Source organism: Odontesthes bonariensis, chromosome 6, assembly GCF_027942865.1.
Source record: "Odontesthes bonariensis isolate fOdoBon6 chromosome 6, fOdoBon6.hap1, whole genome shotgun sequence".
Classification (NCBI taxonomy): domain Eukaryota; kingdom Metazoa; phylum Chordata; class Actinopteri; order Atheriniformes; family Atherinopsidae; genus Odontesthes; species Odontesthes bonariensis.
This window is the reverse complement of record NC_134511.1, coordinates 17,980,275-18,102,170: the sequence shown is the minus strand read 5'-3', so window position 1 is coordinate 18,102,170 and position 121,896 is coordinate 17,980,275. Positions and strand designations below refer to the sequence as shown.

Below are 121,896 nucleotides of genomic sequence, written 5' to 3'. Positions count from 1 at the left end.
TTCCAAATATGCTTATCTTCTAATTTAACTGATAAACTTGGGACTGAGAGCAGCTTACTGGTGAAATTGCAAAGTATGGCCCTGGACTCCTATCTTTTATTGAACTGTATATTCTTAAAGATGGAGCTGTATAGTATTTCCTTAACATTTATTTTCATGTTATGTCATAGGATTACTGCAGAATGACAAGTCAGAGGTATAAACAAAGCACACATCGTAGGTTGTGTCATGGAATTAAACTAAATATGACAAATAAAAGCCTTAAAAGCCTCTTTTTCTATCCCCTATTTGAGAAATGGAAAATGCCAGCTAACTGAACGATGTGTGAAAAATCCCACTGCTGCCATAATGACAATAAACAGATGACATTATTAAAAATTGACATTATATGGAGAGCCTCCCAGAGAGGGAGGCCCAAGGTGGATAGCTGAGGGGAACCCAGTTCCAGCCCTCCAGGGCATTCACAGTGGCATCAGTCTGTGGGCTTGATACATTGTTCTCTTGTCACATTCAATACAGCACAAGTCTACAATAATTAAATAACAATGGAACTATTTCGCTGGACGCCCCCACGCTCCTCAAACCAGAGCAGTCACATAACTCACTAATACAGCCACAACATGGGGTCATTTAATGATTGCAGACTGCGTACGAGTGTTTTTCTGTTTTGTAATTAGAGTCACAAAGTGTCTTGTAAAAAGCCAACAAACAAAGAGTGGATTTACTTTTTACCTGCATTTGGAAGAATGTAAAAATAGGTATCATTGAATAAATTTGACGATTGGTGCAAAACAGTTGCAAATCTTAGAGCCTTTTCCTCCTGCACTACAAGGTATAACTTACAGTATTTGTGTTGGGTTGGAGAGGCACTGAAGTCCCATCGCTCTGCAGTTGGACGATTTGGAAAAGCCAAGCCATAACTTGTGGGCCTTGTAAACAAGAGGGAGGCAGGGATATAAAAATACGAGCACGGCTGCGCTCAGTGCAGACAGGCCAATTCCATTTCTTCTCCATCACATCACAAATTATGTCAACACTGCATGAGGTGGGAAAGGGAGGGGGGACGAAACGATGAATCCAAGGACATACACACACTTCACCCTCCTCTGTGTGTCCATCTATAGTTGTCAGTTTGCCTTGCTTCAGTTTTTCCCTCTTCGCTCTCTTTAAATATGTCTCCTACCATGAACACGATGAGGTTGTGTGCTGGTAAACTTGTAGGGAATTTAGAGACCAAGAAGTTTTATATGGTGACATGTGACCTGACTTCACACAATGAGTTTACAGGGTACAGTTCTGCAAAATTATAGACTACTTCAGCTGCTGTGATGAGGCCATTGATTTTGTCCTGGCTGATGGATGTTTACCTTGAAGTAATCGACTGGAAGTTTAATCCAGACAAGAAAAACAATCACAAGGTTCACGCACGCAAACATGTGTAGGCTGTGCAAAGAAAAAAAAATGCTTGGTGCTTAAGAGTGTGTGTTTGTTTGTTTTTTTGCTCACGTGTCAGGGCGGGATGTCCGTCGACGCCGAAGACTCTCGGGTCAGGGGTGGATATTGACAGATGAGAATGTGGGCGAGCCTCTCGTGGCGTCACCTCACTTCTGGACCTTCCACGTGAGTTTGCTGACGAGGCACCCACCAAGTTTTCATTGAATTGCTAAACTGTGCAAATAACAACTAATAAATATATATATATATATATATATATATATATTGTGTATGCCTAAAAGTCCAAAACAACACATGTCTCAGGCATGTTTGCAGGTTGAGTCTTTTAAATCAGTACTAGGTTGCTCTAACAACTGGAGCAAAATAGACAAAATGAAGCGTTACTATTCTCCGAACTTTGGCTTTCTCGACAGCATGGCGGGGTTTTATTTTGGAGGTTTGGCCCCCGTACTCTCTGGCTGTCCCCTCTGTGGTCCTCACAGCAGAGTCGCTTCGTCGGCGGATGAGGGCGCTTTATCGCTGTGAGAACCACGCATACTTTCTCTGCTCCACCAACATAGCGTGTGCGTGCTTGTGTGTGTGTGTGTGTGTGTGTGTGTGTGCATCCCTTCGGGATGGCTACATGATGAGCCGCAAATGAGACAGGAATCTCCAACAGGACAGTTCACACCCGCCTCGGTGACCGGGTGATGTGAAAATTCCGAGCGGAGAGATCCTACGCGGGGCCGAGCGGACTGAAGTGGAGCAGCAGGACTCGTGCCTGTTGGTGCTGGCGCTGACCACCAGATGACTAACTACTGAAAAGTCGACCTGCGCTGTCCTTGCAGTTTTTTCCAGGTCGCGACTTCGTCGTAGGTGAGTTCTTTCATAGCTTTGATAGAGTCTAGTCCAGTGTGTGTATCTGGATCTTCGCGTTTCAAGACGATTGCGCACGACTCGACGCTCGAGCAGCACTTTTTTTTTTTGTTGTTTTGTTTTTGCACATTGCAAAGTTTTTTTTCGACCATTGATATGAACATCTGCATGCTTAGTCTGCAGCATTACTCGCACTATTGGTAAAAAGAAAAAAAAAAGAAAGAAAAGAACGGGCTCTTTTTGTTTAAAATAATTTCAGGGTTTAATGAAAATCGAAAAGGTCCGATACAAGTTGCCGTTGCAAGAGTTGGCCGTTCTGTGATGAAGCGACAACCACTAGTTGGTTCGATGGAGGCAGACTTTCTACATGTTAACGTAAACGTGATCTCTCCCATTAATTAGAGCTCCTAGGGACTATTTCGTGTGCTTCACGTCCTGTCTGACCAACCTAATACCGTTGAGTGCAAACATCTGACTGAAATTAGATTGAAATGATGTCTCCTTTAAAAGTGCATCAACTTTTTAAATGTAGTTTTAACACAGCTGGTGGAATAGTCTTTGCTCGGATAGAAATGGGTTCGTGGGTTTGGTTTATCACCTCAGCAAACACGTTATGCTTATGCCTGCATGCAAAAAAGAAGAAATAGACCATTTAATCTTTTTTTTTTTTTTTTACAAATGCATAAATAATGGAAGGCAGAAGCTGCGAATGAACTGCTCATTTGGTCTCAGCAACACTCCAAAAATCCAATTCAACTCAAATTGTGGTTTTGATACATTAAACACAAAAAGCAGCCGAATAAGATTAACTGGAACCGACTGATTCTTAGCAGATCGAGCTCTTCACTAATTAGAGAAGGGTTATGTAAGAAGGGCCATTTAATTTAGCCTCACTCAAATCACTTCTACACAAAGCCATCTGATTCAGAGAGAGTGATTGCCATCCTGTCGTTTCCAAAACTGAACCTTGTTAACCGCAGCATAGTCTATCAAGTTCTCCATCACTGAATGGTTGATTGTTGCACAATCTATAGCAGAACACCTGTTCTCATCAGCTGTTGGAAGATGGAACACCTGACTTTGTGATGAGCTAAATAAAATGCTTTTTGCGAGACTATCCATCAAGTATTCTGTCAAAGTTTTGCAGTTTTGATGATTTAGACTTTAGTGAAATAAGTTTTTACTGGTTTGTAGTTGTTTCACTGATTAAAAAAGAGAAGGAGATGGCTGCTGCGCTGTTGAGTCTCATATGTTTTGTTATTTGCTCATTTATACAGCAGCATTTTTTCCCCCAGTTCTCTTTGCCATGTTATCTCCGAGTAAAAATCCTAATTGCACATCTGCCTGAAATGCTGCATGCTTATTACATCTACTGTGTGACATTGGTGCAGAGGCTCACTTTAAAAATCACAAATATGAAAAAGACAAGTTGGATGATATTCATTGTAATATAGCTGAATATGATCTTTTATTGCTATATCTGTATTTTTTTGCTGCACCGATACAGAGAAAAACACAAATCATTATTGGCAGCACTTCTACAGCAGCATCGACCAGGTTGCTGATGAGATATTTTTAATAGGTGAGGCGAGGAGTTTTAAGAGATGTTAGCTCCATCAGTCCCACTGTTGCTCCACTTCACAAAAATACATCTGTAATGTTCTAAGCCCTTTGACAGCACCACAGCGCGTTGGAAACCATTACATTTTGCAAACGGCCGTGTGCTCTTGGTCGCCAGGGATGGTTTGTTAGGGTGTGCTTGTGTGTGTCAGTCAAAGAGAGAGAAAGAGCAGATACACGCTGCACATCTGTGTTCAGTCCAAACAACAAGAGGGTTTCAAAAGAGATTTATTTGTTCACTGTTAAAACCAAATATCTCTGTGCATCTTGCAACCGCATGCGTTTGAATCAGGTGCTTCTCAGCTGAAGGACAATCAACTATCAAATAATGAACGAAGACTGGAGCCTGCTATAGTACAACAGACTAATGTTGGAAAGGATCAGTGAGCTCCATGCTTCTTTCACTCTTTGAGATTTATTTGTTCTTTGCGATTGATTTCTGCTTATCCGTGGTGACGGTCGAAAACAAAGTAAATTATTAATAGTTGATTTAGATGACTTGATGGGATTTTTCTGAGTAAATTGATTCCGTCGCTGGAGGAATGAACACTGGTGACAAACAAGAACTTTACTCGTATCAAGTATGTTCAGCAGATGAAACTGATAAATTGTGCTAATTGTTTTGTTCAACATCTGAGACATGTCTGTGCTTGCAAAAATAGAGCTTGGACTCCTGCAAAACAGACTTTTCCCCTCAATTTCCAGATCTACTTAGCACACAGATATCCGTCTGCTGGGCTCAGGCTCTTGCTTGTGCTTTGACTTGAATCTACACAGTGAACACACCCACCCATTCCCTCTCTAGCCTTGCGTACACACAGACGTAAGCAGGGTTTGCAGATGTGTGACCTGATCTGCTTCCAGAAGAGACTCTTCTAATGCCAGTGTGCTGACTCTGAGTTTTCCACACTCTCTTTCCAAATAAGTGTACGAGACATTAAAGCTACTGGATAGTGGCCACATCTGAATGGTTGAGAGTGCACCCAAGCACACATGCACAGGTACCAAATGCATGTATCCTTGCACACAGCCTCTGCTCAAACACATCAAAACGGCCCAAGTTTTTAGGCCCCTGGTCTGTGTGGTTCTCGTGTAATAACCGAGGTCTAACTGCGAGTGGGTTGTTATTTTGTTTGTTTTTTTGGTCCCATGTTTTAAATGTCTTGGTTGGTTTTGAGTCATCTAAAACAGTTCAGCAATGAAAAGAATCACACACAGAAAGTAGACTTGGCTAGTTATTCATTGACTGTTTCCAAAGTGGTTATCAGGGTCAAACTAAATCGATTCACATCTTCCTTTAATTTTCTATAGGGCCTAGGCCATAGTAAGATATGGGCTCTGACCTTTTGCGTCTTGCGATTTGTGTAAAGAAAGGAATAAAAGACAAAGATAATAAAGAATGGGCAGTGAGGAAAGCGCTTCTCTGAGGCTTTCCCAGTAATACATCCAAAGATTTGAGGGGGTTCCTAAAAGACTTTTGAAAATCACAAGCATATTCCACATATGGTTCCACTTTGTCGGTGCAAAAAAAGATGTCTTTGTTAACCTCCGCTTTCCTCTTCGTTTCCTCCTTGTCAATTACCCATGCCAAATAGAGGTGGATCAGCCCTGCATCTCTTTGTCTTAACACGCGTAAAGCTGGCGTCGCATAGTCAGCTGAGTGACAATATCACCTTTGGTTAGAGTGGTGAGTTGATGTGTCTAAGTGCACACAAGGCGGGCCCATTTCCCCTCTGTTACTACCTCTGTAACCAGCCCAGAGGACAGTCAGCAGCTGATTAACTTTGACCCCCGTTCCACCACTGTTCTGTCACACATGCCAAGATGTGCAATGAAGGCACATCAGCCCTGGCTTTGTGAAAGAGGCTACGGAAGGTCTTGTTGCTGTGATTTTGAGAATTTTTTATAGATATTTCCTTGCTCATGTAATGGCATAGGTCAGATTCTGTATTTGTAGGTTGAGCATCACTTAAGTGGTCCCAGTTAAGTGTTTTAACAGTACAACTATGACAAGAAGGAAATTAAGTTCAACAGAACAGGCAGTGTGGGAGTACTGAGATTTAAAATCTTTTAATAGTTTCATCATGTTGATACATTCTTGACGCCAGTGTTTTCAATGAATTAGAACAAAAACAGGTCATAGAATGCAACGCTGTTGGGCAATCTGTGAATAGATCAGCATATTTTATTAAAAGTGCACTGTGAAGCCTTCCAACTGCTAGAAAAAAAGTTTTGTTTCCGTTATTGTTTTCCTGTAGATACTAACTCACTCTGGGGATATAAATGTTGAATGCATGTTCTTCCTCATGTAACATTAATTATATGATTATTATTCATAAGTCATGTGTTTTTCCTTGAATAATGAGAAACTACTAGCAGGACTGTGTGAATTTTCCTTAGAATGGAACAACTTCACTGGACCTCCTTTAATTTCCTCAAATGAGATTCGGTTAAAAGCTAGACCTTTTATCGTTGCCGAGGGTGTTGTTGACAGGTATAAATAAAGACTGGCCTCCAATACATGCAGGGCAGGGAGTGCATGCTAATGTGCATGCCAAATATGAAATATCTGAATTTTTTACCATTTTTGTTTCGTATGTTCAGTAAAATTACTTTGCTGTTTTTCACATTTTTCAGACCTATCAGGAGAGTTTCTATCTAGTCGCATTCAGCAATGATAATAATTTTGCTAGCAATGAGAATTTGAAACAAAAGGCTTACGGCACTGTTGTCATCTCAGAGCAAAATAAACAGCTGTAACGAAAACCAAAGTCCAACTGGAGTCATTACGGAAGAGTATTAGGGCCAGGCATAAGAAAAAATATTTATATTTTTCCTGTCGAGAATAAAGTCGAAATGTCGAGATTAATGTCAACATGTCGAGAATAAAGTCGACATGTTGAGATTAAAGTCGACATGTTGAGATTAAAGTCGAAATCTTTATTCTCGAACTTTTCGACTTTATTCTCGACATTTCGACTTTAATCTCGACAGGCAAAATATTATTATTTTAAACTTATGCCTGGCCCTAATACTCTTCCGTAAGTCATAGGCCTGACTTTGTTGAAGGTCTCTGTTCTCAAAGAAGACCGTCTCCTCTTTGGAGTTAAATCTGGCGGGTTGATTCCGGTTGAATACTTGCACAATGTACTGAACTGATTGCAATTGCAAATTTACCCCTAGATGTCACTAAATACTACAAACTGTTCCTTTAATGTTCAATTACTCCTACCTACAGTAGAAACTTTAAGAGAACCATGTCCAAAAATGACACTAGTCTCCAAAAAGTGTATAACATATATGTATAACACTTTCGTCTGTAATGTGTACACGTATGACTTAGAATAGTGGAACAAAGACAATCTACAGTATCTTGAAACATTTTCAATGCTTTCTCAACTTTTACCTTTGTATATTTTTACAGCTGAGGTAAAGCTTTCTCTGTAACAGCTACACAATGGTATGACATGCTTCGGCTCAATTTCCTGCATCAAAAGTCTCTGCTTTTGTTGTCGCCTCCTCTGTATGGGTTAGGATTTTTACATGAAATAGGTAACTGATGTTGTTTTTTCCTGCCCATTCAGAATTCTTTGAGCCTTTGGTATTGTGGCACTGCGATTGTCATCCGCTGGATATTAACATGTTCAATTTACGTCCTCTGTGGTTATTGGCAGATGTTGTGAGACAGGACATTTCTGGTGTTCCTGAAGTACTCGGCTTTCATTTTGTGAGCCTTGAATGTTAAATCATGCACAGCTCTTTCTTCCCTCTACCATCGCAGAATGCAAAGAGTGCCCAACGTGGAAGCACAACGAGGACAATCAGCTTTTTCAAATGGAAAAAACGATAGTTTTGTGATGTTAGAATCAATTCTGCATCTTGGAAATTAAGGATTGTGGTTCCTTTGTGAATCTTTTTTTTTTTTCAGTTAGCCGCGGAGATGCAAATGTGTAATAAATGGGGAATAGCATCGGGGATGTCTTACGTCATGGTCAATCTGTTCCCTACATTCCCTTTGGAGGAACCTCAAACTAAACTTGGGCTTGCAACATTGCTGTTTGTGTCTGTGCGTACATGCTTTACTTCTGCAATTATAGATGGGACTGACCGATACGATGTGACCTCTCACCCCCAACCCTTTCTTTTTCTCAGCCTTCACCTTTATACCACCATCCCATCTATTCCCAACTTCCTGCACCCTCCCTTGCCAGCTCCATTTGAACAAACACCAATGATTGATAAAGAACTGAGGAAGCATGGGAGAGGCATGTTGCTGGCAGAGAGGTGCTAAGCCAAGATGTGCATCTGTGTGTGTGTGTATGTGTGGGTTTTAGTGATGTGCTCAAGTTGCATGCATGCGTGTGCTTTAGGCCAGAGGTAGAGGGAGGCATGTTGACCACACATGTTTACCAAGGGACTCGAGGAGGCCTGGTCTGAGCCTCCCTCCTCTTCGATTGGCTCTCGGCAGCATTTCCTGTGAGTCTGAGTGCCTGTCATTGGGCAAGCTGGGGTGAGAAATGAGGGGCAAACGTGCATGAGAAGGAGATGAAGCACCAGCCTTAGCCAGAGCTTTCGCAGTTGCTTTCACATGAGAGATAGACTGTAGGATTAACTTGAGGCCACATATTGGAGCGAAGGGGCCTTTTTGGTCCTCTTAAGATTTGGTTCCTCTGCTAATGAATGACAAGACAATGCGAAGACGAAGAATACCATGAACTTTTAGCCTTCCAGAGACATAACAAAATCATTTAAAACGGCTCATTACTATAATAGAGGTCCCTCAGCTCGAAGAGAAAATTGATTAACTGCAGCCTGTTAAAGTTAAATAGAGAGGGAGACAGAGAGAGTGTGATGGGATCTTAGGACGAGGCCAAGTTGACAAATGAGCAATAGTAAGTGGAGCATTTCAGTGAGGCCAGAGGAGCCTGCTGCCTGACAGCTCTCTGCCATGAATTGTTGCATTGTATAACTTGGCCTAGTATATCCTCTGGAATTCATACACTCGCACACACATATAAACTTCTGACTGAATGTTTGCAATAAAAAAATATTGATAATTGGTGCCCTACTTCACAGATTTTTGTTACGTTTTAGTCATCCTTTTCCTAGAAAGTTGGACTCTGTGGCCTTTTTATCTGTATCAGTCGTAAGTCAGAGAAAATAGATAACTCCTCTTTCAAAGCTCTGTCGAAGCTCGTCAGTCTGGAAGTTGTGCCTGAGGAGACACATTGTTGCTCAGTACTTTTTAGTGTAGGCATCTCATTACAAATACTGCAGTAGAATATTTTGGCTTACTATTTCTTGACATGCAGCCCAGACTAATGACTGCTTTGATAGTAAAGTGTTATTGATAAGATTACATTAGATGAAACCAGATTAGAGATAATCAGATAAGTCAGACTCTTTGGTTTTTTGCTTCTAGACTACATCAGCACTGTGGAAATTACTGGCAGAAACATAACCTCCACGTTAGGGGTTGTTGGCTGGCCAAACTTGCGGAGACATAGCTGTAAATAGCCACGGGTGTGGACTAAAGGTTTGGCCTATATTTAGAGGTTGGCTTTAACTTGTAGAACTCGTCCGCCAGCACCATCTTGTTGACCAAGAAGAGGTTGTCCCTGTTTTTCTGAGTTTTTTTTTTTTGTAGAATATTGTTCTCTTTTTTTGCCGTCTGTAAACAGGCTGGCGGAGAGGCTGCATTTTGCTGAACGAGGACACCTAAAAACCAGACCTACTGCCACTTATTTTTGGGGAACTGAATGGTCTGGTATTCGAAAAGCTAACACGATCACAATATTTGCTCAAAGCAATACATCCACAGACTCAAATTAATGTGGAAGAAGTTGCTGAGAGCGGAAAGTCAGGAGAGCATTGTCATGCAAGTCAGCTTTACTTAGTTTACAGGTGCAGCAGGTTTGGACTCTGTCCTGGTCACTCAAGAGCTTTCACGCAGTTTTGCCGAAGCCACTCCCGTTCATTCTTAGAGGTCGTTGCATTGTACTTAATGAAAAACAAATGCAAATCTTTGCCTAGCGAGAGTTTTTGAGAGCTCTGGAAAGCATTTTGTCTCAGAAGAGCTCTTTAATTTTCTGCATTACCTTGACTGTATCCTGACTCGTCTCCCAGACCGTGTTGCAGAACAACATACCCTCTGAATGATGTTGCCGGCGCCATGTTGGATTGTAGGGATGGTATAGTGTGTGAATAATTTCCTCCACAAACTAATTTCAAACTGTGGCCAAATAGTTCAAACTTTCTTTCATCATATCAGAAGTTTCTGCTTGTCATTATTTCACTTTGCGCAGCCTGAATGACTGTGATGGACTGAATGATGAAATGACAAACATGAATGTTGGTTCCCTGTGTGACCTAGACCCCTCATGCAAGATTATTCCTAATCTTATACAACATTACGGGGTAGCACAGTGGACTGGTGGTTAGCATTGTTTCGAAAGTCATCTCGGACCTTTCTGTGTAGAGTTTTCATGTTTTCTCCACGTCTGCATGCATTTTTTACAAGTACTTCACCTTGTTCCCACAATACAAAGACCCGGTTGTCTCTTTTTTTCAAGCATGCATGGTTATTTGCCTCTTTTTACTCTGTATTATCCCTGAGATGGACACGCAATCTCTCAAGGTTGTACCCTGCCTCTTGACCTATGAGAGCTCCAGTTTGCTTAATCTCATGCTGTTGTTGAAGATGAAGTCATCTCAAATAGCGCTGCTAGAATTAGGATGTAACAAAACCTCAGTTGCGAATCTCATAACAAAGAATAATTAATCATTGAACAGTTATGTAGATTTAATATTTCTTTAATTTCCATATTGACAAAACACCTCAAATAGCTCCTTTTGCTTTGTCATTGTGGTGAAATTTGATTACTTTGACAAGTGGATACAATTTTAGATGAAATTGGTTGAATTAGGGGCGGTCGGTGGCGTAGTGGGTTAAGCAGCCGCCCCATGTTCAGAGGCTAAAGTCATCGCTGCAGCCCTTTGCTGCATGTCTTCCCCCTCTCTCTGACCCCTGCTTCCTGTCTCTCTCCAACTGTCCTATCATTAAAGCCCAAAAAAAAAAAAAAAAGAAATTGGTTGAATTAGAACTAGATAAATTAATTTTATTAAGATATGAAATGTGGAAAAGTTGAGGATGGGAAAACGTTTTATTGTCTGCTATTTCATTCAATGATAGCAAATGAAAAAGAAAAGTTGTAACATGATACAGCCCTCATTTAAAGGTGTGCACACAAATTCAAATGAAAGATACACTCAAACAGCCCTCATAGATCAACTTTCAAATGCTGCAGAGGTAGTCTGGCATGATAATTAATTATGCCCCTGTCTCGTGTTAGGTTTCATGTACACCAGCTGAAAATAAATGGCAGCCACAATTTTTGCTCACATGGCAGCTATAAAGAAAGAGAGAACAGGAGAGAGGGAGTGGGAGAAGGAGGGTTTTTCACATGAGCCTGTCATCGTGCAGTTCAACTGATAATTATAATCACAGCGTCTCTGTCCTGCTCTCATTCCCCCCCCCCCCACTGTCCCTCTCTAGCATCATGATGGCCGTCTCACTCTCCTCCTCCAATCTCCTGCTCCTACTCGTGATTTCCTCGCTCGATTGGCTGTCCTTCCCAGGATCTGGATTTCTCATTGACCGGGATCACATGAGTTCATCAGGTGAGTTGCTGATTCTATTCCGTTTTTTTGTTTTTTTTGTCAAGACAAATATGCAAGTGAAAGGCCATGATGTGAGACAAATTGTTCCTCAGACAGTTCATCAGACTCTCTACGTGCACCCCATCAAATATTAACAATTTCAGATTCGGGTTGTGCGCTCAACATGCTGTTGACACTTGTTATCACATCTTATGTCAGACATCAGTTGCAGAATGCTGTGTTTGCTCGGATACATGTGGAAACGTTCTCTACTGAGCGAACACTGCACTTTCCTGATTTGGCTTGTCAATCTTGGGATCAATAGAGCTAGAGTAAACAAATGGCTGGGGCTTTGCTGTCAAAGTCCAGGGACGGAGGGATGCAGGATGTTCAGCCAGCTAATCCAGTTGTCACTGACCATTTGAAATAATTAGGTGAAAGAATGCTGTGGCTTAGAATACACGCCAGATTCTTATATCATTTCTTTACCACTTGAAATCCCGAAAGTCGAAACGATTGCAGAGCTATTAAAGGATAATTATTTTGAATCCAACCATAATCTGTGTCTTATCATGTCATTTCTCCATCCGTTGCTCCAAGGCAGAAAAATGACTGAAAAACTATGGCCTGACATTTTTCTCATCTGGTTGAAGCAACTGCAGCTGGAATTTGGGGAAGATTTAAAAAACTACATGCACAGCCAGGGAAAGTCCAGTTTATTTAAAGTCTTACTTTTGCTAGGACAGCTACTCTCACAGCCAAGGAGCGGCGACTGCAAAGAATAGATCACTTCTGTTGGCGACTTTGTCAAAAGGTGTGTGTTCCTCTATCAGGGGAAAGTGTTGCTTCGTGCTGCAGTGTCAGCATTCCTGGCTTGTGTTTTATAACGGTTACTCTTGAAATGTTGATAAGCAACCATTTGCTGTTCAGATGAGTCATACGCTTATATATCAGCCTAACATCAGTGTCAGCCCACATTCAGCTCAGAGACTGCCTACATCACAAATATGATAAACAATGGCAGTGGCCAATATTTATCGTGTGTGTAAAGAAAAAACAAAGGCAATCAGTATTGGCTATTGGCAAAATTATTCTCTTTGACATCAGTGTTGGTTTCAGCCCAGGATGTCATCTTTGGTGCATCAATAGTTCAGACCTTTATATTATTTGAAAATGGGTCAATTTAGATAAGACTGTCTCTTGTTTAGAGAATGAATTGATAAACTGCAAGTAAAATATCTAGTCGAACAAAACTTTGCTGAAACCCGTTTCTTTCCTTCAGATTGACATGATGGGAAATCAAGCCGCGATTTAAGATTCAAGCTTTTTTGGTTGTGGTGTGGAATTCAATGTAGAAAGAAGAGGAATCAGCCATTTATCTGATGACCAAGGCTAGATACTCAGAATAGTCAGGAAACAGTTTGTCTGTTTTTTTGACTGGGAGATAACCTGCAACTATTATGAAAATAGTTTACACGACTTCATCAGGGATGAATTAGATGCATTGGGCTGAAAACACATGAAAGACTTGACTAGAGCGCATTCACAGCCACTTAGAATTCATCTCACTGTTGGATACACAGCCAAAGTCATCACATTTGCATTAGATTAATACCAATGAACATATCTAACAACAGAAAAAAAGTTTTTTCTTGAATGTACATTTTTGCAGGTAACTGTTCTGCAAGTGCATTCTTCGGTGCATCTTCTCATTTTCTTTGAGAAGAGTTTAGACCGTCAGCATTAGACCTGCAAAATTCCCAGGCCTTTCTCTTGGCAGACTTTTTGCTTGCTGAGAGGCACATTTCCAGAGTGGAAAGCAGGTTACCTGGAGAAACAGTGGGGGAATTTTGGCTGGGTGGTATAGGCTCTGTTTAAAACCCTATATCTTTACATGCACTCACCACATCTACAGTTAGGTCCATATATATATTTGGACGCTGACATAAGTTTTGTTTTTTACCTGTTTACTGAAACATATTTCAATTATAGTTATATAATGACATAATGGACATAATGTGTAGACTCTCAGCTTTCATTTGAGGGTATCCACATTCAAATTGGATGAAGGGTTAAGGAGTTTCAGCATATTTATGGACCTAACTGCAAACGATTTGTCATTATCTTCCATTTTGCAGTGTTAACATCCTTCTGGTGTTCCCTTTCAAAGGTGCCTGGGCACATCATGACTATAAGGTTATAAGAAGCTTTGGCGTGCCTTAAATGTTGTTATAGTTATTAATAGTGCACTTGTCGGCACAACACAATTTACGTCCTTTGCTTTTTTCTGCTTAATCTTCCACAGCCGACGGACTCTGATGCAGCTGACATTTGATAATTTGCAGGGTCAGAAAAAAGAATATGCATGTCTTTATGTGAAGAAAAAAAAAAGCACATTTTAATTTACATATTAATTGGTATAATGCTCTTCTGATCAGAGGCTAGTGCTGGTGGAAGTAAGCAGACTCATTTTCTTTTTTGCAATATTTTCATCCAGCACTCCTTTTTTTCTTTGCGTTGGTTTAGTGAAAAACAGCTGCAGACATACCGCTGGATTCCACTGAAGAATGCCAGCTCATCTTGTCTTTTTTTGCCAAGTTAAAAGCACGCCGTAGGGCGGCCGTGGCTCAGCTGGTGGAGTGGTCGGCAAATGTCCAGCGCTTTGTAGAGGCTGGACAAGGTTAAGAAGGTGCCATGTGGGTGTGGACCGTTTACCATTGTCGTTTTTTCTGTTTCCTAGGAGCCACTCACAGGAGCTTTGTGTCTTTAACACCACTTTCTTGACTGATTAAATTGACAGATATGTCTAAAGATTTTTTTCCCCTTTGTTTTGCTAAATGTTTTCAATCGTCCAAAGCAGCTTTCTGAAAATGCAACAAACTCAGAATGCTGACATCACAGCTTCAGCAGATGATTGAATTTTAAACGTAAAAAAAGGGAACAGATTGGGTTTAATGTTCCTACAAGATGCATTCAGACCAAATAGTTCAAGAGGTTCTTTTATGGCTGCCTTCCGTTAATCCATGATAAGAAATCTGTGAAAACCTTCAGAGTAGGTAAGACTATACTTGAAGGTTTGATTTGTTTAAGTTTTAACGGAATGGAAATTATGGAATGGAAGTTATAAAAGATTTAATTCTCAGTAAATTGAGTTTAAAAATGTGGATTGTAGAAGACTCTTACTGGAGAGCCCTATCTATTGGTAAGAACCTTTCTCAAAAAGATAACACCCCAAAACTTACCTCGTACATTTCCTACGAGACACTTAATATTTCTTTGTGTATCAGAAATTCTTTTTAAGAAATTTGTTTCTCTACCAAGCTGAGAGCTGGGGCCATATGTAAGTTTGTTGGGAAGATTACGAGTACTCTCTACCGAGGTGAATATGTGATAATGTGACAAGTTAGAGGAAGGGCAGAGGAAGAACCCATTTAACTTTGGTCCAGAATAGGATCCCTTTCATTAAGATTGTGAAATATGAAATTGGCCTCAACGGAGAAAGTGTTCTTTAAATGCTCTTCTTGTTTGACCGTGTAAATGAGCAGCCTAATCTCACCACAAAACATGAAGTGTTTGTCTGCTTGTCAAATAAATAGTAGTTTCACAAGCCATGGTTGTAAATTGTGAGATGTTATCATATCCCTACGCTGTTGTTTTCTGTCTGGCAGCATTCGCATGAAATGACACGACATGACGTATGGATATCAAAACATGTAAGCCATTACCATCTTGGATGTTTGGAGCTCAAACATTTTCTTTTTATCATTACATGGACCGTGCACAAACCTCTTATGCAATAAAAAACTTAAATCTGTGATTTTGACATTCATTTAAACATGAACGTAACAGAGGCAAGTACAAAGAAATTATTTTCAGCATCTTAATTGGCCAACTTAATTAACAGACTTTGAATTTGATGCCACCAACACACATTAGGAGAGAGGCAAAGAAAGACAGAAATGTTTATAGAATATGCAAGTAAACAGCTCTGGAAGGTTCTGAAATCAGCAGATTAACAGGTGAGCATGTCAGTATTAGGTAGAAAAGGTGCATCCTCCAAAGGTTTAGTCTTTTCCAAGCAAGGTTGGGTTGTGGCTCACCACTTTGTGCCAAACTCTGTCATAGAATCGTCAGTAAGTTAATGTGTGTAACATTTGAGCCCTCAGTTGTCACAGTGTGAGAAACTATCATACCACCATGATCAATAAAGCCACATGGGTCCAGAAGTACTTTGGAAAGCAGTTTTCACTTAGCACACTCCGGTTCTGCATCCGCTACCTAACTGTGTGGGCACAAGCTCATCTCAAATGAACAGAAAGGCAGTGGACATGTGTTCTGTAGTCAGATCAGGCCACATTTCAACTGCAATCTGGCTATATGTGCCAAAGATGAGAAAGACACTCGACACTTTAAGAATGCAAACACCAGCATTTGTAATGGTATGGGGGTGCATCAGTGCTCATGGCGTGGACGATTTATATATGTGTGAAGGTACCACTGGTGCAGAGATTAATGTTGGAATTTTAGGGAGACACGCTACTAACAAGTTGATGTATTTCCCCAGGAAGTAAGTGATTATTTCTGCAGGACAAAGCCAGATCTCATTTCACAACTTATAACTGCTAGGCTTCATACACACAGTGTGTGTGCGCCTTAAATGGCCTTCCTGCAGTCCAGATCTGTCTCGTCTTTAAAATTTATGGAGCATTATCAGAAGCAGAATTAGTAGACAACAACCGTGGACTGTCGAGCAGCTGAAATCTCATCTCACCAAGCATGAACACGGATTCTTCTTGCAAAAGTCCCAGCAGTTTGTATCCTTAGTTCCCTAATGATCGATTAAAAAGTGTAATTAAAAGGCGTAACACAATGATGAACTCCCCTCTCTCCCAACTTTTTTATTTTTTCTGAGTGCGTTGCTGGTAAGTTTGTTTATATTTGAATATAATTTCTTCTGCGTACTTATATTTGTTAAATGAAGGCTTAAATGTGTAAACAGATTATAGATTTAAGGTTTTATTGCATTGATTTTTTCTGCAGTTGAGCTTGGTACTTCCATTCTAACCCCCATCATCTTCTTTCAGGCCTGAACGTAACCATTCATGGGTGAGAGCGTAGTACAAAATTAAAGTGAGAGGAAGCCACGAAAATACAAAGATTGTTGAAAAACATCAGGCAGGACGAGTCACAAACCTCCAATCTCTTTGACCGACAGTGTTCGGTCCGTTTCCATGATAGATGCCGGATGCCACTAAAACCTCACGTGTCAAACGGATCGATGTGCCCGCACTGTGCTGACCAACGCAGTTTTGCCCTGAGGCTTTTGGCTTGCACTTTTTATAAGACCCCATACAAGTATAACATCAAATGTGGCCGTCACCTTTCTGATGAGCTGCGAAGTGAACCGCTGGCAACTGGGTGACTCAGGCCATCAAACATTGCGACTGCCCCACTTTCTTTAAGTCTAGAAATGGTTTCCAGAGGGAACAGTGGTCATGCAGCCGTGGTCTTCCTCAACAACCATTAAAGCATTTGCAAACACAAAGCGGTTAGTGATATCAAGAGCAAACACACACAGCCTGAGCCTTTCTCAAGCTTACAGCTGTACAGCCTCCAATCCTGCCGCCAACTTTGTCCGCCTGGATTTTACGCCGAAAATATTCTGTTCCAGAGTAACTCCCAACATTGTGCTTTCTGTCTTGCTTTAAAAAAAAAAATAGATAAATAGGTAAAGCGTTTCTGTTCCACTCAGTCACCTAAAAGAGTTGACTGGGATGTCGTGTCTCTGTAGCAGTTGTATGTCTGTTGTCATGCTAGCCACATAACAAGCCAAGAGTATATGTTTGGAGTTGCTTCTATATAGTTAAAGGCTTACCAGAGTGATTATAGGCAATGTTTGATTCTATGTGTCCTCTCACACTCCCTTTCTTTAACCTTATCCCTGAGTGTCTTGTCTGGGTGTCTCCGGAGGACTCACTCCTCAAGCTCATAGATTGATCTCGTCGAGCACGGCTGTGTTCTTGGCCACAGAGGTGGTAACTAGTGGAAACCATGCAGAGGTTTGGTGTGTCTAGCCTGAACACACAGCCTTCAATTACATCTGCTTCAAAGACGAGAAGTGGGTGTGAGCAGCAAAGTTTGGACTTGCTGCGGGATATAGTGCCTGAAATCAAAAACAAAGTTAGGAACATGAAAAGCAAGAAATGCAGACTGTCGATGTTGGGAGTTGGAGGGAATTCACAGTTGATGAAGTGGTGTCTGAAGGGAAGGATTCCTGAAGCCCTTCCCATTTTTTATCAATCTGGCAGCAACTGAAAACTCACTTCTGTAAATACTTAAAAAGAACAATCATAGATCAGGGACAGGTGATACATCGATTGTCGTGCTTCCTTCAGCATTTCTTGAAGCATGTTTGGAACAAAATAGTAAAAGAGTTGGTGCACATGTGGGCATATATATATATATATACAGTATATATATATATATATATATATATATATATATATGTATATATATATATATACAGTATATAGACACTGAACCCCACATGGCCTATATAGATATATCTATATAGGTCATGTGGGGTTCAGTGTCTTGCCAACGGATATTTCATCACGTGGACATGCTGGACTCTACCAGCTGAGCCGCCACATGTTTTTCCCATAAATGATCACACAAAGGATCAGCTGTTCCGGCATCTTGCAAATAATAAAAGGTCAATATGCACTGACAGGACAGGATTAATCATAACATACCCCCTTGAACAGAATTCCCCAAAATCTCTCTCCATTTTTCCCTTGTATATGGCAACTGGTTTGTTTGCGTCTTCCTCCTTGAAGTTAGCATGTTTATTACAGCCATGCACAGCACATACTTTACTGCAATCTTCCGATGATAACGCACTGCCCAACTAAATGCAACTCTCACTTATCTTTAAAAAAAAAAAAAAAGAAGGACATGATGCTCTTCCATCATTTGTAGAAAAGTAATTGGACAACATTAATTCTTGGCGGCTATATCACAGGTAGACTTTGTCACAGGGGGGTCAGGTTTTTAGTTCAATATATTTTTCTTAATATTCTCCCAAAAACTGAATGAACTGACTGATTTGGCCATTTCTTAAAAATGTCAACAACTAATTCAGAATAATTGCACTCATTATATATCATTCTGTTGTCATATTTCAATTATATTATATTTCTGCATACACTGCACTCAAAATGCTTTAACCAGGTGAGAGCAGAAGCAACGTGGTGAGATTGTTGCTCTTTTTCTTTTTATGACCGTCAACCAGATTACACAAAAGCTACCTGGCAGAACTCCATGAAACTTGGTAAAGGCCCTGTCACACTGTTGCGTATGAGAGAAGCGTATGAGTTGCGTATGAAAATTAATGATATAATTTTCATACGCACGAAAAGCCCTTGAAAATAAAAAATGACTAGCGTATGAGTAGCATATGAACTGCGCATGCCCAGCGTACGTTTCAACGCGCCTATATCAGCAGCCTTTCCACATTGCTCCATTATTGCAGTAGACGACGCGCTATCAACATCTCTCGAGACATTCATCTCCATCATGCCTCCCAAGAAGCAATCGTCGTTTGCCCGGGCCCTGGGCCGAAGAAAAGGCAAAAAAAACACAAGAATCATTCTCACCCAAACCTGCTGAAATGCCTGATGCACCTGCTGCTGATGAGTTACATGCTTCTGAGCGATCAAGATCCCCAACTCCTCCTCCTGACCTCCTGACCGGAGGCGGCAGACAGGCAGAGGCTATAAATACGCTAGCTGTACGGTACACCTTCATGCCAACATATGGCAATTTATGTCCAGCGTTCTCGACCTATCAGTAACGTACCTATATCGTACCTCTAGCGTATTCAGCGTATGCCTAGCGTATGCTTAGCGTATTAACCATACGCACAAAAGTTTTGAGCATGTTCAAAAATTTATTTCTGCCTCAGCGTATGCCAACGTATGCCAACGTATGCCAACGTATGCCAGCGTGCTTGAAACGTATACAACCTATGCCTAACGTTCCCCTGGCGTATGTCAGCGTAATTTTCATACGCAACTCATATGCTTCTCTCATACGCAACAGTGTGACAGGGCCATTAACAAGTGGAGGACAGACAAAAGAGAAACCAGTGGAATAAGTAAGGGCTGGTTTCTACAATGAACAGTACTGTTGCTGAGGAAATATGTTTAAACTCTTGACTTTAGCCTGACATTAGATAAATTGTAGAGGGTTCATGAATAATCTAGTTTGGGTGCCGCTTTTAACAAACAACTATGAAGTCATTTTGACTTATTTCTGAACCATGGATCTCACACCTGGGTGTGAGACCACATGTGTTGAGTCCCCCATGTATGTGGCAAGTATATCGGAATAAGACACGATAGAATAAAATGTATATATTTAAAAAAGTGTTTCTGTCCAGATGGCTACTCCATGCCGTGAGCCTGACACCCCCTGCTCATATACATTAGCTCTCACTTTGGCATAATATGACATAACAATGAGCTTTGTGTGAGCTTTGATGGCATTAGTGGAGATTAGTGTAATTAGTGCAAGCTTATAAATCACTGGGACCCGAATAAGCTGACTGTATCGTTGTACGGTTAAACAGACCATGCATGAGTTTGACCTCAAGGCTGGGAACAGGGTCGGGAATCACGCGGATCAGACGCAGCAGCAACTCGACGTCCTGTAGTCTTGTTTCATTATAGTGGCAGGAAAAGCCCGGATGCATTCAAGGAATCAAACAATGGCACTTTGAAATACTTTGCCTGCTTTTGTTTCGAAGGTGTAAGTTGAGTGCATTTGTGTGCGTCTGTGCACCTCTGTGCACAGCTCCGTGTGCATGTTGTCAGTTATTTATATCGCCTGTTTACATTTCACTGTTCGGATCATGTTGCAATCTCTCTTCCACCCTTTTCTGACACACTTGTCCTAACTGAATATCTAACTCGCTCTTTCAAGCTCTCTCCGTCTCGTTTTCTGTTCTTCCAAATATCTCCACATATTTGTGAGTGAAATAAATGAAGGCTCGTTTGTTGTTCCTGATGAAAGTGAAGTGACGAATGCACTGTAACATGTCTTTCATTGTGTTTCGCACTGTGTATGGGCTGTGGTGCTGGGATAATGTAGGACTTGGCATGTGCAGACTGACAGGCACTTTACTCTTAGCACAGCGTCGATTTGTGCTGCCAATTTCTCCATCTGGTTTGTTAAATACAGACACACACACACACACACACACACACACACACACACACACACACACACACACACACACACACACAGAGAGACTGAAGGTGCTGCTGTATGCAAACAACAAGCGATGCGGCGGCAGTCTAAAGTCGACGCTGAGCAGCAGCACCAAATAGGTCAGAAGTTTACAGAAATATTTGAAGCCTGAAATCAAGACAAATGAAGCAAACATCACTGGGTTTTGAGCAATAAAAGCATGAAAAACAGCTACACGCTGACATAGTAGAATGGGAAATCTAGCTAGCTTCCATGTGTTGTTTGATATATCGTGCTAGCTTTTAGCAGGCGTTGACTGACACGGCATCGCTGGTTTGTTTTCAGACCTTTCACTGCGCTTATGCAAGCTCTTGCTCTCCGGAGACTCACTTGGTGCTTGACGCTTCTGGTTTCTTTTATCATTATTGGACAGTGTTTGACTTCTGAATTTACGATGTACAAATTCGAGCTTGCAGAGCACACTTTGAATCTCAGATTTTAAGGGAGTGCACATCTCCCTGTCAAAAGAAGAATGTGAAAATACCTTTCGAAAGAAACTTTGTGCGGTTGGGAGTCAGAGTAGTCAGTGTCAGATATTTTGGGGGAAATAAACGTTGAAAAAAAATCTTTTTTAGAGACACACAATGAAGGGAACTATTAAAGCCCCAAAATGTTTATTTCAATATGCTCAAGTCAGAGTCTGTGATTTTTCATATTGTGCCAATTAGTCGTGTTTCTTGAGGAACGTCACTTTGACTGTGGTAAATAATTATTCATATACAGTGATTGTAATTCGAATTGGGCTACATACATTCAATTTTAACTCCACTCTACTGTGAAACCTTTTAAGAAGATCCGGTTTTGGTTGCACTGCAAGATGTATTCAGTACCCTGCAACAACAAATTGGATTTTCATTTCCAGAGGTGAGATGAAAGCTGAAAATGGGATTTGCTCCTCTGATTTTCAGATTTACAAATTTGGAACCTCATGCTTGCTCTCATTTGTTGCTCTTCATGACCAACACATGATCCTCACTTGTTCAAACGTTTGCTACCTGTTTGTCTCTCCCTCGTCCACTTTCCCTCGGCGTCCCCGGCTCTCCTTTTAGCAGCCATGTGAAGCGTGACAAACTATCACCATTACCTTAATCAGGCAAATGAGCTGGAAAGGCTGGTAATTCATAACGCCATTGCCTGATTTGGCTTCTCATTACAGTCGAGCATTTCACAATGAGGTCACTGATAAGTCCTGGTCACACCTTTTTGTCACCACCTTTTTACTGCTCTTTCCCTGCTGAGCACTTGATTTAGGCTTTTTTGTGAATTTCAAACGCTAACTGCTGAAGCTGACACGGACAGGGGGGGGGTTGGTAGATGGTTTCCTAGCTCCTCTACATCGCCTGCTGAAGGCAGGATGTGAATCTAAGAGGTGTTTATCAGTTTCAGCTGCACACAAAGCCCACACAGACAGCTAGATACATATGGACGGAGAGGATGAGAGAGCACACTCACACTCAAACGCACACACCGATCAGTTTTTATGTGCGTGTCAGTTTTCTTTCTCCAGCTGAAGGCTTTCAGCTGCAGATCATTTAATGGCTACCGGCAGATGCAGGCACGGCTTAGCTTTCCATCACTGAAACACAGTGACAGTCGTATATTACTAAATGTGGAAAAAGTAACTACAGCCTTGGCAAAAGCAAACAGAAAATAAGAAAGGGAAAATAAGTTAAAAGCTTTTGCATGGCAAGTAATCAGCATTTGTCTGTCGAAACATTGCTCCCTACTTTTGGGCTGGTTGCCGTTTGAATGACTGCTAAAAGATTTTCTCTTTATATATCTCAATAAGCTCTGTAATATATAAAAGAAGAACAGTTAGCAATGCAGTGAGAAAGAGAGGCACTGGAATTTACAGAATACAAGTCTCTCCAGGTGTCACCGGGTGAACTTTCACCTCTGACATACTTTAGATTTGACTAACTTCCAACTGAGCTGAAAAATGCAAACAGGATTTTTTTTTTTAAAAGACTACCTTTTGACCTTTCAGCCGCAGGGTAAGTTTTAAAACAGTCTGTTTGCCACAAAGTCTTCCCCACCCAGACTAAAAAAGCAGCTCTATTATTGAAGTCACACAACAGCTTCTCTTATTATTCAAATGTTCATTATGATCGCTGCGGAAAACGAGGATAGCATCCACATGTGGAAGCACGGCCGTGTATGAGAAACTTTATGGAAAAGTTTGATTCGGTCGTCTGATCCTGAAGCTGCAAGTGTAATACAAAGATTTTTCTTCCCTCTTTGTTTCATATGACCTGTCGTTTCAGCTCTAAGTCCTCCATTGCAGTCAGTGCCTGCAAAAAGCTCTTTGATGGTGGCAGCTGGAATTTGTAGAGTGGGGGAGGGTGGCTGATTGAAATAGCAAGCCTTTAGGAGCCATGATATTGTGCAGAAGATGAAGGGAGGTAAGGTGGAAAGGCACAACTGTGTAGGAATGGAGTGAATTATGAGGTTGCACTGGCATTAAATTGAAAGAAAGAAAAGTAATCAAAGTGACGGTGTATATTCTGTGGTAATAAATCATTAGTGCGTGCAGTGTGACCCGCCTGGGTGTTTGAATGTGGTGACCGTGTATTGAAATGTGTTAACTAAGGTCACATATTACATAGGCGTGTGTTTTTTTGTGTGAAGCTTGTTTGCACTATGCACATGCTGACAGAATACAAACACGTTTTTTTTTTTAATCATACTTACGGCCTTAATCATGTCTATGTGGAGATAATAAACTTGAAAACAATTTGGAGATGGGCTCTGCTCTAGTATGTCTTTAATTTTGTAGCCATGATCTGGGTCTGTGTTTGATTTATAATGCTGCCAGCAGAGAAATGAAATAAGGAGGGGGGGGGGGGGGGGGGGGGGGGGGGGGGGAGGCAGAGATCAATGACACCTTCATTTGATTATTGATGGTTGCACTAAACTGTGGAACTCTGCTCTCTGGCAGCAGTGGGGTGGGGGCAGGTGATTGTTGATAAGGAGCGATGGATTGCCAAAGGAAAGATGGAAAGGGCTGAGTCAGGACCTCAAGGTCTCTGTGGATAGATCTAAAGGTCGGTGATTGACTCATTTGTGCTTGCGCAGAGATTCATAGTTAGCACAAGTAAACAAACCCAGCTACTTAGTCTTATCATCTGCCAGCAAGTGTTACACCTGCTGCCAATGTCATGGCTTTTATCAGACACAGGTGGGCATAACTTCCATCACTGTAAAGGTGTGATGTAATGTTTTTTTTTCAGTGACTGTAGGTGTTTTATCAAAGCTTCTGGAGATAACATCATCTTTGCTGTTTTCTCATTTATGATTCATAACTATTTAGAGCAGTGGTTTCCAACCTTTTTTGTCTTGTGTACCCCCTGAGCCTTTTGTCATACCATGAGGACCCCCTCACTCACACGTGTTGATGATTCTCCGAAAGTAGAACGTAACACAAATGATAATTAAATGAAAATCATTTTATTTCATCTCCTTAATTTGAACATTTAATTCTCAGTCATTTTCTTTTTTTTTAAACTCAAATTAAACATTAAAATGAAAAATATGTTGCCTTAAAAATAAATAATAAACCTGCCTTTGTTATATATAGCTCTTGTAACATTTACCACAAAAAAACTGGAGTTCCTTTGAATAAGTCCCCTTTAAACAGGCACTTAAACTTTAAAAATCAGGAACGACACACCAAACAAATGGCCAACTGCAGGCAAATATGGATAAATGGCTGAAACGTCCACTTCTGTCAGAACCACTCTCGTCAAAATGAGACGAGAAACAGAGATAAATTTCAGAAGCTTATTCTGAATGCATACAATTTGTGTTTGGCGGTATGGCTCTGTTCGGAGGAAGTTCCCGACTTTTCTATGAGCTCCATGGAAGCCAAGACAGGGAACAGCAGCATCCTCAGGTGGAGTGCCTTTCATTTGCTGTAAAGGCAACAAACCCCCTAGAACAGAGCAAGCAACAATGACAACAGTATGACATTGTTTGGCAATGAAAAGTCGGTGGAGCAGGGGAGATGGTGGGTGCAAGCAGGAAGCAAAAAGAGCAGTGACAGCAAACCAAGTTTAAATGAAGTGCCCCAAATGCCAGCATCCAATTGCGAGCAGCAGCTGATTACCCATAAGCGCAGTTGGTTTGTGGACAGCCATAAGGGTTGGGTCGGCGTCAAACCCCCTAGAACAGAGGAAGCAACAATGACAGCCAATAGGCAAAGGGCGCGTTGACTACGTGGTCTGCCAGAACTATCACGATGCTACATTTGCTGGATTCAGGAGAGGGTTCAGAGGAGCCCGCCGAGAAATGCAAGAAAGAGGCCAAACCTAAACCAAGGCAGTACTGTGAAAAACTATATTTCATATGGATTCACTTCTACGTCTGCGGACCCAAGTCCTGGCAAATAACTCAATGAAACCAGCCCATGTACAGCAACAGCAGAGCACCAAACACTCGGGAAGTGTCGGTAAAACTGAGGAATTTTACGAACGAAAGCTGTCGGAAATTGAAGTGAAATGACTGAGAATATTTACTCATCATCCTGGAAATAAATTGTTAAATGTTTCCACGTACCCCCTGCAATGTGGTTGGGAATCACTGATTGAGGCTATGTACACACGTAGCTGGGTATTTTTAAAACCGAATGTTTCCCCCCCTCCGTTTATAAAATAATTTGTATCCACATTACCTCGTTTTCGAAAAAAACACCTTCCACACGTAACCGAACATCTGCGTTTTCACCTGTCTTGACAACCCAAATGCATTTGCTGTTTTGCGCAATCTGCCCTCGTCAGCTAAATAATAAAGTGTGCACGCAACTTTTTTGAGCACACTGACAGGTGATCGCATGACAGTGGACTGCCCCTCGATATGAGGACGTAATAATTCCGACAGCGAGAGGAGTGAGGACCGGGACATGCGAAATTGTCACGCCATTCCTCTGGGAGTACGACTTGGGCGTGTAAAATCAAGGCAGTAAACAGCGCCTGCACAATAATAACCACCACAGTTCTCAAGACATCCATGCTTCTTCAGTAAACAAAGGTCGCACTTTAGACTTTAAAGCAGATTAGTTGTTGTTTTGGCGCATATTGTGACGTTCGAAAATGCAAAACTCCGGTTATCTCTGTCTACACGCAGCTGCATAAACGGAGTTTTCAAAAATCTTCACTTTGCCCGGAGTTTTTAAAAACATTCGTTTACGATGCGTTTTTATGCGTTTTCATGTGGATGACAGGTCCAAACGTAGAAAAATATATTCGTTTTAGCAGATACCCGGCTACGTGTGGATGGGGCCTTAGAGTACAGAAAGAGCTCTTGGTATAGTGACTAACGACCTATTGAGAGCAGATTGAGGTGATACCTCGATTTTAGATCTTTTAGTGCTGATTTTGATACTGTCAGTCACACAATCCAAACACAATTTTCTGGATTTTCAGAGGTCATTGTGTTTGGTCCCCCAAATTCTTTCAATATCATTGGTTAAAATTCTGTCACTCTTTCAAATATTATAACCAAGGCGACTTGGAATCTACAAGGGATCTTTGATTCTTACCACAGTTTTTATGATTGTGTCAAACATGTCACATAGTCTTGTTTTTTTTTACAGCCAAATATAATCTTAAAAAATAGCTAATGTTATTTTTGTTCCACTGTTGCTTTCATAAACATTAGGCGTACTTTGTTTGAATTTATATACAGGTATCAATGAGGACTCCCTCTGTTGTCTCCAGTTGGTTTAATATTCAACGAGACTCGTTGCTGGGACTGAAAAGCACAAACCCATCATCTCTTTGCTTGCCTCCCCGCACTGGCTCCATGTTAGATTTAGTATTTGTTTAAAAATCTCACAGATCACCTTCAAAGCCTGAGATGGCATTGCCCTAAATTACATCTCAGACTTGACCTGTTGTGGTCCCTCCCAATCATTAAGATCTTTGAGGTAATGCCCCGCTCACTATTCCCAGCTCACAGGTTGTGACAAATGGTGATCAAGCCTTTTCCATTACAGCTCCCCTCTTGTGGAACTCTCTACTCTCTGAACTCAAGCATGCTAAAGTCTCTTAGTGGTCTTGAGTTCAGGTCCCTCCTTTAAACTTTCATCCTTGTGAAAACCTTTGGCAATATATATTGCAGATAGTTTTATTACTGTAGCCTTGTGAACAGTCTCTATCTGCTGACTTGTCTTATTCCTTCTTGGAAAGTACTTTGTAGCTTTTTATTTAAAAAAGCTCTACACAAATTATATTTTATTGTTATTATTGTAATGTAAAGTGTGTGAGTATGTTCAGAGAATAGCCCAATAAATATTGGCTCAAATGCCAGCTTTGAGTCGTGAAATACTTCAAATATAATGTGACGTCCAGCAGAATAAAATGTTTGGACTTTGTTTGTTGTTTGTATCACACAGGATTACAAATATTTACATATTTGCTGTCTTTTTATCCTTCAGGGGTGAAAGGTATTTAATGTTTTCTCACTCTCTGAATGGCAGCATGGTTGCTCTACTGTAAAATGTGCAGATTAATATAATTACACTGAACAATCTGAACCCCTACAGGGATTGACTGTCGTTAGGGTTGATTGATCAGCCAAATGTTGCCTGAGTTCACTTTGCTACATTCCTAATATTTCCATTTGTCTTCTTATCTGTCTTTCAGGTTCCCGTGAACCTCATTTCACAGAATGCATGTCAAGGGACCAGGTGACATTCAGCTGTTGGTGGAATCCAGGCACCTTCCACAACCTGTCTGCACCCGGAGCACTCAGAGCCTTCTACCTTAAGAAAGACAGAGTGTAATTTCAGCTCTTCATTAAGTGCATATTTGTTGAACCTAACGGGGACCTTCATTTCACAATGAATTTTCTCTTTTTCTTCCATCTCCACTCATTCAGCTCTCCCACCAGCGAATGGAAGGAATGTCCTGAGTATATCCATTCAAACAGGGAGTGCTTCTTTGACGCAAACCACACAGCCATTTGGATCCCCTACTGCGTGCAGCTTCGTAGCCAAAACAACGTAACATATTTCAATGAAGATGACTGTTTCACTGTGGAGAATATTGGTTAGTATGAGATTTATGCATGTATCTGCACTTCATAATCATGTCTAAAGGTCTTTTTACACACTTTTTTTGCACTTTTTAGCACAAAAGGAGGCTTGCTTTTGGTCTGTGTGAATTCCTGTTGGGTAATTCACACAGACCAAAAGGGAAGTCTCTTAGCACCTCATTGGGATACTTCCACACAGCAGGCCGAACACAGTGTCAGCTGAGTGACGACTGAGTTGTAGGTTAGTGTGGTGTGTTCTGCCATCCTGGCTCTCATTTGCACACACAGACCTTGCAGCCCTCTTGTTACCTTTGCTGGCAGTTCAGAGGCATATCAGATAAACTTCAGCTTCACATTCAGCCTCTGTACTTTCACACATGACACCAATGTGCAATGAATGCGTGTTAGTCCTGCCTTGAAACACATTTGAGCAAGCAAACCCTTTGGTCTCTTTTAAACAGGCCCAGGGATAATAACAGAAATCACATTAGATTGATGTTTTAAGATAATTCAAAAAGATTAAAAAGCACAAATAAGTCTCACAGCAGTGTACATAACAGCATCCATTACCTCATTAATCCATCAAATTAGTAACCATTTCTGGTGCCAATGTTTAGAGCTTTCTTAGGGAGTGTCTTACGTAAACCTCTGACATTGCAGACCTGTTGACTTATGTGATGTCAAGTCTAAACAGCTTTGTAAGAACTTTAGAATAACATTGGAGTGTGCAGCAAGGTATTTGAAATGTGCAAACAATGGCTCTACTGTAAAGACAAGCCTCTAAAAGACATGGAGAAGCTGCATTCAGCTTCTATGCTCCACATCTCTGGAACAAACTCCCAGAAAACTGAAACACTCAGTGTATTTGTCCAGGTTGAAGACACAGCTCCAAATCTGAAGCTTGAGTTTCAAAACTTAATCATATTTTAACTACTGATTTTATCTATTGTTCTTATTTATTTATTTTTTTGTTTAAAATTTAAATCATGGTTTTTATTTCTACTATTTTGATGTATCTGTAAAGCACTTTGAATCACCTTGTTGTTGAATTGTGCTATACAAATAAACTTGCCTTAAAAGTGGATTGTAGATTCCAAACTACTGCCCAAATAGCAATAACCAGCATCTCCAGCAAAATCAGCCAAAAAGCAGAATGCTTGATACAAAGCAAAGTTCCAAAACCCCTAAATTTCCGTCAAAGGATCAGCAGGTAATCAGCAGGTAACAGAAATCTGCATCTACAGAAAATGCAGATTTTGCCTGCACAGGAGGCATGCCGGGAAAAAAAAGGCTCTGCCCCTATAGAGCAAACTCTTGTTTGCCAGCCAGTGAACACAATGGGAAAAGAACAGAGGTCTTAGAATAATGTGCTCTGGACAGACAAATCAAAAGCAGTTGTTTGGCGTGAGGGATTGTAGACACCCTTAGCTGATGTCTGACAGTCTTTATCGGAGCTTCGTGTTTTTGATAACTTACTTTGCTGTTTTACTAGTGCCGCCACCAGGCCAAAGTTTGCATTCATAACCAAGAAGTAACAGTTTGATTTATCCAATCGATAGCCTTGCAGTTTTTGATTTTTAATGAGTTTTTGCTAGTTTGTTCTTAAATCCATTTTAGGCCTAAATGTAAATACAGTCCACAAAATGTGTTGTAATGTAATTAACACTTTTACACATCCACATCTTTAAAGATTGTGAACATGTGTGTTGTGGGTTACACTGAACATCAAATCCCATACTTTTTATTCTGTGAAATCATTTGTAGACCAGAGTGCTGAGAGGTAATTCACTAAGTCAAAGGGTGAAAATAGCTGTATTTGTTCATTCTGTTCAAACTTGAACTTTTGCCTTTTTCCTCACAGTTCGTCCTGACCCACCCGTGTCCTTAAACTGGACTGTGCTGAATATAAGCCCCTCAGGACTAAGTTACGATGTCATGGTCACCTGGGAGCCCCCTCCCTCCGCAGACGTCAGGGTGGGCTGGATGCGCATTGAGTACGAAATCCAGTACAGAGAGAGAAATGCCACAAACTGGGAAGCAGTGAGTCCTCCCTCCAAACACTTTCTTTTGGAGAAATACACACACTTACTTTTGCTGAATGGTTGTTAAAACTTGCTTGAAACTGCGCAAAATGGACCTTTGCAAATGCATAAACCTACATAAACAAAAGCAGCCATGCATCTTCTTAAATAAATTGTGGGTAGTTCAAACTGGCAAAGTGTCAGTTTTCCTTTCCCCGCCCTCTGAACTCTTGTGGCTGAAATGCAATGTAGCTTTGTTGGCAAGGCTGTGGAAGCCGGAGCAAGGCCCTCTGAAATAACAGAGTCTCTCTGAAGGAAGTGAAGAGGGGGGGTCTGTAGGTCAGAGGCCATGGGACCTTGTACAGACTCGCATTCATTTCTGCCTGGCTTGCCAACTTGACAAATGCAGCCTTGTAAACTGTATAGGTCCCTCTATTGTCACAGCCTGTCTTCTATCCACTATATCTGAATGCCTCAACAGATGTACCTTTGAAAAGGTCATATTTAAAGGTACCAAAAATAAACACAGACATCTTGAAACCGTGTTTAGCTGCCGTCAGCTTCGATGGAATGTTTGTAGTTGTTTCTGTCAGAGCAGCTGCGTCAGTTAAAAGGCAGCAACATTACATTCTTTCCATTTTGATGTTATTGTTATTTTGTAAATCTGCAATTTTCAGTTGGAGATGCAGCCGCACACTCAGCAGACGATCTACGGTCTGCACATAGAAAAAGAGTATGAAGTGCACATCCACTGCAGGATGCAGGGGTTCGTTAAGTTTGGCGAATTCAGTGACTCCATCTTCATTCAGCTGACAGAGATTCCTACCAAAGGTAAGATAGAGTTTGAGCTGGATTGAAACAAAAAGAAAAAAGAAAAGAATCTCCCTTTTGTGAAATGTAATAATCTGTGATTGGCCCGTTCAGCTCAGACCATGAGAATGCACAGATTTAGAAGAATGTAGATTTGATCGTGGTGATAGTTTCAGTTTTGTTTTGTTTTTTTGTTTTTTTTAGAATCTACTGTCCCATTTACTCTGGTTCTTATTTTTGGCGTTGCGGGCATCCTCATACTCATCATGCTGATAGTCATCTCTCAGCAGCACAGGTAGGAACAGTGACCTTTTGTCTGTTCTGGGCATTAACCTTAGAGGTGTTCAAAACGTATGTTTCATGCAGCAGTGAGAAGTTTGCTTATTCAGCAAAGACTGTTTTCTCAAAATTTCTATGAGTAGTAAAGTTGAGTAGAAGATGAGATTGAGCAAAAACTAAGGAATTCAACTAAAGGTGTAGCATTCATTTTCTGTCCGTTATTTTAGTTTCGAAACAATATCGAAGTGAAAACCAGAAAGGGACCCAATATGTAAAGTGTTTGGCACAAAGAATTTTGAAACTTCAATCAACTTTACCTTTTGAAAACCTCAAAGCTTGAAAACTACTTTGACTCCCCCCTAAAATCACAGACCATGGCCTCCTCCAATCATCTGCCTGCACTATAGAAATCAAAACTATTGCTGCTCACGAAACAGGAGAAGACTATGACACAATAGTAAAGTCTGTTTGGGTAGCCATTTGCTCAGTTTGTGCTGCTGTTAAGAAAAGGCAAGCACAACATGTGGCAGGCCAAGAAAACTTTCAGAGAAAACTGTGTATAGCATTACTAGAAAAGGAATTCCAAACCCCCACTTGATTTTAAAATGCCTTCAGGGAATTTTTTGCAAACTCTGGAGCAGTAGTACATTGTGTAGCAACACTTGCACAAATATGACCTGCGTGGAAGAGTCATCAGAAGACATCTACTGTGTCCTCACCACCAAAATTAGCTTCAGACACTTGGAAATGGAAACCTAAACAAGGGAAGCATTTTGGAAACGAGTCATGTTGGCAGATAAAGTCAGTTCTAAAGTTGTTTGGGGGCGTTAAGAAACGTCACATTCAGATGTTACACTGTCTTTAGGAGAAGCTGAAAATGTAAAGATAACGGCATCTACATCAGAACAATGATCAGAAATACAATCCACAATAGACTACATCAACAATCACAAGCTGAAATTTCTGTTCCTTAAACTAATCTCTATGAAAAAATCTGTGAACAAATCTTAAAGTTGCAGCGTATGACGACTTGAGCCTCTCACAGACAGATCCCTGCAACAAAACCTGACTCTTAGCTGGCGACAAAAAGCATTTATCAGGTGTAAAATTAAAAAAAAAAAAAACATGAGGCCAGCCCAAACTTTTGCTGGGAGACATTTTAATTTTTTTGTTGTCAAATAAGGTAATTTTGGATGTTTAAAATAACTCCATCATCTTCAGTTTATGCCTTTGGGAAATCAGATCATCTACTACTGTCTTGTATAAACAGCTCTTTAAACAGGGATGCCCATAGCATGGCATGGTATTTTTAAAGACTAATACTGACAACTGTGAACACATTAACTGCATCGCATCCTCCTACCATTGCAGATTGATGATGGTTCTTTTGCCACCTGTTCCCGCACCCAAAATTAAAGGCATCGATTCGGAGTTGTTAAAGGTAAAGGTACATTTATGTCCATGTGTTTTTTCTGTCTTGTCTGTCATTTTATTCACGTGCACATTCATACTAGACCCACAGTGATTAATTTGCATGGCAGTTTTTAGCAAGCTCATCACAAATATATATATCTATATATATATATATAGATATATATATATAGATATATATAGATAGATATATATTTATATATGATAGTGAAAATACTGGTAATATTCTATCAGTATTTCAGTCATTTAGTGTCCCTCCTGACATTATTTATCCACTAGAGAAGCTAAGTTTATTTTGCAACCGTTACATGTCAAACTTTGTCAGTGTTCCTTGACAACCACTTTGAATGGTTTTACACAATTTTAGCCAGTGTCAGTGAAGCTGTAAACAATAATAGTTCAGACACAGACGACACAAGATTACTTAGTAAAGTGATTACATAAAAGGTCTTATACCCAGTGTAATTCTGATCAAAAACAGACTTTACTGTACTTGTGGCTCATTTGACTCAGGCAGGTTAGACCACATAACCATCGCACCACCCTCTGTTCCTTTCCCAATCACTGCCTGTAAATAGAAAGCAGAGAGGAAATGAGGCGCTCTGCAGGAAAACATGCGAACACGAAGAGGGTCACAGTTCAGCATCAGTGTAGGGTGTGCGATGAGGTTGCATGCATGGCAAAGCCTTAAAGCAACCCCTATACACTAAAAAAATAAATAATAATGTTGCTAATGTATCAACTATACAAAACTGGAACGCAGTGTTGGGTTTATGGCAAATATTTTTAAATAGTTACAAGCCAGTCCATAAGTAAAAATGTTCTAAAGAAACAGGTAAGATTTTTATTCATTGCATGTTTTGTGTCCATGCAGAAGGGAAAACTGGAGGAGCTGAATTTTATGCTGAATGGTGGAGGTATAGGTGGCCTACCAACGTATGCACCAGGTTTCTACCAAGACGAGCCATGGGTGGAGTTTATCGAGGTTGATGAGGAGGATGCAGATAGTGAAGAGAAGGAGGACAACCAGGGCTCAGACACCCAGAGGCTCCTGGGTCTTCCCCAACCCGGGAGCAACCACAGAAATATCGGATGCTCCAACAGCATCAGGTAGGGGAGAGATTCTCTGCTAAATTCATTTGGCTCTACCAGGTGACCACAAATATAAATTCTTCCTCCTTTCTTTTGGTTCTTATTTTCTCCTCCAGCCAACCTGATGATGATTCAGGGCAGGCCAGCTGTTACGACGCAGATCTGTCTGATCAGGATACCCAAATGCTGATGGCCGCTCTTCTGCCGGGCCAACCCGAGGACGAAGAGGACGAAGAGACCTCATTGGGCTTTGCGGAAAGAGCCCCGGCTTTGGAGAGAGGTGAAACGGTTGTTGTCCAGTCCCAAACTGGAGGACCCCAGACTTGGATCAACACAGACTTCTACGCCCAGGTCAGCAATGTTATGCCCTCTGGGGGGGTGGTGCTTTCTCCTGGCCAGCAACACAGAATCCAGGAGAGCACCTCATTCTCAGAGAAGGAAACGCAAAAGAAGGATAAACAAAGTCATGACAGTGAGAACACTGAAGAACAGAAAGCAAAAGAGCCTCAGTTTCAGCTCGTGGAAGTGGATCCAGAAGGAAGTGGCTACACCACCGAGAGCAATGCCCAGCAGATCAGCTCTCCCCCTTCCTCTCCCATGACTGGGGAGGGGTACCAAACCATACTCCCTCAGTCAACAGAGACCAAACCTGCAGTCACAACAGATGCTAATCAGTCACCTTACATTCTTCCCGAATCTCCCCAATCCCAGTTCTTTGCCCCTGTTGCAGACTACACAGTGGTACAAGAGTTGGACACTCATCATAGTCTGCTCCTCAACCCACCTCCCCGCCAGTCTACCCCTCCATGCTTGCCACAGCACCCCTCCAAAGCCCCTATGCCTGTAGGGTACATTACCCCAGATCTGCTGGGGAACCTCTCACCCTGAAATGACAGTGCCATCAGATGTCCTCTGTATGTGTAAGACTCATCAGCCAGGAGGTCCCTTGCAGCCGAGCTACCCGGCTCCTGTCGGAAGCTAAAAAAAACTTGCAGCACACTGAAAGGATGAGCGTGCACAGGTTTTCAGAGGATGCTCAGAGGGACATGTAAGGCTGCACATTATATTCTTAACTCTCTTGCATCTGTTAAAAAATACAGAAAAGGGGAAAAAGGCAAAGTCATAAACCAAATGCACAGTTTGCTCTTTTTGTTAACATCCTTGCATGATGGTTAAACTGCCTTCAATTGCATTAGATCTCTGGCTAATTGTGCATAGAGCAATGACATTGTTGAAGTCTTAAACAGCGATATCCGAGTATTGATGTCAAGAAGAAAAGCACATTTTAGTCACCACTACACAGAGAGGCGCCCCACAGAGGTGTATTGCCACTTACATTTAAATGTTTCCTATTTTATCATGTCATCTTACTAGTACCTCACAAGAGATATATTTTTATACAATAAAACCCAACACTGTTGAACACAGCTATGCAGATTTGCATACCTGGCTTTATGCTAGCTGCAAATGTAATCGAATAGATTATATCAACGAGTAAAAATCAGACAAATAAACTACACTCTTGCAGTCGGGAGATGTCAGTGCAACAGGTGACCACAATAAACCAAAGAAGAGTCTCTTAATTCGTAATATATGATCGCTGTTATATCTCTTACTGTCATTAGGGAATAATGAAAGGCAGTCTGGGAAATTAAGGAAATCCTTTACAGTGGTCGAAACAGAAGAGTCAGATAAAAAGGGAGATTAAACACTTGATCAACTAATTCCTGGAATGATTACAAGATTGCAGGTCCGACTCTATATGTCCCAGTGTGGATTTAAGCTTTTACCCTGAGGTTCATTATTTTGACTTTATTTTCACATTTACAAGCGAACCTTTGTCACTGATGTTACTGAAGTGCAAGGACACCCACAGCTCTGGAGCCACTTAGTGCAAACTGTGCAGTAGAATATGTAGCACCACCAAGTGTGCCTTGCTCAAGGGCACGCTGATTTAGCTATTTAGAAAAACAAAAGGGATGCACATTGCTGGTATTCCCCCTCATAATCTTTTAGTGGTCAAGTTCTCTGTAAGGGAGACGTATACTTCTCATGTTGTATTGTTACTCCAGGGAGAGCAACTGGATAGTTGGAAGACTGTGAAAATGTGTAGTACATGTAATTAGCCAACACTATACTTAGTATCTGCCACGTATACCAATTAACAACCTGTGCCTATTATAGTGGTATTGGCTTGCCGTTTCAGTGTTATGGTACTATTCTTATGTGATTTGGATTTGTGCATTTATGCATTGCTGTGTACAGACGAGCACTGCTATGTATAGATGAATTGATGTAAATCCTATCTGTGCACAGATACTCTTCTAAAAATCTGCACACACGCTGACGCAGAGACATGCATGCATGTACTCATACCATATATAAAAAAGAAAAGCTGCCTTAATTATAAACTGTACTTAACGTTGCCTTTCTGACACAGTCCCAAATCTTGGGAAATGAAAATTGGCACTAAACAACTATTATCAAGCCAAAAAATAATCCTCTAAAGTTTATCCTGAAAAACTTTTGTACAAGTTTTGATCTGAAAGCCCTAAAAAGATAGCCTGATAAACCAGCCTAAATGGATTGGATGTCTAATTTAGTCTGGCACCGATCAATGGATACAACGGAACATTGTTGATGAGCACAACCCGTTGTCTTTCAAACCGCGTCTGTGCCTATAGGCCAACGCTCTGACCAATCAGCGCAACTGACTGTGACGTAGTAAGCGCGACAGAAAGCTTTGGTGGGAGGGGACTCTTCCAAAACTGATGCCAAGCACAGATTCTATAATAGGACAGATACGCCACTCACGGTGCATTTCCGGTTTCCAACGAGGCGATTTTGGTTGCAGTTCCACCCTCTTTCCACGTGGGGCGCCCAATTTTGGAGACCAGAATGAATGGAGTCCTATGGAGCTATACGCCCTTTCGTGCCCTTATCTCAAGATATAATTTTTTCTCTAGTAATTCGAATGTTGTTTTCGAAAGAGGGTGTTTAGAAAATACCCATGGCTGAGTTTTAGATTTTTAGAGCCACTCATTTGCTTAAAAAAAGGATTTGAAGTGTATATGACGTCATACATAGCTGGTCGACCAGCTGTCATTAGCACAATGCTAGCGCGTTGTGGACAACAAGAAGCCAACCAGTAAGAAATCAAAGGGATATATGTACTCGTTCAGTTGATTTTTTACTTGAAACCCATGTTGAGCTCTCAGAAACTACATTCAAATCTGAGCGCTCTTGAGGAGACTTAGGTGAAACTGACCATTTGTAGCATCTAGCTCCATTGGGCCCCATTCATTCTGGTCTCCACCGACGCTCCCAGTGGAATTCTGGTGGAACTGCAGCCAAAAAGCCGGTACAATGGGGCTTAATAGAGAGTGGCAAGGCTGTTCGTTATAATGGCTGTGTGCCAAGGCTGAATCAAACGAGCACTGTTCCATTGCCGCCGCCATCTTTCTTGTTGTGCTTTCGCTTGTCTATGTTCGCTTCCACTGCCCAACGTCGCACTGCTCTGTCGTCACTCCCTCAGAACCCTCTGGCCCGCCCGCGTTGATTCAAAACACATCTCTGCGTTGTGATTGGTTTAGTTGCCATCTGCCAGATTCAGGGCAGTATTTTCAAAATGACAAGTGGATCGAGGCCAGACCCAACCGCAGGCAAAACATTTTGCCGTCCAGCAGTTGGCGCTGGTTTTCCAGGCTACTAAAAAGATATAGTTAGCAACAATTGTCTAACAAGGTGTGATTCTCTAATTAGCTTTCCCCTCATGATTTTCTTAGATTAACCTAAATTAGGACATTGTTTATGCGGACCCCGTTGTTGGTTCTTTACAAATGTAAGCCTGTTTAAGTGAGAGGACAGCAGAGGAGATCTTTTCCAAAGGTTTTCAGCTCTTCGTGTTTTCATTCTCACAATTCTGTCATAAAACTTGACACTATGACTCATAGACAGCATAGTTTGTTTGCGTATGATAGGTTGTCTGAACCAATAGAGCTTGCCTTACAGTATATGCAGGGTTTCATGATGCAACACAATGAATTTCCATATCAACAAGTCCACAGCTGAATCGGAGCAGCTTGGTATTGTATAGCATGGAGGAAGCCTTTATATGAACTTCTCGCCGTGAACAAAACATACTTAACAGCTCGAAAGAAACACATCCAGCCTATCAATTATGCTGTTTTGGACTCTTTCTGGAGATAAATAGGCTGATGGCGTGGATGGAATAGGTCTTTTGTATGAGACAATCCCGTAACAAAGAGAGACAAAGCAAGAGCCATGACATAACAGTGTTAAAATGTGAATCTGATAAATATGTGCCATTATTTTCTATTTCTGCCTCTCTCATGTCTTTGAAACAAACTCTTCTGCTGCTGCTGCCTAGTTGCGGATGATGCCAGCAAAAAGATAATGCTGTTGCATAAATGTCTTAATATATTCACTATTGCTGTAAAATTACAAGTATATATTTTGAAGTCATGTTACTTGTTACAATGTATTGCTGCTTGGTACATGTGTTTCTTCTACAGTCAGCCTTGCCGTAGTGAGCAGGGTTCGGACGAGGGTGCAGCGGTCGCTGCGTTTTCCACAATGCTTCAACGCTGTGAGAATGTCTTGTGATAAAAACCTGCCTAGAGGTTGAGACTGACGACCTGCAAATATTCTGAGCGAAAGCAGAGAGACGTGCCTCGTTGACTTTAATGTAGTTGTGAACGTGTAACGCGAGTAAATGCTGTCAGAATACTGAGAGTAGGTATTTTAAACAGTGTTTGCGTCACTGAGAGTCATGTCATTAAATTGTGCGCCCCCCTTTCGAGCTTACTGTCAGGCGTTTACTTCTGCCTGTTCACTGCGCTTAGTCGTAATGTCGTGTCAAAATTTGCAAGCGTTATTTGGAGCTTACAAATGTCAAAGACACTTTAGAGGAAGCACTTTGTACACATACAGTTTATATCAAATGTTTAAAACACTAGTAAGGTTTTTGTATCTCGGGCCGAAACAAAGTATGTAATTTACATGTTACTATTAAACAGCGTTACGTTTTTCTAAGACAGCACAAAAATCAGACCGTGAGGAACCGTCAATATGAATAAGCTTTAGTTTTTGTTTGTAGAACGTATTTTACACAGATTGCCAGAATGATGTACTGTTATGGAGTATTTAATGTTTGTTATAGAATTTATTGATAGACCAGATATCTTTTATGAAGTCGTATCAACATTTAGGTGGAGTGGAATGGTTATATTATAACTCTGTGTTCCTATTTCTCTCTCATTGTGTAATTTCGTTATGGAGAAGTGCATTTTGACGGGGTAGAGTATTTTATAATGATGGGCTTTGGCCCGCAGCCTCTGTTTTCGAAAGGGTGGCTTTTGTCGCTCGCTTGAGTCTGGAAGTGATTTTGCTGGAATTTGTGCTGGTTGTTTCTGTTTATCAAACAAAGAACACTGAACCGCACATTTTTTCAGCTTGTTAAGGAAATTGTTTAATTCTTGACTTAAGTACTGCGGTATACGGTCTTTTTTTTTTTTTTTTTAATTTTAATAACGTTCAGTGGCTCCACTCTCTCTTTCTTTCCATGTGTTAATGTGTGGGAAGAAAGAGACCATGTGTCATCAAGGCTCATAAAACTGGAAATATTCCTTATGCCAGACTTAGAAACATCTGCATTGCAGTCTCAAGTGTGAAAAATGCCAGAATTTGTCAGTCTGCAGTGGCTGCAGTAATTAATATGGCTTCAGACCCCATCCCCCCTTCTGCTCTTCCTTGGAGCACCTGTCCTTGTTTAATGGCTGCTGCTTTTCCTTCGGGCCACAAAATATGTTGATCCTCAATATTTTGTTAATGTACTTTTACAATGGAGCCTTTGTGATGTTGTATGTGTACACAATAAATATGCAGCATCTTGTGCGTTGTTTTTGTCTACTTTGTAAATAAAACGCAACTTGCTTTGAAAGCAGCTTCATGGGCTTCATCTTACCCAAATACTCCCAACTGTAAATTAAATCTAATAAGTGTTTTGAAATGCAAACGTAAGCTTAACAAATTAGATTTCACTTGATTATCAAGATCCTGCTACCGATTATTGACAATTTAATCCATTTAGGATGCAACTCACTGAACTCTTCACAATGCCTCTTTAAGTCACTAAAAGAACTTAGGCACCACAGTGCACAAAGGGTCAGCTAAGATCAGCCCTCGACTACAGAAAAGGATGAAGAAAATGTACACTTCACAGTGGTTTCAGTGTTCGAATGTAAACAGATTAATATGGATTGCATGTGTGTGTGAGAGTGAGGAAAATGAGAATTGCTTGCCTGTGTGTATGGTGATCGGAGGGTGGAGAATGCACACTTGTTTGTGAGCAGAATAGAGGAACTTGTGTGTGAATGAGTTCACAAGTGTGTGATTCTCTCTGCTGCTGCTGCTGCTGGAGTAAGTGGAGCGGAGGAAACGGCTACTGAAACAGTCATGCATCGAGGGGAAAGCATATCGGACAATTAAGACACAGGCTGTGTACTCTGTTGCTCTGTGTGGGGCTGATTGAATCAGAGAGACAGCCACTCACAGCTCTTTGTCTCAGGACATTGCAGGTAATTACCCATAAGTCACTGTTCTCCTGTATTGGATCTTCAGCCCAATTACGCCCACACAAGCTGTCCACCTCGGCCACATTTATTACCTCCGGTTGCTTGTTGACCTTTTCAGGCACACAGTCCAACAGGCAATTCAGCTACAGAACACAGATCAGAGGGTGTTGCACTTTGAGTCTTGAAAACACTTAGCTCTGCACACTTGCATCACTACGTTTTTGTTTGCATGGAAAAATGATTTCTATGATGCTTCTCTTTTCAGTGGCACATACGATCATGCTGTCTACATCCAAAGCCATGCCAAATACAAATAGAAGATGAAAAACATTGCTGTAAGGAATACAGAAAATATGTGAAATATCAAATGTTTATTCATATGTGTTCAAAAAAATCCACCCGTGATGTTGTTACTGGTCAAATGTGATGCCTTTTTCTTTTTACATAATGAGTTGAGAATTTTCTAAAGCTAAAAGCATTGACATTCCTCCCTTCCAAATAACTCCTGCAAATGTTTCTGTTTCTCGTTTGCATGAAAAGCCAGAAGGATTTGAAAATGACATTTGTGAACAGGTAACAAGAGAAGGTGAAAAACCAGAAGCACGACACCTTTAAACGCAAGATTTAGCAATGTGATGGTGGTGTTTTTGTGTGGACTGTCATTGCCATCTGTTGACACACCGGGGGAAAAGCATTGCATTTTACGCATTTTTTATTTCTTTGTATTGGGAGGAGGGGGTTTGGAGGGTGGGGGAGTTACAAATTCATCATAAAATCCCCCCCCCCCCAAAAAAAAAAACACAACCTATGTCAAACCCTCAAATCTTCTAACGTATATGAATGTTTTTAAACTTATATTCAACTAGAAGAATCACACACACGAATAGAGTATGCAAACCCTCTTTATTCAACTCCCAGTTTCCATGTTTAACAGCCTTAACACAATACAGTGCTCTGTGCAAGCATCAGGTTTTCAGGGTGACTGATGCCTTCCCACAGAAACCATCATTAAGTACAGAGTGTATTCCAACAGTCTTTTATCACATCTCTTTTCACTTCCCTTTGACTCTTCTCAAATAACAAAACTTTGTAAAAGTTTTTTTTAATCAAGCCTTGGATAAATCCTTTTTTAGTAAAAGCAATACGCAACATCTAAAGTGTGTCTGCAGCAAAAGATGGACACACCTGAAACACGTTAAATGCTTGTAATGTATCTCTCGGTAAAATGCAAAAAGAAAGCAATTCATGGTAGTTACTTTTGTTAAATGAGTGCAGATCAATAACGCAGCGTACAAACAATTCAAAGATATGAAGTTTTTTAGGTTCACCAAACGGTCTGTGCTGCTTGGTTTTTCCAAACACAAAGTTGCATTACATTTCCTGATTGATTTTGTTGTTGTTTGTTTTGTTTTTTTGTCTAATTCTATTCAAAATAGTTTTCAGGTCATGCTCTAATTCATAACATCTTCTTAATAGTGCTCATCTTCTCTTCTGATGTTTTTTTTTTTTTATCTGAAATGTTTAAAGAGTTTATCATGTTCTTGAACTTCCTTCTCCTCTCTCTCCTGCCTGACATCATACAGACGCCACTAGAGCATAGTTTCTGCGTCTGGTTTCATAAAGGATGGTGAGAACAAAATGGAGGAGGCAGCTTATGACCATGACAACTACATACACTCCTGAGACAGGAGGAGGACAAGCAACAGACATAAAAAATTGAGACAGGTGACAGTTTTTTAAAGTGCAATCTGCCGTTTGAATGATAAACTGGCATTACATGCATTACAGTTGGCTTCTGTGCTTATTTTGTCTAATTTGATCATTATTTGTGTAAGGTTGGATTCCTCCTGCTCAACTTTCCTGTCAGGATTGCTCATCCCCCTCGCCCAGGGTAATACTTGTTGGTAAAACGAACACTTGCCACCAGTGTTGCTGGCTGAAATCAGTAACAGCTTACAGCTGCTCTCATCCTCAGCTAGCAACACCAGGGGGTCATGCTCATTGGGCTGGCTGAGGCTGCTGTCAGGCAGCAGGAGGCAGGCGTCACTGTCAGGTCTCCCTAACATCAACTGCAGCGCTGTCCAGCCCCTGTCACTGTCAGGAGGCGGGCAACGCCTCGTCACAGTGTCAGTGAGCGAGCGGTTGCTCACTCCCTGCATCGCCAAACAGCCTACGTCAGTGTCAGCATCAGCTGACCTTAGGAGAGGCTTCGTTTTCAGAGCCTGCTTTCCTCTGTCAGCTGTACTTTGACTTTCACCTGCCCTTCCCTGATACTCATGGGGCTACTTGGGCCTCCTGTGACACATGCTGTATTTGCACTGCTTGTTGCATGTCGTCTGAGTTTAAATGATGCTGATTTTGAGACAACCCACCATCATGGTGACCATGCCCCTGTGGTCTAACACCTTGCTGACTTTGACTTTGTCCGTGGTCAGAACCGTCATGGTTTCCATGGTGATGACCATGGTTGTGATTATGCCCATGACCAAAGCCACGAGGATGGATACCACGATTATCCCCATGCTGGCCATGGCCATGATTGCCATGATGACCACGGCCATGATGACTGTGACCTTGTTCGGTGTCACCCCCTCCAGCTGAGGTTCTGTCTGCATCAGGCTGTGCATCTGCTTTCCCTTTGCACTCCTCTGGGGTCTCAGCACTCTGTGAAAAAACAGAGACGGAGCAAGAAGTTGAACTTTCCCTTTAAATGTATTTGCAACGTATTATCCAATAATATTTGATCAATTCATGTTATCACAGTGTTGTTAAGTCTATACCTCATGTGAGCACTCTCCACATATGCGATTGCAATATGTGTCTTTAATTGCACCCTCAATATGGCCCTGTCCGATGATGGAGTATGGAAGTGAAATGTGGTGGGTGAGACGGCCGCACCTGATAGCAAAGGACGTTACTGTTGAGTTGAAAACGGCTTCTTCATTTCGACTGCAAAATGTGAAACATGTAACAAACCTGTCATAAATGAGGAAGTCGTCTTTCTCTCCTCTCAGTGTCTGCCAAACATCAGGCTGCTGCTCATCCTGTTTGTAGAGTGTGACGCTCTCTGAGAGTCTTTCACCAAGCAATGGGTGCAGGCGCTGTGCTTGCTCCCCCTGGTGGTTGATGACCATGTAAACCACATCCCTCAGGCCCTGACTCTCCATCGTCTGGCGCAGGCCATCAATTCTGCTCAGTCAATGTACACCAGAGGGCATGAGTTTAAAATCCATTAAAAAAAATGCAGATTTTATAAATAATACATCAATTATACTTGATATCTGACTGACAAATAAGTATGTATTGGATGTACTACTTTGACAGTGAACTGAAAAACTAAATGACAGCAGAATCTTAGAATAATCAAAAATGCAGGACAAGAGGTCATAGTAAAGTATGGCCGCCCCATACCTGGAGGCCTGCACCAAGCAGAACAGTCAGCTGGCCTGTAAGAGGGCCACCACCGTCACCCGGCCCTCTGACCCCTTCATAGGTTCCACTTCCCCAATCTTCCAGGGTGGCGGCTGCTGACAGCGAGGTCCACCCCCTTCACTCTCTGCACCGCCCCCGTGGAGCAGGCAGAGAGTGAGGAACAGACTGAGGCACGCCCACATCCTGTGGCACCTCCTCCCTGCTCCAAACTGCAAAGCACAGAGAGGGAGGGGGGAGAGTTTGGAGATGGGAAAACATGAGGTGAAAGAGGAGTAAGAACATGCTCAAACTCAGCAAACAAAAGTGCGACTGTTGCACGAAAAAAGGTTTTCATTTAAACCTCCTCCTGTGTGTGCCACCAAACTGTTACAAGTTTTCATTTCCGCACAAACATGACTTGATATTGGCGAATATGGAAAACTGAGCGAGTGAGTGAAGGTAGCAGTTGAAGTTGCTAAATCTAAGCTAGTGTTTTTTCTTTTTTTTTTTAAGCCTAGTGACATCTTAAATACAAAAAAAGCATACAGTTGAACAGGAGGCATGCTTGAGTATGCCTACACTTTACACAACTTACTGTATCACCACATGCATGACATCCAGAAAAGGTTAATAATGTAGAAAATGGTTCAGTGGCTGACTGAAGGTGGATAAACTGATACATTGCGTATGCAATGAAAATGTTTGCATTGCATATTTGTCCATTTGTTCATCATTAAATGCATATTAAAAGTTGTAATATGTGCATTTTCCCAATTTTGAGTAGCTTTATATGGTAAGAATAATTCTGCCACTCACCTTCTGCTTAAAAGTTTCTGTCCCCCTGTTAAGCTCTGCTTCGAATAGCTCCTTGAACAAAAACAAGCCTCCTCCTCCACTACTCCCCCCTTTTATACTCTGCCTGTTGTTTTTCTGTCTGGTAGGAGGACAAAGTTCAGTGGAAGCTGTATGCTGATGCTTACACTTTTCTCAAGTTAAAAAACACAAAGTGCATGAAATTGTCTCGTTGACAGGACACAAACATCCTTTGTAGGAAATGTTTGTGACAACTGGTCATTTAAAAACTTCCTTCATGTGTAGTATGATAGTGACTGGAGAAAAAGTAGCTTCAGCACTGACCTTGGGTGGATAAGCTTTAGGAAAAGTCCAAGCAATCTAAATTAAATAGGTTTAAATTACAGTTTTGTCATTTCAGTGCATATAAGAAAATGTCTAAGAACAAGGAGGGATATTGTGCAATTCTGTTTCATACTTTCTGCAAAGGGAGGGGAGGTGAAAAGGATAGAAGGCCGGACTTTGGAGGGGTTCCAGCGTGTCTCTGCAAATTCCATTTAAACACATCCTGTGCACTTTGGCAATCCCTGAGAATAAAACCTCGAACGAGTTCTCAAATTTAAAACAGTTGGAAATGAAGAGTACAGATCAATGTTAACAGGATGTGATATATTACTAAGAACATAGGCAAGCAAATTATATTCTCATTCAGTCCAGGGCAGGCCAAAGTTTTTCATCACTTAAGTAATTTAGTAGGGACTAAGAACCCCCCAAAAAGGAGCTCTGTCTGTTATAGCTACTGATGCTACAGTACAGTTTCAGATGCTTTACAGAATTATTCTGAAACACATTTTAATTCTATTCAAGACTGATGACCCCAGCTTGGGTAAGAGTTCATTTAGTATGTGGCATAGCTTTAAATTGACAATAAAGCTGTAATTCTTGTGACATAGATGGGTCAGATTATGTAAACCAGCTGTAAAGAGCATCATTGTACAGTAAAGATAAGTTATCTGTCTGGAGATGACAAGTCAGCTCGGAGTAATGAGAGCACATTTAGGGGGGGTTGTAAGGTCAAAGGTCAGCGTATGGTGAGGGTAGCGAATATAAATGAGATTGTGATTTAAGAATGCATTTCTGCATTCACAGTAATGTTAAGTTAATGAGCAGTACAGGGAATGGTCAAACCGCAGCACATAGTCGAGTTTTAGCTTTGGAGATATGATGATAAGAAAACACGGACCACACCACCAGCACTGGATGATGTATAAAATGAGGGCTGCACAGCAACTACTCCCTCTAAAAGAAATCGAGTGATAACTAAATAGATACTGAAATGACAGAACTGAACCAAAGCAGGTGGAGGCTGTGTTGCAAGTATTGCAAACTTATAGTACACATAATGAATGTGGCTACCAATGTCTATGAACGTTATCTGAGCTGTTTAGTGAGATGTAGCAACTTCACTTAAGCTGTTAGCTGACACAGCAGAGCAAGACAGGGGATTTATTTTTATGACTTGGCGTGTCCCACTGCACATAGATTATTCTGTGACCCAGTGGTACTCATTTACAGAATGTGGCACTGTGACAAATATCTCAGGGCACATTAACCTACATTGAACAATGCTTTTCAGTAAACTAATAATATTACAATGAATCAAACAAGTCAAGGATTGAAAAGATGACAGTGACAGTGGTGCAGTACTAAAATATCTCACAGAATATTGCTAAAAATTATTTGAACCAGACCTTACAGACCTATGCGTGACACTTCTCACTTTGGTGCAGCCGACAGGAATAATAATTATGCAACATACACTTGGGTTATTCAAATTAAATATATATTCAACATTCAAACTGAATATGTTGTATATGACATGGCATGGTTCCTCCTTTAATCGTTCTTATTGACTCATAATACCAAATAGGTAAAGTTGTAGAGAAGAACTTCTGAAATGAGATTTTCTGAAAAACAAAACCCAAAAACTACCGCAATTAAACTTTCTAAATAATGTAGAATTTGCATTGCAACCTAATTTCCAATATTACTTATATTTACTACTTTATGTAAATGAATGTATTCAATTCTAAACTGAATATCCATATCATCAAAAAAAGTCCTGCAAAATAATTGTTTGTTGTGAAAGATTTATGGGAGGATTTTTTAAAAGCAATTTATGCCCCAAAGAGAGCAACAAGTGTTTTGATAGTCAACACGTTTGCACATCTTACTGTCTGTTAATTGGATCTGAATAAAGTCTTTGTTAAACGTCTTTATTCCTGCATTTTATTAACATGTGTTAGAATATTCCAAATAGCCTATTTCAATTTAACAGTCCTTATAAAAGAGGAAGCAATGGTTCTATCCACCTTTGGGAGTTGAAAAACTACTCCAAATATTAGTTCCTGTTCAGAGCATATATATCCATCTCCATTTATCTGTTTGGGCTAGGGTTAGCCATTGTGTGGCCATTTACGAGCTACTAGCTAATAATATATAGAGACGCTGTGTTCGAAACGCCTACTTCTCTATTCCTACTAGTCCTACTTTTTTAAGTTCCCGGATGTACACTAGATGCATACTAGATTCGCCGAAATGTTGAGTTTTCATCATGAGGTTACTTGTCACACTCAAACTACCCAAGACGCAACGTAACGTGACGTTGCCCATCGCCATTTGAACGGTCAAATTCCGTTAACGGGACGAGAGCAGTCAAAACGGCATAACCGGAAGTGCGTTGCTCACTGCGGCTAGCTTTAGCAGCGCCGAATTCGTGGGAACAAAATTGTAAATAGCCGGTATTTTGTCAGATTTTCAACATCTTGGGGGTCTAAATGACTACTTTCTCGCCTGAAAATGTTTCAAATGTTGCTAAAGTTATATATTTACATAGTTTATAGCTTAAGCGAAATCAGCTTTTCAGGCCGGCTGATTTCGGCTCGGGCAGGAGTGAAGTGCACTGTGTGTAAACGCTCTGCATACTGTTTGATCGATCAGTATGCCGTTTTCAAGTATGTAGAATGTAGTAGGCGGTTTCGAACACAGTCACTAAGCAACGGCCCTCGGCGTCCTCTAGTTTGCAAGGGATTATGGGAATCGGAGGCCTGTAGGTTGAGCGACCGCCCTTTTTGGAACAACGAGAGTAGAACAGCGTTTCATGCGTCGTGGGAAATACTATCGTAAAACAACTTAGTGAAACATCGTAGCCAAACTTGAGGTATGTATGCCGATGGTTTTAAACCCACATTCTGACCCTCAACGATTGTAATCAGAAAATTTTGCCTGGGAAAAGTGTATTTTAATGCGCGGTTTGATGACGTAATGTTGATAGTCAAATGCGAAATGGCGAGCATGTCTAGAGGCCCGTTACCTGTCTGGGCTTGTATAATGTCTGTTTCCTTGATATTTCAGTGTCCAAAAGATTTCACTCCTATATCTTCTCTTGGTAAGTTGGGCACTGGTTAAATGTACTCCCCGAGTATGTGCAATGGCACACTTGCTGCTCGGCTGGGGACATGTTGTCTGTTTGCCAGTTAAGCTAACACGGTGCTGAGCTAGCAAAGCTCAGCTTCTTGTATCTCACTACAAGGCTCACAGCTGCTATTTTGTAAACTCTGAGGTAAAGCCAGTTCTGTCTAGGACACAAATTATTTTGTAAGTCTAAGCTCTTATGATCCTAAGGTTCTTTTTTTAGTTTGATCTAAAGGGCTGTTTATTACCTTGTTTATTTTTGAGGTATCAGTTTGTTGTGCTGTTGCATAACTTTTGTGTTTATGTGACTATCTGACAGTGACACATCACAGTGGCTAGGCTACATAACACGAATTCTTTTAACATTAATTTGAAATGGAAGTCTTGTAGGTTAGTTACATTACACTACATAGGTCCTCACTCCGTGTATCTAATAAACTGGTGTATATCAAGTGTCTCCTTGTGTGACACTTGGGGATCCTTCCTTCAAATGTAGTGATTATAAGATGGCATTTCTGTCATTGTCTTTTAACTTTATGACCTCAAATTCTCCTCACACGGTGCTTCTTCTTTGTGTGCCAACTGTTCAACAATATATAGGGCTGGAGTGTTTTACCCTCATCACCTGTGAAGTTGGAAAAGGACTAAAACTGTTTAAAAAGTTAAAAATCAGATCGTAGGAAATTATTTAGAATTGTGCAAATGCAGTTTCTGGGTAGAGCAGTTGTAGTTCATCTTTCTCACTGTGTCATCTTGACATTGGGAACTTTAGTCAAACTGCTTAGTTGTGGTTTATTAATTAAACACTATATATGGCTTTTTCTCCTCAACAACAAAAGGCATCTTTTTGTTACAGCTAAATGATTGATGGTCTGGGCTAGTAGTTGTTTTTGAAAGGATGGCTGCTTTATTATTTGTAATTTTCTTCCCCTTGATATTCCCACAGCTAAACTGACTAGCTTTTCTGCCCTTTCATATTGCAGAAGGTGCTTAAAATTACGCAGAACAAGTGTAGCTAGAGGCCAGGCTAGGACTGCAATATTTAAAATGAATGCACATGGATGGGCAATCCTTGGAATAGCTTTTATCAAATATTCCACATATCGCATCTCTCTCTTTCTCCGTTTCTTCAGAAGAGGATCAGATGAACTGTGGCGATGGATGTGGAGGTGAATGGCAGCAGCGAGTATCCAGCGCTCTACAAAGTCATGATGGAAAAACTTAACGAACAGAGACAGTTGGACCAGTTTACAGACATTACCCTGATTGTGGATGGTAAGAACAGCATTGGCCACTTTGATAATCTTGATCTCTTTTCACACAAATGTCCAATTCAGGCAGGTAGGACACTATGCAGGCTTAGTCCTCCTGTCACCCCGCTAGTACAATGTCCATTTGAACGCATATGATATTTGAGGAGGTAACTTTGAGATGGTAAATTCATCATTCACAAGTGTGTATGTATGTTAAAGTGTACTGATTCTTGCTGTTTTCTGCCCATTTTTTTACATATTGCAAGTACATGCAAATATATGTTGTGTTGATTTCAAAGAGATCGAAGTATTGATCGTGGACATGTTAGCAAAAAATATGGTATTTGGATGTTTATCCTCTGTATCAGGAAAATGTTGGAAAGACAGCGTGTCAATACTGACAGTTAATGCCAGTTAATGTCAGTTAATGTATTCCCCCTCGGAAAAGTGCTGTGACATTAAAGTGGATGTAAAAAAGAAGATGCATCGGCAGAGGGTGGCTGCTGTTCTGCAAGTAGAAATCCAGTTTCTGCACACAATTTAATGATAATTGTTGACGGACTGTGAAACTAAAACTGTGAAATGCAGTACCAGGCAACACTACCCTGAGCCCATCCAAATGAAGTAGACTAGGAGAAAAGAGGAGAGGGCCGCCATCAGAGTGCACCCAGCATCTCCATGTCAGCTGTTGCACTCATACTGGGTCCCACTGAGACAGTAGAAAGCGGGGCAATGTGGTCGAGACCTCACAAAGGCTGGGCTGGGGTCCCAGATCGAAATGATTAACGCTATGAAAGATATTTTAAAGATGATGAATAATTGGTGACTTGAGCTGTTCATCAAAATAAATGAATGCATGCCAAATCTAAACTACTAGTTTGATTTTTCCTTCAAATTATAGAGAGCAGAACATAAACTACAAGGCTCTCCCAACAGTTTATCTGCAATTACACTGTACTTGTAACAGGATATTTTCGCTGGCACCTACTAAATTTCTTTGAAAAAGAAACTTAGGGGTCAGTCAGTTCCAAAAAATGTCCGTCTGTTGTCAGATCACAGTTTGAAATACCTAGTTGTGTTTGGGGCCATCAAAATCCCGTGAGACCAAACAAACTATATCAAAGATAACAGTCAGTCCCCCTTACCTAGTTTCAGACGGGGGAATCCAAAAGTTGTTTAGAATTCATGTTTGGAAAGGGGCTTTGGTGAAATTTCTGAACTATACCATTTACTTCTACATTTCTTTTTTTTTTTTAATTGCAGGACACCAATTCAGAGCCCATAAAGCTGTTTTGGCAGCATGCAGTCAGTTTTTCCACAAGTTCTTCCAGGATTTTACCCAGGAGCCTCTGGTTGAGATAGAAGGTATTGTACTTTTCAGTCAAACCCAGGAAAAGGAAGGTTATAGCACACTTTCTTATGTAACCACATGTAAATCCTTATTTTGGAAGTCAAACTAGTATGGCTGTCGAGGTTAAAGTTGGAGTTAAAAATGATGCTCTCTGGTGGACAAACTAGGTACTGGTGTCATGATGTAAAAGTTGATCCATAACTCCATAACATGAAGTCATTGCTGGATCTATTTGTAAGATTTCACAATACTGGCTTTTTATTTAGCATATCTTGGATTCAGTTGTAAATTAACATAATGAAGGGAGTGTATGGTGGTACCAATGTCCCAGCATCCACAGGGGTGATAGCGTTCCGGCGCTGCGCCGGAAATCCGGCGTAGCATGGCTCTGTTAAAAAAAAATATATATATATATATATATATATATATATATATTTTTTTTTTTTTTTTTTTTTTTTTTTTTTTTTTTAAAAACCCAAAAACTTTCATTTAATTCTGAATTAACGTCTGGAGATGAGAAAGCATTTCGATTGGACAGAGGATGCACGTGCTGGGCGAACGAAATTTGACGTAGGGGCGTGGTCGCCAAGCTCCAGGAGCTCCCTGTACTACCAGGACAGCTGGTAATCTTCAGCCCCAATTTAGTGTCCCCAGCCGGGGTAAGTACCCTGGACCAACCTCCCTGGTCTGGAAGTAAACATGCTAACCCGGTTAGCTTACCTGGCTAGCTTAGAAAATCGAGTGGTCAAATGATAATTTGGAGTAACTTTTTTGTGCTACATCAGTTCGTGGTGCATTTTTACATCAATATATGGTATTCACAACATTTATAGTCACTTAGGCTCTTTAAATTAAGCAAAAACTATCATGTAAGAAATGGCACTGAGGTCCACCATGTTTTTTGAATTAAAGTTTAATTCCGAATAAACTTAATTCCATGGAGATTTGATAAAGGATTATCAGGATGGTGGTTTAAAAGCAATTGATTTTGAAATTATGAATGGTATATTGAAGATCAAATGGCTTCGTTTTTTTTTTAAGAAATAATGATGAGATATGGTTCTCGTTACCTTCTCTTGTTTTTAAGAAAGTTGGAGGCATTGATTTTCTCTTAGTCTGTGATTTTGAAATCTCAAAACTGGCCATAAAATTATCCAAATTTCATCAACAGCTTTTGTTAAATTGGAAACTGATGTTCAAGCATAATTCCAGCCCTCATAATGTACCATTGTGGAATAATCGGGTAATATTGAGTGGAAGGAAGTCTGTGTTTATGGAAGACTGGATGACTAAACAAATTTGGTCTGTTAGACACATAATGGATGATAATGGAAACATTATTGAACTGAATTATTTTAATGCTAAATATAGCATGAGTTGTTCCAGTGAGAATTATAGGAAAGTTATACATAATATCCCACAAGTCCTTATCCAATCAATAAAGAACAATATCTTGATCATTCCAACTCCAAATTTACATAAAATAAAATTAGATGATTTGGACCTAGTAAGTGATAAATGTAACAATAAATTTTTAAGACAGTATTCAGTAAACACCTTATACCCAGGTATAGCAAGAAGCTCATTCATTCTTAGAAATTATAACAAATGTGAAAAATCAAATATTTGGACAAAATACTTAAAATTCCCAGTTCCCCCAAAATGTAAAGAAGTTCATTTAAAAAATATAAACAACATCTGTCCCTCAAATGAATTTTTAAAAAGAAGATTTAAATTTGTTGTAGAAAACTGTTATAACTGCAAAACAAATTTGGAAACAACAGTACACCTATTTTATGAATGTGAGACTGTCCAAAATTTGAGGAAATCTCTACATGACTTATTATCGTCCAGTTCCATAAGTACAGATTTTTGGTCTTTTGAAAATATCCAAGTAGGCGTAATCCTCAAAGATAAGAAAACAGAGTTCTTGATAAATAACCTCATCATCATCACTAAATTTTATATTCACAAGTGTCGATATGCCAATTCCCCACCTTCATGGCTTGCATTAAAAAATAATATATCCTCATTACAAAAATGTCTGAAACATATAAATAATCCCCATGCAAATAAATTATACACACTCATAGAAAATCTTAACCTGTCCTAACCTCTTGTAACTGTTTAGAAGTTATTTATTTTATTTTATTCATTTATTCTTATTCTTATTATTTATTATCCCCCTTTTTTATTTTTTTTTATCTTGGGCATTTAAGATCCTTCAATTTTTTTTTCTATATGTGGAGGTGTGAATATGTAAAGTTAAAAAAAATAATAATTGTTTACTTCTGAGTATGTCATTGTTTTGTCTATGTGACATGTTTGAATAAAAGAAAAAAGAAAATAAACTTAATTCCGGTTCTGAAAGTGTTTACATGAACGGTAATTCCGAATTAAAAATTAGCATATAATTCTGAATTAAAAATTAGCATATAATTCTGAATTAACACCATCTTGTAAACACAGCCACTGTGTAATATTTGTTACACAATAGTCGTCTATAAACAAAGGTATGTTATTTCATTAAAAAGTGTTTCTTAATTAATTGGTAATCACCTCCTCTATTTTAGACAGAGTGTAGTTACTGTACTTTGGACCAGTATTGCCCCATACTGACCTGTCTTGGTATGGCTGCTGGGTATGCAGCTTTGAGTTAAATCAAGTTCAACATGCACCATGTTTTCAGAAATGCATTCTGGTGTTGAAATGTTGCATTGTGGTTCAATACCCACCTCAATTTCTAGCTATACTGCAACATCACAAGCCAAAAATGCCTTTTTTAACCGCATACGCTGGTATTCGTTTTTACAGCTAGAATCAAACATGGCTAGTTTCTTTCAATCTTAAGTGCTATACCAAGATGGAAATTATCTGTGTTTTCGTGAATAACACTATAGACATAAGGCAAAAATGAAAACATTATCTAAAATTTGTCACTTGACAATAATGGTCATACACAGACTATGAAATGTTTGAATAATGTGTCAAAATTAGGCCTACGTTACGTCACATATGCAGTATGTTGTGCGCCCCCCACCCCGTTGGAACAGGAATAAAAAAGTTCAGGCTCAGGATTTTTTTTCACTATCACCCCTGCATCCAACGCGCTGTGATGTATTTTCACATTCTCTGAGTCTTGCTGACCGACATTTCCAATGCTACTTGTCGATGCATTTAGCTCGCATTGGCTGCTATTTCAGCTCAACTGGTCTCTGTCCAGCCCCAAACTTTCTTTTAGAACATGTCTCGTTGTCTGAACACATACTCTTCCAGATGGGATTTGCATGCGTTATTGGTGAATCATCACATTTCCAACTCTTAACCCTCAACAATGAAACCACTTAATTTGATTTAAAAGGGGGGGGGGTATTGTTTAAATTGGCTGTTTTTGTGTGTACGTTTCATAGAGCTGCATGTACTCACCACTGCTACTCTGTGACATTTTAACAGGAGTGAGCAACACAGCCTTTCGCCAGCTGATGGAGTTCACTTACACCGCAACGCTAGCTATCTCTGGGGAGGAGGAGGCCAATGATGTGTGGAAGGCTGCTGAATACCTGCAAATGCAGGAGGCCATCAATGCACTCGACAATAAGTAAGATTAAAGTACATTAACCAGTCATCTTTTGCTGTCGAAGAACCTTAACTTTACCGGTGAACTTTGCATAACTTTACACAACTTTACATAATGAAGAATGATCAATGATTTTCAACTTTTCGACTTGTCATTGATCTATAAGCAATCAGATTAGATTTTCTACGTCTATCATATTGGAACAGAGCTATTCAGATTTAACCGGCGGGTGGTGGTGGTGACGTATTACCACGCAGTAGAAAAAATGCTGAAAGCCAGAAAATGGTAGAGTAATTCCCCTGTGGTTTTGACAAGTATTTTTTTCATTTGAGATGGACATTGCTCATAAAAGACCTAATTAATTAATGTACCGTTGAAGTGTTAATGACCTGGGGCAAATTTGTTTTTCTTGGGAATCTGATGTATGAACAATTTTCACTTCTCAACAATGGCTCATCCTCTTATGCAGGATAAACGAGAAATCCCCACTGACTGCGAGGAGCAAAGGTAAAAAGAGGAAGATTGCTGAGACATCTAATGTGATCACAGAAACCATACCAACAGTGGAGGGAGAACAGGTCAGTATGCTGACAATATTTCTGTTTTTTCTGCCAATAAAAGCTATCTCTGTTTAGAGACTTTTCCCTCGTCTACATTTTGAGGTCAAAATTTATTTATTTTTTTCCTGCCTTTTTAGGTGGAGATTGAGGTGATGGGAGAGGGGTCTATTGATGTGGAGGAGTCCGGACTGGAGGAGGTGGTGGACGCAGCTAAGATGGCTCAAGCGGCATCAGATGACTCCGCTTTGGCTCTCCTTGCTGACATAACTAGCAAATACCAGCAAGGGGAACCAACAATACAGGTGATCCAGAAGAAAGGAATAGAAGAGGTGCAACGACTGTTTTTATTATGTTTTGTTCTTCGGTTACGTGTGGTTATGATCTATCTAACCTCCTTTTTTTTTGCTCATCAGGAGGTCGTGTATCAGGAGGAAACTGTAATGGCATCCAAGGTCCTGGAGAACGTTGAGGTTGTTGAGGTCCAGATCTCTCAAGTAGACAACCTGTTTCGCTGCAACAAGTGTGACCGCAGCTTCAAGCTGTACTACCACCTCAAACAGCATTTAAAAACTCACCTGGGCTCACTGGAGAAGCCCCACGTGTGCAGCCATTGTGGTAAAGCGTACACGCGGGAGGGAGCCCTGAAGCAGCACATCAGCACGTTTCATTTTGATGCAGAGGAACTGTCTCGAAACCAGAAACCCCAAAAGAAAGTGCATGTTTGTGAATACTGTAAGAAGCACTTTGACCACTTTGGCCACTTTAAGGAGCACCTGCGAAAGCACACCGGTGAGAATATGAAAAAAAACAAAAAAAAACAAGCCGAACTCAGTTTATATATGTGAAAAGTACATAACATGGGTTCTTTACCTAATTTCTCATGTTTTTTTGGCAGATTTGTTTTTATACATCTGTGTCTGTCTTTTTTTTAATTTTTTTTTTTATATGCTTTCAGGTGAAAAACCTTATGAGTGTCCAGATTGTCATGAGCGATTTGCAAGGAACAGCACACTGAAATGCCATATGGCGGCCTGTCAAAATGGGGCTGGAGCCAAGAAAGGACGCAAGAAACTCTATGAATGCCAGGTACAGTTTGTTCAGAGTTGAGACCATCAAGGGCTCTCCTGCCAGTTTGGTGTCAATAGAAAAAGAGGCTTTCATTTTTGTTCTCTTTTGTCTCAAAATAGGATTTAGATATTTGTTCATTTAATTCTGAAGAAATCAGGTTCATCTCACTTTCCTGTCATTTAATGTTTTAATATCTCGTGTGTGTGTGTGTGTGTGTGTGTGTGTGTGTGTGTGTGTGTGTGTGTGTGTGTGTGTGTGCTGCCTAATGAGTCACATAGAGTTGAATTCAGTCTCATCTTTCAGCTAGAGAATATAAACAGTACTTTTAGCTGCATCTGTAAACATTGTGAGGTATTTTTTATATCAGCAGCTGGTGTTTACATCCTGCCTCGAAAACACTGTTCATCAATCCCGTTTGCACAGTTGTGTGTAATTCTGCATCGCTGCAAAGAGCGTTCACAAACACAGACTGCAGTAGTGTTTACAAATGCAGGCTGGTGGTACTAACACATTGGATTGCAGGATAAATTAGTCGGATGTCTGAAATGATCTGTGAAATAAACTGTCTCCCTTCTCTGTGGGCCTCCTATAGATATTCGAGGTACACCAGAGGGAGGTTCCGTCTTCATATGGGAACCTACCCCTTTATTTTGACCTAATGATGTAACTGCAGTGGAAAAGCAAACTGTAATTTTTGAAGGTTCTAAAGTTGAATCAGAAAGTGGTCTAAGTTGGTCGAAAAGAGCAATCAGGGCCTAGATATTAACGTAATAGCAATGCTGTGGATGACTTCAATACGTAAGGGGCAGTTTTGTTGGGAATGTTGATGAAAAATGTTACATTTTGACTGCCAAAGGAGATTCTTGGTAATAAATCCATGGGCTCACTTTTTTTTGTTTGTTTTTTTTTTTGTTTGTTTTTTGTCAGAAATCGTTACTCTTAGCCAAGCATTAGGTTTGTATTGGCATAAGACAATGAATTACCTTGCTATGGACCACAATCTCTGAGGTTTAAGAATTTTCATGGTTCATCATTTCATTTTCGAATGATCCCACGCTTTGTTGGGATATAAAATCAGTTGGCTTCCTGTGATCGTTAAAAAAAGTGCTGAGTATTCTTTGTGATTGTGACCCGTTACTGTTTTCTCCACCTTCTCCATCAGGTGTGCAGCAGTGTATTCAACAGCTGGGACCAGTTCAAAGATCATCTTGTGAGCCACACCGGGGACAAGCCCAACCATTGCACTGTGTGTGACATGTGGTTCACGCATGCCAAAGAGCTGAAGGCCCACCTCAAAGATGTACATTCAATTGAGGAGAAGTCATCTGAAGAACTGGTCCTCCCTGATTCTGCTGCAACTGCCGCTCTCACTATAGCTACGCAGAGCATAGAAGGAACTGAAACGGTCCTGCTGGACGATGGCATTCAGGTCGAACACGTCACAGTCGAGCCTATAGATATGATGGCAATGGAAGAGACGGCAACTGTTGTGGTGGAGGATGGAGGAGTGGGAGAGATGTGCGAAGAGGATGTGGAGAGATTGAAACAGGCGGGGCTTCAGATCCAGGTGGTGCATGTGACCACGGCGGAAGTTGACGGGCAGCAGGCGATTACCCCTCAGGTGGAAGTAGAGCTGGAGGAAGAGACGGTGAACGTTGAGGAAGCAGAACAAGCGGTGCTTGTATGAAAATGTGAGAATTGTCGTAAATGACCAGCGGGACACTCTTCCAGCACCAAGCAGCTGCAATATACTGGAGCAGACGTCTTGTCTCTCACACACAGCCCTGCATGTGGGCATACATCGGATCGCCTCAATGTGTCCACCTGTCGTGTTGAATGTCAAAGTTCCCACTTCGCTCACTTTTTGAACTCTTGAGTTATTGACAGATGTAACATATTTGTAATGCCTTTTTTTGTGTTTTTTTTCCCCCATTTATTTCCATCATATCACATATTCTTGTCGTTTTCAGTGCTTCATTCATCCATTTTCATGTTTTTCTTTGTGCCAGTTTTATTGCATATTTTGTTCTATGAACTCCAATCATTTATCATGACAATTTGACGAGGAACTAAGTGTTGCAGAATCTAATATGACATCTGTTTTATGATTCCGATGTTGGCTTGTTTTCATGCTGTCTTGTTTGTTTGTTGTTTTTTTTTTTTTTTTTTTTAATTTTATTGGTAGGGGAAATAAAATTGGCTTTGAGGAAAGGGGACTCTTGCATCTTTAATGTGAGATCAGGTGGTTTTAAAGTCAACATAGCGGGGTGGATTTGCTAGAAATGTTGCAGGTGAATTTATTGTGACTTCAGAATTCTTTTTTTTTTTTTTTTTTTGCTAGCTGACCAGTGAGTTTTGCATAATTTTGGAAGTTATTGTTGATAAACCGAAACTCAAAATGGTCGATCAATATTTGCGGCTACATCTTGCTGCTTTCAAATATGTTGGAAATCAGAATTTGGCTTATGCATGCATCTTTTTGGGTTTAGTACACATGAAAACTACAACCTCGCTACTTCCATTCTGGCAAATGTGAAACATTCACAACCCCTGACATAAATGTTACACTCATTTGCATATATATGATGTTCATTCAGCAGTTTAAAAGAAAATTGGTGACAAAATAATGGACTATATAGTCTCTATAGAGAACAAGTACAGCTGATACAGTAACTCCATTGTCCTTAAGAAAAAAATGTGAGCGCTGCACATGCACAGCAATACAGACATTTGTTGTTATGTTGGAGAGGCCACAAAGTGACCATATGTCAAGCGACCATAAAGCAAAAGGCTGTGGTGAACAACTGCAAACCAAAGTCGCGAACTGCGGTATCTGCTCCAGTTTCCAGCCTAGAAATGTGAATAACAAAATGTCAGTGGACTTCAAAACAAGTCGGAAGCATATATTTCTAATGGTCTTGCTTACATAATTGCATAAAAGTATGTTTTTTCAGATGAAGTAAAGGAAAAAAGATACTTATTCACAAGGGAAAAATTAAATAATGTTGAGGGAGGGGGGGGGGGGGGCAGTCTTTGATAGTAACTATTTGAGACCTTCACTTATGAAAAACGCTTTTCTTCGGTTCCAGCTTTCTGGTATAGCTGTTAATGGATCCGCTTTGCAGTAAAGACCTTGTCATGGTTTCTCAATTTCCACCGCAAATTTCCGATTGGATCGGTCACTTCATTGAGCTGATGCCTCTTTCCTGCAGAAAGGTTTCAGAGCTCTCTGGTAAGACGTCTCACCATCCCGAAAAAAAAATCAACCACTCATCACCAAACCTGCGCAATGAAAAAAGTGTCAAAAACTTCACTGCAGCTATGCATTTACTGTAGATGAACGACTGCCATCAACCCCATGTCAGCAGTGGATGAATCATTCATCTACGCGCCTCAGCTTTCATAGCCCCACGCTGCTCCCCTGACCCCACCTTGAACCTCTTGCTGCCCTCGTGGCCGGTTCAAGCAGCACGGTGCGTGACACGGGCAGGTTGGGTTACCTTTTGAGTCGCCCCGCCAGCACACAGAGCTTAGGACAGCTCTTGTGGTACTGAAATAAATTGGCTCTAATTCTCGCTTCTGATTGGACACACGACGCGCGGTGGTCTCCTCGCGCCGCCGTTGATTCGCCCATCCTTCTGCTCGTTAAGCGGATTTTCCTTCACAACAGACTGTACCGGGGAGCAGCTGCAGCAGAGCCAGGGCTCCCAATGTCACCGGGCATCAGAGAGATGGACTTGACTGCAAGGTCGGTAAACACACTCGCCAGGGGCCCGTGAAGATACCGTACACACCCAAGTAAGATTAATTCTCACGTCTCACATATGTGTTTTTTTTTTTGTTTGTTTTCGTACCGTATGGTTATATTAAGGAATGGCTTGTCTCACAGATAATGGCCTGCTGCAGGGGATATTAACTGTTGACTATCCTTGGTTGCAGGTTAAGTACTCAACCGCCTCCACTTGTGGAGTCATTTCCTTGGACGAACGCTTTTATTTAGTAATTTGCATGATGCTGAGAAAATACATCTTTTTAATTCGTGGCAGGCTCGCGAACCGCCTGTATGCCTGGTAGAGCTAATCACGGTAGAGCTCGGACATTTAAACTAAAAGAAAACGAGGAGCACACTTGATTAATTTTATTTTCTCGTCGATTGTTTTGTGGTGTTGTAGTCCTGTGAGGCGGTTGATTTGGTCATAACAAGTGACCAGGTTGTCATGCACACGCGCGGCAGACACGCGCACAGTGTAACTTTGGGATCTACCATGACTCCACATAACTTCTCTCCCTGTTTTGAACAGGTTTGATGGCAGCAAAACGTGCCGTCTATAGCACCTGTTGCACTCTGACAATGCTTTTTTTTTTTTTTTTTTTTTTAACTGAGACAATGCCAAACATTGACACTGACTTGAATCGCATGTTGCAGGAAAAATGCAAAGATGAGCAACCCTTAGGAATATGATCAAGTGCATAGTCTGAAACTTGAACTGCTGACTCAGTGATGGATTATTTATGCTTTGTGAGAGAGGGATGACTTGTGTCAGTAGGAAACAGATGTTCGCATCACAGTTATTTTACCATAAATTCGTAATACTTCATTTAGTGTCTTTAACAACCCAGTACGCAGACGTTTGACCCCTTTGAGAAGTAAATAGCTTGAAAATGTTAACAATTAAGCAGATGATCCTTAAGTGCATCAGAAAGGATTCTTAATGATTCTTCTCAATTAAGGACTGGTGAATATATTTCCATATATTTTAAAGCACAATCATCCTTTTTTGGGGGGTTCTTTTTATGTGCACCTGAGTGAAATCTGTTCTTAATTGTATTCTTTTGATGATCAATTGGTCAGAGAACATGAAACATTGCGCTTCGTGTGATTTCACTTTCATGCAAGCCTCTTTGATGTGTTGATTTGGAATGACATGCAAACTCAGACAGCTCTTTAAAGCCGGAAGAAATAAACGGATCTAGATTGGAACCACCAGATGCAGGCTTTGCAGTGTCTACAGCATTGTTATGTTATTGTGCTCCCTGCCGACAGTGTCATGGTAACTTTGTTGAGGCCTCAGAGACATCGCTTTTTGTGCTGCTCACAGAGATGTCGCTGCTTATATAGCAGTGTGTGTTCCATATTGCCAAATACAGGGAAAACAGTGTTTTTTTGTTGTTGTTGTTGTTTTTACATAAGCAGGGAAACTGCATTAAAAGACCAAACTCTAGTGTCCTTTATGTGGGTTTAAAGAGAAGGATCAAGTCTTTGGTCAAGCTTTACTTGACCTGCATGTTTCATGTAGTAAAACATTTAAGCTTTTTAGATTTTTAATAATGTTGCTGACCCACAGAAAAACCCATGGCTGAGTTGTCACAAAAATTTCTCGTAGAGTGTTTGTCCTGCTTGTGTATTTTGCATTGATGTCAACGGGCTGTTTCATAAGACAGCTATTCTGTACGAGTCTTTTTAATGCACTATCTTCAGTTTCCCCAAAAGTTCTGTACAGCTTTGTTTTTGGAGGGAAGGGATTTAGAGGTCAGTCTCTTTTTTTTTTTTCTGAGGGGGGGTGTGAAATATTTGCTCCATAGATTCCAGAGAGGCCCACCTCTGTGTTCCTAAGGCCCATAGTCTTCATTGTTGTAGCTCTTCCACTGCTAAGCTTTTTATTCTTCTCAGTTGCGCATCTCCATTAGCACACAGGCATGCTTTGTGCAAACCGGTGTGTCTGTTTTTACACAAATATGATTCCGTCTGTGGGTTGTATGAATGTGTGCTTATTTTTTCTGCCTGAGTGCGTCCAAGCACAGGCAGATGGAGGGAATAGATGTGAAGTGAGCTGGAGGCAAAATAAGGGGTTTTCAGAGAGGGGGAACTCGCTGGTGACGTAAGGAGCAGCCTCTCTCTGCTCTCACCTTGTGTGTTTGAGTGCACGAAATGGGTTTTGGTGAAGGGAGGCACGTAACAGGTGGCAAGAGCAATTAATTGATCTGCAGCTGCTGTGGAAGGGCTCTTGAGTTTTCCGTTGTTGGAAGGTGTGAAGAGGTTGCTTATGCCAGCAGTGCATCAGGCAAACTCCACGTTTTGTCTTCAGGGACTCTCACACAAATGACTGATGGTGAGGTGAGTAAGCAGGAGCCAAGCTGATTGTGTTTGCTGATGAGGGGCTGTCTGTCTGTATATGTGGAGTCAAAGCTTATTTGTGATAAACAGCGATTTCATTTGCAGTTTTTTACTTCAAAGATTTGTTTTTAATTCTGTCCTTAGCACATAACACGCATGGAGGTGAAATGGTTATTTAATTTTTTAGTCAGAATTGTGTTTTTGTGTCAGCTGACGCATTTGCATTGTTTTCATACTATCTCTGTGCATGGTGAGAAAGAGTATAGGTTGTATAAGAGGCGGAGACCCACACAAAGCACAGTGTCACAATAACTCCGCCTTGTTTGGATTTGAGAAATGAAAAAAACATCTTTGTAATACAGCTTTGTTTATACTCTGCAACGGTATTGCAACTTAATAGATAAAGTTGCTTCGCTTGGCCTGTCTAGCAGGCAAAAAAGTGTATGCACTTATAAAGAAAGTCGAGAAACTCAAGCTTGAATACATACGGTAATCGGACAAACTTTGCAGTATGTTTGCAAGGTCTCTAATTCTTCCACTGGGACACTGTTTCTGTTTGTATCCGTGTGCTTTCAGTCCATTCGTGCACTGTTTACCTGTAAATATAACCATGTGTTGTCTCCATTTGTTCTCAGTTCTTGTTAATGCATAATCCTTAGCCTGACATGAAGACAAACAAATGCATTTGATTGGTTTCCATTACCAAGCAACCGGGTCGACATGTTATCCAGTGCAAACAAAGTACAAAGCGAATCTCAGCAACAATAGCGATCAGACCCCTTCTGAAGATAGAAGTAGGTCCAGGCAGGTAGTTTCCCTCACTGTCAGATCAATTTTAATTATACATTCTAATATTCTATTAAGAAGTTTTATATTTTGATTAAATATTTTAATAAATTAAGTAATTATTTTTCTGCAGTGAAAAATATACATTCTTGATGGTGACTATGTTCCAGAACTCTTGCTCAAGTCATTTTAATGATCTATTTATCTAATGCATGGTTGTCCTTTAGTCTTTTTATTTACACACATAAAAGGCAGCGCATGTTGCTTTGTGCTGTAAAGGGGAGATTTTTCCTCTCTTAGCTACTCCTGTTAGGCTTGCTGAGATCAATGCACAAATATTCATGGTGAAATGGCAGGAAGTTGTTTGAAGGCTGGAAGACTCGAGGCGAATTGCTTTGATTTCCATGCAAGGCTTCAAGATTGATTTGTTCATCTTAATGCAGAGGCCTTGAAACCACTAATACTGAATTATACTCTGCGGTACATCGTGTTAAAGTAACCTTTAATGGAAACATTTTTGTCACATTTTCTCATATCAGGTCAAACCTAATTCATGGTTAAATGTTCTCACCTTACAGCATAGAAAACAGTGGCTTTGAAAATTGCATTGCCATTATCAGCATTTTATTCTATTTCAGCCTGGTGTAGTCCACTGCACGAATGGAGTATCGTTTGTTCTTTTTTTGGGGTCAGGTAGATATTTCAGAGGTAAAAGCTAGTTTTAACAGAAACAAATCACATGGAAACCACATAAACCTGTAAAAATGTATTTATCCGCCTTTTACTGACTCAAAGTTCTCAAAGTTGCACTCAGTGCAACGTCTGTCCGTCCATAACAGAGATGTAGGTCTATAAATATGGGGCGCAAATATGTTGTTACGTTGTATAATACAGCTAAGCACTGTAATATTTTGACAACAGTGAAAATTTTGGCAGAGACTCATTTTTTTTAAGTTTATATATGACTGTCAAGTCATTGAACCATGCCGCCAGACCATCCAGTTTTTAACACTCATGAGGCTGTACTGGCTGGCAGGTAGTGAATAGACCAACAATAACATGACAGTTTGTTTCAGTTGGCAACCCAATGTTGTACTCAGTTAGGGCCCAGACAGCTATTTACAATTTCACAGACATATGCCAAACCTGTAGATTTATTATATCCCTCTCTTAGCTTTTTAGGATTTATCCTAATTAATTTTTTGAAGTTATTACAAATCACTGACTTTCTCCAGACAATATTTTCTTAATCTCACCAGTGGTGTTATAACCAGTAAGCATGTTGGTTTGTGTCACTGTCCCACTGTCGGTGGTATTAATGCTGGATGAGCGCTGTTATTTAATCGGATTAAGTGTCCCTATCGGAAAGTAACTGCTAATGATTATTTCTGGTGCATAATGAATTATGCTGGATTACTGTTTTTTTTTTCTGATTCTTTTGCGCAGCTGAAAGCTCATTGACTATTGTGTTAAATCTTTGAATGGGCAACTCTATGTAACTCTGCGCATTTACCTCCTGGGGTGTATTTTGTAGTTTTGGTAATGAGTACCATTCACTTTATTATATTTTATTATATTTTCAGTTCTGATGTCAATCCAAACAGTCAACTTTTAAGCTTGGTTGATGTATTTAGTGTGCACACTATCATTCTGTTAAGAAACAGTAACAGCAGATATTGAGATTCAGTTCACCAAAGATAAATTGGGCTCCTTCAGAGCAATCCTGTTGAATTGGTTTCACGCATGCCTCACTTACAAATCAGAGACTAAGCCATCAGATGGCATCTGAATTAAATCCCTTTACAATGTAATTCTGAGAAAACCTGTTTAAAATAATTGAATGCAATAATTAATGTATTTTCGCTGACAAGTTACCACCATTGGGAAAAAAATATCAGTTTGCGTAATCATGGCTCATTTTCATCTGTGATTCACCCTTTCTATTCCCTGTCATGGGACTTTGTTAGGGCTTTGTTCTCAGAGCAGCATATCACCTAATTACAATCTTATACAACCTCAAAAACAAACAGGAGCGAGCGAGAGTCGTCGCATTGCATTTTAGATGGTGACGATTAGTCATGCAGGTTTTTGAAGTTGTGTCTTCTCTGATTTGTTTACTCTGGCTCTCATGGCGACCGCAGCCTGCATCCTGTGAGCAGGACTGATTGCTAAAAAATTAAGAAATGCAATGCATTGTAGCAGACATTCAAGCAGATACTGCATAGGCAGTAGGCACACGCCAAGTTGTGCACACATACTTTACCATATAGAGGGTGGAAAAACATGTTTGCTGCTAGGATTGCAGAGATGCTTGACCGATAGTAAATCCACAAAATTACCAAAAGGAAGTTCTGACATACATCAATGTAAGAAACATGCATTGCAAAACCTACAAGAAATAAGTTGCTAAAAAGGAGACGCTATTGTGGCCCCAATGTAACTGTAAAAGACATTATTAAAATTTCTTCATCTCTTGTGCTTCATTCCAGGTTGTTTTGCTACCCCCCGCCCCCATGGCTTCACCCTGACACTATCATCTGTTCAACATCTTTAACTTCAACCTCCCACATCCACCTCTTCCTCCCTCCTCCTCACCCCGTGGCCTATTTATACTCTGAAGACTCAACAGAGTCCATATAAGCACCCGCAGACAACAGTGAGCCTGAATCCCATAACACAATGTTTATTGGATCTCTGACCCCGTCACCTTTTCTTCAACAGCCTGAAGTGAGGAGTAGTACAGTACAAACCAGATGAAATGTATTGAATGATGACAGCCACTTCCAGCACAACTTCAGCTGCAACGCATTTGGGATGTTTTGGATAAAGCATGCACCTGGACTCCTGGTGTCGTCCTGTTCATTTGTCATACAGAGAGAAAGGAGCCCTTTCTAACATGTGTTTATCGGCACATTTGTCTAATTATCATTGATTTGGTCGAGGATTGACCTTGTAAATGGCTCACATATCCAAAGGTAAGTCAAGGTTTTTGTCTTTAAGAAATTTACTTAATATCAGCCATTACATTGGATCTGTCTTATTATAGTTGAATCAGTATATTACCTACATGGGTACATAACGGCTATGTTTTGGCTACCTGCTTATGTTATGTAGTTTCTTGATACATCCTGTGAATAATGCTGCTGTCTGTTATACCATTGCTGTTGTGTACACATTGTAAAATGAGGAACACTACTACTGTAGCCAATAACAGTCTTATAACTAACAGCGTATATCAAAACCATATGTTGTTATACTTATTTGATATTTTAGTGGGCTGCAAGCAGTCTGTCACAGGTAGCACAAAATATATCATCAGAACAATTTTATCCAGACTTTCCTTTCTATAATAGGAAATTAAGTCAAAGAATGGCTTTCTCTTACAGCGCATCCAGTCTTCTGTCACTCTCAGTTATGAGCTAAGCCTGTCCACACTGGGCATCCCTTGCAGGATGACTGCTGTCTGCCCCTCTGAAAGCAGTCCAGAGGGGACAGGGGCTGGGACAGCAGGCACCGCTGGGAACAGCTCAGTTTCTGGGACCGATTCCAGGGAGTCTAACAGAGACTCTGGAGGTTCTGCTGGAGGCACTGTTGTGGTCACTAGTGGCCAAAGGTACAGCCGCTGGAGCCGCCATGACAGCTCTGACATCAACACAGATGATGAAGGGGCCACCGTCCGTCGCCTCACTCCCCTGGAAAGGCTTAACCTGGATATGTGCCAGGATGAAAGGTAGGGTTTGAGAGATGAGGCAGAAAACCTTTCCGTCCTTTGTGGTCAGAAAGGATTTTAGATAGGAGTATTCTTTCTGAGTGGTCTGACTTCCGAGGGAGTACGATTCTTTCTTTGGTGGTTTCACCAGTAAATCATAAGATATTGGTGTTATATCTTTTGCTATGTCATTTTTTTTCAGAGTGGTCCGTGAATTGACTGTAGGCAGAAGAATTGCTTTCTACAAGATTCGTGGAGAGATTGGATGTGGAAATTTCTCCCATGTCAAGCTTGGAATTCATGCTCTCACAAAAGGTAAAACCCTTCCATCCATCAACGCCATGCAACTGTACTTATGACTCCTGAATGGGGCAAATGAAAACATAAGCAAAATGTTATATTGACATGACTCATTTATTAGACTCTAACACGAGCCAAAGCATTTTGATTTAATAGTTGATGTTGAAAGGAAGTGAGAGAAAACTTTTCGGTAAGCACACATTCACTTTGGCTGTGTATTAGATTTAAGTAATAAGTTGGCTGATAAACTGTTTCCGTCAACAGACTGAGACACTAAAAGAGTGTGCCGTTTTATAGAAATTCACCAACAAAGCGATGTGGGCCTGGCCAGGGGGCTGAATCAGCCACAAAGAGACAGTCTGTCTGCTGCCTTTGAGCAGATGGATTGATTAGACATCTCCAGTTTCCTTAGCGACGGCTAAAATTGCTGCATGCCTCATCAAAGGGTACAGAGGGAGATGTAAATTAGCGTGTAGCTCTGTGTTTTAAGGGTTACGTCTTTTTTACTGTTTGCTTGGCTTATCTGTATTATATAAGTTTGTGTGTGTGTGTGTGCATGTAAGTGATTTCATTTAGTCAAAAACGATATGAACAGCAATAGACTTTGAATGCTCCTATTGACAGCGATGTTGAAATGATGCTGAAATGTCTGAAATGGAGCCTAATGCCAGCCTTAATGATGCATACTGAAACACCATTTGTTTACACATGTTTACACATCTATATGACTCATTTACAGCCATTCAGCCAATATCTCATGTGTTCAAGTTTGAAATATGTTAAACATTAATATCATTGTAAAACTGCATTTGTAGTTTTTTTTCATGACAATTGTACAATATTTTCTTCACACTTTTAAAGGTGGTAAATTTAATTAGATCACAAAACAACGCACCTGCTTAGCACTCTGTTTTTTTTGTCATTTTTAATCATCACTGGGTCTCTTAACCCTCTGTATCTCTGTACCTGGAGTCACTGCATAATGACAGAAAAAGAGCACTTTCCCCTGGTCAACAAAAGACAGAAGGAGAGTGCTAAAAGGGGGTATTGAGCCCCTGAAGAGAACATAATCAAGAAAATTGGATTCTGAGGGCAGCTAATCCTCCATCAAATTAACTAGAGCAGAGCATCAGTTTTGGTCGCTTTAGGGGCAATTTCTTGTTTGCAAAGTGGTACCAGGCTCCAGCTTCATCAAGATTTAGATACTAGTTCTTGTGTCATTTATTTGAAAAGAATATCTTATTTATGTGGGAACTTGTATCCCAAGTTTTTAAAAGATCTGCTTTTTTTTCCGTAAAGTGAAATGAAATGACATTTTAAACTATTTCTGTCATTTTGTCATGTCACATATCACTGACCATAAACGTGTCTCTTGGTATCATTAGACAAAGTGGCCATCAAGATCTTAGACAAAACCAAGCTTGATCAGAAGACTCAGAGGCTGCTGTCCAGAGAGATCTCCAGCATGGAGAAACTACACCACCCCAACATTATACGCCTCTACGAGGTTTGCCTCAAACTTCTCTTTAAGCAGTACATTAACATTCAGTCTTTTTCTTTCTGAGATGCATGATTAACCCTGTGCTTTAATCCTCTTTAGGTGGTTGAGACTCTGTCACGGTTACACCTGGTGATGGAGCATGCAGGTGGAGGGGAGCTCTACACCAAGATCACTACAGAGGGGAAACTTTCTGACACTGATAGCAAGATTGTCTTTGCTCAGATCCTCTCTGCTGTTAAACACATGGTATCTACATGTGAGCTTGTATTGAATCCACAAAAAACAAAATGTGATTGTGAACACCAGTGAACACTAGTTTCCATTCAGTTATATGACAATATCCTGATATTGACCATGAAAATGACAACCGAGAGTACAACAGGAGAGTAACATGAGACCTCAGTTTAACTGTTATAACAAATGAAGCGCTATTTCCTAACTACTAAAATAGTAATGAATTTCATGTAAAACATTTGTGAAGCCCTTATGATAATTAGAAAATTAACGGTTGTTGCTGACTGTGTGACAGCAAGGAAATGAATAGAAATAAATTTTTCTTAAATGATAACCTCCACTTGTTCCACTTTCTGGTAGCCAAATTTAGAATATGTGACAAAATTCTCGTGGTTATTAGCAAAACATTTTCTTACATATAGTAGTACTTATAATTTGTGTTTGATATGATAAAGCATCCAAAGGAAGTAATGACAAGCAAAACATTTTTTTTTTTTTTTTACCAAAATAGATCATTTGGATTAAAAAAAGATAAGAACTCATACATCTGATTACGGTAAATTGCAAAGTCTTCTATGTGTTATCATTAAACCTTGATGGTGATATATCTGCGTGCTATTGTTAAAATAATTGTACTCTCGTTACATAATCATGGTTTTAGATGGCTTTTTCTCCAAGTAAGGATTTCTTGCATAACGGCACTTTCTTGATCTCTTACAGCATGAAAATGACATTATCCACCGTGACTTGAAGGCAGAAAATGTCTTCTATGCCAACAGCTCTTGTGTCAAAGTGGGGGACTTTGGATTTAGCACTCTTAGCCGTCGTGATGAGACACTGAACACATTTTGTGGCTCTCCACCGTATGCCGCGCCGGAACTCTTTCGGGACGAGCATTATGTCGGCGTTTTTGTAGACATCTGGGCCCTCGGGGTGATGCTGTTCTTTATGGTGACGTGCACCATGCCATTCAGAGCAGACACTGTGCCCAAACTGAAGAGATGCATCATGGATGGGGCCTATATCCTGCCCACTTGGGTGCCTGAGGCATGCCAGAGGCTGATCAGAGGAATCCTGCAGCCGGTACCATCTGACCGCTGTACAGTGGAGCAGATGATGGGCTGTGAGTGGCTGCTCCCAGTGGACTTTCCGTGTGCCATGGAACCCTTTAAACTTGAGCCATCCTATCTAGCTGAGAGTGATCCATCTGAACTCCTGGAGGAAGAGTTTGAGGTGAAGGGAGCTCTGGAGAGTCTTGGAATCACTTCAGAACACATCCTCAACAATCAGGGCAAAGACTGCAGGAGCTCCATCACCGGCGTCTACAGGATCCTGCTACATCGTGCTCACAAGAGACGGGTTGTGGAGAACACTCCTGCGGTCACACAAAAGGTCGTACCAACTGCAACAAGTAAAAAGGAACGGTTAAAAGTGTACAGAAACTTAAGGCACACATCCAAACTTTGTGTGGTTCTGTGACAAAAATGTTGTGCTACTGATTGGAAATTCATTGACTTTATAGTTTGGGATGAAATTGCATGGATTTCGGTAGAAATAAAAAAGTGTGTTTCAGTCCAGTAATACAAATTAAACTCGTGGAAAATGAACCCCATTTAGCTCCTGGATCCTGGGATATCTTACTTAAGTATCTCTCTTCTTGTAAGTAAAATTAGTCTCTGTGAGAATGCTGCTGCAAGTGAATTATTGTCTTTTTTTCTGACAGAAACCTGAATTTCTCTTATGACATGATTTATTTAAGTAAACATAATGTTTTGGGATTTTTTTGTGTGTGTCTGTGTGTATCTTGTAGGCTAAATGTTTTTAGCTCACACCCATTTTATGCTTAGTACAAGAACAATCCCCAAAATAATCAGTGAGGCGGAACAAATGGAAAAGGGTTAAAGATTGCCAACATGATATGACCAAAATGTGGGAAAACATGCATTCAGTGAATAAAATGTGGTGTCACTAAAGTTTGTCTACAATGCCTTAGTTTTTTTTTTTTCTAATGAGATATAAAATGAGTTGGATTAGTTTCGTAAATGTTTGTGATCATAGAAATGGAGAATTTCAGATCCTATGTGATGTATCTCTATGAGATGTTCCTGCTGTTTGGTTGGACATCACCGACCTCAATGTTTTCCCCTGGAAAAAAAAAGAAAAAGACAATAAATTACATTAAGTTAAATACCAATTTACTTGCCACCAGAGTTATTGCTTCACCTGGAAAAATCTTTTTTTTTTTTAAGTGTCTTTTTTTTCTCACATGACTGAGAAAAATCCTGTATGGGTTTCAAGTGTCAGGTTTTAGTCGTATGATGCTATGTCCTTGCTAATACGCTGACTGAAATAAAAGTGAAACTAATTGCATTCGTTTCTTTGAATGTATTACTATTTCATCTTTTTTTAGGTCATCTTGCTGAGATGCATTATCAAGAGGGACTTGTTTCAAACAAACACAATATTACAGACAGTCACAATTATCAATACAGTACACACAACATTTAAGTAAAAATAAAGCAGAATAAAATGCTATAATCCCGACGTTAAATATATTGTTTAAGCCATGTGATGCTTTAGTATTTGTTAATGGCAATAACACATATCACTTCATGAAATGCTCACTGTCTAATTTGACTCTAAATGCGCTAGAAAATTATCCTCAATGTGCATTCACTTAAACTGTAAAGTCAAATTGAGTTGTATAGCACATTTCATGTACAAAACAATTCAAAGTGCTTTACATAAAATAAAAGCATTGCAGCAGGGAGTCTAAGAAGCATTAAAAATACATAAAAGAATATAAAGAGTAACAAATAAAATAATTAAAAACAATTTTAAAACAATTTATGATTTAGATAACGCACTTTTATTCACTGTATCATACTTAGATCTGCAGGCTGCAGCACTAACTTAAAGGATAAGACCGGTTTTTTGACATTGGGCCCTTGATTTCACATTATAACATGATGTTCTACTCACCCCTGCTTGTTGTTGGACATTTGGAGCTGTTCCGAAGATATTCGCGAGGCGTCTGGCTGCTCTCTTGAGATATTCGGCCATGAAACGGTTTCCTATGGGCAAGCTTATACAGGCACAAACTATGCTGTTTATAATTTATTAATTACTCTACACTAGCACTGATAACGTGGAGGTGCGTCGCTTACTTAAAAAAATCCGGGTTAATAATTTTGAATTTTAGCCGAATGAATAAATAGGCAGCAGGTCTGTGGGCTGTCTGTGGCAGTAGCACGAGGAGGACGTCAGTAACACCCACTTTACGACAAAAAAATCTAAATTACAATAACCCGGATTTTTTTAAGTAAGCGACGCACCTCCACGTTATCAGTGCTAGTGTACAGTAATTAATAAATTATAAACAGCATAGTTTGTGCCTGTATAAACTTGCCCATAGGAAACCGTTTCATGGCCGAATATCTCAAGAGAGCAGCCAGACGCCTCGCGAATATCTTCGGAACAGCTCCAAATGTTCAACAACAAGCAGGGGTGAGTAGAACATCATGTTATAATGTGAAATCAAGGGCCCAATGTCAAAAAACCGGTCTTATCCTTTAAGAGCTCTACTCAGAACTCAGAAAGCATTTTACTACATTTCCCAGACATACCAAGGAAGACTACGTCTGAACTCACATCCGCCTTTGCGTGATGACGCATTTTTTGCCTCGTTGGAAGGTGGTTTCGGAAGTAAGCACTGTGACTGTAGACGATAGCAGAAGAGAGAAGCTGAGTAGAGACCAAAAGAATTTCGGACACACTCACTCGAATTCAATTTTGGCTCCTGTCATCAAGCGGTAAGAAAATGCACATGTAGACATAATTCTTCGTGAATGCTTGTCCGTATGTGTGATGGCACGAGGGACTACGCCCTCAGTAGATTGTTATAATGATAGGATTATTGGACGAACGTTAAGAGCAGACAAGTCGATGTTGGCCTTTAAGACGTCTCCTGCCTCCTGCAATATTAGACTTGCTCACGTTGCAGCATCTTTTAAGACTACGAAATTAAAGGCTTACGAACATTTTTTTCCTCATGCCTTAAGGATTATTATTATTTTTCGTTTAATTCTAACGCCACACTGCAATACAATATTCACATTAAAAAAAACAACAACAACAACAAAAAAAATCCAACCGTATCGACTGGTCAGCATATATGTGTGTGCTTTTTTTGACATTTTCAATTTTAGCTTCCTTTTGCGAGCCCATGGTTATACAGTACATCGTATTTGTTTTGACACTTGATACTGCATTCAGAACCCGTGACAAGGATGTGGGGGCGGGGCTCGTTAAAGGATGAGGTCATGATGGACTGTAGACGTGACGCAACACCGTGGGCGTTTATGGATTTGCAGTACGTGTTATCAGTCGCTGTAGTGGACGTGATATCAGTTCTGTTTCATCCCATTAAAACGGATAAATTAATAGAAATGTTTGCAGCTAATCGATCGGGATTTTCTGCACATGCCCCTGAAGCCTCCACGTGGAGCCAAAGACAACCGTTGCAGTATCTCGTGAAAGGGACCGTTTACCCGGCATCCTTTTGCCACATGGTAGTAGTAGAAAAACTAGAAATGCTTGTTTTGTCCAATCATCACTCCCAAAACCCAAAGATACTGCTTTTAATCTACAGCTATGTAGGCTATGTAATGTATAAATACATATATATAAATGTTTTTTTTTTTTTTTAATGCCTTATACCTGAACATTCAATTGATTGCTAAATCTTCAATTACGTTTTCAAACTGCTGCCACCACCACAACACCCAACACTCCTCCAACAATGTTGTTTTGCTTGCATGATATCAGCATTGTAGGCAAAAGTGTGACGTTCTGTGGTCTATCTGCTGCTTTGCGTAGATGTCAGTCGCCGCGGACCTTCCAGACATGGATGGAGCAGAACTGTTAGGGCTGCTGTTCCAGGATGGAGAAGATGGATCCACTGAGCCCTTTTTCCCTGAAGCCAATGGGCTCATCGAATCCTGGCTGTCTGAACAAGATGTAAGGCTTATTCACAGAACAGGAAAATCATTCTTGAATGAAGCTGCTTAGAATGCTGGCCATCACCCCATCTAACCACATTCTTCATTTATAAAAGTATCAAAGTGTAGCTATTGGGATTTACTTTTTGTAATATCCATTCTTATTTGGCCTTAGTGTTTTCTTGTGGTTTTCAGAACCTAACCGTGTATTTCTGTCTCTCAGATGCTGGCAGGTATGGATACGGAAGATTTTCTGTCCAGCTTGCTAGATGGTGAGGACAACATGGAAGCAATCTATCCCTCTCATTCTCCATTGGGGAGCGACAGCGGCATTTCTGACGACAGCAGCACAGGGGCTGGAAACGGAAATCTTCCAGGATGCCCGAGTCCTGAGGGCAGTGACAGCGAGGTTGTGCCCAGTCCCTGCTATTCTCAGGCCAGCCCGGGGCACTCTGATCCTGCTCTGACCTTTGGAGAGCTGCAAATGGAGAACCTCGAGGCCTTAACCGTCCAAGCAGATCACAGCTACTCTCTGCTGCAGAGCGTAGCCAGAGACATGGACATGCTGCAGAGCGTGAGGGCAGAGAAGCCAGACACGGATGTCTTCATTGATCTGGGTATTTGTTGCCAAAGAGCTCTAAAATATGTAAATCAATCATTTTAAAATGTAAAATGTTTTAATGAGTCATTTTCTTGTGACAGATGATCTAGTGAGTGACGCAATGGAGGAGGACATCACCAGTGAGGTGCCATGTACTTTGGCGATAGAGGATTCAACACAGCCAAACAAAGCGGATGAGGTCAGTTTTTCTTGCTACCGTAACCAAACCAAGTAGACTGCAAGTGGCTGTATTGTCTGGCGTGTATTATTCGCAAGATGGTTTCTGATGCACGATATTGACGTTATTTTGAAAACGCAGAAAAGTTAACCTTTTCTTTTTTTTGCCTCGTTCTTGCTCCATGTAGTTCCAGTTTAAAGAGATTGTTCTCTCTGACGAGGAAAAGCGGCTTTTGGCAAAAGAGGGAGTTACCATTCCTACACAAATGCCTCTCACAAAGGTAACGTTCAGGTTATATCTGTATTTACTTAAGCTGAGGGGGTTCATTACTAACACACTAAGCAGTTTAAAAGTGTTTTTTTTTTGCAGTTTAAAAACACTGGAATGTCCTTGTTATATGGCTTCGTGATATTGGACAAAAAAATTGAACTAACTCTGCTTTCTTTGGATGAACAAAACTTTTTTTTTTAAGACTGTTTCCTATACTTCTGTCAACAATCTGGTGAAAGCCTACTCTACTCTGTGTAACAGGCTGAGGAGAGGACTTTGAAGAGGGTCAGGAGGAAGATCCGCAACAAGCAGTCTGCTCAGGAGAGCCGCAAGAAGAAGAAAGTGTATGTCGATGGACTAGAAAACAGGTGAGAATTAGGCAGTTTATACAAAAAAGAGACAACTATTTCCTAATTGATGTTTACGTATGCAGAAATTGTGATTTGTTATATTTGTAGTTTGAATAACAATGTAGAGCAAATAGTAGCAACCGGCTTTTCTTTCTGGAAGTAGGCAAGGATTGACATTATCAAGGATTGACATTATCAAGGATTGACGTTATTTATCAGAATAGTAGCTGGTTGGTTCTCTTACAACTGAACTGTTGCAGCTTGAGTCTCCTGATGTGTTTTTAGCAGCGTAGTCATTTATACTTGAGAGGTTGTGGTTAATCAATCAAAGGGAAAAAGCAAAAAGAGAAACAGAAACCTGAAAGGAGATCTTGAAGAGCTGGGCGATAATGGTGCCTGTGCAGCGCCTGCTTTGGACTTACTGATTGTCTTAAAATGATTTGATTCGTTAGATATGTGCGAGTCTGAATAAACGCGCTAATTGTTCAATGTCTTTGCCAGGGTGGCCATCTGCACCGCACACAACCTGGAACTCCAGAAGAAAGTCCAGATGCTTCAGAAACAGAACATGTAAGAGGTCCAAAATAAGATTGTTTAAACATTTTTTTTTGCTTTTAAACCTGGGTACACCATCTAAAATAAGCCAATTGAAGCCCTTCCCGTTGAATGCAGTAGTGGGTTTGCTGTCATTACGACAACGTAAGGGAAGACGTTACACTGCATCCTGCAGACTGTGTTTCTGATGACCACAACTCTGAAATATTCGGGTTAGTTTCTACTTTTGACTGGAGCGCGGACGTCAGCACCACACAGCAGAGCTTTATAAGGTCTGTGCTCAGGGAGACCGAGACAATAGAGAGGTGCATCAGCCATGGTGGCTGAGTTGTGTGGTCGCTAGCCCTGCGTTTCTGTCCAGAAAATGTGAGAAAATCGGTGTGTGCACTAAGATATTGTGTTTCAACTGATGTTGAGCCGAGCTAGAGATGATTATATTTCACATGTAATGCAGAGTCAGATGTTGACAGGTGTTGGTGGGTTTATTAACTATTGTAAAAAGGACTTTAGCATTCTACTGTCTTTATGTGTAATAACACTTAAAGGGGAACTCCGGGGCATTTGAAGCGCGTTTCCATTGCTAGAGGTTATCAAATACTGATAGTAGGACACAGAGAGGTGCAAATCTGCGCTCCCTGTGTGGAGATCGCGCTGTTCGCACAGCATGTCATGCGAGGCCAATACGTGGTGGCTAAGGGGCAAGCGCTAACCCTTCCACGTAAAACAACAACTTGCACACTGCAGAAACGTCACACCACTTTATAAACCATCCGACAATAAAGTCACAAGCCTTACCATCAAAACCATATGCATGGTTCTCACATTACTGGCATGGGGACGTTACAAAACAACTTTATAAACAGCATGTAACTCACCGGCTGGTTGTAGGCTCGCGCATGTGAAAGCCCAAAAGAGTCGATGGAGGATAATCCCATATACAAAACAATTATCTTCTCTAGAAAAACTGCGTTCAAGTATTTAAAACATTACAACAATACATGCCCAGTAATATTGTTGTAATGTTTTAAATACTTGAACGCAGTTTTTCTAGAGAATATAATTGTTTTGTAAATGGGATTATTCTCCATCGACTCTTTTGGGCTTTCACATGCGCGAGCCTACAACCAGCCGGTGAGTTACATGCTGTTTATAAAGTTGTTTTGTAACGTCCCCATGCCAGTAATGTGAGAACCATGCATTTGGTTTTGATGGTAAGGCTTGTGACTTTATTGTCGGATGGTTTATAAAGTGGTGTGACTTTTCTGCAGTGTGCAAGTTGTTGTTTTACGTGGAAGGGTTAGCGCTTGCCCCTTAGCCACCACGTATTAGCCTCGCATGACAGGCTGAGCGGACAGAGCGATCTCCACACAGGGAGCGCAGATACGCACCTCTCTGCGTCCTACTATCAGTATTTGACAACCTCTAGCAATGGAAACGCACTTCAAATGCCCCGGAGTTCCCCTTTAAGGTAAAGTTAAAAAATTTGAATTTGTCCTCCTGGTTCTTACAGATCCTTGATAGAGCAACTGAGGAAACTTCAGGCTATAGTGAAGATGTCGACTTTGAAGGCCAGCACAACCAGCACTTGTGTCATGGTAAATATTTTTAGCTTCTTTGTGTTTTCTCGTTGTGCTTGTTTTGAATGTCAAGCTCTTTTTTTTTCCCACGGTATTTTTCCTCATTTTTTTTCTTTGGTTTTGGCTTCCAGGTGTTCTTGCTGTCTTTCTGTCTCATCATCTTCCCATCGGTCAATCCATTTGGTCGAAACGCCGAACAAAAAGAGGTCTACACACCTACCTCCAGTAAGTTTTGTCAGACCAGAAAAGGTTTGCCTTCTTAGATTGCCTACAGAGCTGTTTTATTGTGCCTGTTGTTTTCTAATAATGTCGTTCACCTGTGCACATGCAGTCATCTCCCGGACTTTGCGCTCAGTGCCACCAGAAAGTACAGATGTCGTATCTTACCTCCAGCCTGAGGAGGAGGAGGACCTCGTCTTAGTGCCCCTACCAGTGGAGAACACCAAAGCCATATTTGTGGGCGGTCAGAAAAATCACACCCCTGACTACGAGAGGGTGGAACAACCTGACTCGGAAACAGGCATCAACAGCAACTCCTCGGCAGATTTCCCCATTCCTGCTCAGGCAGCAGAGCTGAAGCCGGGAGCAGCAGGCGCCGTAGGGCCCTTACAGGAAGGATCCATTGATGCTGTAGTAGCATCCGCTGTGGCATACGAAGTCCCAGGATCCAAGGATAACTGGATAGATCGAAGCGCGCCATCAGTCATTTTACAACAGCACCGCTCTGATGAGATGTAGTTGGGACGTTTTGATCAAAATAACCAGCAGAGGGAGCCATATTTCTAATGGTATCAGAGGGAACTTGAAACTTAGGAGAAAATAAAAAATAAAAAAAGAGGAAGGGAAATATAAACATTATTTATCCACATATAGGATCCACCAGTTTTCCACTGCTTTTCCTAAATAAGAACAGTCTTCTTATTTAGTTCGGTTACTTTATTTGCACTTTGCGCTAACTCCATTGCTCCAGAGGGAAGAAAAAACTGGAGAGAGATTAACATGTCTGCAGTGTAAACTACTGTACTTAAAGATCAGGCCAGTACAACCTTAAAGTATGCGTCTGCTTTGCTGTAGGGCACATGCCGCTGATGTAGTTGGGTTCTTGCCTTGTCGTACAACATGGTCCAGATGACCAAAACTAGTAGATTTGATTTTTGCCAGAACGGGAAAATTTACAATGAACTGGTAGAAGTTTACTCCAAGAATACAACTTGATAGTATTCTGAATGAATCCTCTGATTTTGGGGGGAGATTTATTTCACTGATTGCCTCCGGCGGACGTTGACATGCTCCCCAAAATCTTGATTTACACAGCCATAGTAAATTATTATGAAAAACAAGAAGCGACAGTGGTTTGTGCTGCAAACTTGTCAGCAGCGTATATTGTATTGTAGAAGGTAGGCTGCTTGACTCTCATTAAGCTTGAACAAAGTGGTTGTTTGACCCTTGTATGTAACGCTTAAGCCATTGCAGGACATTTGGCCACATAGAAGACTTGTAAAGTTTGTTAGTATTTCCCTTGTAACAAGGGTATCCATGCTCCTTTTTTAATTTTGGAATGCTTTGTTTTTATGTTGTACAGTAAAGCAAGACACAAGAATAGATCAAGAAAAACCTGCCGAGCCCTTGACTTTATTATTGTCAGCTAACTCCAGTCTACTTTTACAAAGCTTTTCCACGTCATGGGATTGCTCTCTCCTTTATAAATGTCTAAAAAATATCTTAGCACCCGTGTGTTAAGAATAAGGGGTTTGGTATATTTGCTCTGTAAATTGTTTTGCAAAAAGTATACCCAAAAATGTAATGACCTGTTTTGCCAGTGAAGCATTTTGTTATATTTTTTTTGTGTATTCCTTTTGTTACTGTCAGTAATAAATGATATCCAAATTGTATTGAAACTACTTTGTAATACTTGACAGGCAGTGAGAGTTTAGGTGTTAATCATGTCAAACAAATGCAATCTCATTTGAAATAGTCCATAAATAAAATGTAAATACATTGAATGATTGCTACTCTTTGTGTACATATGAACTCTTTATGTATAAGACATGTCTGGATATATATAATAAACCTTTTTTATATATACAAAAACAAAACGTTTGTTTTGCATATCTAATTTACTGCACCTGCACTGGGTAAGTGTAAAAATTCCCACCTTAAGTCATTCCTGGTAGCTAACCGGACAAAATCCTCATCAAATCCTTAGCAACATTTCACTGCTACTCTAGTAGTAACTCTTTTGCAGATCCATGACTTAGCTTACCTAAGCTTACCAGTAAGAAACGTCTCGAACTGTGTGTGCTGCACCTTTCATCATTACAATGTGAGTCATGTGCTTAACTCAAACTCAGAGCTATTTCTAAATTAGGCTGTTCTCCAATGGGATTTTCACTGCCTGTCTGGGATTTCCCCAAAGCCAAACCACTTACAGCTGCCAGACCTGTTTTGATTATCTGACCAGTGTAAAGAACACAGCGATGGAGGTCAACGTGTACGTGTAAATCTGTTTGTGTGACTAATTCTGCAAGTCTTACTAAAAAGTTAAAGAGGGCAGGGATTTTCATTTGTTTTTGTTATTCTTCTTCTTTTCTTTTTGTGGGGGGGAGGATGTGGGGGAGTAAGCTTTCGCTTGTTCTCATTTCCCCTCAGTGACTCGACAGCAACAGATCTATTTGTCTGACCTTTGCAGTCACCTCAGCGGTGGAGGGGACGGAATACAGGCTGGGGAAGTGAATCACTAGTGTGAGGTTGGAGTCATGAGTCATGAGCTCAACAACGTGTTGAGACTAGTCTCTCAGTGGGGGAAAGTTCGCGCTCGGAATGACCACCTGATGGCGCTGTCAGTCCGGAGTAGAACTTCAGCTGTGCTCAGCGCAGCTCCGGAGATGTTGTGGATCAGGGGGAAAGTCATTCAATTGTTATGCAGGCGCGCTCATTTGCATTCAAATAAATGTCAAACTGTACGGCTCGTTGTTTGACTCATCATTTAACAAGAAAAACCTTTAATGTGAGGGCAACATTCCTATAATTCCGTAGGGGCGAGGTGGAGGTACCAATATTCATCATGACTTATTTTTTTTTAAAGTTTTAATTAGTCATACAGTGGCATACTTTATATATTTGCTCATTCTGCGATAGATGCCATTTTCAAGTTTGGACACCCGATGCATAAACACAGCCTCCATCTGTCTGAAAAAGCGAAAGATGTCGAATATAAACATATAGCCTACTATAGCATAGGATAATAAATTGGTCTGAAAAGGACACTGTCCGCGGCACGTGTCACTTTTTCGGGAGGGACTCGCGCACGGGCGGCCGTGGCACAGTGGTTGGAGTGCGTCGTCCAATAACCGGAAGGTCGGCGGTTTGATTCCCACTCTCGCCACTCAAAAATATATTGGTGGTGGACTGACAGCTGGAGGGGTTACAGTCCACCTCCTTGCCACGGCTGAGGTGCCCTTGAGCAAGGCACCCTTACCACCATGCCTCCAGTGAATGACATCTGTCTCCATGAGTGTGTGACCGTGTGCATGTGTGTGTTCTACAGGTGCCAACCTGGATGGGTCAAATGCGGAGAATTTCGTGTTAACATTCGTGTGTACATGACAATAAAGTAATCTTAAACATCTGTGGAGCATCTGCCGGGGGGTACTGAATGTAGGCTATTGTGGTAATGAAGAGTGTGGGGCGCACAAAGGGCGCATGCACGCACGCACGCAACACTCGTGTCTCTTTGCGCAGTGGAAGGACTGGGGGCAGGTGGAGGACGCACTGATGTGAAGCAGAAGTTGCCTTTGTGTCGAGGGGGGACACGACACGCGCCGAACCAGGGCGGCAATTAAGCACTCCTCTTCAATGAGTGGAAAAAAAAAAAGTGACGTGTGCCCGGTCACAAGCTGTTTGGTCACTCCTCCATAACATGTCGAGAACTCCTGCCTTATTCGGGTCAGGACAGGCTTGTCGTTTTCTCTCGCGGGACAGTTCTGTAACTGCCTGGTAGAGTGTAAACACAGCAGCAGGTTGGGTAACGGGATAGAGAGCACGCGCGGGCGCACGCACCAAGCTGTTTATTGAGGCCAAAGGAAGGCTGGACAGGGAAAGTTCGCGATGTAAAACCTTCCAGCGTTTCCCCGCGCTGGGAAAGTCCAAAACTTGAAAGACTGTTCCAGTGTTTATCGTGGAGGAGATCAATTTTCGTTACTGATTCCACTCTCGGCTATTCCCCCGCAATAAAGATCCGTCAGTTTCCCTGTAGTTAATCTGCATCTGATATGTGTTGAATGTCCTGAAATGTATTGTGCTATGACCCATTGTCTTGTGTCTCTCATGGCAAAACATCATCTGGTGCATAACAATTATATAACCCACAAACAGCAGGGATCCGAGGAGATAGGCTACATAAGCTGGGTTTTCTAACAACAATCAATATGATTGTTCCAATATGATATTCCAACACGATCATACTAAGGGAACATCTTGGATAACTGCAATATTATGTTTGGTCTTCATATTAGGCAAATAACAGCTTGGGGGTTAATGAAGTCACATTGATTCATGCCTCACCGTAACAGTAATTTGACAAGTATTTGCAATGACTGTGAAGTCCACCGTAAACAGGACGTTTCTGCACATTGAGGTGATGTTGGATGTTGACAAGATAAGGGAGAAAGAAACTGGAGGTGGGTGGGGGGGATTTCTTGAAATTTCGCCCCACGTGGGGTTGTCACAACAGTTCACACTAAACCGTCCGGGGACTTTTGCTTTCCTTAGCCCGGCTGCTCGGAGCCAATGGTAGAAGGCAGGCGCGGAAAAGACCGCCCCTTGCCGAGAAACGACGCAAGCTGGCTATAAAGCCACCCACCGCCTGTTCCGAGCTCAGAATAACACAGGAGACTACACTGAGATCTACACAACCTTTTTCTCGTTCGCTGCAAAATCCCGACCGTGCTTGGATTATAACTATGACTCTGGAAGAGATCTGTGGACAAAATAACACAATGGAAAACACTGATAGGTAAATATCTCATGCATCAATGCAACACTGTTTAGGCTCTTGGGCTACTGCTTTATTGCTCTTCCTTTGAAAACGTACTCAGCGTCCTGATCATATGTGTTTTTCTTTGTTAAGGGTGCAAAGTGCAGGCACAGCCCTGGAGGAGCTGCTGGTCGCTGCTAAGAAGCAGGACTATCTGACAGTTGGAGTTTACGAGTCCGCTAAAGTCATGAATGTGTAAGTATTCAGTTCACGAACTGCTGAATTACATTTGATCGTTGAGACATGTCGGGCAAGCGCATGGAAGGATATCCACTGATCAGCTTTCTCGTCTTTCCCCACAGTGACCCAGACAGCGTGGCTTTCTGCGTCCTCGCCACCGATGAGGAGTACGAGTGTGACATTGCGCTTCAGATTCACTTCACCCTCATCCAGGCTTTCTGCTTCGACAACGATATCAACGTGGTGCGCGTAAATGACATCGAGCGCCTGGCCGACCTCGTGGGTGCAGACGAGACCGGCGAGCCCAAGGACGCGCATTGCATTCTTGTCACGGTACGTTCCTAGGAGCTGGCAGCCAGTGAATCATGCATGCATCACTCTTTGATCCTCTACACATCCTGCCAATTGTTACCTCATGTGTGCACGACTCTAAATATCTCTCTCGTTTGTATTGCAGAGCCCCAGTGCAACCCCCTGGAAAGACCCTGCTCTAGACAAACTGAGCCTGTTCTGCGAGGAAAGACGCAGTGCATATGACTGGGTGCCCACCATCACACTCCCAGAGCGCTGAGGTGACATTCCCCTGAAGATACTTCACATGATGATGATGAAGATGACAAAAGAAAGACAAGGAGCTGAGCTTCAGCTGGGGAGGTCAAGCCTCTCTGCTTCACTTGTCTGGATTAAGAGGCTGTGACTGCAACCCCTCCTGCAAGAGCACACCCTTCCAGTGCATTCTGGGTCGGCATGTTGGTTTTGGATGACCCTGTGGAAGGGTTGAAGTTCAGAGGTCAAGTGTTGCTTGGGTCAAGTAGACACAAAATGTGTTGGACACTGAGAAGGAGTTGGACGGTGCTGCATGGTGAATTAAGTAGTGACCCTGTGATTGCCTCAGATAACAGGCACATGGGGAGCTGAGCACTCAAGGGCACAGAGAAAGATACAGTGGACTTGTGAAAGTGTGGAGGCTGGACTGAATCTCGTCACAGGGGAACAAGTCAAAGGGTGGTTGTAAAGGGAGCATCTGAAAGGGTCTAAATGGACTTTGCTTTTTGCTTTTTGAGCGCAGCCATCAGGAAGTTCTTGGGATAAGCAGACACCCTGCTTACAAATCCTGATTTGAGCTGCAACTATACCTGTGACACTTTTTTCATGGACTATTATTTTTACTTTGAAAAATGCAGACAGGATAATGCAATATACATTTGAATTGTACCAATTTGAAATCTTTTGTGAATAAAACATTTGGAATCAAACTCTTCCTCTCTTCTCAGAAGTTTGTTTTCTTGCGTGCATTAACCTCCTTCACATACCATTTGCATGATCTTATCCTAATGTGAGCTCAGATGCAGCAGAATGTGGGAACCAGTAGATGTCACAGATTGTAGAAGAATCAGGAAGTGTTGCACAATTGGTTACTACACAACGAAGTAAAAAAAAAAAAAAAGTAAAGGGTAAAATGTGGGTGGCAGGAAAGCAAAGATAAAATGATTGGGCTACTTAGAAAGAGTTAATGAAGAAAACAGAGCACAAGAGCTACAGCACAGTTGAAACTTGCATTTTTTTCCCCGAGACAATAACCTTTTAGCATTCATAGAACAGCTGCCCTGTGTGCAATGTTGCTGAGGCTAGAGTAGAGACTGCAACTTGGGGTTGGGTGGGTGGGGGGTCTTTTGTTTGTACAATGGCAGCTGGATCTAATAGTTCAGTGTGTCAGTGGGCACAACCAAGTGGAAACGAAAGAGTGTAATTTATTAGAGCCCGGATTCTTCCTTTGGCTGTGTACAATGTTCATATCAAAATAATAATAAAAACTAGTTAACCAAGAGAAAGAAAAACATGGTTACATGGTTAAATTGCTTACATTCTTGCAGACACGGCCACATACACATCATAGAAAAGGAACAGGAATTGGTGTAAAGTTTTTAAAGAACATGAGGGTCATCAGTGGCAGGTAAAGGGAAGTGTGTGAGTGTTGCGGTTGGCTCAGAGCTGAAAGGCTGTCAGTAATGGGTGGCCCACATCAAAGAGAGAGCACACTTCAGAGGAACTCGTCAAGATTTTCTTGGCAAGGCACCTCAAGTCGTCCTCTGGTCAAAAACTTTGTCTGTTCTCCCAAGAGCACACAGGTGCATATAAGTATGAATCAACACCTATTAGTGCACACACTTGCACATGTAAGGGCTCACAGTCATGCACAGCACACGCAGCCAAAGGGGGGGCGTTGCTCTGCTAAGACTGATGGCGGGTAATTACACGGTGTTCTAAGAACAGAGGAAGCTTCAGTTTGGCAGAATTACATAAAAATGCAACCTGTAGACTTGCAATAAAGGGAATTTCCACTTGCTGCACTTGACTGTTGGGAAAACTCAATAAAATACCAGAAATGCTGACAAAACTTATAGTTTTTATTACATGTGCTGTCAAAAGGGGAGATTGGGATTTAACAGTTTTGTGGCACTCCGATAAGACAAACAGATAATCTGTCTTTACTAGTCACCTATGGTGACACATTCTGATCTCTGCCATGACTGAACATGAAACATGCCTGTGAGTGAAAGCTGAAACACAAAGTGCAAAGTACCTGCAAAAGTCCCAGGTAATCAACAGCATAGATTATGATGAATTCAAAAAATGGAAACTGAAACAGAATATTTTCATTTAGCATGTTTCCAAAAGCATTCAGGAATATTTGGGAGAACAGGTCAGTGTCCTTTAGACAGCCTCCTTTGTTTTCTGCATTAAAAAAAAGAAAAAAACAAAGAAGAAGAAGCAGCCATGGCAACTGCTTTTCTCTTGACCTGATTTAGGGCGGGGGAAAAGAAAGTAACATTTAATGCCCCAGATAACACCCATTTTGTCAAGAATGTAACTGTTGACAGTGGAGCAAGTAAACACAGAACTGGGTTAATATAACACAGTTAGAATTTAGTATTGAGTTTGTAACTGGCTAAACCATTGACCTAGTTTAAATAAATGTCACATAGATTTTCTTTTTGTGATGGGTCAGATTTTCCTTTGTGTTCTCCAAAACCTTTCTGTGTCTCTCAGGCCAACATTATTTGCCATCACAACCTCTATGAAAGGCCGAATGAAAACAACAGGCAGTTTTTATGTTGCGTAAGTATTGGTTACAGGTGTACACAGAGGAGGAGAAGTAGGAGAAGAAAAAAACACGGGCTGTTGGAAAGGAACCCTTCCTCTCTGCTGTTGGTGCTGTTCGTATTGAGTTAACAAACATCTTCTCCCTCTGTTTGCTGTGGTGCCAAGGCCTGCAGCAACAGTCCAGACTGCTGAGGCAGCTGACTGTCTGCACGAAGTCTGAGCCAGAGATTTAGAGCTATGATAGACTGAAAGTGAAGGAGGGAGACGAGACAGATGTGTGCTGTGACTTAGAAACATTAGTGTTTTCAACTTTGGCACAGAAGAGTGGTAAACAACTTGTAGTACTTTCATGAGGTATCATTTTCTTTTTCTTCCAATGGAACAGAAAAATGGCTTTTCATTAATTTTCATGGGTCACAAAAGAAGATCATTTTCACTGTTTACCCCTGACAAGTGGGAAACACAAACACTGTTTGAACTGACAAAGGATATTTAAAAGGTCATTTATCTTGTCAATAATTATTTTTACCTGTGAAAATACACTTGTTGACCTCCTTGTTGTGCCAGTGCAGCGTCACCAATGTGTGAAAGGGGATTGTGATAACTGCTTTGCAACCCCACAACTAGCACAGCACTCAAGATGCTGATTCCAGCATCAAACTGAAAGACAGATGCGCCAGTATTGATCTTCTTACCTAACTGACGTTGACAGAGAGTGTTTCCCAAAATAGAAAGCCATCCCTTGAAAGGTGTAGATTTGCATAGTATCTACAACACTGTGCCAGGACTTTCTGGCTATCTTGCTTTAACGTTCTGGGATGGAGGAAGATAATGCACTGAGTTGCTTAGATTTCTGTGAACCAATTACACTAATTTTGTGTAGCCCAAAGTCCAGGTGGCTGAGGTTCTGCAATAAAATGGTGTTGAGTTGGAACGTGCTTTGGTGGAACCACTGGGCAAACATGCATGTCCTTGCAAATGTTGGAAACGTATTCCGCTAACATAAATCTTTTAATGACTCACTGAAAGAAAAAGGTGGGCTTACCTTGTTGCACGATCCAAATCTTCATCAACACCTCTCATTTTCAAGATGTACTGCCCATCCGTTGTTGCTGTTTTTTTTAAAAATGTAACATGCAGACAACGAAAGGCTATGTGAATGCCACTCGAAATGAGGAGCCATCTCAAAATAGTATGAAAAACATTGACCCTGGACTTATCCCTCTCTTTGTGGGAGGCCTTGTTGGCCGACTAATGTGAATTCTTTCAATGAGGAAAATTTGGAGGGTGGCAAACTGCACAAGAGAAAATCATAGGCTCTAAACTGCACACACAGGTGACCCGGGGGCTGCAACACAGGAGACAGAAGCCTGGGTTACAAAACACAGAAAGGGAGTGCGACTCTGTTTCCCAGAATGGAAGCCACAATGCTGCCATAGCTTAAATATCCAACAGTACTTTGTTTCTTTTCTGTTTTTTCTCATATATTGAATAGACAACAGCTGATGCATGATAATTAAGAGCAGCAATAATTGGAAGTTTTTTTTTTTTTTTAAAAGCTCAAATTTAGATCAGTAGCCAACTTAAAATGCACTTGACTCTCAAATTGTTTGACTTCTTTTATTTTGAAAGGCACACAGCATACTATAATGTTTCTGTCAATGAGAAACAAATAAATTTGATAAATATATACGTGAAACTACCAGGCAACATTGTTGGCTGTTAATAATGTACCTTTTGTGAACAGTAACAAATTGATGACTGCTGAACACATGATGTAGGCAGTGCTGATATTGAATGCATTGGTTTACATCCCAATGAAAGAGGAGACTGTGCACTCTAAAACTGACATTTTGTTTATTTGTCAAGTGCAATCAAAAAACCCCACTGTGCTCTTTTCTCATTTACGCTTGGTGAAATGTTACAGTAGATGTTTCCATATTTGGATGCTGAAATATTCCCAGACTCATGGTTTAACTGTAAATGCTTAATGCCTTATAGAGATACTCTGCCCTTCCCAGAGCCATTACGTTCTTGGCTAAGTGTGGCTCCTTCTTCCCATTCCTGCTTCATTTCACTTACTGTAACCAGAGCAGGATGAGATTACATGATGAGCTGGCAGGCAGCATCCCCTCGCTCTCACCCCACCCAGCTCCTGTTCTCGCGTGGCCAGACTGTCACCATGAGATCATGGCCCAGCTGCCACTTGCAGGCAGTTGGGAGAGATAGCTGGATTTGACGGCTGGTGTTGGGTGTCTTTCATCGAACTACAGGGTATGTGTCACACACTGGAGAGACAAGCTGCACCCTCGCTGCCTCTGCTGCTGCTCACTGTGAGCTCACTCCTCAGAGACAATGCGGTGAGCCAGCACAATATGCAGCTTTCAGATGTTCTTAGAGTCACGGCACAGGGAATTTCTCACTGCTGCGGTGGTTAAGGTGATTCTTTTATCAACAAGTATACACACACACACACACACACACACACACCTAGGCCCCTGTTTATGAGGAAATAGCATCAGTCTGTCAGCATGACTTCATCTAGGCAGTTTTGAGATTTATGGTTTTGAGTAAGGCTGAGGTAGTGGTAAAGTTTGAAGCTCACGTATGTCCACACACCTGTGCTCCAGGGATGACCACACCGCACCGATGAGATCACATGATCCAGACCTTTCAGATCAGAAGTAAAGGTCATAGTTGTCTTTCTGCAGAGCCTATAATCAAACTGAGCAAAACAGGTGTTTGTAAGCCAAGGGGAGGGTGACCAGGTTACAGACACACATATTAGCACACAAACCTGACCCACACAGTAGAGATTCAGCGTGTCTCTTTGGGGGATAGAGTGACACACACACAGCAGGTCACTGCAGTTGAGGTGACACAAACATAACTGCTTTTAATACCAAGTGGTATTCTACAGGTTCTGACAAAAACAGTAAATCAACTGTGATAGATATATCAACTGGGCTGAGATATTTATATTTAGAATCCCTCCACTATTTGTGTGGGATATAGTCATTTGGATGTTTGTTTTCAAATAGGCATGTCTGTAATTGCCATGGGATTGCATCAGGCTGTTTGTTCAGCACCAGCTCAATGAGTCGACTGCTTGAAAGGTGACATTTCTTAGTGCAGAGTATATAATATCATAGAAAAAGATTATCTGTGCACACCCATTGCCTTTTTCTTCTAAAACTGTGGACACTTTTGGTCTTTGGCTTTTTGGTTGGCCTCTTTATGTAAGTTGCAATGAGAGATATAATTATGCCAGTCTACTTCAGGGCAAGTTTCACTCCCTTTGCTCAAGCAGAGGACAAAAGAGGAGGGAGGAGAATAGAAAATGAAAGCGGAAAAAAAAATCAAATATAGACCTCCAAGTTTGTTATCACCAACTAAAGAGAATGGCATTTGATGAATGTAAGAATGCACCTAATTTTTCCCTCACATGTTTTCCCTTATCCCCTGTTTGCCTCTGGATTCTATTCATGCTTTACTTGGGCTGCCAGTCTGGCCGAGATGGGGCAATGCTAAGTGGTTTGCTAAATATGGGGAGCAGACTGTAACCTCGCTGGGGCTGACACATTACTGACATAGCTGAGCTTATCCTTCCAGAACCACATGTACTCTGAGCCATGCCAGGAATCCCCTCTCATAACTTGCAGTGGGTAAGTAGTGCAGCAGGCCGGAAGGCACAGCCATAGAAGTCCAGGCAGGAGGAGTAGGAACAAACCAACGCCGCTGTTTGTGCTGATACGAACAGACAATTAGACATTCAAATGAAATGTGGAGAAGATAGTAGAATTGTTGCTCTGCCCTGGCACACAGACAAAGAGGGCAATCAGGCTGATAGTGTCGATTCAAGGAAAGATAAAACAGAGTGAGACAGATGCATAGCATGGAGGGTCTAAATTCCAAATTCCATTGCACTGATGCTGATGAACAGTAACACTTATTCTTACCCATGGGGATTATCTAATTCAGTGGCAAATGTGTAGCAAGCGTGATAGTAAAAAGCAGGCAGGCAATGGAAGGTGCAGAAATGGCGAGTGAGTGGAGACAGTGGGCAGTCCCCAGTTTTCAGAGCACATGTGTAAGAAAACTTCAGAGAACTTGAGCAGCCACAAAACGTTGCACGCTTTCACACGGAGCGCAAGAGTAAAAGATTGGAAAAAAGAGGGCAGTAAAGACGACAGGATATTTAGGGAATAGGAGAGAGGGAGCAGAGTGAGGAGTACAGAAAAGAGCAAAGGAGGATCCCTGATGAAAGCCTTGTTTGCTTGTGCTATGTCGTCACTCGATTACAGTTCAGGGCTATAAGGGGAATGATGATGCAGCAGCTCACCACGATGGCCTCATGCTCATGCACAAACAAGTTGACTTTCTTTGAAATGGTGTCTCCACCTGACTGTGTGTAAATCAGTAATGATAGATTATAAGTACTCTCAAACTGTGCACATACATATTAACACAAAGAGAAATGCACAACAAGAAAAGCACGTGATTCAGTCTTTCATCTTGTTCAAACCTCAGTCAAATACATAAACATGAAACTGACCACAACATGTTTTCAGTTTTGAATGCATGTGGTACTCACATGCTTTCTTAGGAGTTGAAAAAAACACACTCCTTGAACTACCAAGTTATTACATAATAACGGCAAGTTTGGACTGACTGACCATGCTCTTGGCAACATGTCTTATCTGATGGTGCCTCCACTCCAACAACAGCCTCTGAACACTGACTGACAGATCAAAACAAACATTATGTTCACACACTTTGCCTCTCGTGCCAGCAGCAAAGAGGAACACTGAGACTTTGTGCAGCCGATAAAAACAGATCATGAATGTTTTTTTACAATAATAAAAAAAGTACAAAAAAAAAAAAAAAAACAAGACGAAAAACTAAAATCCAACTGAGAGCAGTTGGAGCCTCTTTGATGCAAAAGAGAACATTTACAGGTTTGCATTGTGTAACTTCATGTGCTTCATTTCATTTAAAATTTTTCCCAGCGGATAGCTAGAGAGTACAATCAAATTTTGCAAGGCTCTTGAAGGACAGAGAAGAGTTTTTCAAGGACTTTTCAAGAGAGTGATGCAATTGCCCCTCATCCTTACAGTAGGTTTTTTTTCATAGCAACATACCATACTTAACCCAGTAACACAGTCTAGTAGGGGTGCATGGCAACAGTGCTGCACTTTACCCCTCCTCCCCTCTCACACACTCATGTCTTTGTACCTCCTCATTTCTATGTGCAATTATGAAACAGATACCTTTACATCCAAACAAGTGCTGTGTTTGTGTGGGTGTTCTGTGAATGATGAAAAACAAAAATAAGCTTTTTGTTTTGCCGGTGTCACTTAATCTGTAGTGATGGAGGGGTGCGCAGAGGGAAAACAGGAAAGGGGAGTGGGGGGGGGGTGCTCCAGAACCCATGTGGCAGCCAATCAGAAGGCAGGATTAGCCAGGGGCAGGCGTAAACATGAAGTGTTGCTGTTGGTAACAGAAATCTGATTGGTTGTTGGGAGCTCTTGCTCAATCGGATAGGTGTCTCAGTGTGTAGTTTCATCACTGCTGCGAATGTGTTCATCTGCTGTTTTGTACTTAAATAACCTTGTTATTCTCCCCCTTCTGTTTTCACTTATAGAGATAGACTTTATGGTCCACTGAGACCATGCCATTGTTATATCTATGAGCTGTTATGCGCATCCGGTTGGAACTTTGGTTACCTTTAGTCTCTGCCCTGCAAAGAAAATACCATATTGCATTAACTGGGCAGCATAAGTAAACACAAATTGTAAAATTACAAGTGGAGTAGATGTGACATCAGGTCGGCGGGGCTACGGCATGATGCATCTGCTTTTCCACCCTCACATAGGACTGCATTGGACACTGTGGGACACAAATCTATCAAGTTTTCTTTCATGTTTTCTGACATGTTTTTCTACTTGAAATTTTTCCCATTCAGACCAGCAAATATCCAAAGTGGTCAAAGCCAGCAAAATAACATGTAATCCTAGAGGTCAGCCACAGTCAGCCAGCTCGCAGAGTCACACTCTGTTTACTACGGAGTCAGATGAGGCATACAATGCGGCACATGTCAGGCTTGTTTACACGAGGTTCCTTCCTGAAAGGGGAGGCTCCACACAAACGGCATTCCTGTGTTGCTTTGGAAACAGGGCTCCTACGGCAGCCAATAGCAAGAGAGGGATTATGCCATGTGTGTTTGTGTGTGTGAATTAATCAAACAGTTTCATTCTATCTGATAGCATGTTGACGGGGAGATTTTTTAATCAGCTCACTTGAGGAAGAAAAAACACGGCATGGCAATAATGTCAGGATCAAACAAACGCACCTCTAAGCCAATTAGAAATCCCCAAATGTTATTAGAAGTGTACTTGTGGGTGTGGGTGTACGCGTGCGTGCCTGTGTTTTGGTGGTAGTGCTGATGATACTCCTAATGACTGATTTCAATTAATTGTTGTTCCAGAGAAATTTGAAGGATTTTCATCTCTTGATCTTATTGTCATACACAGATTGTGCGGTCATGAGCAGCTGCGACACTCAAAGAGGAATCCCCAGTGTGTCGTCCTTTTTGTTTGTGTACATGTACGAGTGTGCATGTGGTCATGTGTATCTTATACAGCTGTTATTGTTATGACAGAGGATAGTTGCTGGTTCTGGCACCTGTTTTAGGTTCCTTTACCGACAGGATCTTTCTATTTTCCAGTTAACACTCACTTTATCAGTGTGAACATAAAAAACAGAAGCTATCTCTCTGCACTCTACTCAGGTATTATGGATTGTAAACTCACATTTATGAACACAAACAAAGATCAAGGTACACGTGGGATTGGTGTGCAAACTTAAAGACTCATAAATACAAGAATGTCTACTCATATCTCATTATCATTAGTCATGAATTATGATATGCATATACATGTAAAATACTTATTATCGATATCTTACTTTTTAAATTTGTAACTGGTGTATTTGTTGTAATTGTGTAGAGTACCACTGATCTGCAAACATTTTTTTAAGCATTGACAGAGCTGTAAAGCCAAAGACTGCAAGGGAGGGCTAGGTTTTTGCTGTCTTTTGTGTGCATATGTGTTTATGTATGTGAGTGAAAACCAATCCAAAGTAGGAGCCATGTGTTACCTGCCACACAGGATGCAGCTGCAGCTAGTAAACAATAGCTGCTCAATAGTGCGTTACCGTGCATGTCTGGTTTTGTGTCTATGCGTATCTGTATGCAAGTGTGCGTTTTGCTGATGGTTTCCTTCAAACAGTTTCTTTGTCATTTCTGTCTATCCTCTTTTCCTTCTGTCTTAAATCCACCAGCTCTTCAGATCAGTGTGCCCCTAGGGATGAAGAGAAGTAATCTAATCAGTAATCCACTGAGTCACTAATTCCACCCCCCCTTATTCTTTTTTATAGCCTTTTTTTTTTTAAATTGAACTGCTAGCTACAGAGCATGTGAGTGCAATCGTATTTGACTAATCACTGGAAAACAGGGATGTGGTAAATGAGTGCTAGTTCATCCAGCACAGGCAAAGTAATCCTCGATTGATCTCTACACTGAGAGTTGAAATGAATTTGAGAAGAGCACCCTGGGGCTGCAGTGTGTTGCTTAAGGCCACTTCAGGAGTCTGAATGGTGGCTGTCAGGAAGGATTGAACCCAGGTCCAGCTGCTTTGCCACATTTGTAAGAGAAAGGCATAATGCGGTGCAAGAAGAAAAATAAAACATGAAGGAAGTTGCCCAAACCAGAAAACCTATTTTTCCTCATATAAACCTTCTCTTTCTTTAATCCAATATGAATCTAGAGTGCCTCTTTGTCCTGGTCTTACAGCAGAGTGTCAAAGAGGCAGTTGCATGAAACAATGAAAGGGGGTGGACAGCCACAGCAGACTCCTCCACAGCAGACTCCTCAGCCGTGTCCTCAACTCTACCCAGCAACTATTGCACACTTACCCAATTTGTTTCTGTTGCAAACAAACGCAGACATGGATATGAGCTCACAGACATGTAGTCAGCCACAGACAAGAGATCTCACTCAGCTACTGAGTCAAAGGCAATCTGTAGGTTTGTGAGTTGTGCATGAATGTGTGTGTCTGTGAATGTGTGCATGCTCTATGCAAAGAGGTATAACTAGGAAATTCTGCACTTGCTGTTTGTCTTCACTGAATAATCATTTCTTGTACAGTATCTAGTACTGTCTGCTGTATGGGTGTAGGTCACTAATATGCAGATACACTGTACTCGGGGACTCCATGTTGGCAAGCTTTATCCACAGTCGCAGAGCAATGCGTGTCTATGACGTCTGATGTGGAAAGTGACAAAGACGGTCTTTGTTGCCTTTGTGGGTGAACCGAAAGAACCAAGCATTTGAGCGTCCTCCTTTGGTTGCGTATTTGTGCTCAGGTGGGTGTGTGGAACTTTCTTTCCAGAATCAAATAAAAGGGTATCTCCAGTCTTTAAAAAAAAGTCACACTGAGAAAAATCCATTCCCAAATTTAAAGCTATGATAAACTCTGAATCCGTCATTCACAATGTCTTACTACACTTTTTTATCAACAATTCTCCCTCACTTCTTACACTGAACTGTGCAATTTCACTCCCATCCCCATCCTCCCTCCCATCCTCCTCCTTTTCTTTTCAGGCTAAATGTGCCATGTGAGTGTGAATTTGGTGTGTGTTTGTGTATGTATATTCTGCAGTGTGGAGTATTCGTGCCATATTACTGTATGCCCTTTGAAAGTTCTCTCAGCTTTATCTCTTGGCAAAGCCAGACATGAGTCTTTCATTCAAATACAACTCTCTTTGTTGGAATATATTCAGAAGCAGTGAAGGTGTTTAAACAGACACAAGCAAACACACATAAATGCACGCACACATAAGGCCCCGAGGGCTTGTTTCTTTTGATCTAGATCTTACTCAACCATAGTCAGTGCAGCAGGTGTGAGGCAGCCGTCAGGTGTGCTTATGTGTGTGTGTGTGTGTGTACAAGACACATGTGTATGTGTCATCAGCCATATGGCCCTTAACTTGCTAACTACACATCTATCCCTCCTCATTCACCCACTCAAGTAAATCAGTCTCCACATAAACACATTGCCTCCCAAACAGCTGGGGTTTATCGAAAACACCAACGAATGCACAACAAGGGCAAATCAGACCAATTGCCTCAGTAATACTCCACCAATCAGCCAGCTGAGGCTGAATGCAATAAGCAGCTGAGCCAATCCATGGTACAAAGTCAGGGGTAACCAATAGCAGCTGGAGCCAGAAACCGAAGCAGTTGGAGATAGAGATAAACCAATCAGAGGCTGGATTTGAATCCATTGATGTATTGTTTTTGAAGCTCTACTAAGAACTTTTTCTTTATGGTCAAATATACCAAATCTAAATGCCCTTGCTTGCTAATCCTAACTTTATTGCTGTTACTATGCAGAGCAATCTAAATTTACACAAGATTTGTGTGTTACAGAACAAAGCCTTCCATGTTTTTTTTAAGGATGTCAAAAGACTGGAAACTGACATGGGTCTGTAGCTGATGTCGCAACATGATGAAATCACAAAACTAAGCAGTGCAAACAGTGTGCACGTGTTTTTCTGCTTTGGATGAGTTTTAGACTTCATCATACTGTTTCACTGCACCTCACCTTTGGGTGCTTGCAGACAACTCTATACGTTGCTGTTAAGTGTGTCAGTGTTTTTGTCCCAGGTCACCCTAAACCCTCTTCTTCATGGATGATAAAGCGGAGAGGCGTGACATTGACACACGTGCTGCCAACTGTTGCTGAGACACAAAGCGAACATAAAAAACACTTTACAGACTGTGAAGCCCCCCCTGCTTATGACCATGGCACACTCCACAATCATGAGCCACACACACTCCTATTGTGGATCCATTGTCCGAGATGAATGAGTGGAAGCGTGTGTGTGTGTGTGTGTGTGTGTGTGTGTGTGTGTGTGTGTGTGAGTGTGTATATGTCTAAGGACAGCTGGCTCTCTGGCTCCATCAGTAGCAGCTGCCCCAGCTTCAGGCCCTCAGGGTGGAACAGTGCAGATTAGAGACAGGGTGGAGTGTGTTGTGTGTGTGTATGTGTGTGTGTGTGTGCCAAGAGGATGTGTGGCCCCGTCTTTTGCCTTAGTGAATGAATGGCCTGCTCCTCTCCTTTATCCCACCTCCTGGGTCATTTTCATTTTCCTTGTGCATCTCTTTCCAAAATCAAAAGGAAGAACCTTTTTTTTTCTTCCTAAATGCAAAATTAGAAGCAGTATAATTAGTGGAAACAAAGGGTAAAGGGTAAACAGATAGATGAACAGGAAGAGAAAGACAGATGGGGAAAGTAGCCAGCGACAACCACTCGAAGGGCTAGACAGTGAGATGGAGACAGTGATGGACACAGAGTTTTGGGTCCCCACATGGCGCAGAGTAGGGGCCAGCGATGGCGCTTAGTGACAGCTGTTACTCCTGTCTAGATATCTGAGCCAGGCCCTTTCAAACATGTAAGACTGTGATGAAGAATGGATGGGGCCGCTTTTGTGGAGACAAAAAATAAGAAGCTTTTGAACTAGACGGGTGTGGATTTTTGCCAAGACATAAAGAGTGACACACTTCACCCAAATGTCTCTGCTCATAAAAAGAGCATTCTGGGTGGACTGATACGTCCGAGGGAGGCAAACAGATTTTTCACCACCTAAAGAGCCATTTATAGGCCTGTTTTCATCCATGCTGATTTATTACAACAAAAAGGCCTCTCCAGGAAAGGGCTGCAGTTTGTTGACACAGAGGAGTCATTCAGAGCTGAACAACAGCATGATATTTACACAGGGCTATTGGAGACTTATGCAAATCTGCTCATTCTGGTGTGATGAAGCCTCAGCCTTGAAAATATCATGGAAAGTACACAGATCAAGCGGTTAAAAGCTTTAAAGAGTTGAGTCATATGTTTGCAAAATCCAGGTAATGGAGATAAATTAGGATAAATGAAGTCTTACCAGAGGGGTGGATTAAGATACATGGCAAATAGCATTTTTAAGCATCCTTAATGCAACAAGGACCTTCAGAGAAGAAGTCCTTTTTTTAATCTAAACTCTTTTCATAAAATACTCTTGCAAGCCTGACTCCCAGCTTGTATCTCTTTACAACCGCCACACACCCCACAAACCCACTGACCCCTGTTACCAAGGCAACATGTCAGGTTGATCCAGAGTGACAGCTCTGATCAGGTTGTCATTGTCTCCTATCACAACCAGTGAACAATCCCTAATTAGTGTGAGGGGTGCTCCAGAAATGAGAATGACGATTAATTTAATTCTGAATCCTTTTGTTTGCTCTTTGTTTATTGCAGACACAGTTATTAGCTGTAATGAAAAAGTTGTTTGTTGCTAAATGTAATGATGTCAAGAAATGCAAAAAGACAACAATAATATTATTCTTTCATTCTGAAAATGTCAACAGCATTTGAGCCCTTTAGCAAGCGTAGGATAATGTTGAATGGCTCATTCAGAAAATGCAGATGAATGTGCTTTATGTTAAATTACCCACAGCAACTGCCTGCAGTGTCTGGGCAGATTTTGGAGCCTCCCTGAAAGCTGCAGGGCAATTGGATGAAAGGAAACTTCCAGCAGAGAGGAAAAGAGATGAAAATACAAGAGTGGTTGTCAAACTGGACTAACCATTATAGCGATTTTCCCTAAATACAGATATATTTTATGAATATTGTATCTTGTGTCATACCAATTATACCCTGGACATCCCAATGCCAAAAAAGAAAATATAAAACAGTCAAGAGACTATTTTCACTTCCTTGGTGAAAATGTCATGCCATAATAGTTTAGTAAAGTACGTGAGAAAAGTTTTTTATATAGTGCCTTTGTCCCACTCAAGTTTGCCTCGGTCTTCAATGTCAACGTATTACGATCAGACTCAAGGCAATGTTTGCAAAAGCTAGTTTTAATGATTTGTTTTTTTCTTCTGGAGGTTATTCTCAGAAAACTCATAAGCAAGTCCACGCTAATTCCACACGTCACAGATATGACAGCATCGGGCATGGGCTTGGATTTAAATACATTTCAGTTTGAATGGATAGTTGGATGCTGGGAGTTCCTTATTTATTGCAGCAAAACAACAACTTGAATTCAACTTTTAATACGATCTCACAATTCTGCTGCATTTTCACCATTTACGTTATTCATTTGACCCAATCAAAGGGAATAGGACAGATATTTTTTGGTACTGGTTGTGCATTTTCATTCTCTATGCTAACGGTAAGTTATACTACTTGATACCACTGTTTATTAAATATGAATTCATTGCTTTTCTGACAAAACATGAAAACAGAATAAGTCTTCAGTACACAAGTAGTTTGGTGGTGAAATGGTCAGACAACATAAAAAAATTAGCAAAGAAAAAATTAAGTCCCTTAAAATCATAATCAGGTAAATGAAATGTCCAACAGCTTTAAGGATAGTAAACCAATGCGAACCATTGCTTGCTTGCACAGTGGATGTACATCCATCAATATTCTACACCAAATGAAGCCAACGGTAATTTCCCATTTACCACCAAATGACGACCAACAAAAAAGAACAATCAATTGCCCCACTGCTGCCATCACAAATTTACTGGTACCCTCTTAGAATGACTAAGTTGCAAAAGTACTGCAAATATATACGTGTACACAAACGCACACACACACCTGTTCATGTCAAATAAAGGACACACTTGTGCTTTTGTACAAACATACATGTGGATGCAGAATCTTGAATGTGTTTAAACAAAAACAGAACTTGCTTTCAGCAGTAGGTCTATTCATTTCCTGCCCTATCTTGACTGTTTGCACTTGCAACACACATTAGTGTATAGCTGATAACAATCCATCTACCTTGCTATCTGACAGTCTACCTGCATATACCTGCCGAACCCCCTGGTTTAATGCAGGTATCATCAGTCGTCCTGTCTGCAGTCCCTGAAGCCATGATTTAACCACATCCTCATATTTGTGCCAACAGAATAAAAGCAGCTGGAGTGACAACTTATCTACTTACATGATACACATTGCATTGTGTACAGCAGCAGCATCAGGCTTTCTGACACTTTGAACATGTGGTCAATGACTACTATGAAGGTATAAGTGTTTATATAAGTGTGTGAGCTTGTGATGGCATAAATGTAAAATGTATGTAAAATTAATAGCTGATTCTATTCTGTTTTACAAACTTAAGCGCACAAAAATCTATAAAATAAAAATGGAATCCTTCCCAAAGTCCTTTAAAGGTCCCATGGCCTTTAAGGTTGTTTAACATTAATATGAGTTCTTCTAGCCTGCCTGCGGTCCCCCAGTGGCTAAAAATGACGATAGACCTAAACCATGCACTGGAAAATCAGGGGCGTCGAGAGACCTGGTCATTCGAGGCTTCAGCCCCGAATATCTCTGGACTGACATAAATAAAATATGTATAATAATAAGAAGAAGAAGAAGAAGAAAAAGAAGAGCTCCGTGGACCACACTTTGAGCGGTGATAGACTACCGCTGCTGTCATCATGCAACTTTGTAACCAGCTCAGACCGCAGGATTCTGACATTCCCAAATATGCACTCCTACAATGCCCGGCCCTAACTCACCTCACGCCCGCTGACTGTCTTCACCGCCGGCAGCTCTAAACAGCTACGAACGGCACCCACCACCCCAACCGTGAGTGCAACTCGACGTGAAGCGTCCGGCTCCTTCCCATGTACTCTGAACCTCTATTTCTCTCCTCTCGCTCCCAAACGCCGTAATCACCTGCAATCAGCAACAGCGTGTTCCCAATCAGTGCCGGGGTGAAGCCACTAACCCACCCGCTATCTTTGATCCCTCCCCGCTCCACAACCAAAAAGCACACACATAAACATAACAGACAATCATTAAACTCCCCCCATCCATCAGGGAGATTCGCCCCGAGTTGAAGTCACGTTTTATAGTGCCAAACATCGTCAATCATAATTCACACATGTGATGGAAAACGGTTATAATGTTAATTCACTCGGAATTTATGGTGATGGGCAAAGTTCTGTCGCTACAAGAAAAGGTTTAATGCGATAGGCTACTGGCCCTTGCACGAGAGCTCCAACACTTGCTCCAACACCTGGTGATCATGGCTCTGTTGATTAGCCAATGGCTTTGAGTCTCGTGCAGGATGTTCTCCCTTTCCTACGTTCCAAGCACAAACTATGTGTTATATTCCTCAGAAAACTTGATTGGAAAATCATCTGGCGAGTCAAAAGACAATACCGTTTTATTTCGCTATAATCGTCCTGTTGATTAAAAGCCAACAAGGCGCACCTTACTTCGCTACAAAACAAAGCTAATTCGCTTTAGAATCTGTCGGATAAGGGCTATAGCTAAAAGAAACTCGCCTAAAACACATCAGAAATGTCCAGCCTGACACTACATAAAATACCTAGTAGAGACAAGGATATGAATATACACAGCGTTATCTATGCACACCGCAAAGACATAGATAGTATAGCCTACTACTAAATTAAAGGCATAATATCAGTTTCTTAATTGTGTAGCAGCTGGTCATGAAGTGTGTTAAATTTTCATTTTAACACCCCCTTTTTTAAAAAAATTTTCCCGGGGGAGAAACCCCCGGACCCACGTTAAAAATTATTTTCATGTCTGGGCTACAGCCCCGAATGTTTGCTCAAGCTACAGACGCCCCTGCTGGAAATTATTCTCTGCCTTTGGAAATGTGACCATGCAGATGGCCTGATCGGGAAAGCCGCCGCTTATGACGTTTGCCCGCTTATGTGGAGATTGTTTCCACCCAGCCAATAAACTGCCTTTCCCCGCCCACAGCTCTTTGGCCAGCTCATATTGCTGTATATCTATGTAAAAAATCTGTTTAGAGCTCCTGCATCAGAACCTCTAAAGAGCCAGTGGACAGATTTTGTTTTTTTCTGGGAAAGTGACTACAGAACCGAAGAGATTTGTCTATGTGTGCGCCAAACATTTCACAGATGAATGTTTCCAGAACTTGGGCCAATACCGAGCCCAAGGGAGAGCCCAGACACCCTGCCGAGGAAACTCATTTCAGCCGCTTGTATTCGCGATCTCGTTCTCTCTGTCACTACCCACAGCTCGTGACCATAGGTGAGGGTAGGAATATAGATTGACCGGTAAATCGAGAGCTTCGCCTTCTGGCTCAGCTGATTTTTCACTACTGGCCGGTGCAGAGACCACTGCAGACACCGCACCGATCCGCCTGTCAATCTCCTGCTCCATTCGTCTCTCACTTGGGGAAGGATCTCATTCCCGAGTAAGTAATTTAACGCTCTATTATTGTGTTGCTTTCCTGTATGTACAGTATAGTTACATAGCTTGTTACCACAGGAAAGGGTTTGTATCGTTAGCAGCTAACGTTAGCTAACGGTTAGCTATGCAGCTAATAGCATCTGCAAGCTCTTATCTCTGCCAACTGGGCTGTTGGAGGTGTTTGCATGCCCATGAGATGGTTAAAGCTCGCTCATTTTAGACCAAAACCCCCTACTTCAAGCTTCCTGAAGAAGAATGAATCCGCAAATTCAGTGCATTTCATCAGGATAATGATTCATTCATGGTTCCAGAGTCAAAATGGTCAGTCTGTCTGTGTTGTTAGCTCTAATGTAACAGTAAATAGCATGAGGTATGCAAGTGGACACCTCATTTACTGAAATGCGAGTGTTGTGTACTTATTTATTGTTTTGATAGCCGTCCTGCTGTTGGTGTTATGGCGCGCACGATATCTGCCTTTCCCCTGATTGAAATGACTCGCGCTACGTGCATCTTTGCAAACCAGAGCAATCAGCTGAGAATGTCAAAATCCTCACTCCTGCTTTCCCCTTCACGCACGCCTTTTTTGCTGTGTCTTGTGTAGCACTTGCTTGATGTTTGACTGTGTTAGGAGAGTTGTTCAGTAACTAGTTCGTCATATTGTCAAAGTAAGCTCATTTCAACAGGTTTCGCTAGTTTTACGGCATAGGGCTGCCGTGCCATCTACGTGCCATAGCGATTCACAAAACATTTGCGCAAGGTACCACGGGCGTAAGTAAGGCCACACCCCCACTAAACAGCTCATTCTGAGGATCCTAAGGAAAGCTCATTTTTGGGACCGTAATTCTGCACCAAGGCAGAATTTTGGGGAAAAAAACTATACAGTATTAGGGGACCACTAAAGCCTATAAAAATACATAAAAGCCTTCATTTATTTTAATGCCATAGGATCTTTAAGTATTCTAGTGTTACCATGCTGCTTGTTTGTGTTCAAAATTCGCCAATCTTGAAAATTTTGCAGCAAAATCTTACCGTACAGTTTCCGAGATAGTATCTAGCTGTGGGTGGCATACTGAATTTGTATTTTCAAAACAGGTGTTCTCAGTCTATAGAGCTCATCTTTTAAGCTTTCATGCATCACAAAATGAGGCAGGTTGCACAGAGCAAACATACATACACACACACGCATGCACAAACACGAACCTAAGAGGCCAGCAAGTTTACAGCTGCTTGACTCATGGCAATATAACACTTTACCAGAGACTGTAGCAACACAGACAGGTGTGTGTTTGTTTAGAGCAAAGTCTAAGCTCTGGAGCAGATCCAGCTGTGCATATACAGAACTCTGTTCTAGAATCAATATAGTGCTGCATTTGATATCCACTGCGTAAACAGGCCTTGTGTACAGTGTCAGTGTAGTAAAAATGAAAGTCATAATTAAGCTATAGGTTGCTGGGATATGATGATTTTGAAAGTAAAGCATTGATCACAACCGATGCCTCACCTTCATTCTGACTGCAAGTTTGACCTCTCTGACTCCCCCCTGTATAATCAGATAAACAATTTCCATTTCTTACAAGTGCAATGAAAAGCACCACTTCGCCAAGCACTTGAATACAAATTTAATTTTAAAACATCCTTTGCAGTTACAGTTAAATATAAAACATCTTTCAATGTACAACAAATGTAAATGGGATATATCATTAAAAAACATCTTAAAACACTTGGTTGTGTTTCTGTTTTTGGTTTTCTAAATCTATACAACCGTTTTTTTGGTTTATTCAATCTGTTTTAGCTCTGCATGTGTGTGCTATAGTGTGTGGCAAACACAGTTGTGCATCAACACCATTGCCCCGACCAAAAGAGTTGCATACTCAGGTCAAGAGTGCTTTGTTTGTCTTGCCATATCTGAGAAACAGTCAGTATTTCTCAGGTAGGGTTCAGGTTAGGGTGTGATACTAGACTCTGTACTGGCACACGCTCACACCCAGGTAACAGTACACTTAACTTGTCCTCTCTAGATCCTGAGCCCCACAGCAGAAACTGAGAAAGAGGGGAGAAAGGTGAAAGATCGGCCTCTCACTCCTCTGAGACATGAGGTTGTACAGGAGGCACCTTAATCCTCTGACTGATGGGGGATTCCAGCGGTCTTCACCTTTTTAGATGGGTTAGCACGTCCTGTTTCGAGGAAGAAGTCAAGCATAGAGGAGAAGAGAGAAGGTTAGATGTTAAATGCCTATGTGAATTTTGGTCTTTTACCAGATGTGTGTGTGTGTTTTCAGCAGATACCAGGAAAAGCATCGTGAGGTGCATTTCAGAGAGATCAGAGAAGGAGCTGGAAAGTCCAGGCTGACTCACTACGCTATTACCTTCAGAAATGCAGCAGGTGTGAAGGGGGGGGGGGGGGGGGGGGGGGGGGGTAGAAGGGAAAAGGGGGCAGGGAGAGGCTGCAAACATATAGCCTGACTGTCTGGTCGAGGTATTATTAGCTGTGTGCATGTTTGCTGCCAGCTTTCACCATTCTGACGGCTGCTCGCTGGGAGCAGCCACGCATTCTTTTCTTCTTCTTTTTTTTTTCTTTCTTTCCTTTTTTCTTTGTTAAGCAGAAAAGTGTAAGATGTTTCAAGGCTTTGATGTCTGAAAGACAGAGAAAAAAGGATCTTAAGATGAACAAGTCCTTTGATCATGTGTCAGGGAGTTTTAGTCTTTGTTGAGGTGATGAGTGAGTTAAAATAGCCTTAGTGATCTAATGCCATGTAAGTCCACACACCAATGGAATAGAGTGTTTTTGCCACTGAATCTTCTGATGCATTTTGGCTTTGGGATATTGTCCTTGATTAAAAAGACGACAAAGGGACAGAGAATAATCCTTAATCAAATGATACATTTACTGGAAGATTAATCACCTTTAAGGGGCAGGAATACTTAACCCTCCCTAAATACCCTTTCACCACACAAAGAAAAATAATCTCGAGGTACAGTTTCTGGATCATCATCACACATTAATCACCTTCTTTGAGCGGAATACAGTTTGAGCCTTGGCACGGCCGTTCATCTTATTTTTCATGTTGCCTCAGCTTAAACCAAAGAAACTTAACATCCTAATATAAACATATTTAAGCCAGACTACCCACTGAAGTGGGCTTTTTATTGCTCAGGCAAATGCAAAGCCACTTTGATGTGATCATCTGCAGTGAACTCAAAAACCGTCTAATGTGAGCCAGACATCCCCTTTCTCAGCAGAGCAGAACTTACCTACATCCTGTTCTCCATCACTGGCCAGCTCTGTGAACATAGAACAAACGTTTTGCTACAGCCAACCACAAAATGACTTTTCTAAAAGCACAGAAATATGGCTATATAGCTCCCTTAAACTATAGGCTGTTAAAGAGAAAAATATCCTCTCTTGGGTTTATGTAATTTCAGATTATAAAAAAAACATTAAATCCCTCATTTTGTTGGAGACATTTTCTATGGATAGAAACTGCAAAGTGTGAAATTTCTGGCCTAACAAGACTTTGTGAAAATGTAGTTCATGGATCTATTGCATATGGTCATACAAAAGCGTTGCTATCTAAAGCATACTTACACATGTTCAGTGTTATGTCTGCAATGTTTAGTTTAGCATTGTAAGATTATTGTTTTTTTTTCTTTTTCTTAGGCCATGCTCTCATTTCTGGCCTATACTGCTCATTAGTTTGGTTGTATGGCTCAGTTATTGTTATTGTTATTATTCAAGAGGGAAAAAAACAACTCAACAAAGGAAGTACAGCAGGAACATTATGTTGAAAAATGTGAAAATGATGGTCTTTGTTGATAGAAATGGTGCTGTGGTGCAAGATCATTGCAACAGAGCAGGATTACCTATGCAGCAACACATCATCAGTAGGATCAAACTAACCTGTGTCACATCAGTCTAACCCCTTAGCTCACGTTCCAGTAGATCCAGAGTTCCACTGAATGATTGAGTAGTTATATTAAACAGCTCATAAACAACTTAATTTGACAGCATGATATAAATCGTTCTTTGAGCAAATATAGCACACAAAGACACACATTTACACTCCAGGAGCAGGTATATCAACTTTCTATTTGAAAGATTAAAAAAAAAAAGTTTAACAATCGTGTATTTAGATATCAACCAAATAACTAGACAAGTGACAAGTGGGGTAGGTAGAGAAACCTTTTCTTCAGCAGGAAAAAATAATATATCCCAAGCTGTCAGTAACTCACTGGCACACTGCATGGGATGCTCGTTTGAAGTGGCAGCCAGAGACCAGGCTGTAAACTGGGCTGAAGAAAGCCTGAATCCAGCTGTGTACATAAATGTAGCCTGCTGAACCAGCTGCATAGTGCACAATCTGCTGAGTAAAAGAGACAGGAAGGCAGAATTGCACAATAAGTTCACGCTGTTACTCTGCAGTTTATAGCTCCTGATTTGAACTTTACATGCTCCTTAACAAATGCATGATAAGTAGTCTCCCACAAAGATGCCAATGTTGTTGTTTTTATCTCTGAAACTGAGGTGAGAATTAAGAGGTGATTGCATTGTTAATGTTCCTGAAAAAGAACCTCCGGTGCCGCAGAGCTGTGCTCATTCCTGTAAACAGAAGCAGAGTCACTGCCCAGCAATGCCCCAAAGAGGATATGGTTACTTTCTCAGCAGTGCTCTTGCTTTCTAAGTACCTCTTGTCTTGCTGCTTCAGAGGGAGAACAAAACTAACAACATGTTCTTGTCTGTCTAATAAAAACCTGGTAAATTCAGTTGTTTTTTTGTGTTTTGCAAAGCTGATTAGCTCTGTTAAAGGTCTAACTAACCCATTCCATGGTGTGTAAATGATTTTTAACTTGACTTTCTGCACTCTGTTTCTCATGGACACCTGAATGTTTCTTTCTTTCTTTCTTTTCTGATTCAAACAGTGGGGTGCTGAATTAAAGCCTGATGCTTCAGCTTTTGCATTCAACAACTTCCAAATATGAACAGATGGTTGAAAACCACAGCTACTGTAAATAGATTTATGGACACACTGACCCAATTTTATTATCTTAGCAGTTTACCAAGATATATCTAAACTAAAATTACGTAATGAATACGGGTTTAAAGTGCAAAATCACAGCTTAATTTTTAGGGGTATTCGCATCAAAATCCCAGCAGGGGGGCTTGTAATTTCATCTCATTAGTGAGTATCGCAGTCTTTTTTAGGGGCGTAAACTAGATACAGTTAAGCAGGCGTGTGCCATCCCTTCATTATTTATTCATCAGTTTAGCAGGTAAAAGGTTTCGAGTTTATTCAGAGTGTGGTTTTTACCTTCGGCAGCTGTTGCTGTGAGTCTGCAATCAGAGGAGCTTTCATTCTGAGACATTAAAAAAATTAACAGATGGACAATAACATAAAACGGTTTGGACTGCAACAGAGGGTAACATAGCGATGGGATTATAGGATCATTGATTCCATTGTAAAAAAAAGACATCACTATCTAAGACTCCACAGAAGTAGATGCTGAGGGTTCAGTACAAGGTGCAAAGTCTCAAGAACCAAAAGGCAAGATCAAACCTTTAAAAAGATCTTAAAAAGGCTGATCAGCTTTTGCAAGAAATATTTGAATAGATGAAATGTCTAAAGATCTCAACATTCATGGAGCCTCCGTCTTTACCAAAGTTTTGTACAAATTTTTCAATAAACCATTCATTCTCACTTTATTTGCAAAGTCTCTTCGAGCTGAACTGCAGACGGCAACACAAGCCTTAAAGACCTTGCCAAGCATCACGAATCATATAACCCATTCTTTTTGAACTCCAGAAAAAGAGGTTTTCATAAATCTTGTACTACCAAAAAGTATATCAGTGTTTATCAAGATTTTCATATATTTTGACACCACACAAAGCAGCCTATTGGACAATGATGCAACTCATTCAGTCCATGCACAAATGTTTTAAGCCATTAGACTTTATAGCATCAACATGCAATACATCCTGATTAAATAGACTAGTCAAAGCATTCAGAACAAAATCTCCTGACTGCAAAATAAGAGAGGCTCTGGCCAGGAAATCTCAGAGAACACCTCTGATTCATAGCTGAAAGAACGTCTGAACAGCAAGGCTGGCACCTCAGCGAGGTGAAAGAGCACAGGATCAGAAATGAGCCAAGTGCAATAGTTTTCATGTGAGAATGAACTCATATATAAGAAAAACATTAACATTGTAAATCAAGAAAGTAAACTTAACTGTTCTTTTCGATATTTCATCACATATCTTAAGCATCATGCCATCCCCTCCTCTCTGTCATCCTTCCACACACCCATCAGCTCACTAAGCCCTTTGTGCATTGTCTCTGGAGGACCTACTGTGTGGCAGCATTCAGAGGTAAAATTTCATAAACACAGACTCACACAGGGGGACACACATTTACACTTTTTTTTGCTGACATGTCCTGACACATGGAGCTAATCACCAGGGATGGATAGAGGGATAAATGATTGGGTATAGTTAATGGATAAATAAGTTCAAGGTTTAGAAGAGGCACTTTTATAGTCTGACCCTCCTACTCCCCCTCCTAATCAGGCTTTTGGGCCTCAGCAGCTGCCCCACACACATAAAATCTTCAAATCGACACCGGACAGGTAGTGCCACATGTGTGGAATTAAAAGCCTCTTGGAGAAGCCAGTTTCGAGTTACCAGCTGCACGCGACAGCTGCCTGAAAAAGGATCTGGTTTCTGGTGTTTTTTGTACAGTTGATGATAGATGTGCAGCAAAATGCTGCAATTGTTATCCCCCACCCCACCTCGCTCCACCTCCACAGCCCTACCAGTGAGTAAGGCGCAGCTTGACTGTCAGGGACAGAAGGGACATTATCTTAGCTACATGAACTAATGAGTTCATGTGTTATGGAAGAGAGTGTTATGGAATTGAAACACATTTAAGATACTTCAGTGCAACATATATGCAATGCATATCAGAAAGCTCAATTGCATTGTTTTCACAGTGGACTTAAAAGATTGAAAGCTCTTGGAAAAAGACATCTAAATGCTGTGGAGAAGACAAGTTGTCCTGACAACGCATCATACTGTGCTGAAGCCATTCTCATCTGATATAAACATACACAACTTAATCTCTTCTCCTTGCAAGACAGACTGTCTGTAGAAACTATGACTGCCTGGGCTTTTCTGTTACAGCAAGGGAGATGCATGGTGAATAGGCTCTTGTCTAAGACTGCTGTGGGATGGTGAGATAATAGCTGATTCATATGGAGAGATGACGAGCTCTGAGGGTTTATGTAGGGACAACTCAGATATGCGATGTGCTCTCTGACTGCAGTATTGTACTATCCGTCCATGCTGATACAAACTTTATCTCCTGTTTGTGTAGGGAGATTACGGATATTGCCAACACAAGATGATGTCACATTTCCCTGTTTTCCCCTGTTTCTCTCTCCACTTATGAATCGGTTACTATTCATCTGAGGGTTCAGTATTGCCAAGAAAAAAGCAAACGCTTGACTCCAGGATAGCAACTCAGATAAAGACTGACGAACGCATCACACACATGTCGACTTGTTTACGAAATAAAAATGAATGTGTGAAGATTAGGATCATCTGTTGGGAGAGCCTTTTTTATTGTATGAATCAGAGGAAAAGCTACAGGTTGGCTTTATCCTCCATACGTGTTGCATAGTCATCGTTCAGGAATGTTTTTTTTCTTAGTGTGAATCACTCCTTATCCGCTTGTCTGTTGGGGACACGAAGAGCAATTATAGGCATAGTGTCATATCTTTTAGGATGTGCCAAATAATGATACCACTTACAATCACAATGAACGTACAGTGCATTGCAAAGTATTGTGCATTAGATAAACGCTCTTTTTGGTAGTTTGTTTTTCTACCTTCAACACCTGTTAGATTAACTGCACTTTTTCATTTGTAACAGCAGGCCACAAGGGACAATTACAAAATTGTGCCATGTTAAATTATGTCTTAATTTACTTTAAAATGATATCATTGGATAAAAAAGAGAGGAATGAAGATATGGATTATGCATTGAGACAGTTGACTCAGTATGGGAAGTCAGTCTCACTGCCAGTGCAAGTAGTAAGTTTTTATATGAAAGTCATTATATCAAAACAAAATGGTCCTCTGTCAATGCCAACGCCCTTATACACAGTTTTAATAGGCGGAATCTGAGACTAAGCAAACTTTTAAAGGGCTTTTAAAATGTTTTAATGTGTCCTAACTCAACACCAAATTTCATTAGATGTGTGTTGGTGTCCGAATGCAGAGGGTAAAGCTTTTAGTTAGGGATAGCACAGGTGACCCTGCAAAAAATCACTTAGTTATGCCACTACAGACCAAGACTGCTGGGGGACCTCCCATGATGCATCTTTCCTGACTCTGCTCTCTTTACTTTCCATGTACATATGAAATCATATTCATGTTTAACTTGTGATTCTCTTTCTCTGCATGTATCGTTGGTCTGGTTTAATGGTGCTTATTGACCCCTCCCTCTTTCCTGTCCTCTCCACCCCCCAATGGGTTGAGGTATATTGCTTTTCTTCCTGAGTCTGGTTCTACTGGCGGTTTCTTCCAATAAAAAGGGAGTTTTTTTCTTTCCTCCACTGCCTTCAGCATGCTCATGGACTGTTTCTTTGATGTGCTTGATTGCCCTGTGTCATACATTGTAGCTGTTTAGTGGTGGTCAATCATGTCTAATTATAAAGTTCTTTATGACTGTCAGCATTTTACAGTCAGATGCATTAGAAAAAAAAGTGGTCGAGTTTGAAATATCATACAATGTTCCGTCAACAAGTACTTTCAAATCAACTGGAATCTCTTCTTTTATGGTCAGGGCAAAGAGGTTCAACTTGTGACTACAGTTTGAAGCAATAAAACCATAAGAAAGTCATTATAATTCTAAACCAGTGAGGCAGGTGTATATGGTTCTTTATGAGCGGCTTGAAGACAGCAGTGTATGTAATGTCCATGAATGTTTGCACTTTTCAAGACATTTTATCCAAGAAGCAGTGAACAAAACCTTCAACAACATGAAAAAGCAGGTTAAACCTTATTTGAGATTATAATTGACTTTCCTCAGTTCTCACTGAAACACTACCTAACCATGACCCTAAACCAGCTGCATGCATGCATTACAGAGTACTACTTTGTGTTCCGGCTGTCTAATCATGTTGTGATTTACAACTGGAATAGCAGGTGAATGCAATCAGCTAACTGAATGATGACAAAGCACCAGCTATAAAGATCTGATGGCCTTGCTGTAGAGCACATGTTTTCCTGTAAACTGTTCGCAGTATACTGTTTGACTGTGGGATCCAGGATTGTGTAACTCTATGAAAGCACGGGGACTCACCATGCTGCTTGTTTGGCAGAGTGTGTTTTCTCTGTCTGTGCATGCTCTCATACAGAGGCACAGAAAGGAAAACTGAGCTGTCACATGGCGTTTGCTTTGGGCGGCACTGCTTCATTGTTACACGTAACAACTTCCCTGCTGTGGGCATTCTTATATCAAATAGAGGTGAGAGGGAGAAATACAGAGTTTGCATGTTCACTCGTGTTGTTTGTGTTCTCTTTGAGCCAACAGTATGTTTCAAATTGAGAATAACCACCCTCAGGCTCAGCCTGAATCCCACAGGTTTGAAATTGGCAACAACATCATGAAGGGTTCAAAATGTTCATGATAAAACTGCATGAAAACTGCTGGAAAAACAATCCAAGAAAATAACTAAAAGCTTTTGCTGACTCTCCTGTCTGGACCACGTGAAGATAGACCCCCTTGAGATGAATATCTGCATCAGCTGTTCATGGAGTGAGCAGTTTTTTTTATCCTCATGACGGCCTTAGTTTGACTGTATCATTCTATATTTCTTTGTTTTATAATGCATTACTCAAAACTTCTGTGGGAGACATATGATACCCTTTTTTTACAAGTTGACATCATTTCCTGAGCTCTGGTTAGAAACCATATTTACAACATAGATTTACTTGCTTTTCATAGTGGCCATTCTGAAGACATTTAGCCACTCGACTCCTCTCCTCACCTCTCTTCGACAAAGTCTGCCTCTTTTGTGATCGATAGTGCCCAACAACCATTGTTCCTCATTATTACCATATGATAGAGCCATATGATTGATTTAGGATTACTTATTTTTATTATCGTATAATTAATAGCCTGATAACTCTTTTCACATTTTTTCAACATTTCTTTTAATTGTTTAACGCTTTCATGATTTAGAATAAACTTAGATATTAACTTGATGTATCCTTGTGTCTGTTTTAACAATGCTTGCTTCTTGGCTTCGACTGTATGTTTATTATTGTATCCTAACTATTACATTAAAGGACTTAAAGTTTTAGGTTGGCTACTAATAAAAAAAGACTACGATCTTTACCATAATGTAAGTAAGATTTCTCATGCCTCAATGTTACCAAAGCTTTGCAAGTAGATATCAATCAATAACATGTTCATCGATAGGCAAGTTATTTACCCCCTTGCTTTGTATTGATGCACAACTAATGTCAAAAATATGCTCTTGCCAGAGGCTGGTGATGGACCACCTTTGCTGTTGTTTCGGTTTGAGGACTCAGGCTAATTTGTTTGCTCGGCTGTGTGCAGTGTTTTTTGCACTGGATGTGGAAATAGAATGTGGGCAAAACAATCTATCTAACAAACTTTTTCCAAATCCAGGCCAGTTGGGAAATAAACAAAGAAAAAAACAAAGAGAGAAGAAAAACAAACACGGAAAAATAAGCAGGTCCATACGACCCAACATTGGGCTTTATATATATTATACAATTTCCAAAAAGGATTATTAATTTTTTTAAATTAATAACATTTTTAAAATTTTAAAATTCCCCCCATTGGGGGATAAATAAGGCAAGGCAAGGCAAGGCAAGGCATCTTTATTTATATAGCGCATTTCATACCACAGGCAACTCAATGTGCTTTACATAAAGACAAGGCATTTAAAAGAACAGCATAAAGCAGCATAAAAACAAGTAATTTAAAGAGAAAAAAAAATAGAATAAAAATTAAAGCAATCAAAGAAGAGGGGAAAAAGAAAAATATAAACTCAACCATAAGCACACCGAAAGAGAAATGTTTTTAACCTGGATTTAAAAGTGCTTACAGTTGGGGCTGATTTCAGGTCTGCTGGTAGTTTGTTCCAGTTGTGTGCAGCATAACAGCTAAAAGCTGCTTCACCGTGTCTAGTTTGAACTCTGGGCTCCACTATCTGACCTGAGTCAGCAGATCTCAGAGCTCTACTGGGTTTATACTCTGCTACCATGTCATTCATGTATTCTGGACCTAAACCATTCTGTGATTTGTAGACGAGTTGCAGAACTTTAAAATCTATTCTGTATCTGACCGGGAGCCAATGTAAAGACTTGAGAACTGGGGTGATGTGATGTGATCTCTTTGTTCTGGTTAAAACTCGGGCTGCAGCGTTCTGAATGAGCTGCAGCTGTTTGAGACTCTAAAGTATTTTTCTATTCTATTCTATTTAATGTAATGTCATTTTAGCTTATATATGAATCAGGCTAAGTCATCTAAATTTCTACATTTTTAGATGACTAGAACAAGCATGGAGAAAGGTTAGCCTTTTTTTTTTGACGGACTCACACTCTGCTCTTTCGTATAATTTTTCAGTCTGCACAGTCTCTTCGTGAACTTAATAGAAATATTCAAAACGCAGACTCAAGATGTGACTTCTTTGTGTTGTTATTGATCTAGTTATAAATAAATCCCTATTCCACTATTCAATTTCCACTGTATTTGTAGTAGCTGTTTTCCAGTGGTTCCCTGCTTCATAAACACCTGCTTGCGTTTGTTTGGAGTTTGATAAATCACTTACGAGGGCCTCATAATGAACTTTTATCACACAACTTTGTCCTCCTCAAAAAGCTAACAAAACAAACAAAAAAAAACAGTATACCAAACTAAACAGACTCATGAACAAAACAGAATTGATTTGATTTTAGATTCCAGAGGGAACAAGCAAGGACATGCAACAGATAGCCGACATGTGAAATTCCAGTGACTCATCAGCATTTTCAAGGCTCTGTCTATTTTCAAACGTTTTTGCTATGAATAGTGTGTTGCTTCTTGATATTTTGTGTGATTTTTGCCTCATAGGAAACAAATGCATGTAATAAAAGAAAAGCTCGGTTTTGGGGACTTTTGTTATTTTTCCTATTTGTGACACACGATCATGGAGTCATTTCTGCCTCTTGGCAGGAAAAAAAAGGAAGGTAGGTTGGACTGACATCTGGCAGAACCAGAAAGAGGAGATAGATCAAACATATATTTGATGTAAGAACATTTTACTTCAAAATTGCCTTGAAATAATTCTCCCCACAGTTTTTCAAGGTACCTTCATTCTGTGGATTTTGTCCAAGGTCCTGACGTTGAGATCAAGGAATTGTGAGGCTCATGTGATCTAATATTTTTATTCTGTTTGATAATGATATTCCTTTGGACTTTGACTGCATTTTATACCTGTTTTTATGACCATTAACTTTCTGACTGATTGTCTGATTTTCAACTTCACATAAAAACATGAAATGTTGTGCTGCTACTCCTCTACAAACCTCCCACTTCCCTCCTCTGTACAGTTCTTTGTTGTGGACCACAGCCCACCTCATGCTGCCTCATCTTGCTGTCACACTGCTGAACCACAGAGTCAATACCACTGGACAGCTCAGGATCTATCAATATCCACCTGTATAACATGACTCATGCTGCTCTAAGTCTTGTTGTCCTATATGACAGCAATTCATCAATTCATGGACTTCACTGTAAACCCTGTTGTCTTCTGAGTCACTCAGACGATGGTATTACTATTTACTATTTATCATCATAGTTTTTGTGAGCTATACGATTCTTGTGATCTCTTCTTTAAACAGTCCTTTGCTCAATGTTTAGACACAGAATATTGTGAAAGAGGAAGGGGAGTGAGAGGAGGGAAAAAAACCTGGCAGGACTGTGAACACATTGAAAACAAACAATCTCTGTGTGGGTATAATATTTCTCTTCCCTTCGTTGGAGGGTGATGATTTGTACTCCCTCCAAACTTGAACCTGTCAAAAAAGGCCCACTCCTCGCTCTCAACCTCCTCTAAGCAGCTTTGCAATCAGAACAGTTCTGGGTCCAAAGTATCTGCTCTCTGACGTAGACGAGGCCATGATGAGGCTGCTGTAGCTGGGCAAAGTTTATCCTGTTCCACTGCTAATCGAGACCTTCAACAGATGATTATCCAGAGGGAACAGCCAACCCATCTGTGGGGCCCACACATGGACCCTGGATCTGGCAGAATATATGCACCCATGAACAGATACAGTACACAGAGGGGAATTTGCCTCTGGCTTCAAGTGGGGGTGTTCCTTTTACAAATGTGTTTGATGTTCTCTATTGCCTTTTGTTGCATCAGCACAAGACTGTCTTTGTACAAGTGGTGTACAGTGCTGCACAGTACCAGCAAAGCGTGAACTGTAGGATCAGCAGTGTATTTCACCATGGACTGATATAGGGCCCTGTGATCTGGGTCGATTGTGGAGATTACTGTAGGTGAGCCCAGGATGCAGGCAAGAGTTGCTTCTGCCACTGCTTCCTGTATAGCATGGCTGTCTACCCCAACCCCAGAGGTAAATAAATACATAAAGTTTTAATAGGTTATACCTTCCAATGTTTGAAAAGGAATATAAGATGTGATGCACATTCTGATATTTTTCCTCAAAATTGTACTTTATGGTTGTATCATAGTTTTCCCTCTCGTCTTAGTCATGGTCACGGTCATGGTACGAAAGGATTGTGGGCAAGGCACCACAAATGATCCTATAGACCAATTAGTTGGTTGGATGAACAAAGCCAAATAACCATCTTATAAGTATGCAGCTGATATCAAAGTGAAGAGATGGAAGAAGAGGGAGCAGAAGAAGGAGTCTCACTAAGCCCGGCAAGCTTGAGGGACTCCAGACACAACTGACAGATTACGGCAGGTCAAACAGTCCACAAATGTATTAGTTGCAGAAGTAAAACTGGGGTGTAGAAGAAATTTCATTCAAGCCGTGGAACATGAGTTTTTACCAACAAAGTTGGGGTGGATTGTTGCTGACTTGACAATAAAAGGAATACGTAAATGTTGTCCTTAATCTGACCGTGACATGACCTCTGTTGGTGAAAGCCTGGAGACTTTGGGGAACTTCCCTATTTGCTGCTGTGTTTAGGTTAGTGGTTGATATGACATGTGTGTGTGAGATGATTGGACAAAGAGAGAGAATTGTGTGTTTGGAGGGTTTAGTTCTAGCACAATTAATAAGTTTGAGTGAGGTTGTTTTTGTTAATCAAGTGTGCTTCTTTGTAATGTCTTTGTAAACAGTCTGAAAACAGACTTGTTAGGTTAACAGGTAATTCTAAATGACTGTAAAGTGTGCTCGTTGCATTTGTCTGTGACATGGACAGATTGTACACTGCCTCTCGCTGGGACAGGCTTCAGACTCCGAACAACCCTGAATTGGACAAACACATAGACTGTTCTTTTGTTCTTCCTTATGTCACATGTAAGATAAAAAACTGATTGTAAGTCAGTTTATTAATGATGTTCTGGGACTGGCTTGTGATGTTTAAAACGTAAGACTTAAAGTTTCATTTTAGGTGAGCTCAGCAAAATATTTTCATTTTGGAGATTAAATTGAAAACTGTGATGTCAAATATCAGTCTGTACTGTGAAGACCAAGCATCCAGTACAAGCAACAGTGTGGAGGGGCACGTCAACATTGTTGACCAGATGACCAGTTTTTGTTTTCCCTCTTGTGATAGAATGATTTCAATTACTGCGCACCTTAAATAAAAACAATAGCTAGCGTATCTTGTGAAAAACAAGTACACTTGATATACAACACACTTCAGAGAAAACATTATGTAAACATCACACAGTTATAATAGTATTCTTTGGAACACTATTGGACTTCATTAAAATCCTGAACTTCACTGCATAGTCAAACAATCCTTTAATTAATTCAGCCTCTGAAAGGGCACAGTGTAACCACAGTACAAGGATGTCAACAACACACGCACCACATCAAAAGCCACATGTTACAAAAACAGAACATCCCTGAAAACAAAAATGCTAGCAAGGAATCCAGATACACATGTTTACATATTGTCGTGTATGCAATCTCAAAGGATCAGTGCTGTCTAAAATCCCCCGGGGATGTTTTTCACAACCAGAGCCGGTGAATGACTGGCTCAGTGGCTGATGTGTGTGGGTGTGTGAGATAATGTGACAAAGAGAGACAATTGTGTGTTTGGAGGGTTTAGTTTTAGCACAATTAATAAGGGTGAGTGAGGTTGTTTTTGACTTTCTTTCAGTTGTGAGGCACGAGTTTACTTTTCCTATATGTTATACATTTTTTTTGTTTCCTTTATCCTCATTCAAACAGAAATCGTGCTGCTCATCTATACTCATGTATCATACATGTGTTTTTTTTTATTGTATAACAGGCTCCTCTTTACATGCATTAAACATCACACTCAAACATGTTTTGTATTTACCTCCTGTTTATTAATCTTCATTCCATTTCTGTGCCACACTTCTATTTCTTTTTCTCCCCTTGGTTTTATTTGACCTTGCACCCCCTCCCCCCCTTTTTTTTTTTATTTGCATAGAAACTGGCAATAACATATAGCAGAGGGACTTTAGGCAGTCACTAATCTCACATTGAAGGATTACAATTACTACCGTTTAGGTATAGCCATTATTTATAAATAACCATATGGGAGAATCAAATCGTGTGATGGTAAACATGAAAAAACAATAGAATTGCTGAGCTCTGTTAATGGTGCTTAAACATTCAGGAAAACAAACTAAAAACCAATTAATCACATCATAGTGGAATAAGGATATTGGCATTGGAGAGATGTTGTTTTATGGTCAAGATTTTACTTTGTCCTCAAACCCCATAAATTGGGAACAAAGCTGGGCTGCAAAACAAGCTGAGCACCCCCATTGTTTTTTGAGTGGTAATCTCTTGCTCAACCAAAGAGGACAAGATAATGGATATACGGAGATTAACACATGCAGGAGCTTTGAGTTAACAGTAAGTTTCTTTCTTTCATTTTGTTCAGAGTAACACGCAGAAGTGCATGATGAAGGTCTGATTGTGGCCTGAAAAGAAAACTTGTAGGCCTACATTTGAATTTGAATCCATCTGTTGGTAAGGAGAGAATGTACATTAATCAAGATATGAACAAGTTTAATGTACATGTTCCCAAGAAAGCAAAATAATGGTTAATTTCATTCCCTTTTGCCAGATATCTGTGGGCATCTAAAATGAAAAAATAACATGAATAAAAAGTTGTATACAATGAACACTGCCTGACTGATAGCGGTATACTATTTCTCTGATATGTTGCTTTAAAGGAAGAAAAAGTACAGCTTGACTAAATGTAGTCTTTATGCACGAGATTGTACACTCAGATTTAAATATTTAAATAAAAGTAAAAGACAACAAGCAAAGGCAACTTGCCCTAAAATATTGACAGCATTCATTCCTCCTCCTGACCTAATGGAGTTTTCGGGCGGTTTGATGTCCAAGAGCAGGTTTCCCCAACATTACACACTTGTGTCCGCAGCTGCTGCTGTAAGCTGTCAGGGCACACCAAAAGAAGAGGAGGCCCCATTGGGATTTAGTCCAGTCCCCCTCTGGCCATGTGTGCAGTGTGAAATGAATGGAATCAGTGGTATGCATCCTAAACCCAAAAGTCTTGCGTCTGCAATGCAGAGTTTAGCATCGCATTCCTGTAGAGATTCCTCCATAATCACAAAGCTTGTGGAGTGTTTAACAGAAGAAATATGTACACTGCACAAAGCATAATGGCCATCTGAGGTATTTGAAATACACCAGATTCATATATAGACAAAGATTTTCTTAAAGAGATCGTTGCCGACTAACTACAGTGACAGCTGTGTATCAGACTGGATAAAGTCGCAGAGTTGTGAGCTGTGAGTCTGTGTCTGCTTGTGTGTGCATTTATTAATAAAATAGGAGAAAAGAGCCTTGAGCTGCAGTTTGAGCACTTACCACTCCTGGAATGTCACAGTCTAGGATAATTCCAGCTACATTTCTCCTATTTGAAGTCATAGCAGTAAAATCCCTCTTACAGTAAATCTCCTTCACAATGAGGACTGAAACATTTCAGAGTAATACAGGCTCAGTGTGCGTGTGTGTGTGTGTGTGTGTGTGCATGCTCCATCCCTGTGCTCCCACTCACCATAATTGCTACCTAACAGCTTGTTCTGCATTACAGATGACTGAGCTGTGCAGCCAACCCTCAGGGTGTCGTCAGACTGTTGTTTATAGATAACACTGATCAGGCTATTAAACCCAAAATTAGCCTCCTGATAAGCATGTAATTATCAGTTTTAACAAATGGTCAACAGTGTTAAAGTTTGATACAATTGGGAGTATATTAGTAGATATATCTAAGAAAACTTTATTGGTTTTGATAATTTACACAGACATTTTGTCGTTTTCTTTTAAATTCTGTCACTAGACAGAAAGAGCACTTTGATGGATCCCCTCTTAAACCAGGTTATTTATCGCTCTTACATCTGATTATTGTTAGTCATGAAGAATAAGCAGTTAACTCAGTCTCACCCTTAGTATTGTTAACAGTTTAGGAAAAGCTGTCATATAGAGACTCTGAAACTGCCATCAAAAGCTCATGTTTTCAGTTGGTCAAAGGTCTGGACTGCAGGCAGGTCAGTCCAGCACCCGGATTCTTCTTCCATGTTGCCGTGCTGTTGTAATAGATGCAGTATGCAATTTATTGTCATCTCGCTGAAAAATGCAAGCCCTTCGCTCAAAGAGATGTCATCTGGATGGGAGTATATGTTGCTCTAAAACCTGAATATACCTTTCGGCATTGATAGTGCCTTTCCAGATTTGAAAATGGCCAGTTACACAGGTACTAATGCACCTCCATACCATCAGAGATGCAGGCTTTTGGCCCAGAGAAAACAGTGATGTTTTCTGGATCACATTTTTTTTTACATATGGCATCTTAACATTACATTTTTTTTTTTACTGCGTCCGAATCTTTTTATGAAATTACAGATGATGAAATATTCATAGTCTTAACAATATTACATTACATTTTTCTAAAATCGATCTGTTAGGTGTGTTTGTGAGTGTGTGTGTGTGTAGTGGGGGTGGGGGAGTCACAAAAAGTTGTTTATATTGACAAGGTGGGAGCTGTCCTTGTCTTTGTCAGCTCACTCCAGGGGTTCTTGTGGAGTGGCCTTTCATTCTCCCTAACCTCCAATCTTCTTGGTTACACCCACTTCCTGTATTTACTGGCTGAGCATTACTTGATCACTGTTTGAAAGGTGTCCCTTGCACTGTAAAAATGGGTGGGGTTGATAAGAGTACTTATTAGCACAGATATTGTGACTGTGACTCCAGTGAAAGATCCAAAAGTCTTTAGTAAAAAAAACAAACAACAAGAAACAGAAAATTCAGACATTACACACAACGACTGCTAATCCGCAAACGCCCATCTCTGCAAACTCGCTTTTGTGTCCTTATACACCTTCTTAATAATCCACAGTGAATAATGCATTCTTAGCTCCTTTGTTCGGCTCATGTCAAACTTTCAGGCTGGGTTTTGTTCTCATGATGTTTATGACCACTACTTACTTATCATACAAAACCAAAACATCGGTTGGCTTGTTTTCCACCTCTTGAGTAAAGACAAGCTTCACATGATTTTCTGATGACGTCAACAAGCCCACTCACACACGCACACACACACATGCTGAAAAACACCAAAGCATCAAACATCTCGAGCAGGTGGTTATCTCTCTTGTTTTGACCCAGTGACCTGCATGTTCAGCTGGACTCTGCCACAAGGCTTGATAGTAAACCATCAATCAAAGGGAAAGAGGAAGTGGTGCGGTTAGGCCTCACTTATCAGCATGCACAGCGGGTACCCCCCACAAACAGTGCTGGTATAGGGTTTGGGGAGAGTGGTCACCCCGTTGGAAATTTCATAATCTCTGCATTTACGTTCGTGAGCATATTTGTTAATTTTTTAATGTATTCATTCAGTTTGAAACGCTTGTGAGTGTGTGCGCTTTTTGAGAAGAGTACACAAACGGGTGAATTACTCTGAAAGTTGAGAGTTTTTTTTCTGTTTTTTCAGAAAAAAAAGAATCTGTAGTACACTGATCTTCAATAACTGCAAACGTTTAATATGCGTTGCTGAAATGTTCAGTAGCCTTGGATAGGAACACTAAAATTTGGCATGTCACTTCTATCGTCAACAGGACTTTTTTTTTGGAAAAGAAAAAGCCAGGAATAGGATATGGTAACCGCAGTTACTGACATAAAGTAGCACAGATGTTGCTTTGCTTGTCACACTTTGGACCAAAAAACCTCCCCCTGCTAAGAAACAGTAACTTGCAAATAACACAGCCTTGAGCCAAGTTGTAACCAAATGAACTCCAGGTACTCAATCGTCTTTGTAGTGACAACATGTGTCTGTGTGCAGTTTGTGTCCACAGTGTGGGTTTATGAGGACAGCTGTGTCACATATAAACCCCTCCTGCTCTGTATCTAACCATCATTTTGCAGTGACAGATGTGTGCAAATTTTTGCAGCTGTGCTTTCACCTGTTGGGCGAGAGTTAATGAGACATGAGATGTCACCAGACAATGAGATAAAAAAAAAAATGATGGGGGCCTTCAGAGTGCAGCCACAAAAAGCTGGGTGGCTAAGCACACAAAGGGGGCAATGAGTGGTCGGCATGCTGCCTGAGACAGTGACCTAACTTAAGACATGTACACAGTACTTTAAGGAATATGTAATCCTTTGGCAACACTGAAGATTAGGAGATAGACCTCTAAGAGACGATTTTTGCTATGGACACAGGGCTCTAATTTTTATACTACAGAGTTGCCTTTATGTACCAATATTGGGAATAATTAACACTAAAGCAGTTTACCTTTGAAGAAGAGGGATTCTATTTTATTACATATTGTTGGCACTGTTTAAGTCTGGATGCGTTTCATTCAAATTGTTCTTTGTTGCAAATAGTCATTGCCACACAGCTGCTGAGTTGCTCTGCAGGTTACAAAGCAGCTAATGGCAACCTTTGTTCTTCAAACAGCTCATCTGGTCCAGCCTCACTCTTTTCCCTCTTTCTTTCTGTCCTTCAGCCCTGCGTTTGGAGTGCATACACCCCCAGGATACATGACTCTGGCATATGGAAAGCGCAAATAAGGAAAACCATAAAAGACAAAGAGAAAGAAAGCAGGAAAGAATGGGATGAAAAGCAGTGAATTTGATGGAAGCATTCTGGGTGGTGAAATTCAAGAGAAAAAGATAAAGAAGAAACACACAAGTTACTGAGAGATGAGAGGAGAGAAGAGAGGACAAGTGTTTGATGTGGTTTAGGTGGATTAGAGCTGATTGCATTGCACTCAGTGAACTCACACTCCTGTAATTATTTGCCATATTAGAAAATCAGTCACAAATCATTGTGGACAGCTACTAAAATACTAGGTCTAGTCATGTTAAAAACAAAGATTTTGCTTTCCACTGTGTCTTAATAGCAATAAAGCCAATTCCTGCAGGTTGCTTTTTAGGAATTATTTCACACACTCTTATGAGGACCTGAGAGTAGTTCCCAATCACTAGTATGTTTGAGTTTGACGCAAACATAGCTATCAATGTTTTGCTTGAAAGATCAGAAATGCTTCAGTTCTTTTCAGTGTGTGTTCCAAACTATGATAAAGTATTACATTTAGGAACTTTCAAGAACCATCATCTTGCCATGACATCCCTTCAGTTAATTTAAAAAAAATGTGAATGTAAGAAGTGTCCTTGAATCCACTTCTTTTAATTGAAGCACATTGTAACTAAAGACAGCACAGGCTTAAAGGGATCATTGGGTTTCCCCCACATATATTACAGGTTGCAGTCAACATGTCTCCAGTTTGGAGAATGAAGCAAGAGAAGCAAGATGTAATGGTAACAAGGCACTGCTGTGAATGGGGCCATCACAAAATGTATTTTAAATACCTACAATAAAAAAACAAAAACAAATTGATGGTGTTGGTAAGATGATGTTTGCTAAAAATAGCTACATCAGTTTACGTGCTTGCTTTACTCAAAGTGTTTTACACTCTACAAAAAGACACAGGTTTTGTTACTGTGTACTGAAACAGGGCTTTTTTTGCTGGACATGTCTGGTTTCTATGAAGTTTTCTCATCTTATCTTGACATGAAAATTATTTTTGGAGGCATATAGGAGAAAACACATCAATAAATCTATGGGGTTTAGACAAACATTTTCTACGAGTAAAACTAAGTACCTCAGTGGCTGTTTGTCTTGATCAGAGGTTTATCTGGCCAACCTTTTTATGCAGTCGTGCA

At 40.8% G+C, this 121,896-nt stretch overlaps 6 protein-coding genes across 12 annotated transcripts; 5 read left to right on the top strand and 1 right to left on the bottom strand.

The window, feature by feature from the left end:
- The first annotated feature begins 1,968 nt into the window (after positions 1-1,968).
- On the top strand, positions 1,969-36,122 carry ghra (growth hormone receptor a). Its single transcript, XM_075467725.1, has 10 exons — positions 1,969-2,310; positions 11,486-11,610; positions 27,543-27,678; positions 27,778-27,947; positions 29,795-29,973; positions 30,632-30,785; positions 30,969-31,059; positions 32,415-32,484; positions 33,349-33,584; positions 33,683-36,122. The coding sequence occupies exons 2-10, from the start codon at positions 11,490-11,492 to the stop codon at positions 34,452-34,454; spliced, it is 1,929 nt and encodes a 642-aa protein (XP_075323840.1). The 5' UTR covers positions 1,969-2,310; positions 11,486-11,489; the 3' UTR covers positions 34,455-36,122.
- Positions 36,123-41,046: 4,924 nt separating this feature from the next.
- Positions 41,047-44,492, bottom strand: selenop (selenoprotein P). Of its 2 annotated transcripts, none has more exons than XM_075467724.1 (5): positions 44,390-44,491; positions 43,574-43,803; positions 43,139-43,351; positions 42,943-43,060; positions 41,047-42,826 (listed from the first exon to the last, which is right to left on the bottom strand). In XM_075467724.1, exons 2-5 carry the CDS (start codon positions 43,774-43,776, stop codon positions 42,134-42,136), a joined length of 1,227 nt encoding a protein of 408 aa, XP_075323839.1. In that variant the 5' UTR covers positions 43,777-43,803; positions 44,390-44,491; the 3' UTR covers positions 41,047-42,133. The 2 variants fall into 2 exon arrangements, with proteins under 2 accessions (XP_075323839.1, XP_075323838.1); XM_075467723.1 differs by having other exon boundaries at positions 42,161-42,826; positions 44,390-44,492.
- A 2,807-nt stretch (positions 44,493-47,299) lies between these two features.
- Positions 47,300-57,859, top strand: znf131 (zinc finger protein 131). Of its 4 annotated transcripts, none has more exons than XM_075467721.1 (9): positions 47,311-47,585; positions 48,973-49,114; positions 50,356-50,457; positions 53,897-54,041; positions 54,490-54,598; positions 54,718-54,882; positions 54,994-55,369; positions 55,536-55,666; positions 56,811-57,859. In XM_075467721.1, exons 2-9 carry the CDS (start codon positions 48,997-48,999, stop codon positions 57,333-57,335), a joined length of 1,671 nt encoding a protein of 556 aa, XP_075323836.1. In that variant the 5' UTR covers positions 47,311-47,585; positions 48,973-48,996; the 3' UTR covers positions 57,336-57,859. The 4 variants fall into 4 exon arrangements, with proteins under 4 accessions (XP_075323837.1, XP_075323836.1, XP_075323834.1 ...); XM_075467719.1 differs by having other exon boundaries at positions 54,718-54,909; XM_075467720.1 differs by lacking the exon at positions 47,311-47,585 and adding an exon at positions 47,629-47,813 and having other exon boundaries at positions 54,718-54,909.
- Positions 57,860-59,325: 1,466 nt separating this feature from the next.
- On the top strand, positions 59,326-70,602 carry nim1ka (NIM1 serine/threonine protein kinase a). 3 transcript variants are annotated; one of them, XM_075467716.1, is made up of 7 exons: positions 59,326-59,396; positions 65,039-65,524; positions 65,936-66,279; positions 66,461-66,573; positions 67,944-68,065; positions 68,159-68,305; positions 69,014-70,602. In XM_075467716.1, exons 3-7 carry the CDS (start codon positions 66,002-66,004, stop codon positions 69,770-69,772), a joined length of 1,419 nt encoding a protein of 472 aa, XP_075323831.1. In that variant the 5' UTR covers positions 59,326-59,396; positions 65,039-65,524; positions 65,936-66,001; the 3' UTR covers positions 69,773-70,602. The 3 variants fall into 3 exon arrangements, with proteins under 3 accessions (XP_075323831.1, XP_075323830.1, XP_075323832.1); XM_075467715.1 differs by having other exon boundaries at positions 59,332-59,446; XM_075467717.1 differs by lacking the exon at positions 59,326-59,396 and adding an exon at positions 61,467-61,763.
- Positions 70,603-71,981: 1,379 nt separating this feature from the next.
- Positions 71,982-78,920, top strand: creb3l3l (cAMP responsive element binding protein 3-like 3 like). The gene is made up of 10 exons (XM_075467713.1): positions 71,982-72,105; positions 73,172-73,312; positions 73,517-73,910; positions 73,996-74,093; positions 74,260-74,352; positions 74,604-74,710; positions 75,194-75,262; positions 76,758-76,842; positions 76,956-77,049; positions 77,156-78,920. The coding sequence occupies exons 2-10, from the start codon at positions 73,172-73,174 to the stop codon at positions 77,560-77,562; spliced, it is 1,488 nt and encodes a 495-aa protein (XP_075323828.1). The 5' UTR covers positions 71,982-72,105; the 3' UTR covers positions 77,563-78,920.
- A 2,768-nt stretch (positions 78,921-81,688) lies between these two features.
- Positions 81,689-83,295, top strand: gadd45ga (growth arrest and DNA-damage-inducible, gamma a). The gene is made up of 4 exons (XM_075469009.1): positions 81,689-81,838; positions 81,953-82,054; positions 82,162-82,372; positions 82,497-83,295. Exons 1-4 carry the CDS (start codon positions 81,786-81,788, stop codon positions 82,608-82,610), a joined length of 480 nt encoding a protein of 159 aa, XP_075325124.1. The 5' UTR covers positions 81,689-81,785; the 3' UTR covers positions 82,611-83,295.
- The last annotated feature ends 38,601 nt before the right edge of the window (positions 83,296-121,896 follow it).

Excerpts from the sequence above, each read along its gene's own strand:
- ghra (XM_075467725.1), top strand. The coding sequence starts at position 11,490 with ATGATGGCCGTCTCACTCTCCTCCTCCAATCTCCTGCTCCTACTCGTG. Across the intron at positions 30,786-30,968 it reads GACAGAGATTCCTACCAAAG|AATCTACTGTCCCATTTACT; the intron begins GTAAGATAGAGT and ends TGTTTTTTTTAG. Across the intron at positions 32,485-33,348 it reads TCGATTCGGAGTTGTTAAAG|AAGGGAAAACTGGAGGAGCT; the intron begins GTAAAGGTACAT and ends GTGTCCATGCAG.
- znf131 (XM_075467719.1), top strand. The coding sequence starts at position 48,997 with ATGGATGTGGAGGTGAATGGCAGCAGCGAGTATCCAGCGCTCTACAAA. Across the intron at positions 50,458-53,896 it reads GCCTCTGGTTGAGATAGAAG|GAGTGAGCAACACAGCCTTT; the intron begins GTATTGTACTTT and ends ACATTTTAACAG. Across the intron at positions 55,370-55,535 it reads GCACCTGCGAAAGCACACCG|GTGAAAAACCTTATGAGTGT; the intron begins GTGAGAATATGA and ends ATATGCTTTCAG.
- nim1ka (XM_075467716.1), top strand. The coding sequence starts at position 66,002 with ATGACTGCTGTCTGCCCCTCTGAAAGCAGTCCAGAGGGGACAGGGGCT. Across the intron at positions 66,280-66,460 it reads GATATGTGCCAGGATGAAAG|AGTGGTCCGTGAATTGACTG; the intron begins GTAGGGTTTGAG and ends ATTTTTTTTCAG. Across the intron at positions 66,574-67,943 it reads AATTCATGCTCTCACAAAAG|ACAAAGTGGCCATCAAGATC; the intron begins GTAAAACCCTTC and ends TGGTATCATTAG.
- creb3l3l (XM_075467713.1), top strand. The coding sequence starts at position 73,172 with ATGTCAGTCGCCGCGGACCTTCCAGACATGGATGGAGCAGAACTGTTA. Across the intron at positions 73,313-73,516 it reads CCTGGCTGTCTGAACAAGAT|ATGCTGGCAGGTATGGATAC; the intron begins GTAAGGCTTATT and ends TCTGTCTCTCAG. Across the intron at positions 73,911-73,995 it reads GGATGTCTTCATTGATCTGG|ATGATCTAGTGAGTGACGCA; the intron begins GTATTTGTTGCC and ends TTCTTGTGACAG.
- gadd45ga (XM_075469009.1), top strand. The coding sequence starts at position 81,786 with ATGACTCTGGAAGAGATCTGTGGACAAAATAACACAATGGAAAACACT. Across the intron at positions 81,839-81,952 it reads ACAATGGAAAACACTGATAG|GGTGCAAAGTGCAGGCACAG; the intron begins GTAAATATCTCA and ends TTCTTTGTTAAG. Across the intron at positions 82,055-82,161 it reads TCCGCTAAAGTCATGAATGT|TGACCCAGACAGCGTGGCTT; the intron begins GTAAGTATTCAG and ends CTTTCCCCACAG.